At 38.1% G+C, this 142,710-nt stretch overlaps 2 protein-coding genes across 4 annotated transcripts; one reads left to right on the top strand and one right to left on the bottom strand.

Moving 5' to 3' along the window:
* Positions 1-14,374: 14,374 nt before the first annotated feature.
* On the bottom strand, positions 14,375-82,636 carry KLHL5 (kelch like family member 5). 3 transcript variants are annotated; one of them, XM_069493989.1, is made up of 11 exons: positions 82,588-82,636; positions 51,967-52,149; positions 49,321-49,457; positions 48,571-48,767; positions 44,159-44,371; positions 33,371-33,557; positions 27,141-27,365; positions 25,819-25,981; positions 21,297-21,509; positions 19,096-19,267; positions 14,375-15,018 (listed from the first exon to the last, which is right to left on the bottom strand). In XM_069493989.1, exons 2-11 carry the CDS (start codon positions 52,107-52,109, stop codon positions 14,962-14,964), a joined length of 1,707 nt encoding a protein of 568 aa, XP_069350090.1. In that variant the 5' UTR covers positions 52,110-52,149; positions 82,588-82,636; the 3' UTR covers positions 14,375-14,961. The 3 variants fall into 3 exon arrangements, with proteins under 3 accessions (XP_069350090.1, XP_069350087.1, XP_069350089.1); XM_069493986.1 differs by lacking the exon at positions 82,588-82,636 and adding an exon at positions 64,528-64,925; XM_069493988.1 differs by lacking the exons at positions 51,967-52,149; positions 82,588-82,636 and adding an exon at positions 64,528-64,925.
* Positions 82,637-96,857: 14,221 nt separating this feature from the next.
* TMEM156 (transmembrane protein 156) lies at positions 96,858-129,856 on the top strand. The gene is made up of 6 exons (XM_069495017.1): positions 96,858-96,945; positions 107,604-107,873; positions 111,771-112,028; positions 115,316-115,435; positions 117,361-117,444; positions 129,767-129,856. The coding sequence occupies exons 1-6, from the start codon at positions 96,858-96,860 to the stop codon at positions 129,832-129,834; spliced, it is 888 nt and encodes a 295-aa protein (XP_069351118.1). The 3' UTR covers positions 129,835-129,856.
* Positions 129,857-142,710: the final 12,854 nt, after the last annotated feature.

The raw sequence follows: 142,710 nt of genomic DNA on the forward strand, positions 1-142,710 counted from the left end.
CCAGAATCCTTTGTATTTCCTACAAAGACACACATCTACAAAACCATAATACAACCATAAAAATTAGGAAGTTAACACTGATACATTACTATCACCTAATTCACAGAGCTATTCAAGTTTTGACAGTTGGCTCTGTAATGTCCTTTATAATGAAAAGATTCAATCCAGGATCATGTACTACATTTGGTGGTTGTGTTTATTTTGTTTTCAATATAGTACAGTTACTCTGTCTTTCCTCAACTCTCATGCCTCAATGCTTTTGAAAATTCCAACCTAGTTATTTTATTGAATGACCCTGCATTTTAGTTTGTGTGGCATTTTCTCATGATTAGATTCAGGTTATGCGTGTTTAGCAGCAATATCCCAGAAGTGATGCCGTGTTCTCACTGCATCCTATCATGTGGCATGAGATGTTTTTAAAAGTAGATTTTGTTTTTCAGAGAAATTTGAGGTTCACAGCAAGATTGAGCAGAAGATGTGGAGTTCCCGTACACCTCCTGCACAGCCTTCCTCAGTATCAACATCCCCCACCAGAGTGGTACATTGCTACAACTGATGAACCTACATTAACACATCATCACCTAAAGCCCCCAGTTTACACTGGGGTTCACTCTTGGTATTATACGTTCTATGGGTTTGGACAAATGTGTAATGACACATATCCAACATTATAGTATCATGTAGAATAGTTTCACTGCCCCCCAAAATCCCCTGTGTTTTGCCTAGTCGTTCCTGCATCTCCCCTAACCTCTGGCACCCACCTGTCTTCTTATTATCTCCCTAGCTTAGGCATAAGATTTTGATTTGTCCCATTGTTGATGATGTTCACTTTGAGCACTTGATTAAGGTGGTATCTGCTAGGCTTCTCAACCGAAAGTTACTCTTTGACCTTTGGAATAAATAAATATTTTGGGGGGAGATACTTTAAGACTATATAAACATCTTGTTCCTCATCAAACTTTTACTTTATGTATTTATTTATATCTGTATGTGGTCCTACTTTATTCAAATGGTTATAGTTTATTGTGCTCATTTATTTTTATGCCTAAATTGTCTCCAATTTGGCCAGTGAAAGCCCATCCAAGGTGGCTCCCATGTTCTTTTGACGTTTCTTCATCATTTTAGCACAACCTTGTTTTTGGCACAGTAAAGTGTTCCAGGTTTGTTTGGTATTTTCCATGCCCCTGCTCTGGAATCAGCCATTTCTCTCATATCTTTCATTCTTTTTGGTAGAAAATGGTATTTACAAGCCAAGAACTGGACATAAGGTGTGATCTTTGCTATTCCCAGGCTCTCTGTGTCTCTGTGGACAGAGCTATCTGTCTATCTATCTGTCTATCTATCTATCTTGAAAACTGTAATTTTGAAAACCATGAATTTACACCAATATGTCCAACTCCAATTCAGTACCACAGGGTTCATTCTATTTATTTCCTTTTCTGTATTTGTAACTCCCTTCTCCAACAGTGAAAACCTGGTATTTCATTATCCCTTCTATTGTTACTAATTTGATCAATTCCCTTGTATGGAAATAATCAATCTTCAATTTCTGCTACCACGTCTCCCTCTGCCCAGATGCCCAACTCTTCCTGCTTGGGCTCCGACTCCCCTTTCCAGGCTGTTCTTCCTCATGGATCTTCTTCCACTGCCTGGGCTCTGAAACCCCACACCGTGCACACTGGCGCTCTCCTCTCCCTGCTTGGGCTCCGACTCACTCCCCACTGCAGGCCATCCTCCTCACAGACACCGTCCTCATCCTGCCAGGCTCTGACCTCCCATGGCTAGGCCGTCCTCCAGCGTGGACATCTCCCTCTTCCTGCTCAGGCTCCGACAGCCCATGCCCAGCTACCCTCCTGTGTGGATACCCTCCTTCCCCTGATGGGGGTCTGAGACCCTATGCCAGGCCACCCCTCTGTAGACACCCCCTTCACTCTGCTTGGACTCCAGAACCCCATGCTGGCTCATCATGGCTGCTCCCAACACCACTGCCATTGCCATCCTTGCTATCTGCTCCCTAATGGCTCTATGACTGAATTATTAGGGAAGGAAAATGACTTTTAAAAAATGAATTTTAAAATATTTAAATACTATTTTTATTTTAGTAGATTCTTTCTCCATGTCTTTTAGCTACTTTAGCTCTCAAAACATAGTGAAGATCACACACATACACACACAGGCGTATTAAAATGAATTGAATCACTTTACCTTTTCTTCTATATTTTCAGACCATATTTTAATTCAGCTGTTCCTGGTACTACTGATAATCATATATGCCAGTTTTCAATTTATTGCTTCTCATCTCCAAATCCAGTCTTCATTACCTGCTGTGTGAAAATGGATATGAGCCCTTTTCTCCCTTGCCAGCTGGCACAGTGGAAGTTTGTCAGTAGAGGGTGCTGGAGACATTGCAGGAGGAAGGGGACAGGCAGTCTGCTATAGGTCCTGAGTGTCCCTGCCCACTACTGTTCACCTGGGTTGTGTTTGCAGTGAGAAATCTTGAGGATAACAAGCAGGGCTGCCTACCACTTACTATAAAAGCAGTGGATTTCCCAAGCTCAGTGTATTCCCACTGGGGATCCTCTGTGTTGTTCCTATGGGAGTTGGGGGGCAAAAGGAATTGATATTCATACTGCTTTCTGTGTCTTGAGTCATAAAATCCTTTGTCTTTGACTCATGGACGTCTTCTGCCAGCATTGATGAAACAATTACAGGTGAATTTATTAGCTCAAGTGGGGCAAAATCAAGTCTTAGACCCTGATAACCAGCCAATCCTTTAAGAGTCCTATCTCCTGGGATAATACATAATTCTTTCTTTTAAACCTCCCCTGTTCAGATTAATGTGTGGTTTCTGTCTCTAGCATCTTCCTTACATGGCTAGTCTTATTCCTTAGAATTTTGAAGCATTTGCCTCTCTTAAATTATATTAAACTTCTAATAATGGATTTATGACTTCCTACAAATGGCTCATCCTCTCATTTCCATTCATTACTGCTCTACTCAGCATCCCTGCTCTTCGCTGTATGGACAAGAATAATCCTTTTCTGCACCCAGATCATTAAATGTGCCATCCTTTCTGAAATGCCCTTCTTTTGTCCTTTCACCACAGAAAGGTACTTACTAAGGGTCTATGTGTGCGTGTGTATACATTCATACACATCATGGGCAGAATTACATAGCCTGTTCCTACCTGCTAAAAGTAAAAGCTTAAAATGAGGCACAGATGTGTGAGAACACATATCACAGTATCTGACCTTGGCATCAAGTATTTATCATCCTATGCAATCAAGACAGCTCAAACTCATCTCCAATGAGCAATCTTGCAAAGCTTATTTTAAAGGCTCTGTGGTCATATAGATCTGGTTGGTTTTGAAATTTGGCTTTGCCATTTACTACCTAGTTTCCATACCATCAAGTAGGGCTAATTATATCTACTTCATAGGACTACTGTAAAATTTAAATGAGTTAACATATACATGAGGTGTTTAGCACGATGTTTGCCACATAATCAAGTTGCCTCAACCTCTTACATTGCAGTAATCAAATGACCAAGTCTAAGGCAATTTAATAAAATCTGAACTTTTAACTCAATTTCATTTAGATACTTCAACAGCTAAGAGCGTCTCTAATTGTCTTCAGGCCCAGAGAAGACTTTCTCAGACATTCAGTGGGGAGGTCTGACATATTGAGTTCAGGGCCTCATTCCTCAGTATTTCACCCCACTCCGTTTTCTTTCAATTGTTTTCTTATAATTAGAAGCTTTACCTTGGTCTACCATTTTCTTTGCCATGTATTCTTTTCCTCATTTTCGTCATCTCAGAGGCCTTATTTCTTAGGTGAGGGAAGATTGATCCTCTGTGCACAGGTTGGAAAACTGTTTTCTAAATGTCAAGAAAAAGATATGATTTCTGTCACAACTATTCAACTTTGTTGTTGTAGCACAAGAGCAGGCACAGACAATATGTAAACAAATGGGTATGTCTGTGTTCTAATAAAACTTTATTTACAAAAACAAATAGCAGACAGATTTAGCCTGTGAGCTGTAGTTTTTGACCTCAGATCTATAGTTTCTCTGCCTTTAGTCTTTTGACCTAAACTGCTGAGGCATAATTTTGTATTGTGCATTTCTTTGTCCTTCAATAAGGGGCTCATTTTTTAAACATGTACTCGTTTGTGGAACTTTGCCTTAGTACAGACAAAAATCTTAATTTTAAGTATATTCCTTATTCAAATAGTACTTATCACATTTTACTTATGGACCTTTATTGAATAGTTCTACTTGGCTCCCTGAGATTCCATAGTCACAGGTTATTATATGAATGTAGATAATTAGGTACAAAAAAGCCTTTAGCACAAATCTTAAAGCAGAATGTAATCAAAAAATGACAATGTGCTAAATAGCATTAATTACACAGTATCAGTAAACAACCCAGAATCATGAATTAGCATGATTTTTAATGCTTTAATATAATCTAAAACATCTAGTGGATAAGTCAAAGAAAAATTAACCGGAATAATTTTTATTGCCAAAAAGAGAATAATTTTTAAATGATAACTATTAAAATGTTTAATATTAAGACATTATTTTATTTTATTTTGCTTTTTATTTCATAGTCAGAGAAAGGCAAACAAGTTTCGTAGCATGCACAGGGGAGCATCACAGAGTGCCTGCCCCGGGTACAAACGAGGCACAGATGCCTCATGTGCTATAAATTAGGGGAAGGGAGATAGAGAAATGTCGATGAATTTAGGGGGACAGTAAATGATTTTTAGGGGAATTTAGTGGGTTTGAAGAACATACAATGGCCTGGGACAAAGCCTGTTGGACCCGCAGAGCAGACAATGGTTTGTAACAAGAGTCTGTCCAGGATTGTTTGATAGACTTCAGTCTTTCTTCCTGCAGTGTGAATTTAGTTAATGAAAACTCAGGAAAGGAACCCGAGGTAATTGTTTTCTTCTTTGGCAGGTTTGGTAAGTCATTATTTTATTATGGCGGAAGGACTTGTCACCATTATGCAATCATGTATGTATTATGATTTTGATTCCTATAAGTAAACTAACATTTGATATTTTTTAGGTTTTACAATACTTTCTGAAATGCTCAACCATTATTTAACATGATTATAGTAATGGCAATCAAAACAGTAAGCAATATATAGAGGACTAGATAGAATTAGAGAAAAAAGCCTTTCACCATATTTTGAATAATTATAGAATTGTTTAGTGTAATGAAATCAATAAGTTTTTAGTATTGTTGAAGGTAATATGAATGAGAAATGTTTTATTGAAATCATATAGTGAGGGCATTGCCCTCATGATATTTTCTGTGTTTAATTTCCTGGGTACTTATTCTGTTTAAATACATTTCAGAAAGATAGTCTTCCTTGACTGGTAGAAACCGCCAATGAAAATATTTAGGCCTGGGGTTTTCTTTGTGAGAATATGTTCTTTAAATGATCCTAGGACTATTCAGCCATGGCCCAGGCTTTGACTTTTCTGTCCCCTACTCTGGGAGGTCCACAAAACTGAGGGGAAAGTTTGCGAGTTTGTCAAATGCCCTCAGGGCAAAGAGCTTCAGTGCCCTGCTTATATTTCCACGTCTCTCCTTTTACTTAGATTTTTGTCCTCATAATCCTGCATATTTGGTCTGTTCTTTAATGCTTTAAAGAAAATACATTTTGTGTTTTAGTCAGATGTTTTGGTTGTTTTGATTCATATTAATAATCTAGTGGACCATATTACCCAGAAACTGATGTCTGCTCTGAATTGTCCATGTTTTTAAAAGATACTTATAGAGTATCATAAATATCTTCAAGTAATTTTGATAAAAATATTCCATTTCTTGTACAAAAATGCTATTATATTTCAGCCTCACTGATTTAGTATAATTTTGGAAAAGCTCAACTAAATAAGTGGCAATCTCTGCATGGAATGTCATTTTAAAATTTAAATTGTATATCTTGCACATGCTTAATAAAACTAGTAGAGTATCTAGTAGTGGTCCTCAGGGAACTTGAGCAGATGAGAATGGTTTGTAATCTCATAATTGTGTGAATAAATGGCTCTCATAAAAGTGCTTGAGGGTGCTTGAAAAGTCTGCTCTTCGAGTAACACAGAGGGCCTTGATTTGAAGAAGTTGGTGAGTCAGTGACACAGTCTGAGGAGCATATGCCACCATTGTGTGGGATGGGGCCAGGTCATGGCTCTTAATGTGGCTGCACATTAGAATCACCTGCGTTCTGGCTGGGCATCCCAAGATGTCATATCTGGAGTGGATCCAGGCATCTATGTATTTAAAAATTCTTCACGTGATCCTAAGTGACATCATGCTTGAGAATCACTGGACCAGTTCAAGCAATGGGGTGATAGCTCCAGCAGCATTCTAGGTTCAGGCTGGGATTGATAGTCAAAGATGTCATGGCTGGTGGGTTAGGCTCACAGGAGACAGTCATATGATATTAAGCCCACATGATTGAACACTGGAGCTGGAAGGGACCTGAGAAATCATCTGGTACAATCTTTGCAATGACTCTTTCTTTCTTTTTTTTCTTTTTCAGAGACAGGGTCTCTCTATGTTGCCCGGGCTAGCCTTGAACTCCTGGCCTTAAGCAATCCTCCTGCCTCAGTTTCCCAAGTAGCTGGGATTACATACACATGCCACCATGCCTGGCTTGCAATGACTATTTCTTATTCTGAAGGATTCATGTAACAGAGAAAATATTGTAACATTTCTCTACCACCCAAATATTGAGCAAAACATCAATAACATCTGAAAACCTATTGTAATATAACTGGGAGAAGAGAAAATAGACCACCTCATTAATATATTTTAGCTGCAAGCGGTCCACATGGCTATTTACACGAGGTCAGAGGGAGAGCAGCAGGCTGCGTGGACGGGGACCTGCCTGCAGACGGCGTCTCCGGCAGTCGTTGCAACCATCCGCAGTGTGGCCATGATCCTGGAGTCATTTACAGACGGAAGGCATGACTGGCATTCTTAATTTGAAACAATACATTATGAAATGTATTTAACAATGAATTAGTCGACAGTTCCCTCCACGGTTCCATATATAGCCCGTCCGCCCGCGGCGCCCTCGGCTTCCGGACCGGCTCGGCCTCCTGGCTGGCAAGTGCTCGGTCGGCCGCTCCCCTAAACCTAACGGCGTCCTTCTGTTCCGCGTTTCAGCGTCCGAGATGCTGTAAATCCACACTCCACTGCCGCCGAGGTGCTTTACCTCAACACCAAAATCGATTTCATATTTATATTCAACAAATAATTAGTGAGAGCTTAATATGTGACGCTATAGTAGATAAAATGCTAAGTGCCGCAGGGGATAAAAATTAAACCCCAGTATGCGCACTTAAAAGAACCAACCTTCTCTCCCCTCCTTTGTTTTATCATCTATTACTGTATAATATAAGATTTTAGTCTCCCTACTTGTTTTGCTCGATGCCTTATTGACCAAAAAGTCTCTGAGACAAAGGAATTCTCTTGGATTAACTCACTTCTCCAGCGCTTCTCTGCAGCTTTGCTACTGAGTTTCTGATACAGCATCAGAAATAAGTAGGTCAGCTTTTGCCAGATTTATTACCTAGCATTTTCTGTCTCTGAAGTTCTCACATAGCACAGCTATTCTTGTCGCCACACAGAGAGGGCTCTTTGAATGACAGCTTCTCCCAAAGCTCATGGCTCCAGCTACCACTAAGCAAGAACCTCTTTCCTGACACAAAATTTACTTCATCTATGTCTTTTTGAACTGCTCAGTTTATCATGTCCTATAGGTTTATAAAGATACATAACTTTGAAGAAAACTACATTAAAAATTTAGTTGAGTTGTTAATTTCAAGGAGAGTATTTTACTATCTTAAAGTGACAACAGACCTTTGCTGAGTACAATTTATTCAGCAAAAACCAGATATTAAACAATCTGACAAGTGTTCACACATAGAGTAGTCACGGTAACGTTAATACTTTGAGCATCCCATCACTTGCAGTCCTAAATTGAGTCATTATATGCCTGCCCAACCTATAATATGTTTTAGGCACAAACCTATTATAGTAATACAAGTAATATTCATTCAATAATATAAAACTATTTAAAAATATCTCAGTTAAATATACTTATCCACAAAGAAATATGATCAAATGGAAGCAATTTCAGCCCAGGCAAAGATCCAGGGCACTGAATGTTTCCCAAGCTTCCCTGGTTTTGCTCTCTAGCCTGCACCTCCTTAGCCCAAAGGAAATAATTACTCAGGGCTAGGGAAAAATAAGCGTGGCAGTAAAGTCTAGTCATATTGCCAATACCCATATCAATAGAGACTGCATTTCTTCAAGAGGTTCACAAAATGTCAGACTTCTTCAGGCCCAGGAGAAGATACATAATATACATGATACTTTCTTAGGCCTTAGGAGTGAGGACGGAGGCTTTGAGGGAGGAGTTGGTGCATTCTTATAAATCTGTAGAAGTTATCTAAGACTCAGAAGGATGGAAATACCAAAAGCAGGCTTCAATTTTTCATGACATTTGATTTTTTTTAACTCCGGTTAAAAAATAATAAAAATATTACATGGGAATTTATAACCTAATCACAGTAGAATTAAATATCACTATATTGAGTATGTTTCTGGGGAAGAGTTAAGATATTATCAACAATTCCAAATATTATGCAGAGTTTATGATATCTATTTCAACTTTTAGAAAATATTTATGGAACGCCTGTCATTTGCCAGACACTGGGGAAGAGCTCCCAAACTCCCCCCACCTTGTTTGTCATTGTTTATCACTCTCTTCTTAGACCAAAATTAAGATTTAAACAGCCTTTCTGTCAGACTTTTTTCTTTATTCATTTATTTGCAAATTACACTAAAAAAAATCCTCTTTGGGATACATATAAATCTAGGGTTTTAATCCTAGTGATGTGTATTAATTAATATATTAAATAGAATGGTAGTTATGAGATTTAAATAATAATTTGTAAGGTATCTAATAAAGCTTTTTTGGTTTTTTTTGTTGTTTTTGTTTTGGGAGACAGGGCCTTGCTTTGTTGCCCAGACATGAGGGGAGTGCAGTGGCATGATCACAGCTCACAGCAACCTCACACTCCGGGGCTCTAGTTATCCTCTCGCCTCAGCCTCCCAAGGAGCTGGGACTAGAGGTGAGCGCCACCATGCCCAGCTAAGATTTTCTATTTTTTGTAGAAAAAAAGGGTCTTGCTATGTTGTTCAGGCTGGTCTTGAACTCTTGAACTCTCAAGTGATCCTCTCACCTCAGCCTCCCAGAGTGCTAGAATTACAGGCACGAGCCACTGTGCCTGGAAGTATTTAATGAAGCTTTTTAAAAATTATGGTAAAATATACATAAAATTTACCATTAGTGACATTTAGTGTACTCACCATGTTGTGCGACCATCACCAGTAACTAGTTCCAGAACATTTCCATCACCCCAATGAGAAAACTCATTAAGCAGTCACTCCCCACTCCCCCTTTCTCTCAGGCCCTGACAACCACTTGTCTACTTTCTATCTCTGTGGATTTGCCTATTTTGGACAGTTGATATAAATGGAATCGTGTAATACGCTACTTTCTGTGTCTGGCTTCTTTCACTTAGCATGATGTGTTCATGGCTTGTCCAGGTTTTAGCATGTATCAGTACTTCATTTCTCTTTATGGCAGAATAAATTCCATTGTACAGTATGTATATACCATAATTTGTCCATCAGCTGATGGACATTTGGGTTACTTCTACTCTTTGGCTATTATGACTATTACTGTGATGAATATTTGTGTGGAAGTTTTTGTTTGAACACCTGTTTTCAGTTATGTTCAGTATATACCCAGGAGTAGAATTGCTGAGTCAATGGTATTCTACATTTAACTTATTGAGAGACTGCCAAATTGTTTTCCCCAGTGGCTGCACCATTTAACATTGTCAGCAGCAATGAATGAAGGTTTCAGTATTTCCACATCCTCTCCAACACATATTTTCTCTTTTTAAAATTATAGTGGTTCTAGTGGGTGTGAAGTGGTATCTCATTGTGGTGTTGATTTGCATAACGACTAATGCTGTTGAGCATATTTTCATGGCTCGTTGGCCATTTGTATATCTTCAATGGAGAAATGTCCATTTAAGTGCTTTACCCATTTTTAAATTGGGCTGTTTGTCTTTTTGTTGTCGAGCATAGGAGTTCCTTATATATTCTTGATATAAGTCTCTTACCAGATTTATGATTTGCAAATATTTTCTCCCATTTTGTGAGTTGTCTTTTCACTTTATTCAGTGTCCTTTCATGTACAGCTTTTAATTTTTACAAAGTCCAATTTATTTTTTTGCTCTTGTTGTTGCTTGTGCTTTTGGTGTTATATCTAAGAAACCATTGCCAAATCCAAGGTCATGAAGATTTATGCCTATGTTTTCTTTTCAGAGTTTTATGATTTTAGTTCTTATATTTAGGTCTTTAATCTATTTTAATCTTTAATCTTTACATAGGGTTTGATGCAAGGGTTCAACTGTATTCTTTTGCATGTGAATATCCAGTTATTTTAGCACTATTTGTTGAAAGACCATTCTTTCTCCTTTGAATGGTCTTGGCACACTTCTCGAAAATCAACTGACTAATGTATTGACATAATTTATTTCTGGACTCCCTATTATATTGGTTTATATGGTTATTTCTATAGCAGCGCCACAATGTTTTGATTAATGTAACTTTGCAGTACAATTTGAAATTGGAAAATGTGAGTCCTTCAACTTTTTTATTCTCATTCAAGATTGTTTTGGCTCTTTTGGGTAACTTGCAATTCCATATGCATTTGAGAATCAACTTTTCCATTTCTGCAGAAAGGCTATTGGGATTTTGATAGTGATTGCATTCAATCTGTAGACTAAGTTTGACCTGTGAACACAGGATGTCTTCCATTTATTTAGGTCTTTTTAAATTTCTTTCAGCAATGTTTTATATTTTTCAGGGTACAAGTCTTGCATATCCTTGGTTAAATTTATTCTTAAGGAATTTTATTCTCTTTCATGTTATTGTAATGAAATTGTTTTCTTAATTTCCTTCTCAGATTTTTCTTTGCTAGTGTATAGTAATAGAACTGACTTGTGTGTCTGGATCTTGCATCTGGAACATTGCTTTATTTTTTTTTATTAGCTGTTTTTTGTGGATTCTTTAGGATTTTTAGTATATAAGATCATGTTGTCTGTAAATAGTTTTACGTCTATTTTGGATTCCTTTTCTTTCTTTTTCTTGCCTAATTGCTCTGGCTAAGACTTCTAGTATAATGTTGAACTGCAATAGGGAAAGCAGGCATTTCCTGATCTCGTGGGAAAAGCTTTCAATGTTTCACCAATGTTATTAGCTATGAGTTTTCATGAATACCTTTTATCAGGTTAAGGAAGTTCCTTTCTCTTCCTAGTTTGCTAAGTGTTTTTACCATGAAAGAGTATTGGATTTTGTCAAATACTTTTTCTTATCAATTGAGATGATCATGCTGTTTTTTCCCCTTTATACTATTAATTTGGTGTATTACACTGATTGATGTTTGTATGTGGAACCATCCTGCATTTCTGTGATAAATCTCTCTAGGTCATGATGTATAATACTTTTAACATGCTGTTGGGGCTGGGTGCCATGGCTCAAGCCTATAATATCAGCACTTTGGGAAGCCGAGGCTGGGGGATCACTAGCCCAGAAGTTCAAGGCTGCAGTGAGTTGTGACTGCACCTGAGAACGGTCACTGCACTCCAGCATGGGCGACAGTGAGACCCTGCCTCTAAAAATCATAAAAAAAAAGAGAAAAGAAAGAAAGAAAGAAAGGAAATATGCTGTTGGATTTGGCCTTCTAGTATTTTTTTTTTTTTTTGCATCTATATTCATAAAGGATATTGATCTGTAGTTTTGTGATGTCTTTGCCTGGCTTTGGGATTAAGGTGATGCTGGTCTTATAGAATGAGTGACAAAGTGTTCCTTCCTCTTCCATTTTTTGGAAGAGTTTGACTTTGAGAAGGATTGGTGTTAATTCTTTATATGTTTGGTAGAGTTTACCAGTGAACCCATCTAGTCCTGAGCTTTCTTTGTTGGAACACTTGTGATTACTGATTCAATCTGTTTACTTGTTATAGGTCTGCTGATTCATTCATTCATTCTTTCTTTTTTTTTTTTTTTGTAGAAAGACAGGGGTCTCACTCTTACTCAGGCTGGTCTCAAACTCCTGACCTCAAGCAATGCACCTGCTAGGATTACAGGTGTGAACCACCATGCTCCACCCAGAGTTTTTATTTTTTCTTGTGTCAGTTCTGGTAATTTGTGTATTTCTAGGAGTTTGTCCATTTCATCTAGGTTATCTGATTTGTTCATAATAATGCTTGTTTTTGATGAATAAATTTATTTACAGTTACCCAAAATATCATGCAATTAATCTAATATTCATAAAACTTGAAATATATGTAATGTTTTATTGTATCTACTTTTCTAAAGCAAAATATATATAAAATTCCTTGAGAAATTTAAACAAAATTTCCCCTAAATACTAAGGAACCAAAATATTCTGATTGGATATGACTGGCATAAATTGTATTACTATAGAGTATAAACCCTCTTAATTTTTCTTTTTATTAAAATAAGTAATTCTTCACATAAGATGAAATCTCTCTTTTTCTACCTACAGGCAGGAATGGCAAGAGTGAAGACTCCTGAGTCAGACTGCCTGGATTTGAATCCCTCGTCTGTATAACTTATTATATATAATCTTGGGAATTAACCTCTATGGTCCCCAGTTTTCTTAACTATAAAAAACAGAATAGATCCTATCTCATAAGGTTGTCATGAGGATTCAGTACATTGATGTATCTAAAAATCTTTGTTCCTACTTCATAAGAAATGAATAATTATTGGAAAATATTTTTCATAAGGTAGTCATTAATTGGGATTAAAATAAAGAGCATCTAGACATCTCAATGGACAGGCTGACCGTAAAAGCCAAGGCGGCAATGTTGGATGGTGGATTCAAGAAAGAACCATATTTTTGTCTAGATTTATAAGACCCTGGACTAAGAGAGGAATGAAAGTCTTAACAAATGCCCTGTCGCATGAAAAGAAATGGGTCTTTGTAGTAGTATCCAGGAAAGAAGGTCTTATTGTCTACAGAGCTGCATTAGAGAGGCCCTTTTTCAGAGCAGGAAATCTCACAAAAGCAAGCAAGGTCCTTGGAGAGAAGAACCAGTTCTTTTACTTTAACCTAAGTCTGGTTTCCACTGTAGGCCACAGGGAAACAAAGAATGGATAGAGTTCTAAATAATGATCACAAGGCCCAAGCCTCCACAAGGAGGTGACAATGTATTATTTCTGCTTTTGAAATTTTTGTTTTTGAAATTGTGTTATCTCTTACACATTTCCTCTTCTTCCTTTCATTCCCCTAAATACATAAATATACTCCACAGCTAATCTCTCCTTGTCAGGAAAAGAATTGAATTCATATCCATAATATGATGAAAATATAAAATAATAATATATGACAAATCACCCTCACCATTATTGTCTTAGTGATACCAGTAAAATGATTACAGAATTTGTTTTAGGAATAGAAGTACTCACTTTCTTGGGTTTCAAGATAGAAACATTTCATGTTCATTCAAAATCAGTTCATTTGAAAAAAAAATAAAAGATTTGTTTTAATTTTTAAAGACAGCAACTAAATAAAGGCTGCCCTGATATAAAATATAATAACACATTAACCACAACATTGTATTTTAAAAGATGAGAATTTAGTTTATACTCATTTTATATTAAGATATAAGTTAATGACTTTTACCTTGTAGGATTTATCACAAAATGTTACTGCCCAGTGCATTTTTGCAAACAATAACAATTCACTGAGAGTATTAACATTCACATATGTAATTAGAGTTTACAAATGTACAAAACTTTGGGTAACAAACACTTTAAACTTATTTTTCAAACATTCAATAAGCCCATTCCCCCAAAACTGATTACAAAGAAGCACAATGGGTTACTAACTGTGGCAGAACCTAAGAAACCAGGCAGGGGAGGCAAATATAAACTTGAGACTGTAAGAAAATCCGAACAATTTTGTCAATATCAAAAGACAAAATCAAAACATCTTTTATAGTATAAAACAAATCCATATAATTAAATACTAATTAGGTGAAAGAACATTATAGGGTATATAACATTTATTTTCTCTACGCAAATTTGCATATCTTAAATTTAATGCACGATACCATGTTTCAATTTCAATTTTAGAATATCATAACATAGTTTTTGGTGAATCTAGATATAATGGAATGAATACTTAAGTAGACCCTAAAGAGCATATCAAGTTTTTATTTGGTTATTGTTGTTTTAACTCTTTAATGTTTTTCTTTATTCATTGGACTAAGTCAATTTTAGAAACAAAATCCACAACCAAAACACATATAATGCAGTTGTTTCTGAAAAAACTATATAGTATAGTCTTTAGTATGTCATTAAAATAGTGGTTGTGGTTAAACAAACAAGCAAACAAATAAAAATTATTGCGATTCGTGTATGATAAATGTATAAAGCAACATTTTACAAGTTTTATCTGGTGTGTTTTCACTGTAATAAAATAAATCTGGATAATGTGGGTAAAAGGTGCTTGGCTTGTATAAATGAAACCGCCAGTTGGCACTGGGCTGTGCTTCAGAGCAGTGCGTTTGCCCCCATATTTTGTATCAGGAACATATGATATGCTCACAATCCGCCAGCTGTAGTGTTCATTTACTAAGAAATGAAAGTATTTAATTCTGGTCCATCCACTTCTTTCTCCCTTGTTTTGACATCTTCACTTTGAGATCAGGCACTTTGTGCCCAGGAATGGGGCACCGTGCATGTACCAAAGTGTCTCCATTGATGGTAGAATAATTGCACTAAATTAATAAAGGAAGAGGACATCTTCATTTAGAAAACAGAGCACTGAATTATAACTTTACAGTCACAACACAAGCCCCAGCTCTTCCTAGGCACAGTGGAGCAACCTAAAAAAAAGCAAAAAGAGATGTGTGTTGGATCTGTAGGCAAAAACGTTGATAATCCTATACCAGTTGGTGTGTAATGTTGAAACAGTCTGTACTTACTGGCGAAGGGCGGCTGCCCTGACCACCTGCTGCCCCAGCCCTGCTGCTGGCCTGGTCCTTTATCCAAGACACCCCTTCCAGTCAAAGTTTCATAAACTAAATTGTTGGGGTATATCATGATCATGTAGCATTCACTCCTCTTTGAAGGTAAATTTTTTAATAGCTCAAGAATGAGTCTACATGAAACCCACTGTATTTTGGCCAAAATGATGCACAATATGGATATAAAGAAATGCTGAACATTTAAAGTAACTTTGTGGCCAGTGTGGAGAAAATACTGTTACCGAGAGAGGTCCTCTAACAGCCATGCTATCTCAGAGGTAGCACACAAGACACACTGAGTGCCTGGCGATCTGCCACTTCTAGAGGAACCAGTAACTCCACATTCATTGACTGCCTCCTACATGCATGACTGAAAATTCCAGGCCCATTCTACGGCTTTCCAGCAGAGTAAATATTTGTCTGCTACCCATACAGCTGCTACCCGTCCAGCTCCCGAGGAGCAGAAACGAACCTGGAGAAGGAGCTGGTGACAGTGAGATGGGAGTGTGTGTGTGCTGGGGAGGGGGACGGAGAGGAGGTTGCTAGGGGAAGGAATATAATCTTAATTTATGGATAAGGAACAATTCTTTAAAAAAAAAGACAGTAAGGGAAATATTTAAGTACTGTAAACACTGGTGTGGACAAGGATAGTTTTTGAAGAACTACTCTGAATATAATAAGAATCTATGTGTTTGACCCAAGAGAGTTAAAATGTTAGCACGGGGAGCGGGGGTGACTGACGCAAGTACCAAGAAAGTTTGCTTTGTACTTACATATGTTAAGGTGTGTACTAAAGTACTTTTTGTCAAATCCACAATGACTTCCTCATCAGTTTGACATCTCAGACAAATGAGTAGATTTTAAGAACAGACCAGGCTTCAATTTTAAGGGAATTCTCAGTTATTTTCCACTTGATTCAGTTATTTTGATCATTGTTTACCTCTTTGACCAACCAAATAACTTATGTTAAAACCACATCTATTTACAGTATGGCAGAAGTAACCTCTAAATCATTTAAATCAAAATGTCAGTTTGCAATATGCAGCTTTTCTCAAATCACCCGAGACAGTTTCTACATCGTGAATAGTTGACATTGTCATGACAACTAGCTAGAAAGTGTAGCTTAGAGAATTTATTAAATACAATCCAGTCACCTGCTGCTTTGGGTCAAGACTGGTGGTGAGGTGGGAGGTGGCTTTGTAATCTCATTTCAGTCCCTATACAAATGTCCTCTTGTCCATTTGTCAGAACATGGAAAGGAAAACATTTTTCAAATGATATGGTTATAAGTTCACCATTTTTAGATGCTTTGATATACTAATATAGATGGCATACAAACAAAATAGCTATGTGGTCACAGATGATTAATTCTGATACAGAGTGATTTAGCCTAAAGTATTAATTATCTGTAATAACAAGTCTCAAATATGGGCCGACAGAGTTTCTTATACCTGCTTCTAAGGGCTTAAAATAAAATATATCTCAGAAAAAGATTCTTCTCTCTTTTTGGGCTCCTTGGTTGTCATTCACAACTACTTTTGCCATAGTGGGAAACTGACAGTAGGTAATCATGTAATTTCTAATGAAATCCTGTAGCTGTAACACAAGCCCTTCCTGCCGTCACCAAATGATCTCGCTTCCTTGGGAAACAGCATCAAAGTTATACAACCCAAGTCCCTTTTCCCTATCCTTCTCTTCCCTTAAAAACTCCCTGTATCTTTCTATATTCATATTCTCGTCTCTTCCTCGAGCCTTTAAGGATAAGAGCTTTCCTGCAGTCTTGTTATCTCTAGTGTAAAACAAATCCTTGGCTCAAATTCTATCTCCACCATTTATTTGCTATGTGGCCTTGGATTAGCTATTGAAACTCTCAGTGTCTCAGACTCGTCAGCCTGTACAATGGGGAAACATTAATAATAGTACTTGCCTTATACAATTGTTAGGAACATTACGTAAATTACTTGATGCTCAGGACAGAGCCTGGTGTAAAAGCTGTGCTCAGTAAATGTTAATTTTCTATCATCATCATTTTAAAATTGCATGCCCCTCTTGCTTTTGCATATTTTTTTCTCTTTACTTTTTAAACTGTGTGCTGGTTTCTGTTTTTATCAGATTCTCAGAGGGCCCCAAAACTTCATGAATAACAAGTCATCCTCATTCTTCCTTATACTGTTGAAACTCCTGTTCCTCCCTTTAAATGCTCTATTCCAGTATCTTCTAAGACCCTCTCTGATCATCCCTTTGCTGTTTTCTTCAGAGGCCCCCTCCCAACCCAGCCGGGAAGTGCGCATACATAGAGAAAGGCTCAGGGAGTCCATCTATATTTAACTTCAAGCCTTGTAACTGAAGCAATCTAAATGTCTTCCTCCTACCCAGCTTTCACTTCCCCTGCCCCCAACCCAGCCTGCCCTGCCCCCACTGCTGTCACTTTCTTGGCTGCAAGTCTCTGCTGGCTTCTCATGGCCAAACTCCTCTCAGATCTGCACTCTGACCCCAGCCTTCCTCTCCAATAAGAACTACTCTTCCCAAGCATGGATCCTTAAAACCAGCCGAACCTCCTCAATATGTCCGCAGATTTCTGCTTCAGTGATATTTCTTTCATGTTTTCTCAAACAATTTCCCCTTTCTTCCCAGCCGTTTTGAATTAGATCAATTCACTAGGGCTTAGTCTGGGTCCTTCCTTCTCACTTTGCCCTTCTCGCAACCACTTTCTCGTTTCGGTCTGGTTTCCTGTACCACTCGCTGCTTATCCCATGCGACGCTGAACACCAAATGCCTCGCCTTGTGGGTTCTCCCCTCGCACACGTAGATCTTACTTACCTAAGAAGTTAAGTACCAAGACAGCAGAACTTCTCATAAGTTTTGTTTTTTTGACAATACTTACCATTGCTCCTGTTATAAGGAAGCCTTGGTTCAGCTAGACATTTATTGGGTGTCTTTTGTGTACCAGATACTGAATTAGGTGTACAAGCACACAACTACTGATTTGGTTCTTGGTGATGATGGAAGCAAAGATCTCAAAAGGTCATTTTTAGAAGTGTTGGGCCCTCCCAGAAATAGATATGGTTGGAATTCTTTCTGTTAACAAGCTTGCCAGATCAAATGTCTTACTTTTAATGTAATTTAGGGTTGCCATTTTATTAGGTTATGACTAGAAATTCAATCTGTTCTCAAATATCAGTGGCTTGAGTACTTAAAAATTATGGCTCATATATGGAAAGTTGTTCAAATTTTTCTGACTACTGTCTTTGCTTCTTGTTTTCCGCAACCTTCCCTGCCTTTGTTAAAGCCCTTTGTGGTCCTATCAGCTCTAACCATGCTAGAACATTTCACCAAGCAAATGGTGGCAGAGCAATTAATAATTTCTCTGAGTATCAACTTACACTTCTTTTTTTTCTTTTTTTTGAGACAGAGTCTCACTCTGTTGCCCAGGCTAGCGTGAGTGCCGTGGCGTCAGCCTAGCTCACAGCAACCTCAAACTCCTGGGCTCAAGGGATCCTCCTGTCTCAGCCTCCCAAGTAGCTGGGACTACAGGCATGCACCACCATGCCCGGCTAATTTTTTCTATATATATATTTAGCTGTCTATATAATTTCTTTCTATTTTTAGTAGAGATGGGGTCTCGCTCTTGCTCAGGCTGGTCTCGAACTCCTGAGCTCAAACGATCCGCCCACCTCGGCCTCCCAGAGTGCTAGGATTACAGGCGTGAGCCACCGCGCCCGGCCATCAACTTACACTTCAAAGGTTATTTGGATCTTTATTATGTTATAAAATTAAACATTGCCTCTTGTTTTCTCACATTTAATCAAGAGGTGCCTTTATCATATTTATGCTCATCTTTCAATACTGGACAAAAATTGACAGGATCTGTTTTACCAAAAGAATCATCTTAATAAAAAGAGAGTGAGTGTAGTAATGAAAAAGGAAATGCCATACCTGGGTCCACTCATTGGTCTGGGGATCGTAAGCCTCCACTGTGTTCAGGTAGGTCTGTCCATCATAGCCCCCGACCGCATACAATTTGTCGCCAAGTAAACAGACCCCCACTGCATCTCGGCTGATGCTCATAGATGCTACTGCAGTCCACATGTCTGTTTTGGGATCGTATCTGCAAGAAAATTTGAGAACTGGAGCTGACATTATTCTCAAAATATTTTATATAAAGACAGTTTTGTGCTTCGAGTCCATATTCTGTCTTATGATCTGCCATGTAAATAAAATACATTTGAACATATTTTAGAGAAGAATATTAATATTTTCCCCAAAACTTATAACTTACAGTATTATAGATTCATTTAGCAGATGTACAACACTTAAAAGGAGCTAATGTGAACACTGAAAACTGCTTGCAGGCTTTAGATTACCTGCGGAAAATTTGAGGAAATCAATGTGTTAAGCTCTATGTAAGATGACTTACAACCTCAATCATTGTAGCTATCCATTTTTGGACATTCTTGTTCCTTTCATGGGGCGTGTTAACTAGAAATACCCAAAGTTGTCTATCTAAGAGCAGATACATCATGCTAAGACGACCTATATTGCTTCTAATACCTCTTGTATCAATGAGCAACTTTTCACTGGGTGTAGAACTACAGTAAGCCCATCATTTACGGGGCAGAGTGTATAAAGACTTCCATAGTCCTTTCCTGGACTCTAACATATAACAAGCCTGGGCTGAATTGTCTCCCTCACAATACAGGTGAAATACAGGTATAACTTTCCTGCTTTCTCAAAAAACAACCACCAAGTCTGCTTATTATTTTACAGAAAGTGCTTGCTAGGATCTAGATGTGGTTTGTCCCCACCAAAACTCATGCTGAAATTTAATTGCCAATGTAACAGCGCTGGAAGGTAGGGCCTTTAAGAGGTGATTAGGTTGATAATATGGATTAATATCTTTCTCAAGAGACTGGGCCAGTTCTTGCAGGAGTAGATTAGTTTCTGCCCGAGCAGGCTGTTATAAAGTGAAGTTGCCACTCATGTGTTACCTTTTTGCATGCCCACCTTCCCTTCCCTTTCTCCACCATGTTATGACACAGCAAGAGGCCCTCACCAGAAGCTGCCAGATGGGGCCACCCAAACTTGAACTTCCCTTTCTTCGTAAATTACCCAGTCTTAGATATTCTGTTATAGCAATAGGAAAAGACTAAGACAGCACTCATTAGCAACAAACCTTAATTTTACTTTTTATCCTTTTTGTAGTCATTTACAACTTATTAAATATATCACACTAATCTTAAAAAAATCTGATCATGCCCAACACATGCACACGCCCGTGCACACACACACACTCATTAACTCCCTATTCCTCTTTATAAACCCAAATCCTTCCTAATTCCTCGAGACTCATGACCTGCCCCACCCCACCCGCTCTGCCTCCTTTCCTGCCACTCTCTCCAGCCCTCTTTGTTCTCCAGCCGTAATGGCTGCCTTTCAGTTTCCCGAAGAGCCACATTCCTTTGCACTTTGGAATGTTCAGACAAGCTACCATTGATTGTGCCTCTTAAATCCACTCAATTCTCTCCATTCCTTGCACTGATTGAACACAATAGGTGGGAACCTGACCTACCATCCAAATCTTCCACCGCTAATAAGGCTAATAAGGCTCTCTACCTGGCCTCATACTTCAGTTTCATGAGGCCAGTTTGGATGACTTGTTTCAACTTTTAAGGCTTATCATTAGCCTTTTGTTTTATTATTTTATATTATTTCATTTTATATCAAAAGGTATCAGAAATGTCCCTATCCTTTTCACTTATTTAGCCTATGGCCCCTAAGTCATTTTGTCTGAAATCCATCAAGCTCCTTTTCTTATTAGGTGCAATGTCCAGTATACAGCAGGTGCACAATAAATGTTTGCCATACAACTTAATTAATAAATTATGCAGTCAATTATAAGGTCCAGTTTAAGTAAGCGGGCAGTGACATGATGAGAGAAGAATCTGAGTGGGCTGCTGGGAGACAGAGGAGAGCCGGCCAGAGCCGACAGCCAGCGTTTACAGAGCTCCTGGAGAGCTGCCTTGCATGCAGTGAATGCCTTGCATGCATAGCTCAGTGAAGAGCTATTAATTAGTCTGGAAGCAACAGAGATTTATATTCGGGTGTTTTTGTTGTAGTTTTCCTTCACAGAAAGTTACCTCTCCACACAGTCTGAGAGTCGGGAAGTCAAGTTGGATGCGGGGGCATCGTGTCCTCCAATAGCGTACAGCAAGCCGTTCCAGGTGGTCACTCCGACACCACCTCTCCTTTTTGACATCTGTGCACACAGTGTCCATTTATTAGTATGAGGATCAAAACATTCTACTGATTTGAGACAAGAACTCCCATCACGACCACCAACTGCATAGAGCCTATAAAAAGAACAAACGAAATGATAAATAAGAAATTGTGCTGTTACTACACTTAGGACAAAGAGGCTGTTCTTATGGTATTTCATTGCATTTAAGGTGTCATCAATTATAAGACACACTGTCAATTATATGTGCCATTAAGAAAGAAGATATTCTCCCAATTAAATGACACATGTATATATCATATATCACTCTGTGTATAAATGAAAAACATAAACTGCACATGAAGGCAATGACAACTAATTCACAGCTGCTATATGTTTGATAAGGTACCACTGACTGCAAGATGCACTGCAATTCTAGAGATGTTAAAATGTGTCTTAGGGCTGGGTACAGTGGCTCATGCCTGTAATCCCAGCACTTTGGGAGCCTGAGGTAGGAGGATTGCTTGAGGTCAGAAGTTCGAGACCAGCCGGGACAACATAGTGAGACCCTGTCTCTACAAAAATAAAAAAATTAGACAGGCATAGTACTGCATGCCTCTAGTCCCAGTTACCTGGGAGGCCAAGGCTGGAGGCTCATTTGAGTCTCGGACTTTGAGATCACAGTGAGCTATGATTGTGCCATGTCACTCTACTGTGGGTGACAGAGCAACACTGTCTCAAAAAAAAAAAAGTCTTAGAATATATAAAATATGGTGTATAAATATACCATGACTTGTTTTTTTTAAATGGCTAAGATAGGACTTAGTTACAAAGGAAAGAAACTAACCTTCTCTGAGTGCTTACCATAGGCTAGGCACTTTACATGCACTAATTTAATCATCATAATGACGCTACGAGAAACCATTTGTATCCCTGTTTAACAGGTGAAGAAACAGGGGTTCACTGAGATTAAGAAACTTGCAGAGGGTCACCCAGTAATAAGCAGAATCAGAACACATAGTTGTATTAATGAGCAGTTGTATAGTCAATAGTCATCTGGAATGTGCTTGTAACAGTAAAATAGAAGAATAAAAGTTAAGCTTAAACCAATGGCATAAAAATTAATATTTATTATGTATGAACAGTGGTCCTTCATTAATTTAAGTTACTGTAGAAAAGGATTTAAGGTACCTAAATTAAATATGATATGTGAATGACCTAAAAGTTGCCTAGATAAATTTAAATTCATTATCAATCAATATGCTGCACTATTTTAAAATAGTCTTTTACTCTGAACCTAAAATATATTTAAAATATTTGGATATAATACTTTTTATTAAGCACAAAATCTTCTGTGCTTACTATTCATTTGGGAAGCTCTTTATAGATATTTTTTCTATTAATTTTTGAAACAGTAGATTTACTTCATTACCTGTCCAAAGATCACACATTTTGAATTTACCGATGCCTAATATTTAAATATTAAATTTAAATATTTTTTGATTGTTTCTCAAGAAAAAATATTTGAACTATACCAAATTTCTGCCCATTAAAACTCTAAGTATTTATATTTGGATAAATTTACATATTTCAAAGACAGGTTTCATACTTAAAGTATGCTACTATGTCACTCAAACTGGTTCTTAAACAATAAGATGACCATGTCTTAAACAGCAACATACGGTTATAGCAATATCTTGTTCTAGACCTAAACTGTATTAAGTTTTTTGAAACTTTTACTTGTTACCGAAATTTATTTGAAACCTTTATCTGTTAAAATTTTTTATCTCTTAAAAACTACTTATTTGTATTACTGTTCTTAATATTAAACTATTCTCATCTTTAATTAATACTTGGTAGAATAGTTATCTGAATAAGAATCACAGAATATTAGAAGGCTTCAATAATTAAGGGATATCAGTAATTACAAATAATTCACATATGGCATATGTGTGCGCACACACACGATAGGCTTCAAGGCATCCTACCCTCTTAACAGTGAATTCACGGGTCTTCATGATGAAAAACGGTATAGTATGGTGATTCAGAGCATGAACTCTAGAATCAGATTCTCTGGGTCTGAATCTTGGTTCTATCACTTACTAACTGTGATTAGAGACAAGTTATTTAGCCTCCGTCTGAATTTTATCACCTCATAAGCCCTACCTCGTACATAGGATTATTGATAACTAAATTTAAAGTACCACAGTGCCTATCGTGTGGTAAGCATGGTATAACCATTTAGGGAGAAAAGTTAATTTTGTCTCTATTTGTGTTCTTTTAGAAAATAGCAGTTTTAGGAGATCTTAAGTGTACAAACAACATTTATACTGAGCTAATACTAAGGATTAAAATGTACTGGTAACACTTCCTGAAGAATCATTATCTCAAGTAATGATTTTCAAATTGTGTTCTAAGAAGAGGATTCTATTTGAGAGGGTCTCAAAAATGGTTCATTTGAAATTCAAGTTTTTGAAAGTATTTTTAATTTTTTAAAATATCACCTGGCTCAATTAAATGCCATGCAAGACTCAGAACTCGTCTCTCTTCCCCATAGCAGTATCTATTACAATAAAAAGAGAAATATTATGTCAATGTGTGATAGTATTATATATATTTATTAATAAAAATAAGATTTAGATCTTGCCCAACTTTAAAATTATGATCAAGAATGCAAGTAGTTGGTAGATATTGTTGAGATTCAAATTAGAAAAAGATTTCTTACTACTTTTAAAACTACTTGGGCAATTTAACAGAAGAGTTTCCTCAGATTCCAATTAAATTGCTCTAGTAGTTAAAACAACTGTTACCATTTCAGCCTTTTATCTGTGAATCAGGATTTTTTTCATATTGGACAATCAAAACAAAACATAGAAATAAGCTAGGTGTTCTTGAAAACAGACTTATTCTACAATTGATTTTTATAACAAGTAAATATTATAAACAAGCTTATAATAAATTTAAAATAAGTTTAGAATAAACTTGAACTTCTATTTGCCTTAAATATTGATTTGGTTTTTGGTAAGATTTCACTTGAAAGAGATTCTACTGTTAAAAATATTTGCCAGCCAGTAGCTTAAAGGTAGCCTGAACAATTGAACTCAGAAAACATAGAATAGTTTTTCCCTAAAGAAACAACCATATTTTGCTTCAGCGAATACTGTAAAGTTAAAATAACAAAAAAACCTGTAGTTAATCTAGGCCTTTTATTTTATAGATTAAAAAAGTGAGGCACAGAGAAATGACTTGTTCTAAATCACAAAGCAATGGTGCAGACAAGATGCATCATTAATTTTTTCCAATCAATTGCATAATTGTTTTCAACTAACAACATAGTTTCTATTTATTGCAGATACTGTAGATATACTATATTTTCAAATTAAATGTCTTAATATTTAGTAGATTAGAGAGCCTTACCTTCTGGTATGATTATTGGGCTATCCAGAATTATACTGAAAGTACTTTAGGTAAGTTAAAGACTGAAACATTTATTTCTCATTACAGGGCAAGAAAAGGTAAGAAAGTCAGATATTTCTGTGCCTACAAGTCCATATAGTAGGTCAGGAAATCAGGTTTTAGCGAAGTTATTCTTTTGTCTTCTATTAGAAATAAAGGCTAAGAAATACACCACTGAACAAACCAAAGAATCAAAACCGAGAAGATACTGTTTTGTTTTCTTTCTTTTTTCTCATTTACTAGATTCTTGGATGGCTGATTCTTTTATCAAAGAGTTAGGAAAGATAAATAGTGGTGAATTTTGAAGTTATTTCTTTAGCTAAAAAAAATGAGGGGAGGAGTATGCGATCAGATACATCTAAAATATGATTTCCCTTTATCTATATTGTCACTTGTAATAGTGCTAAAACAACAAAAAGTAGAACATAACTAATAGGTCCTGAGGAAATAAGAACTTAAGTCATAAAATACAAAAAATTTCACTAATATTTTATCATTTTTCTTTTAATAATAACACAATTCTACAAATAATTTTTTTTTTTTTTTTTTGAGACAGAGTCTGTCACTCCAGGTAGAGTGCAGTGGCCTCATCGTAGCTCACTGCAGCCTCAAACTTCTGGGCTCAAGCGATCCTCCTGCCTCAGCCTCCCGAGTAGTTGGAACTACAGGCATGCGCCACCACGCCTGGCTAACTTTTTTCTACATATTTTTAGTTGTCCAGCTAATTTCCTTCTATTTTTAGTAGAGACAGGGTCTCGCTCTTGCTCAGGCTGGTCTCAAACTCCTGAGCTCAAACAATCCACCCGCCTCAGCCTCCCAAGTGCTAGGATTATAGGCGTGAGCCATCGTGCCTGGCCTAGAGGCATAATTTTTTAAGTTTCTTCAAATCACTCAAAGTATTTCTCAATGTGTATCTTTAAGTTGGAAATGATATAGCTTGATAAATTTGGTATACTGCATTTTAAATGAAACTTTAAAGATTTCCTTACTTTCCACTCAGTACTGCCACACCTACTGTGCTCCTGGGGGTGGACATAGTGGCAACAAAATTCCACTGGCGAGCCTGAGGGTCCCATCTTTCTACTGTGTTCAGATAGCTCCAGCCATCGTGTCCCCCCACGGCATACATGGGACCTTCCAGTACGGCCACACCTAAGAGGAGACAGGAAAGAAGGGATGACTTAAGATTTGCTGCTAAGTCTTATCACATTTTAACTGAAATATGAGTAGAATAGCCTTAAACATACAAATTAAACCAAGCAAAAGTTTATGATATAGATATTTGGCTTCCTCACTGCTTTTCTTAGTGGGTGGGTGGGGTGGAAACAGCACTGCAGTTCTGGCCTTAAAAGTTTCAGAGGCAGTATTTTAAGGTACAACAGTGGGAAGTTATTTTAAAACTACACCAGATGCATACATTGCCACTATTTAAAGCATTTTTCAATAATTTGGATTTATGATATATTTGAAAAAGCATTTTTATTCCTTCCCCCCTATTAATTCAAATTCTTGAGATTTTACTATAGTTAGATTTGATATTTGTTGACTAAATTAACAAATGAAGCTGGTCTGGCTCCCTGGTGACGAAGCAGACCAATAACGTGTGATCTGTTGGTGCGACTCACCACCAGGGGGTTAAGCCAGCTTCACCCGTTAATTAATTCAGCAAATACCCACTGAGTCTGTAAGTGCCAGGCACTCCACAGAACAGAACGGGTACGGGCTGTGACCTCATGGACCTTGCATTTTAGTCAGGAAACAGACACAAATACATTTCAGGTGTTGGCAGTGCTAACAAACAAGCGGAGCAGAGTGAGGCATGACAGGCCGCGCGTGCGTGCGTGAGGAGCGGAGCGAGGCGGGCCAGGCCGCGCGTGCGTGCGTGAGGAGCGGAGCGAGGCGGACCAGGCCGCGCGTGCGTGCGTGCGTGAGGAGCGGAGCGAGGCGGACCAGGCCGCGCGTGCGTGCGTGCGTGAGGAGCGGAGCGAGGCGGACCAGGCCGCGCGTGCGTGCGTGCGTGCGTGAGGAGCGGAGTGAAGCGGGCCAGGCCGCGCGTGCGTGCGTGAGGAGCGGAGCGAGGCGGGCCAGGCCGCGCGTGCGTGCGTGAGGAGCGGAGCGAGGCGGGCCAGGCCGCGCGTGCGTGCGTGAGGAGCGGAGTGAAGCGTCACAGGCCGTGTGTGAGGAACGCTCAGCGACGAGCGGCGCCGACGCAGCGGCAGCCACGCCGGCCGCCGCCTCCCGGCGCAGAATGGCAAGTGCTGTGGTTGTGTGACGTGCAGCACTTTGCGTGAGTCTGCAGAGCTGCGCTTACCAAGGCCATGCCTGTGTGTGGACATCGGCGGCATCACACTCCAGGTTTTCGTTTTGGGGTTGTAGCACTCCACGGTATTCAAAGTCTTCAGCCCGTCTCTGCCCCCCACCACGTACAGCTTGTCATCTAACACCGCGACACCGAACTGCAGCCTCCTCCCGTTCATATTCGCCACAGGGGTCCACATATTTGTGCGGAGGTCATACTTTTCAATGCTTGTTGCTCCTTAATAGTAACAGATAGAAGTTATGCAAATAAAAATTCCACCATGATTGACTATTTTATGAAATTATATTAAATACATATACAAGTCTAATATTATTAGCATTCACAACAATACTTTTATTATATGCCATAAAGCCCCTACCTACATCTGTGACCTCATCTCCCGCTACGCTCCAGGGCGTACAGCAGGCCCCGGTATGAAAAGGTCAAGTGGTCAAGGATTATTTGTCAAAGGCAGCTGAGAAGCAGCATCCAGAAGTGGGAAGAAAAACAGGGTAGTTTAGTGTCATGGAAGCAAAGGAAGAAAGTGTATTGCAGGTGGGCCTGCCAGCAGCGTCAGGTGCCACTGAGAGGGTCAAGTTAGATGAAGACTAAAAGCCATTACTGGATTTAGCTACACGGAGGTCACTGATGACTTTAGGGAGAAGTTCCTTGTTTGCGTGGTTGAGGCATGACTGGGAAGTGAGGACATGGAGACAGTGGATTGGGAACAGAGAGGATTCTTCTGAGAAGTCAGTATGACTGCAAATGTGAGGAGATAGATAGAAATTACTAAGTAGATTGAGGCCAGTTTTGTTTTGCTTTTAAAATTGGAAAACCTTGAGTTTGTATGAATTCTAATGGCAAGGATCTAGTTGAGAGGAAAGAAGTGAAAATACAGGAGATGAGAGGGATCCTAATTCATAGTTTCCGGGTCCCGGGGAGGCAGGGAAGCACGGGGTGCAGAGCACAGGCATGGGAGGGGAAGGCAGGCGGACACGTCCTGTGGCCATAAGGAAGGACAAGGGCTAAGTACAGATTACGTGCCCTGGCAACTAGGAATGCAGGAAGTTTGGGGACTTGCTTCCTGATGGCGTATCTTTTCTTTTTAAGAATTCCAGAACTTTTGTACTCTTTGTGAGGTGAGACCTATGAGGTTTCATAACAAAACAAAACACCTCGCCTCTAAAAACCCAGCCCTCAATTGTGAAGAGTTCGAGTTGAGTCCACATTTCTCTCCTAAGCTTCAGTGCTCACCTTACAGGGTCACGGTCACGACAAACATTTATTCTAAAGTATTTGTTACAATTAGGTCATCAGAGCACTGACACTACTGATAATCTCCTAAAATTTAGAAATAGTTTTGTTATATGTATAGATATTTTCTCACATGTTGTAGTTTTTATTTTTTATTTACCCCACAAAATTCTAAGTTATTTGGGATAGATACCAAATCTTTTTCCACCTCTGTATTCTTCACAGCACCAAATAGAGCACCTTGCACACAGCAGCTGTTAAAAAATTTTTGAATTTGAATAATCTTTATTTATAATTTTTAGCTATAGTGAGATTTTGCTCATATGCTTAGACTATTTAACGTAATAGTATAGTTGATTGATCACTCTAAATATGATCTTAAAATCTTCTTCTTCCTATCATATAAGTCAAATCAAATAAAAACTTCCCTCCATCAAATAATGTCTCCTCACTAATGAATTCAAAGAATACTTTTCTTTTTAAGTTATTTATTTTAGAGCTAGTTTACTAAACAGTATCATAGCCTTATGAGTTGGTAACTAAAAGTTCTCTTGCTAATTTCCAACATAATTCTTAAAACATAAAATATTAAAACATAGTCTCAAATATATATTTTTTAAAAATCCAAATATCCAAAAATAACAAAATCCTAGTAATTGTAAAATTCTATGTAAAACTTGGGACTTTCCTAATTTGTATTGAAGAATTAACCTTTAAAAAAGTAAGCACAAAGATAGTCTAACATTTTTCTTAGTACCTATTTAGAACCATCATTAGTTTATTTGTTGGGCCCTATACTAAACATATGTATGAAGAGACCACGAGCCTATCGATCAGACTACCATCTATCTAACTAACACAAATTGCTCTTCTTTATAAAATATTGAGAACAAGATCAATTAAGGCTGGGGAAAGTAGCTTGAACAGGATAGGTCTGAGTATTCGGTTATTAAGAAAAGACTCAGAAATAAAGTTGGTCAAGCGGCAAGGGCCAGATTACAGAAAGTCTTGAAAGCCAGAATGAAGAATTTACATCTTGTGGAGTAAGAAATGAAGATTGCTAGAGGTTTTGAGCAGAGTAATGGCATATTAACTGAAGAGTTAATGGAGCAGAGAGTATTGTGTCCAAAGTTAAAATGCCTGTTTGAATCTTGATCCCATCACTAATTAGTTGTGTAATCCTGGGAAAATTACTTTACTTCTCTAAGTTTTGGTATCATCATTTATAAAAGAGAGCAAGAATAACATTCAGCTCTTAGAGCTGTTACGAAAATGAAATGAAATAATATAGGTCGAGTGCTTGCAGAATGCCTGGCACATATTAACAACATAAGGAATGCTATTTCCCCTAAATTAACATGATTAAAATATGTAGGCAGATAGGAGGCTAACTGGAATTAGAAGGTGGGCAGTAGAAATTTGGAAGAATTAAATAAGACCCATTTAAAGGAAGACTCGGTGATTGTCAGAATTTAAGGTTTGAAAGAGAGAAAGGATGAGAAGAGAGAAAGACAGATAGTATTGTTTAATTTGGGTGCTTAGTGTTTAGTCCCCTTCCCCTGCTTGGGTAATTTTCCACTGTATGAGCCTTGATGGGAGGCAGGAGCCCATCTCCCAGAAAAGTGAAAAGATAGGTATTATTTTCCTTGCCCCTGGAAGTTTAGGGCCCAGAACTGACCTAAAGCTAATCAACTGGATGCTTGTAGGACTTAAAAGCTGAAGCAGGTATTGTGAAGAAGCAGGGAAGTGGCTGTATAATAGTTCCTGTCCTTTTCCCATAGCTTTCCAATAAATTCCTTATCCGTTTATTTATTTATTTAGAGACAGAGTCTCGCTCAGTCACCCCTGGGTAGAGTGCTGTGGCATCAGCATAGCTCATAGCAACCTCAATCTCCTAGACTCAAGCAATCCTCCTGCTTCAGCCTCCCAAGTAGCTGGGACTACTGGAACTACATAGTGACAGGTGTTTGTCACCATGCCCGGCTAATTTTTTGTTTCTATTTTTAGTTGCCTGGCTAATTTTTTCTATTTTTAGTAGAGATGAGAGGTCTTGCTCTTGCTAAGGCTGGTCTTGAACTCCTGACCTCAGGTGATCTTCCTGCCTCGGCCTTCCAGAGTGCTACGATAACAGGCATGAGCCACTGTGCCTGACCAAATTCCATATCACTTTAAATGAGCCAGAGCTGATGTCCACTGAACTATGATTCTAAGTTCTCAAGTCTGGGAGACATGGTCAGAGAAGATTTGGACACACCAGGTTTGAGGTGAAAGCCAAACATCAAATAGATATTTTATGCAAGTTGGAAATATGAGAATGATTCATATCTTGTGGGAGTATAATGTAGATCAATATAGTGGTAACAGGTAAAGCCTTGAAAAAGAGAGGTAAAGATGGAGGGGATGAAGAGCGTTTGTAATGACTACAAAGCCTGGCACCAGTTCCAGGCAAATGCTAGATACTTAATAATAAGCATTTGGAGATTATGTGGACCACGGTTTGAAATATTTACACTATAACCCTAATCAGGTATCTTATTTTATATATTTCTGTGCAATTCAGCCATCAAGCCTATATCTAAGAATTTAAGCATCTACAAACACATAGCACTATATTGTATGTTCTGTGGGATAAAACATATTAATATATAGAGATCTTATAGTCTTTGCTTACATGAACCTGAAAGTTAAATAACAATACAACACTTTCCATTAGAGCACATAATTTTATATTCCTTAAAGATGTCACATAGGAGAGAAACCTTTATTTATTTTTTTTGAGATGGAGTCTTACTCTGTTGCCCAGGCTAGAGTGCCGTGGCATCAGCCTAGCTCACAGCAACCTCCAACTCCTGGGCTCAAGCGATCCTTTTGCCTCAGCCTCTTGAGTAGCTGGGATTACAGGCATGCACCACCATGCCCAGCTAATTTTTTCTATATATATATTTAGTCGTCCATATAATTTCTTTCTATTTTTGGTAAAGACGGGGTCTTGCTCTTGCTCAGGCTGGTCTCGAACTCCTGAGCTCAAGCAATCCACCCCGCCACGGCCTCCCAGAGTGCTTAGGATTACAGGCGTAAGCCACCGCACCCAGCCGGAGAGAAACCTTTAAATGTGATTAATACATCAAGGGCTTTAGTCATATAGTTAATTCAAGAGATGGCAAAGATGACCTTCCTTCTTTTAACAACTACTTATGGATTTTGTCTATCTATAAAGCACTATACTAGGCTCTGGGAATGTATTAGTGGACAAAACAAACTCCTTGCTTTTCTGGAGCTTATTTTGGGGGAAGAGGTAGATAGACCATAAACAAACATATCAGGTGTTATGAAGAAACATAATGCAGAGTAAGGAGATAAAACATGGCAGGAAAAAGGCTAGAAAGTGGTGGGCAAGAGGCTGCTACTAAATGGTCACGGAAGGCCTCTTTGGTAAGTTGACACTTGCGAGGAGACCTGGTGAATAAATTCTGCCGGGCACTTCAGTATGGGGGCAGAGCGTTGCAGTGAGAGGAACAGCTAATGCACTATCCCTGATGTGGATAAAATGTTTGGCATGCTGGAAGAATGAGAAGGCCAGTGGGGCTGGGATAGGAGGATCAGGGAGGGAAGAATGAGAATGAATTGAAATCAGAGAGGCAGAAGTCAGAGAAGTACTGTCAGGGAATTGCAGATTATTAGTACTACGAATTCAGAGAAAGGAGAGACCAATGTGTACTGAGAGAGAATACAAGCAAAGCTTCTAGCATAATACCTGGCACCCAGTGAGCACTATGTATAGTTTCGTTGCTATTATTTTTAATGTTAGCAAGAACTGTTGTAAGAATGGATTTCTTAGATACCTTTGATCCACATTTACCAAATGTTTATGTTTTACTACATTTTCTTTTTATGTATGTATGTACACATATATATATGTACGTATGCATGTATTTTTTTCCTGAACTGCTTAGGAGTAAGCTGCAGAAATGATGCCCTTACACCCCTAAATAACTTTAGTGTATCCTCCTCAAAATAAGAAATTCTTTTATAAAACCAAAATACAATCTTCAAAACCCAGAAATTAACATTTATACAATGCTATTATCTTATCTATAGACCTTATTTGGATTTTATCATTTGTCTCAATTACGTCCTTTAGAGCAAAAGACAATCCAAGATGATGCATTATACTAGCTGTCATGTCTCCTTAGTCTCCTGTAATCTGGAACAATTCCTGAATCTTTTTAGTATTTCACGATATTGACGTTTTTGAATACTACAGACAAGTTACTTAGAATGGCTTTCAACTTAAATTTGCTTCTTTTTTTCCTCGTGACTAAACTGAGGTTGGCACTTGGCAAGAACATGCCAGGTGCGCTGCGGCTCAGCCTCCTTTCTGGCAACATCACCTTTGATCCTTCGGCAAAGGCACTGGGTGCCAGTTTTCTCCGCTGTGAAGATGCTATTTTACTCTTTGTAACTAATACACAGGTGGCTGGGAGACTAAATATCCTGTTCTCAGACTATCGCCCACTAGTCTCAGCATCCATTGATGATTATTGACTGAATCAGTTATTATTATGATGGCTGCCAAATGGTAATTTTTCTAATGTCATTTTTCTTTCCACATTTATTAGTTGGCACTCCACTGTAAGAAAGAGCTTTCTCTTCTCCCTTCTTTATTTGTATCAGTGTGGACTCATGGATACTTATTCATTTAATAGGTTATTATCTTTTACTATCATGATTTATATCAACGCTCAAATTATTCCAGATTCGGACAGTGGTTGCCTCTACACACTGCTTCCTCTGTCTTTTGACCTGTTTCCATCATTCTTTGAGTAATTCCTTATTTTCTGGCACTAGAGGAGGTCCTAGGCTTATCTTATACTTTTTCTGCCCCTGTCCTACAACCAGCCATTTCTCCAAATAACTTTCTGGCCATATATATTACTTATTAAAATTCCTTTTTTTTCTGTCCCCCAAAATAAAAGATTATTCAATACCTTTTGTTGAATCCATTCCTCCAACTGCAAATAATGTGCCAACAGTTGACTTCCTTGGTTTTGTCCGAGGACTTTGTAACATGGGTCGTCTCTCTGGTAATAAATGATACTTCATTGCTTCCATAATGAGTTTCTGACACTCTATATCATCCCGAAAAAGTGCATTATTTTCCATGTCTGCCAGGAACTAGAAAAGAATAGCGAGTATACTATCAATAGCTAAGAAAATGATAAAGTTAAAAGAATAAATGATATAGTTCTTAAATGGAAATTATTTCATATTTTAAAAAATTCAAGTCTGGGCACATATTTTAAACTAAAATATGCAACACTTACAAGATTTACATTTTAAATTTTATTGGAAACCAAAACTGAGGAGCATACATGGTATACTCTAAAATCTTAATTATTAATACTATAGTGCTTATCTCTGGGCAGTAGGAATACTGGTGCTTTGAAAATAATCTTTTTACTACTTTTCTATAATTTCCAGATTTTCTAAAATAAATCATCTTTTTAAATTAGAAATAATTTTAATTGAAGAATAAATATAAGTGGGAGTTGATTAATTAGACTACATTTATCTGACTTCTCTAAACAACGTTCAAATAGCAAAAGCAAAAACAAAACTTACCAATATCTCAAGGGGCAAAGAACTCCAAATGGTTATTATCTAAAAAAATTAAAATCCCTTATGCTTCACTGAATCCTATTTAATTACACATAAATGCACACATGTGGTTACACATGCCTCTTTGTGCTCAGCACTGCACCACCCTCCCCCCTCCACCATCCCTCCCTGCCTTGTAAACAGCCTTGGATGCACCTTTCATATCTTCCTCCACACTTATATAATCCTCTACTGATCTAATTCTCATATATATGAATATACACACACATATGTAATAGGTAAACAGTTTTTTCCTTTATGGTTTTATTATATGCTTTGCTGCATCTTACCATTTTTACTCAACAGTATCTCATGAAAATTCCTCCAAGTCTTCCTGAAAAGATGTATTAATAGTTCTGATTTATTCCTTTTAATCACTGAATAGTACTCCACAGCATATAGATATACTAACTTTTTTCAGCCATTTCCTTATTTTAGATGTTCATTTTGTTTCCAGTATGTGTATACATTCATACATCTACACATGTATACACAGATACATACATACATGTATACACACTTTTTTTTATTTTGCTATGGAAAACAAGTCTTGTACAGAAGTCCTTATGTACCAATTTTACCTTTATGGAATAGATTTTTAGGAATTGAATTGACTCCAGGCAGGTCAAAAGAAGTGTGTGTGTGGGGGGTGTCACACCCCTGCTCCCCCACACACGATAAATGTCGGATTGCTTTCCAAAGAGACCGTAGCAATTCACATTTCCATCAGCCATGTCTGAGAGTGTAACATTCATGCCAGGAATAAGTGTTTTAGCTCTTTTTATTTTTGCCAATGAGATCACATTTTCCCTTTAATTTGAATTTTCCTGATGAGTAAACATAAGCATCTTTTTTATATTTTGGCCAATTGTAATTTTTCTTCTCCCTTTGTCTGCCTCCTTTTTTCTATTGTTTACCTTTTGATTGGAAATTAGTAAGAGTTCTTTATAATATATGACACTAATCCTTTATTTTTCTAGATTTATCACTTGTCTGTTGAGATTGTTTCATAATACTTTTGCTATACAGGCAGTTTTCACTTTTAGGTTATCAAATATGTATCTTTCTTTTCATAGCTTCTGAATTTCCCATCCTGGTTAGAAAGTCTTTTTGCTCCAGTTTCTGGATTTAGTCTCTTAGGTTAGCTGGCAAGATTTTATTGCTTGCTTTCTTTCATTTAGGCCACTGATCCATGTGAAATTATTTTTAATTAATTTTTAAACAGAGTATGAGTGAATGGGCATTTTTATTTTCTTTCAGGTGAATAGCCAGTTCTGTACCAGCACCATTTATTAAATAATCACCTCCATTTCCAGCTGAATTCAACCTTGGTCATATGTTACAGTCTCATAAATAGATCTCAAGATATATGAGATCTGTTTTTTGATTCGTTATTCTATTCTATCTCTTTGTCTATTCCTATTCTAACACTATACTTTATTACAGTGTCTTTATAGCATTTTTCTGTCTGATATTGTAAGTCTCCCCTTGCTGTTAATTTTCATGTGTGTGCATATATAAATATATTTTTATATTTCAGAGTATTATGGGGGTACAGATGTGTTGGTTACATGGATTGCTTTTGTATTGTTTGAATAAAAGTTACAAGTGTGCCCATCACCCAGATAGTGTACATTGTACCCGTAAGGTATGATTTCCTCCATTCCCTCCTCTCCCCATCCCCCACCTGCATGATTTCCACTGACTTTTACTTCCATCTGTGCACATGAGTGCTGACTGGTTAGTTCTAATTTAATAGTGAGTACATGGGGTGTTTGTTTTTCCATTCTTGTGATACTTCACTTAGGAGGATGGTCTCCAGTTCCATCCAGATTGTTGCAAAACGTATTAATTCATTTTTTATGGCTGAGTAGTACTCCATGGTATACATATACCACATTTTATCACTCATGAATTGATGGGCACTTGGGTTGATTCCACATCTTTTTGACTGTGAACCGTGCTGCAATAAACATTCTAGTGCAAGCGTCTTTTTGAAAAAATGACTTTTCTTCCTTTGGGTAAATACCCAGTAGTGGGATTGCTGGGTCAAATGGTAGGTCTACTTTTAGCTCTTTGAGGAATCTCCATACTATTTTCCATAGAAGTTGCACTAGTTTGTAGTCCAACCAACAGTGTGTAAGATTTCCTTTCTCTCCACATCTACGCCAACGTCTATTATTTTTGGACTTTTCTTTTGTTTGTTTGTTTGTTTTTCAGCTCATTATGGGGGTACAAAAGATCAGGCTATAAACATTGTCCATGCCTCCCCATCCCCCCGAGTCTGAGCTTCAATTGTGTCCATTCCCTAGACAGTGCACATCGCACTCATCATGTAGGTGTGCACCCATCCCCTCCCCCCACCCCATCCCCCCCAGTCAGAACTTCAAGCGTGTCCATTCCCCAGGCAGTGTGCATCGCACTCATCAAGTAGGTATACACCCATCCCTTCCACCCAGCCCCGATCTCTGTCCGATACCCAATTGGTGTTATTCCCAAATGTGCACTCAGGGAAACCAGTTTGCTGGTGAGTACATGTGGTGCTTATTTTTCCATTCTTGGGATACTTCACTTAATAGAATGGGTTCCAGCTCTCTCCAGGAGAACCAAAGAGATGTTATATCGCCATTATTTCTAATAGCTGAGCAATATTCCATGGTATACATATACCACATTTTGCTAATCCGTTCATGAATTGATGGGCATTTGGGTTGTTTCCACATCTTTGCGATTGTGAATTGTGCTGCTATAAACATTCGGGTTCAGGTGTCTTTTTTATAGAATGACTTTTGTTCTTCTGGGTAGATGCTCAATAATGGGATTGCTGGATCGAATGGTAGGTCTACTTGAATCTGTTTAAGGTATCTCCACATTGCTTTCCACAGGGGCTGCACTAGTTTACAGTCCCACCAGCAGTGTATGAGTGTACCTATCTCTCCACACCCATGCCAACATGTATAGTTTTGGGACTTTTTGATAAAGGCCATTCTCACTGGAGTTAAGTGATATCTCATTGTGGTTTTGATTTGCATTTCCCTGATGATTAGAGATGTTGAACACTTTTTCATATGTTTGTTAGCCATTTTTATATCTTCTTTTGAAAAATTTCTATTCATGTCCTTTGCCCACTTTTTGATAGGGTTGTTCGATTTTTTCTTACTGATTTTCCTGAGTTCTAAATAGATTCTTGTTATCAGTCCTTTATCTGATGTGTAGTATGCAAAAATTTTTTCCCATTCTGTAGGTGTCTGTTTACTCTCGTGACTGTTTCTTTGGCTGTGCAGAAGCTTTTTAATTTGATCAGGTCCCATTTATTTATTTTTGTTGTTGCTGTGATTGCCTTAGGGGTCTTCTTCATAAATTCTTTGCCTAGGCCAATGTCTGTAAGAGTCTTTTTGATAAAAGCCATTCTCACTGGGGTTAGGTGATATTTCATTGTGGTTTTGATTTGCATTTCTTTGGTGATTTTTATTTTTTATTTTTATAGACAGGTCTTGCTTTGTTGCCTAGGCTGGAGTGCAGTGGTGCTTTCACAGCTCACTGTAACTCCTGGGCTCCAGTGATCCTCCTGCTTCAGCCTCCTGAATAGCTGGGACTACAGGCAGAGGCCACCATGCCCATGTAATTTCTTGATTTTTTGTAGAGATGAGATACCGCCATGTTGTGCAGGCTGGTCTGAACTCCTGGCTCAACTCCTGCCTTAGCCTCCCAAAGTGCTGAGATTACAGGCATGAGCCACTGTGCCTGGCCTCTTGGCTATTTTTGAGCTTTTATTTTCCATATAAACTTACAATAAATTTATTCAATTCCCTTTCACTATCCTGATCCTCTTGGAATTCTAATAGGAACTGCATTAAGTTTATTTACTAATTTTGGGAGAATTCACATTTTTTATGACAGTAAGTCTTTCTGTTAAAGAGCCTTTCCATTTGTTGCACAGTGTTCTTCATATAGGTCTTATGCTTTCCTTTTATTAAATAAATTCCTACATATTTTATTATTTTTCATTGCTATTAAGAATGGATTTTTTTTAAATTTTCATTTTGTTTATGTTTTGCTGGAGGAAAGAAACTCTGATTGTATTTTATTCCCTTATTAAGCTCCAGTTGTTATGCATATAATCATAATTATCACCAAATATGGATAGTTTTGCATCTTTTTTTAATGTGTATACCAAATATTTTATTTTGTTATTCCAATTGCTAAAACCTTCAAAGCAATGTTAAATAATTAAGGTGATACACAGTATCCCCGTTTCTGGTTTGAATCGATACGGTTTTATTGTTTCACTATTTAGGATAATAGTTGCTGTAGCATTTAGTAATCCATCTCTATTATATTTAGATTGTCTCTATCTCTGTGTATTTTACTTGGGAGTTTTGATTTTTTGTTTTGTTTTTCGAGACAGAGCCTCACTCTGTCACTCATGCTGGAGTGCACTGGTGCTATCCTAGCTCACTGTACCCTGAATTCCTGCACTCAAGTGATCCTCCTGCCTCAGCCTCCTGAATAGCTGGGACTAAAGGTGCACACCACCATGCCTGGCTAATTTTTAAAAAAATTTTTTTGTAGAGACGGGATCTTGCTATGTTGCCCAGGCTGATGTCAAACTCCTGGGCTCAAGTGATCCTCCTGCCTTGGCCTCCCAAAGTGTTGGGATTGCAGGCATGAGCCACCTTGCCTGGCCCTACTTTGGAGTTTTAAATTAAGAATGCTTGTTAAATTTTTTCCAAATACCTTTCATAGATTGATTGATATGATCATATGGCTTTTTCTCCTTTTAAGTGATTGATGTAATAATTACTTTCATAATCATTCCTGTATTCCCGGAAAAAGACCTTCCTGGTCACAATGTATTATCCTTTTGATACACTGCTTGATTGTATTAGACAATGTATTTCTTTACAGTTTTATTGAGGTATATTTTAAATATCATAATTCATTTACTTTAATATATAATTCAATGATTTTTAATAAATTTAGCAAGTTGTAGAACCAGTACCATCAAACAGTTTTGAAACATTTTCACCACCTCAGTTAGATGCCACATGCCTGTTTACTGTTCATCCTCTTTCTTACCTTTTGTCCCAAGCACTGATATGTATTTGCCTTTTCTAGACGTTTTATATAAATAGAATCATACAACATGTGGTCTCTTGTGACTTGTTTTTTTCACTTAGCATATTTTTCAGGGTTTTCCATGTTGTAGCATGTATCAGTACTTCATTTCTTTTTATTATTGAATAATAATTCATTGTATGGATAGACCTCATTTTATCTATGTATTCACCAGTGGATGGATGCTTAGGTTGTTTCAGTTTCAGGCTTTTATGAATAAAGCTTCCGAGCATGTTTGTGTACAAGTCTCTGTGTAGACATATGTTCATCTCTCTTGGGTAGATATCTAGGAATAGAATTCCTGGGTCATACGGTAAATTTATGTTTACCTTTTTATGAAACTGCCAAATTGTTTTCTCAAGTGGATGCACCACTATATAATCCCACCAGCACTATATGCAGGTTCCTGTTTCTGTATATCCTCACGAGCAATTGTTACTGTCTGTTTCTTTATTTCAGCCATTCAGGTAGATGGATATTGTAGTTTTATTTTGCATTTCCCTAATGACTAATGATGTTGAGAATATGTTCATGTTTTGATAATGGAAGAGTCTTTAACAAAAGTCACTCTTAAAAATTTATGGGATTTAGAAACCAAGCACAGCATACCAAAGGCAAAAAAGTCAAACTAAGACATAAGTCCTGGCCAGGCATGGTGGCTTATTCTTGTAATCCCAGCACTTTGGGAGGCTGAGGTGCAAGCATCATTTGAGGCCAGGAGTTCAAGACCAGCCTAAGCAAAAAAAATAGAAAAATTAGGCAGGTGTGGTGGTGAGCACCTGTCGTCCCAGCTACTCGGGAGGCTGAGGCAGGAGGATGGCTTGAGCCCAGGAGATTGAGGTTGCTGTGAGCAGTGACTGTGCCACTTATATAATTCCTTTAGCCCTTTCTAAATAAAAATAAAATGAAAAAAATAATAGGTAAAGTCTTGGGAGACTTAGTAGTAATGGCAATTTGAAGTAAAATATATTTCCTAGCATGCTGACAGTCTCTATAATTTAAGAATAAATGAGACTTATTATATTTAAGTAAAGAGATAAAAATAATAGAAGAAAATATAAAGCCATTAATCCAGAGATCAGATTAATCAAATGCAAGGTAACAGATTATCATTCAGAAAATTATTCACAAGGCAATGAGAGAGAACTACAAAATATACTCTGCATTTCTGGTGAATACTAAATGCCTTCTCTGCCATAGGAGAATGGCAAATTATTAAAATGCAAGCCTTTAGAATACAGGAGAAACATCTGTATTTTGTGAATTTTTATCTTCACTCCCATACTTGTTCACCATATGACCGTTTCTCTAAATTGTCCCCTCAGACACAAACAAGATGTGAATTATTTATGAACTCTACAGACTTTCAAAAAAATGTTTTGGTATCAAAAATTTGTAAACTAAAAGAATGCTAAAGGTAAATACTGACTTATTTATATTTCTGGCTTTTAGTAGAAAACAATAGAGCACTGAGAACTGAGAGCAGAATAGTAAAGACCAAGATACTTGTAAATTTAGGCTAACACTGGGAATGCTGAATAATTTAGATGTCCAGATCTTTTGAATAATATGTATATGTCCTAGTATTTCTGTTCACATTGTTTAAAATTTGATCAAGTTGAAAGTTTGGAATGCCTTCAAGAGTAAAATGACATGACCATGAACACTTGTCTTCTGGATTATTCAGAGTTAAACAAAAGCCCACACTGAAGTGAACGTTTGGTAGAGGATTACAATTACATGCATTATTTCCTAGGCCATTTTAAGGATCTACTGTTGGAGACACTATCATAATAAAATTATTATATGTAAGTTGAACCCCTTCTAGCTGGGCTAAATAGAATGTTTCATATTAACAGGGTAGGCCAAAACCTCATTTAGTCAGTATCACTGAGAAAGGAACTATTTGACAAAGTAAATTCATTAGGTAACTAGACCTAACCTCTATTTGAAAAATATTGGTCATTTATTGTCTAATGATAGGCATTATACAATTTAATAATTGTTACATTTTCCTACCTTTAAAAATAAAACATGCAGAATACAATCCAACATTTTCTTGATGATTTTAGTGTCTACTTCAAAGCTTTATTACTTGATAACTCTAATTCTGCAATCTTGCCCTTCACTTTTACCAAAGGGGGGGAAAAAAAAAACCACACTGCCAGTATCTCTAAATGTCACAATACTGCAACATAGTTTTAATATCACCATAGGAAAAAAAGTGTGGCTAAGAAAAGTGAAGTAGTTAAATTATACAGGGCAATGTGGCTTCCCTCACCACTACTCATCCGTGGAACAGTCGTTTTCAAACTTGAGGATGCATCAAAGCCACTGGAGGACTTACTAAAACACAATTTGGTAGACCCCACCCCTGGAGTTTAACATTCAGTTGGTGTGAGGCGAGGCCCAGTAATCTGCATTTTAAACAAGTTCCGAGGTAGTGCTGGTTCCATACTTGAGAACCACTGGGCTAATCCACTGGATTTTCCCTACTTATTTGTCTTTTCTGTTGCATCTGAGCAAGTTAAAACTTCCTCCTTTTTGAAGTTGGAATCAATTTTTAGTAGCACTCCAGTTATTTAGCCAGGTTTGGGGACAACCACTAAATATTAGTGTTTCCAGGCATTCCATCCCTAGCACTCCTGAGTTCTCCTTGGCCAGTGTCATTCTCTTGCCTTTGGTTTCAACAACCTAAATAAGTAGTTTTCAAAGTTTCTTCTTAGACTCTAAGAGGATTAAAGGTGCCAAGAAGCTTTGGGAACATGATTGTCCCACTTCCTCACCCTCTATTCCTTGTCTCAATTGATAGCACCTCCAGTAACCTAGTTGCACAAATCTGAATTATGCTGGACCCCCCTTTTTTGGTACCCCTCACCATTCAGTCAGTCATTAAGTTGCATCAATTTGACCTCCCAAATAGCTCTTAAGCCTAGTAATTTCTGTCAACTTCCACTGCCAGAGAGTGCCTAATTCACTTGTCTGAATTCCAAGTCTTTCTAATGGGTTTCTAGTTTTGACCCCTCCAACCTATTCTACACAATGCAGTCATAGTAATCCTTCCAAAATAAATTTATAATTATGTCATTCCCTCTTAAAAATCCTTTGGTGCTTCCCCATTGCTTTTAGGATAAAATCTAAGCTCCTTGGCCTGACTAGGGGTTCTTCATGCTCTGGTCCTGTGCCCTTTCCAGCCTCACCTTACCTTTGCCTCCTTTTATTTCTGCACTCTAGCCATGCAAACTACCTTCAAATTCCAGAACAATATGTTCACTCATGACTCCATAACCAGTACAATCTCCTCTGTCTCCTGTGTATTGGATGGCTACTTCACAACGCAGAGCAAGTGACACTTTAGGAAGTTCTGCCTGCTTCCCTGCCACCAGTTTGGGTGGGCTACTTCTATTATTTTCATAATGCTGTGTTCATCTATCTGTCACAGACTTCATTATAACCACTGATTTATTTTTCAATCTATTTCTTCCTCTATCTGATACCTCCCCCCAACAATCTTACACATAGTACATTCTAGAGGCAGAATGGTTTAGTGGAAAAGGCACAGAACTGTACTTGAGTTCAAGTCCCACCTCTGCCTCTCATTAGCTCTACGATGTTAGCCAAGGAGCAAAGCCAAATAAAACTACAATGCAGAAGGAGAGGAATTTATGCAATTACTTTGTGACTTTGAACATACGGTTTTACTTTTCTGGTCTGTCACTTCATTTGTACAACAGGTGTTGGACTAAAAGATCTCCAAAGTGCCTTTCGACTCTAAGAACTTATGGCTATAAATATCAGCAGCATCCTGGATAACAAAAATTTTACAGGTCTGTGGAGCATCATGCAGATAAAATATTTGAAACTACAGAATTGCAGTAAATTTTCAGGTTACTTAATTGCATGGATTCTTTTCAAAGTCTAACAGGATTTTTCAGATTTCATTTTATTTCCTCTAGAAAGAATAAAAAAATTTGCTAAGTAGCAGTAAAAATATAACTCCCTTCTTTAAATCTGATTTCAAGAGAAACATTTTATTATGTTATTCTTCCTGAATTGTCATCAATTCATGTGGTTTCACTCCTGTGTATTCATACAATACTCTACCTCTGAAAGGAGAATTCTTATAAAGCATCACCACTGATTATTCTCTGTAAGGCAGAGAGCAAGCAGTAACTTTTGCTCACAACCTTGGAAAATAATACATTATGTTCAAGATAAATACAAGTAAGATAATACTTATGGCTCCTTAAATAAGAAAAGAAAAGAAAAGAAAGTCTGACCTTGAACAGTAACAGCTGATTCCTTCTCTCTTTCTCCATTTAAGGCCTTGAAATAGGCAGCAAAGTATGCAGGGAAAATTTTTGTATATTTCAGTGAAAATTATAAAAAGGGGAAACTATGTATATAAATACATTATGACTGATTGCCTTGAATGTACCAACTAGATATCTTTTAATTCTTAATGATAATAATGATATTATTTATAGCACATTTTATTTTACAGAACATGTTTCTGAGCCTCATAATAATTCTGTGAGATAGGGAGGATATTATGAAGAAACTGAGGTGTGTGAATATGCCAAGTAACAGAGTTTTAAAATGTCAGAACTGGAATATTATCATATCTTACTAATCTATATGTCATCAGAATCCAGTATTTAGTGGATACTTAATAAACATGTGGCAAACGAATTAATCTAAATTTTCTGGTTCCTAGATTCCAGTGTTTTCCTTTTATTAGCAGCTTTACTAATTTTCCTCCAATTGGTAGGATAGGTTTATAGCTGAGTCAAATAAAATTATTAACCCCAAACCAAGAATGTTAGTTAATTGATACAATGTAGGTAGCTAGACTTTCTGGATTGAAAATGTAAGCAGAACTTTGTTACCTTACTATCTTTTCACCTACACATTTCATGGGAATGTATACAGGCAAAGGAATATTCAAAGGAATATATATAGGCAAAGAAAAAATCTATAAACAAATAACTATTAATTACCTGTGGTGCAAGAAGAGGTAGCCTAATATAAGCCAGAAGTTTACTGAGATCTTTCCGTCTCTGTTCCAAATCATGACGGACCCAAGTAAGAAGTGCATTCAAAATAGTCTCCTCATTAGGAATGTTCATGTCATCACTGGCCAAGAGCTTTGCAATTTCGCTGGCTGGTAATAATACAAATTCCTGGTTTCTGATTACTTCCATAAAATGCTCCTAGAGGGAAGAAATAGCAGATAAACTATCGTTTCTTCTGCCCATCACAGTTTATTTAAAAGAAACTAAAATTTTTTTTGTATTAGATGCCAAAACATAATTTATATTTAAGACCTTAAAATGTATTTCCACCTACTAGGAAAGAAACACAGCAGAAAAAAACATTTAAACTGCAATTATGTTGATAAACATATATAAGTAGAATTAAGGTGTTGTATCACTGATTACATTTTTAAAAAGGGCCTGAGACATTTAGGTACCATTTTGCCTAAGTAAGAAAATAGTTTTGGCAAGTCTTTTAAAGGACGATAGAAAAAAATGAATTAGACACTAAGATGTCTGATATTCTACCATCAGAAGTTAGTTTGGATTTGTGGTTCCTTAAAAATTTGGCCAACAGTGGAGCCAAATGCCTGGATGAGCTTAAAGTTATTTCTCTTACTCAGAAATGTGCTCCAGGCTGGCTAGATTTCCCAAGACCACTCTAGACCACAGAAGTCTTCCCAGACCCTGCTCAGAAAAAGTACTGGTCCTCAGGGCTATCTTAGAACCAAACTGGTCTTTGAGACTGTTTTAATGTTATTTATACGACCATCCAGAATTTTAGGTCTGTTTTGAAATTTTTAAATCTCTTCTAATCTGATTTCTTTACAAAGTTCTTTGGTCTCATAGGAAGACGAACCAAAGCAAAAGTGCTGACTTAGAACGTACTGGGACCAGAACCGAAGATGACTCAGTCCTGGACTCATGCTAGAATCAAGCTCTTTATAATTTGAAATGGGAGCTAGAAATGGCCCTGGGTGTGAGGTGACCTTTATAGGGTATTATGCGAAATAATCTGGAGAGAAGGAAAATATACTCTCCAATTTGAATGGTCACAAATCTTAATGCATGGATAGTTGGCACAGTTATAACACAAATGCAAATGGTAGACATATTGTCCCTTAATGTTTTTCTTCTACTTCCTAATGTACTGTCACTGTCTCAGCATGCAGAGTTGTAGTAAAGTGGCTAAGGCTATTTAAATTAGGGCTAGAGTAAGGACTATCCATAACTATCCTCCATATTAAAATGAGAATTACATTTTCTGCATAGCCTGTGGTAACCTGAGTGAGATACTGATCTAAAATATATCTTGGGTTGACATTCCTTTCAGCAGAAATTCTTAAGAGGAAAACCATTCATGAATAATTAACTAAATTCAATTGCTTCAATTTATCATGATTTGTTAAAAGAGGCCCAAATGAGTCTATTTTAAATGACTGATTACCATTTTCAGAAATATATTTTAATAAAACCTCAGTGCTGGAATAGCTTTAAGCAAACTGTTCTACTCAACTGTATACTGACATTATAAAATGATTTGGTAACACATAGCAAGAACCATAAAAATGTTGGAACTCTCAACCCAGTTATCCTCCTTGTAGTTTAAACCTTAATAAATTTGTAAGCAGAACACAAAACTGAATATCCAATAATGCTTCTCTGTATTATTATTAATAATGGTAAAAAGTGGGAAAATAGCCTAAATGTTCAGCTATAGGGAATGTGTATTAAAAAGGCATTAAAAACTTCAAGGACAAAGACCACATAGCTACATGGAAAGATATTTATTATACAATGTTAGGTGAGACCCTGAAGAAATCAAAATAATATACATTTCTAATTGCTTAAGGGTTTAGTATATAGTATAATCAACATATTTATATAATACTGGTGCGACTATTGCCATACTTTTAAATGGTATTAATTGCATTTCATTAGTAAGAAAAGGACTGTTATATAAATATTCATTTGACAAGTTATTTGTTGATATATTTGAGAACAATGCTCATTACACTCTAGTATAATTTATATTAAGTGAAAATTGAGTGTTCAACAATTTATGAAATACTACCAAACTCAAGATTCAACACAAAGTGTTTTTCAAAAATATTAATTTGGTTTTGAAGCAGCTAATTTAGCAGAATTCAATGCTTTTATAAGTTTTCTAGATTGAGAAACAAAATTTTCAAGTTTGAAATTAAGTGTTTATATTTGTTTCATAAATCCATAATGGTATTAAATAGTTATAATGATAATAATCAGTGTTTTTAGAGGCAAATGACTTGCTCCAGGTCATGTTTAGTGGCGGTTAGAATGAGAAGAAAGGTTTCCGGATTCCAGGATCCTGAGGAAGAACTCATCCTCCCCTCCTTGTGTCCGTGCAGGGTGGGGGAAACCCCAGCACATGCGCCACTCACTGAGGGACTCGCTGGTGCGGCACTACGCTCACTTCATGTTTCACCACCATTTCGTGATACAAACAAGTATCATGCTGCCAAACATTTGCTGGCATTGTGCCCTTTCCCCCTTTGGAATAGTTTTAAGCAAATGAAGTTACTGAAGGATTTATTTAAATTGAAGATTGAATTTTGCTATACATTCTCATTCAGTTCCCATAGCAACAATTCAAATCAGACAATCTGCCTCTAAATTACTTATTGTTATTAGAATTCAATTTCATGTCTCTGTTAAAACTGAATAACATAAAATAATGGCCTTGAGAAAAGAAATTTACCCCAACTAATTGGCTAGGAAAATAGGTTTAAAAACATCTAGCTAATTTAAATGTATGTGTAAACCATAAAGCAGCAATTGTGCCTCTACTGTAAACAGGAGTGACCTAAATGCATACAAACATTTTCAAGTGAATAAAACATCTTCCTGGGAAAAAGATACTACTTAAATTATGAACTTAATTATGAAGGAAAAAAAATCTTTATTCTATTAATATTTATTTATATTCATCTTGTTCCAAAAATATTTGAAACTGCAGGTGTGAGGTTAAAATGAGAAATTTACAAAGAATGATAAAGACTGAGAAGGGAGAACCTTTCAATGGACTTAATTTTCAAAATGTTGACCTAGCACCATTCTAGGTCTGTATATTTTTGTTCTGTTGCACAATGTCTTATTTTTTCAGTTGAGGCCTTAGGACGATCATAAACAAGAAACATTTCCTGAGAAGTGATTACACCACAGGGAAAAAACCAGTCATAAAGGGTGTGGTTTCATATGAGTGCTTTTGTTCCCTCACATAAATCCCAGCTGTGATGAATGAAGTAACTCTGTATAATGATGATGACAATGCGATGGTATTTATTGACTAGGTATATGACGTGCCAATCACTGTTCTGAGTGTTAAACTTCCATTAATTCACTTAATCCTCATATCAAGCTTATGAAGTAGAATTAATCTTCCCAATAGTTTGTAAATACCTATGCTTACGATTTGTCTAAATCTCTATTTCTCTAATGAAAGATTCCTAAAGCACCATCAATCTCTTCATAACCCAACCAACTCAATGGAAGGATGGAGGAAAGGGTAGATCAAATAACATTTCCTAAAAGTGGATAAAATCAGTAATATGGATATCTGTACATGTACGTGAATGCTCACATTCTTTCTTCTCTTAGAGACTGTATTGCCTTAGTTTAAGCATTTAAAACAACAGTCTTCAATCATTGTCCGTAATGTGGCAACGGGCTCATTCCTTAAAAATCCACATACTCTCCCTTCCCCATACCCCTCAACTATTAAAACCATGAAGGCTGGCCCAAACAATAAGCCCTCAATATGCCCTTATTTTCTTGCTATCCTAGACCAATCCGTATTCCACTGTCCTTCAGGCTACTGGAACAGAACCTCCTCTATGATCTATCTTGAGTATATAATTTGGTACAATTAATAACATCATTCAACATGGCTACAAATACTTCTTACATATGATCAGATTTATCCTTAATAAAAAGTCTCCCATTCAACCTCTACCAATATGCTACAACCACTATCACCAATCTCTATCAGTGAATATGTGAACAATTCTGAAATTTATCCATGTGCTATAAGGTAAAATGTCTGGAGAAGTCCTGCTTTAAAAAGCAGCAGATCTGAAAACCTGAAATGGAACAGTTCTGGGCCACTGTTCTGCTTCCTAATGACTGTAATAACTTAGGGCTTGACTCACATATCCAGGAGAAGTATTACTTGGAGTTTTCCCCTCATAACTCAATGAAAATGTGACACACTAGACAGTGAACTTGAACCTCAAGACATGCGGCAGAGCCATGGGAGAACAGCAACATGGAGATAAGTCTGCAGCAATGAGGAATGAGGCAGAGAGGATGTGCTTTCCTGCTTTTCAAATCATACATACCATAGTGTAATTGTGAGCCACTTTATGCAAATCTGTACAACCTTGGGCGTCAGCAAAAGAGCGGATTCCCAGACAGTTGGATGGGTGAAGCTGTTTCATTAAAAACTTACAGCATGCTTCCACAACCTGCGAAAGCTGAAGAAGGCAAGCTGTAGATAACAGGCACTCAATATTATCTTCTTTTAATTCAAGGCGGCCTTCATGACAAAAAGAAATTCCATTAGCTATGGAACTACATTAATCCTATTTTATAAAATAACTGATGTTAACAGTAGTATTTCTAAATAAGAGCTCATTACATGTATTACAGACCTAGATGGTTTAAGACATTCAAACAAGAAAAAACAAGTATTAAATGTGGAAAAAATTTATTATCTCTTTGTGATCTCTACTAAAATAAAAAACTGTAAAATAATGGCGTAATTTCAGAATTTTAAAATGATGCGTTAATTAGTAATTTACATGTAGTATATACTTGTATAATTTTCAAATTTTAAATGTAAAACTTTGACATTACATAATTCATCTAATTATTACATTAATATTTTAAAATACCATTCAAGAGCTTAATTATGATAATCATTTTTAAGGTTTTAATATGGAGATTTTAACCTATACAGGTATCACCAGAAGTGGTGACAGCAACAGCAGAATTAACTGTTAACTATGGCATGATTTATTAGAAGAAGAAATCTGAAATCTAATAATATAAATCTAAGAAGTTTTAATTTGCATTTTCAGGCTTATTACCTGTATATGCATACTGAATCAAGGACCATAATGAATTCGGTTCTACACCTTCCATTTTTATTTCTTCTTGTCTTGCTTCTCTGACATCATTAGTAAACATGGCGGCAAAATAATCTGACACAGAGGAGAGCACCAATCTGAGAACACATTGGGAAAAAGAATCAGTGACCACATTAAAGTTCATGTTATTAATAAATGCTACTGTTTCTTCTTCTTTTTTTTTTTTAAATTCCTTACCCATGGAAAGTGCATGGTACTGGAAATGCATCTTAAGTTTGACAAATTGCTTTATGGTCTACTTCTTTCCTTTGAATAATAAATTACCATTCCTGAAAATTTTCTGCTGAGGTAAATGGTTTACCTGCTTGCTATTCAAATATCGCTTTATAACATCCAGAAGACAAGCTACAAGCCCATAGCATTAAATCAACTATATACAAAAAGGAAAAAATATAAAGGTTATTTTCTGTTTATCATTTTTGAAAATAACCTAAGGTATTTTTTTAAAAATTTAATCATAGCAGTAAATACATGAGAGACATTTGAAAATTATTTCAGCAAGTTATTTTTAACTTTATGATAATTTTTATTATTATATTATTTTTGTATTTTATTATATATTTGTTATAACACCCTAAAACTACAGTATTTTGCTATAATATGTATTATCTATGTCTCTTCAGATTTTTGATAGTCACATAAAAATAAATTTAAGTTAGAAATATATATATATTTGAAACACACTTTTTCACTTGATAATGCCTTGAAGATATTTCCATGTCAGCATACTTTTATAGATTTACTTTATTCGTTTTTTAAAGAAATAAAAATTATAATACAGATAACAATGAAGCTCCCTTTGTGTCCTTCTCTAATTCCATTCTCCTCCCCTCCCAGGAATAGCATTGCTCAGTCATAGATTTGCCAAATTGCTCTCCAAAGTCCTGGACCAATTTAGACCCTCACAATAGTGTCAGATGTTAAAATTTTGGGCCATCTGCAGTGTTAAATAGTATCTCATTGTTTTAATTTTTATTCATCTGATTGCTAGTGAAGTTTTTCAAATGTTTACTGGCCATTCAGATTCCTTCTTCGGAGAATTGTCTATTTATTCACTCATTCATGTATTCATTCACTGAACAAATACTGATGTGTGCCCAACAAGTGCTGGCACTGTTCCAGACACTTGAGGAATATCAGGGTACAAAACAGACAAAAGGCCCCTTCTCTTATGGAGTTTTACATTTAGAGGGTAGGAAGAAAAGAGTGAACAGCAGAAGTAAATTCTGTAGTAAATAAAAGGCGGTAAGTGCTATGGGGGAAAAGTAGGGTAAAGGCAAACGGGGAAAGGGTGGTGAGTTTAAGCAGGTTGTCTCTTTGGAAGGTGACATTTGGGCAAAGATTTGAAGGAGATGCAGGGTTTAGTCATGCAGCTATCTGGGAATAGCTTTGGGGCAGGAGTAGCTGGTGCAGAAGCCCAAATGCAAGGGCAGCATGCCTGGCACATATAAGGAACTACAAGAGAAAGTGGGTGGCTTCTGCAGAGTGAGCAAGGAGAGCTGTTCTGTTCTCTAGGACAGAATGCCAGCCTGATCGTACCAGCCGCTGCACATACTTTGGTTTTCTCACACAGTGACACAGGGTGTCACTGGAGGGTTTGATCAGAGGAGCGACTGAATCTGAGTTCCTTTTTAAAGGATCACTCAGGTCTCTGTGTTAAAAACAGAATGTAGGCGAAGAGTAGATGCAGGGAGACCAGTCAGGAGGCTTTTGCATTAGTGATCTAAGAGAGACGGTGATGGCAGGTAAGGTAATGAGTTCAGTTTTGGAAATACAGAGTTTGAGATGCCTCTATGAAATTCAGGTTGAAATAGCTTTTCTAACAAACCCATGCTCGTAACATGGACTTTGGGTCACAGTATATAGCAGTATCTCAATAAATGTATGCTAACTGAGTCATTGAAAACAGTAAGACCAAGCCCATTCTTCTTAATGATTTTACTCACACTTTGGAGGGTTTAAAAAAAAAAAAAAAAAACCTTTGGGATGAGTGTTAATTAGTTTTGAAGGGCATAAAAAAACCTTTGAGAATCACAGTGGTGATTAACAATGAACAACTGAATATAGAATTATCAGAAGAAAATGAATTATTCTTTATTAAGAAGCTCTTTTCTTTTTCTTACTTTAAGAAATAATACATCATTTGTGACAAAGGCTTTTTTCCCCCAACACTGCTTTTTATACTTCCTGGAGATCAGCAAACAGAAGTTGGGATAGATGTGGCTATTTCAAAATTCTTAAGACTTTTTGCTACTCCATTTCACCAGCCTTTTTTGCTTCAACATACCCTAGTATTTACTAGGTAGAACATGGTATGAAAGCTGCTTGTAGTAGCTAAAATCTATACCAAACAATACTGACTTACCTGGGGCTCAGGTGTTTTGTTTTTGTGCTTCTACAGAGGGAAAATTGCCCTTTTAGGTTCATTTAATGTGAAATAATTTCAGATGCACTGTTTTTTGGTGGAAATCCCATGAAATATACCCCTTCCCCCAAACATAATAAATTACAGTAAGTTATCTCAACATACATAGCTAAATTATCAAAGAACTATTTTGCACACATAGACATGTTGAAAACAGCTACCTGTGAGCTGGAATTCTGCGATCACCAGCAACTAAAATTACATCACACAACTGTTTATGTCTCAAATAGTTTTCCATTTTTTTAAATGTTTGCTCAGCATGATTAAGGGCTTGGAAAAATTCATCTGATGAACATGGCTCCATAGTATGGCAGGATGACAATGTCTGGCTACTATTGGAAGTCCTGAAAAGAAAGAAAACATACATTTTGAATTATCCCTATCGCTTTAAAAAGATCTTTCCTATTCAGTCCTATTAAAGCCTTCAAATGTAATAGAAGAAATCAATGCTACCAAATCAATATTTACGTATAACATTCATCATTTTTGTCTCTTAAAACCAATGATGTTTCAAGTCATATATGTGTCTTGTGAACACTGCAAGTGAATATAACTTCTGTTAGTTAATAGCCACACATATTCTTTGTAGTACCTATTTTTGAGGTCGTTTCCCTGTTAAACCCAACATCTCTGCTGAAAAAGAGCCCAGCTATGTTCATATTGATAACCATATCTCCTAACATTATATTTAAGGGCATAAGAGATCATTCTATGAATAAAAAGGGAAGGGTTTGGTGTAATTCTTGATGGGATGGGGTATATGCCGTTTCATTCTATTCTCATCTTTGAAGGCAGGAAGGCAATTAAACTATTTTAGAGATATACATCCAAGCCATCATTTACTTAAAACATGGGCTATGTTCCACAGTTCATTTGTAAAATAGATTGTCATAAAAAGTGTTATAAATTTTTTTTTTAATTCTCTGGCCAGTTCTCAAAAGTCTAGGTAACCTATAACTTTTATTACAGGTTAAATCAACTTAATAGCCTAAGCCAGGTATCTAAAAAATTATTGGAAATTTCCAACTTATAATATGAAGTGTATGAGTTCTGTTTTCATCTGATTTACTGACGGAAATTGTAAAAAAGTAAAAAGGTTAGTACTAAGAATGAACTCCGGAGTCCATACCCCTCCCCACCCCCAACCCCAAATCGCCTCTCCAGGATCACTTAGATCAAGTAATCAACATCCATTGGTTATGCAATTAACTACAAAACCACTGACTGTGCCACAATTTAGTTCTCATTTGTCATCACATCTTCTTTTAAGGATATTGTGATTCTGACAAATGTTTGTTGAATCAAGCCTCACTATATTTTAAGAGAATCTTCTTAATGTAACTATCTAATAACCTTATCAAAAAAGAAAAAGTCATTGGATCTCTTAAAGTAAAGGGATCTGATACCAAGGAGATTAAATGCCTTGCTGAGAGTCATAGAGGCTGCTCATGGCAGAGATAGGGCTATCGTAGATACTGCTGTGTGTTTACCAAAACCCCTTCTTCTTATCCCCTGAGACTATAGCTAGACTACACTTCCAGCTACTCTTGCAATTAGGAATATGACATCACACAGCTCACCCTAGTTAAAGTGGCTAAGAACAGGGATGGCTTTCCCACACTCTCTTTCCCCATCTACAGGTTGAATGGAGAAGACTGAGGACTCAGATGAAGAAAGAAGTAAAATACATAAAAGATCACTCAAGCAAGAACACTCACATGGAACTGAAATTCGTCTGTTTTATTCCGACTTCAATCATCCCAGTCCCATGCATTCTCAGTGTCATACAAATAGGGGCACTAACTAAATGCTCTTGGAAGATACTTGTCAATAACGACAACAGAAGTGAATGTATGTGCTGTACACTATGAATATTGTTGGTGTAAGGACATGGAGAATTCAGTATAATATACTCAATTTCACATTTAAGGTCATTATTATAAAAATGTATTGAGTAATGTGTAATTTTATATGTTATTGATATAAATAAATGAGAATTCCGAACTATTTTAAAATCTAGGGGAAAGCATAACATAAGCCAAAAACTAATGGTGAAAAAAACATTTTTCAATAAAATGAAGATTTACACTGTCAAAATACTGACAAATGATTATAAGAGCATTAGTAATCTAGGGATGAGAGAAAATTACAACGTCTAACTTTTATAAGCCATAAAGTCTTCCAAAGAACAAGGTAAGGTAAATAAATCAAATACTTTTTTCTTAGGGTTCCTATATTTTACATCACATTTTTAATACTTCATATTAAATTATCATTAATGAATAGTGAGTTAACTGAATGTTTTTGAGTGATGAATTGCCATCATCTAAACATAAATGCTAATCCATGTTAAATTTGTTTTACATTGTTACTACAGGTTACTTTTGATGCTGGTATAAGCCCAATAGGTAGGCCACCTCTTTTCTTGTCAAGAACTTTTAAGGTACTTTGGTTCAGACCATAAAACAAACCAGGACAACCTAGGAAGCATTTCGGCACCTCTGGTCAGCCCTCATTCCCTGAGACTGATTCACTAGATCTGAGGTGAGGCTTGAACATTGTATTTTTAAAATAATTTTTTTTTTTTGAGACAGAGTCTTGCTCTGTTGCCCGGGCTAGAGTGCCGTGGTGTCAGCCTTGCTCACAGCAACCTCAAACTCCTGGGCTCAAGTGATCCTCCTGCCTCAGCCTCCCGAGTAGCTGGGACTACAGGCATGCGCCACCATGCCCGGCTAATTTTTTCTGTATATATTTTTAGTTGTCCATATAATTTCCTTCTATTTTTAGTAAAGACAGGGTCTCACTCTTGCTCAGGCTGGTCTTGAACTCCTGAGCTCAAATGATCTGCCCGCCTCGGCCTCCCAGAGTGCTAGGATTACAGGCATGAGCCAGCATGCCTGGCCAAAATAATTTTTATTTTTACCACTCTACAATAGATACATGTAACAGAATTCAACTTGTACACCCTAAATCCATTAAAAATCTTTAAAAAGGAAAAAGTTATTTTTAATTGAAAATAATTGTATATATTTAGAGGGTACAATGTGATGTTTTGATACCTGTACACACTGTGGACTACCAAATCAGGCTAATTAGCATGTCTATCACCTCAAATATTTCTCATTTCTCATTTAAAACTCTCTTTTAGCTATTTTGATATATACATTATTAACCATAGACACCGTGCAATAGTACACAAAAACTTACTCCTCCTGTGTAACTGTACCTACCCACCCACATTGTCTTTGGTGAGCACCATTCTACTTTCTACTTCAAAAAGTGTGACTTTTTTTCAGATTTCAAATACAGTATAAGTGAGATCATACCATTGAGCACTATTTTTTAAAAGCCCTATAGGTGATCCTAACATATATCACAGGCTGAAGACCACTGGTGTATACTTCAGTCAAGAGAGAGATATACTACAAAAATGAGCATGTGATGGACTTACAGTTCAAAATATTGATTTACACAATAGATACTTCACTTCAAATATATGTAAACTGAATTTCTTTGAATAAAATATTTTAAATGAACTATTAGAACTCAATGAAATTTGTTATTTTCAAAATGAGCATAAAAGTAAAACATCAAAATTGTTTAAACAGCTAGGCATAGTGGCTCATGCCTGTAATCCCAGCACTTTGGGAAGCTGAGGCAGAAGGATCACGAGGCCAGGAGTTCGAGACCAGCCTGGGCAACATAGCAAGCTCTCTCTACCAAAAAAAGAAAAAAAAGTGTTTATACGGTCATGCCTAGGTATCCTCAAGGGATGGGTTCCAGGATCCCTGTGGATACCAAAATCCATGGATGCTTGCATATAACCTATACACGTCTTCCCATGTACTTTAAATCATCTTTAGATTGCTTATAAGACCTAATACAATGTAAATGCTATGTAAATAGCTGTTATACTGTACTGATTTTTATTTGTATTGTTATTTATCTTTGAAATATTTTCGATCTGCAGTTGGTTGAATCTGCAGATGTGGAAGGCCTACTGTATGCATATACATTGACAAAAATGCTTCTAAAATAACATTTGAAACTTCTTTATTTGCTTTCAGATCCTCAACTGCCATCACATGTTAAACAAACATGTTATTTTAATGTGACAATTAATTCACTGAGATTTCTGGGTAATCACTTCTACTGCTCCTTATGAAGGATTAAAAGGAGTGCACAAGCTTCTGATTTGTATCCTACTGAAAAGCATGGCCCTCATTCACAAAAGCAGCATGAAAGAGGAAGGCACAGCAATACTCAATAGACCTGAAGAGCTGCAAAGCTTTCTACCAATTCTTGTTTTTCTTTTTGTTTTAAACACTAGGCACACTGTACATACACAAGAATTTACTTTAAAGCAAAAGAATTTACTGCACATCCATACAACTATCAGACCTTAGGCATCAAAGCAGTCATATACAGAGTTTTTATGTCTAGAAGGTATCTATCCAGTAATTTAACTCAACTTCTTTATTTTGCAGATGAGAAAAATTTGAGGCCCCAAATGACCAAAGTGACCAACAAAGACACATAGGCAGCTGGTTGAAAAGCCAGGATCAGAAGGTATTCAGACTTGGTAAAATCATCCACAAATGGGAACTCTTGTTCATCTTTACACTAAGGCATCAGTGAGCACCAAGGACTAAGGGTATGAAGGGAGAGTGATGGTAGAATGTGAATGAGGACAATTCAACAGGAAAAAAACATTAGAATTAAGGATCTCAGACCAAAGCCCACTGCCGTGTGACTACTACTTAGCTAGGTATAAGAGAGCAAGGTTTTCATGGGACAGAGATCCCTGGCTAATTAAACTGCTTTTAATACTCTGCCTCTGTGTAATTGACAATATTATTACTTCCTTAACTCTTTCTTTTCCTGTTACTTACTTTAGTTTAGAGGACTGAATTGGAGAGGCATTGGTGAGTGAAGTTTCCAGAGCTGTGCTGTCCAATACAGTAGCCACTAACCCCATGAGACTATTTTAATTTAATTAAATGAAATTTAAAATTCATTTCTTTAGTTGGACTAGTCATATTTCAAATGTTCTGTATTTCAAATGTTCTATATTATTTCGACTAGTGCTGGAGTCCTGCACTGGAGTAGCACAGAGTCCTACAGACCTGGACCTGGGTTCAGCTCCCACTCTGTCACTCACTGTGTATCACTCTGGACAAGTTATTTAACTTCTCTAAGCCTTACCTTCTTCAACAGCAAAACAGGAATAAGTAATGCATAGTATTTCCATTTAGGGGATCCCTCATGGGAGGATTATTAAATGAAATAATGTGTGCATAGCTCTAGCACAGAGAAAGTGCACGATCAAGGTAAGCTACGGTTAGTAGAACCTTGCCTTTCAGTGGCCACTGGCCAATGGGAAGGCCTGCAATCTCAGCCTTTTGTCTTTATACAATGTCATTTGGTTGATTTTTTAAAAAATGACCCCCAGCATTATTAATTTTTGCAACTAAATTTCATAGTTTCCATTTAAAACATCCTTTAGTAAACCCAGTAGACAGCCTAACCAACACAAGCATCTGGGAATAGGCCATTTCTATTTGGCCTATACATCAGAGAGAAAATATATTTCTCTCTGATGTCTACTTCATCTTTTACTTAATAGCAGAGGAAATACATCTAACACCTCTGCTTAGTTTTATTTATGTATTACTGAGATAGCAAATCCTATCTCAAAGAATTACATGAGATCATTCAAATCTTTTATAATACTCTTTCATTATAATGAACTATACATTGCTGAATATTCCCAGGCTACAGGGAAACATTTAATTTGTAGCTTATGTCTCTCTTTGCAGCAGGTAATGAATTTGAAAGTCAGAAAAATACCTAAACATAGAAAAAAGAGGCAAGTATCATACAGAATCAAGTCACCAATCATTTACAGGGTAACTACTAATACGCAGCATTGCACCAGTTAGAAACTACGGGGATGCTAAGAAACAAGATTCCTTAGTGAAGGGGCTTGGAATTTGGAGAGTCAAGTTCATAACTAGAAGAAATGAAAGTGCAATACCGTTTAACCCTTGTAATTCCCCCGATTTCACACGCTTGCTCATATGTGTGTGTGTTCACACAATGTGCACCAGGACCAATGTACCTTTTTATTAACTACTTAACATTTCTTTACTTTTATCACCAGAATTTGCAGTAGGGTTTCTTAATGGAGTAATTTCAAAACAAGTTTTTAAAATTACTTCACAAGAATTATACTCTATATGATTTTGAGTAGGAAAAAAGCTGCTTTGGAACTCTAAATGGTCTGTTTGGCTCACTCTTTAGGCGAGTGATTTACTCCTAGCCACCTGTGTCATAGTTTGTGGCATTCAGAAGTCATGCCTTTGCAAAAGTGCAATTACTATCTCATGAATCTTTTGGCATCTTTTACATATATTCAAACCACAAATTGCTTAGTATAGGCTAGCAGTCTCTAAATGCTTTGATGCATACCCTTTTCAGTATGATTTTAAGCATGTGCCCAAATATACAGATATTTATTACTTTATGAAAGATAAACAGATACCATTGTACAATTATTATTTATATAAAATACAAAAATAGAGATTTAAAAGATAGAATATAAACAGAAGTTCTAATATATATGTTTTTAACCGTTACTCCAAACAATCACCTTGTGCACCCCCAATTGGAGTGCAATTGCTATTGCAACATAGAGAAGGGAGAGATTAGTAAGGCCAGTGTTTGGAAAGGCAACAAGTAGCAGGTGAGATCTGAAATATATCTTGGAGTTTAGCTGGGTGAGGAAGGAGTTAGAGTTGTCCCCTTTAAGGAGGTGGTCCTCTCTGAGGAGAGGGCAAGGCAATTGTATGAAGGGAAATGGTAAGAGTTAAGGAAAAAGGATATCTTCACCCCTCCCCTTTGCAAGACAAATATATTTCGATTTGGGAATGTATAGTTTTTTTCTCCCTGGCATAGGGGCTAGAGTATCCGTGATGAAGAAAGTTAAATGCTGTGTGTAAGAACTGAATTACTTAAATAATAACCAGTGTGAAGGGGAAGGGCCAGTGGGCACTCCTATACAATGCTGTTGAGAATTAAAACAGAAATCTTCCTGAAATGTCTTTGAGAATACAAATCAAAAACCCTGAAAATGTGTACATCCTTGGGATTTTGTCCAGAGGAAATAATCATCTGTGTGTATAGAGGTCCAGCTACAGGGATGATTTATCACAGACTGCTTGTAGTATGAAAGTACTGGACACTATCTAAATTTTTTAAAAACAGAATATTGGTTAAATAAAGAAATATTCATACGTGGAAGAATGTGCAGTCCTTTGAAAAGATATAGGAGAATATTTGATGACATGGAAAGCTGACCTTGTTTTTGCCTAACTAGGATTCCCTCTTATGGTAACAGAACCCATCTCTACCTTTTGGGAAGCCACACATTCTCCACCTCAGCCCACATGGGTTGGGGAGAGTTAAGCAGCAACTGAGGCCTGGTCGATAAGAGCATCCTATCTCCGGGCAATTACCATTCCTTCGGGTGCACACACATCCTACCAAGGCCAATTAGAGTCAATTTCACTTTGTTTGTTGGCACTTTGGAAAAGAGTCACTCTCTTTCCATTGAGCCAGCTAAGCTGATAAAATGGAAACTAGGAGCTGCTAATGGCTTTCTGTTACCCACTGAGAGTCTACCTGAGATAAGGCCCTCACAAAGGAAAACAGAATTTAGAAAGGGAGAAAAACAGATGATTGGTATTACTGGAATATCTAGATCCAGCCATGTCTAAAGCTAGGCTCTAACCTTGGACTCTTTTTATTTACTTATGTGAACCAAAAATTTCTAGTTTTTGCTTAAGTCAGTTTGATTTAGGGCTTCTGTCTTTTGCAAACAAGAGAGTCCTAATTTTAAAATTTATATTAGCATAAAAAAGCAGGCTACAAAAAGTATGCACAATAAGATTGAGATTTTTATTTTAAAAACACGTATTACTACTATACATGTATAGGAAGTACATGTACCAGAAGAGCACTTCCCCAAATTAACAGTCGTCGTTTTAGCATGGCTAGGTAATTAGTGACTTTTATTTTTCCATTTTTGTTTATCTCTATTTTCTGGTGGCTCTATGATAAAAAATATATTATGTACTATGGAAAAAACTCATTTAAAAAATGAGATCCAAAAAATGCTGAAGAGTTCTATTCAGCTGTCTTTACTTCTTGCAAACCTGTTGATCGTCACCCCAAAGCCACTCTTTACTTCTCCCACAATAAATCAGTTTTAGCTGGAGACATGTCTACCCAGGTAGAGACGACATTTCTGAGCCTCTCTTGTAACTCATTGTGCCCACGTGACTAAGTTTTCAACAATGGAACATGGCAGAACTGATTTTTGCAACTTTGAAGCTGCTTAGAATGAATAATTAGCTGTATTTTAATCCAGCTGAACTTGGTCATTAAATAAAAATCAGAGAGAACTTCCTACTGAAATGTAGGCAGTACAGTACAGTGTTTCCTTAAGAGCATGAAATCTACATCTTAATTGTTCGGGTTCAAAACACAGTTATTTCCAAGTGATCAAGGTCAATAGCAACAGTGATGAGTCAGGTTAATAGCATGTACCTTTGAGACAATGTGATGAAAATGTCACTTTATCTTTGTGGTATTCCTCCTCAAAACCCATAACCTCGGTCTAATTATGAGAAAAACATCAGACAAATTACAATTAAGACATTCTACAAAACAGCTGACCAGTACTCCCAAAACTGCCAAGGTCATCAAAAACAAGGAAAGTTTGAGAAACCTGTCACAGCCAAGAGGAGCCTAAGGAGACATGATGATTTAATGTAATGTGATATCTTGGATAGGATCCGGAACAGAAATAGGACACTAGGTAACAAACTAAGGAAATCTGAATAAAGTATGGGCTTTAATTAACAATAATGTATCAACATTGGTTCATTAATAGTAACCAATGGACCACATTAATGTAAGATATAAATAATAGGGGAAACTGGCTGTGGGGTATATAACAACTCACTCTACCATCTTTGCAATTTTCCTGTAAATCTAAAACTGTTCTTAAAAAAAATTATAGTTTCTCTTTAGAAGTGTAGCTATTTTACTTACCAACTTGAGCAAGTTAGTCTTTCTGTACCTCATTTTTCCCATCCGTAAAATTAGAATTAGGTTAGGTTGTAATAGTAGCAACCTAACTCAAAAATCTGTCATGAAGACTAAGTGAGTTAATACAGTAAAGTGCTCAGGACAAGGCCTCACAGGAAGCACCCAGTGAGTGACAGCTATGATCATTTCTCAGTGCAGATGCTCCTTGCTTTGTGATGGAGTTATAGCTGCATAAGCCTGACCTCAGCTGAAAATGCACTTTCAACTTAGGATGTTTTCAACTTACCAGGGGGTTTATCAGGACACAACCCAACTGCAAGTCAAGGAGTACTGAATATACACATCACTTTCACATCATTGTAAAGTTGAAAAATTATAAGTGAAACCATCCTAAGTTGGGAATCCTGGAACAGATTCAGTCTGTATTTGTAACGTGCAGTAAAATTTTATGCAAAATGACTAAAAAATAGTCCAATATAGGAAGTATTAAACTCTACCTTTATAAACAAAATTTGAAATAATGGAATTTCCTCATTTAAAAATATGTCAAAAATTACATAATTTCAAGGTAGGTAAAACAAGGGAAGTATAAATTGCATTTATACTATGGTCACAGCGGTGACCACCATATAAACCTTGCCAGCCCTGGCAAGAATTCATCCTGAGTTAAGGTCTTAGGAACCTATTGCTCACATAAAAGGTGACAACTCTGTTACTTTAGGTCTAAAATTCCTCATGGTATAAGAAAACAAAGTTTGTATTTTAATACCAAAGTAATGACTTACACGGCTGTTATGGAGAAAAGGTGGCTAGGCCACAGACCCACGATCAAAGTTAAAAAGTGGGAAACTCTTAAATCACTTAGGTGGGTGGCAGCAGAAATTCCCAGAAGTCTCCAGCTCAGGCAGACATCTCTCCATGCTGGTATACAATTGATAAAACATGTTACCAACATATGCTGCATCTTAATTTCTGCTTTAAACTGTCCAGATCCACTGTGGCTGACGTGATTCTGAGTATGTAAAACCCTCAGCTGTTTTTTTCTAATAACTCAAATTTTCAGTTTAAGTTCTGAGATCTATGTAAATATTATGACTATTTAAATAAGAAATTAGTATATCATGTGTATTTTCCCATTATGTCTCTCATATTTTAAAATATCAATCTATAGTATGTTCAAAATGTTTACTATATATTTCATTATTTGCAAATGTTATCTAAGAAAAAGAATTGTTCCCAAGTTATATACAAAATTCTGATGAATGTCAGTGTAACTTCTCTTGACATTAATGGTGATAGGCTCTGACTTGTTTACAGAAGAAGAGCAGCCACTTAGAGAAGTCTGACCGCTCACTTAATCGAAAAGCTGAGAGCAAATAAATGTATGCTTATGATAAAGGTCAAAGACTCAGCCGGAGACTGAAAGAAGATGTAAGAATTAGATATATTTAATCTAGAAAAAAATGGAGAAGTAAACATATACACACAAAGGGCGTTTCTAAAATCTATAATGTTTGTTTCTTTCCTTTTTTGCAATAAAATGTTAAGATTAAACTTTCAAGCCACCAGGAATATTAATTGGCTTTGATATATTTCCCCTCATATTTAACAATCAGATATTTTCTTACAGTACATTTTATTTTTGAAATAATATTTTAGCAATAGTTTGGTTACTGAAGATGTAAACTGTCAACTCGCATCTTATTTTGATGAGTCGTCTTCTTTAGCATTTTTAAAACCATATTTATTTTAGATTTTTAAAAATATCATTTTATTTTCTATCTCCTATAAATAAAAAATGTCAATTTTATATTCTTGAAGAATGTGTACAGCAATCTCTCAGTCAAAAAAAGATATCTTTTTCTTTTATAATGAATATCCCACCAAGATAACATTTTCAGTATGCATATTAAAGAATGGATTAATTTTATTTCAGGAGTGAATACTTACACAAACTACCTTTGTTGTAAGGAGGTAAATTATAGTGACCAATGTGTATGTGATCTTTCTAAGATTATACCTGTATCAGAATTTTATGCTCACATTATAATCTCTCCAGGTAGTAGATACAAGTTAAGAGTTTTGTATGTTAGTTTACTTATGTTGATAAATAAATGTTTTATTTGTTCTAATTTTGTTAAAATATTCTTGATATATTGTATTGATTTTCAAATTTTTGGTTTTCCTCAAAAATGTTAAACCACGAACCTTTTACTATATAAATTATTCTCTTTATGGCAACAAGTCTCCAAAGAAAATACAAAACAATGAAACCACATTAGCTCAATCATTCTCCATATTAAAATTACTAGTAGCTCCTATTCCCTTAAGATAGTGCCAAGTCATGAACTAATTTAAAAATTTTTTAATTAAATACACTATTTACCTATTTAAAGATATTCCCCTCTGTCCATTACACAAATGATTACAGATGACTGGTCTATATTTTTTATCATTCCAGTACCAGAGTTCAGAATTCCATGTTCTGAAGGTTAGAAGGTGGTAAGTGTCCTCAAGTAAGAGATACTTGAATATATGAATTCATTTTGTTTCAATCCATACGATGCCTACATCATTAATAACCACCTTACAAATTACAAGTGTGAAACCTGCACAGAAATTTTAAAAGAAAAAGAATACAGTAATCAAACTAGGCAAATGATAAGCTATTTGTGCCTTTAAATATTTAGAAATATTTGCAAGTGAAGATGAATCAGAAAGATGACTTTCATGTTCTAACTTGTTACATAATATGCTATTGTAGTTTAAGCTGATTAATAAAAAAATCCATTTCAAAGACCAAGCCAGGTTCCAAGGATAAAGACTGATAAAGTCATTATGAAATTACCATTTTTTAAATTTTTCTTCTTCTAACTCATTTCTCCTTCTTCTTGCCCCCTTTTCACCAGCTGACCACATCTAGCTCCTCTACATTCCCTTAAACTCTCCTGAAACAATGTCTTTCATTTCCCCAAATAGCACAAATTTCAGTGAAAGTGAAGGTAATAGGAATTAGTAGCTGTCATCTTAGAAAGAGACATGTTACTTAGTATTCTCTGTATTAGTCTGGAGAGCTGCAACATAGATAAGACAAAGAGAAATAACCATAAAAAAAATATTATTGACAACTACAATGGTGTCAAAAAATTGGCAACTACAATGTGAATCTCTTTGTAAAATCTTTCATTTTCATAAAATTGAAAAATGACTCAATAATCTGTTGTAAACTAAAATGTCACATAAAATTTTATACTATAGAAACGCCTCCCACAGTTTTGCTATGAATACAGAGGTAAATGAATGAAGGAAACTGCAAGGCAATGATGCATAACATTGCCACTATATATTATTTTCAAAGCAGAGTCAGATCTGTATATGGAACACAAGGTATTTCAAAATGAATGCTATTGTCCTTGTAATTTTATAGAATATTAGAACAGTTTTTAAAATCCTAGCAAAAGTATCACATGTTCATACCAAGATATTACATATCTGTATATATGTTGATATACATAGATTTAAAATCACAGATTTTAAATAATGCTAGATTATAACATTATAGAGAACACACCCCACGCCCCTTTTCTAACAGTAAGAAAATAATCCACCTGCATGAACTGGAATCAGATTCATTTTCTTCTTCACTAGTGCCATCGTCCACTTCTGGTCTATCCAGCCAGTGTGCACTGCCACAGTCTTCTGCTGTAAACTCAAATGCAGGGACTTCAGAGGTGGATGCCATTGGCCAAGAAGGTGAACTCTGAAAATCCAGTTGGCTGGACCTTCGGTAACCAATTGAAGCCAAAGGCAATTGTAGGCTACATGGATCTAAAAACTTTCTCCCACCGTTTGCTCCAGTCTGTCCTCGATTCCAAAATTCTCCCTGCTGGCTGTCAACTGTAGAATTAGGAGATGATGCTTGATGGCCAAACCACCTCCATCTGATTTTCAAAATCTGTTTCACATCAAACTCTTTACGAGAACCAGACATCCTCAGAGAAACCAAGTGATCGTCTAGGCAACGGGCAAAAAGCACTGCACACAGATTTGTGCATCCAACCAAGACAAGAGAAGTATATGCCCTGCTGTGCACAACAAAAAGATTTAAAGGAAAATAAATCACATTCATATATATCTCTACATTTACTTTTATGCCAATATATCAGATTTTAAAGAACAAAGGATAATGACTAAAGATGAAAGAAACACGGTGGAACATTCCGTTCAATCAGAGCAAACTCTCCTCCACCTATCCTGAAGCAGCTAGACCACTTTCCCGGCTTTCCTTTCCCACACTGACCATTAGGTCTCACAAACACTGACAGCATTCATTAAAGTCCTTTCAAATGCAGAACACCACCCCCTTTCCTTAAACCACAAATGACAGAGACAGAAAGCACTATCCCATAGTGGTATCTCAGTCTCTACTGCTTAGTACAATTAACTCTTTTATTGCTGAAACCAGAAACGTATTCCAGAGCGTTTTCCTTTGTACTTAAAATCCACTTTAAAACTAAAATGTTTCTATTTTTAAACTAAGTTCCTAAATGAGGTTTCACAAAATAAGTTTTTTAAAAAGCATTTTTTAATTAGATGAGTCACAGCGATATTTAAGCTGTGCTGTTTGGATAGGGAATGAGGAGGAAGCAGGGGTGCAAAGGTGGGGCTCCAGATTGTCGCCTTTTACCTCCACCTTCACCCTTCAGAAAAGGAATGTATCTAAGTAATATAGTAAGCTCCCAGGTAAGAATTCATCTGAAGAAAGGATAATGAGAAGAATAAAAAGTTTGAAACTACAAAGGATCAAAATACGACAGTACTTACTCTTTTTCAAATAACCTGAAGCCAATATTGCTCTATAATTAGAAGTGGACTGCTTCCCTTTAGTATAATATCCAAATTTCTATGACACTACTCACAAAAAGGAAAGTGTGGCTCAAGGAAGCTACCAAGGACTGAGATTGGACTACTGGGTGTACAAGTACCCTAATTGTACTCTTTGTTGTTAGCAAAACAAAACAATGGTCTAACATGGTTGCAGTAAGGCACATTGATAAAGCAATTAAAAATCAATCAAATTTTAAAATACTTAGTAGTTATTGTGAGCAATGTACTCTACTAGGCATTGTGGGGGACACAGGAATATATGTATCTTGGTTCCTAATCCCCAAAATAATTAAATCTACTTATTGAAAAAAAGAAAAAATATTTAATAAGTTAAAATAAGAAACATTATAATACTGTACTATTAAAATTTTGTGATTTACAAATGAAGAATTTGAGTTTTCAGGATGCTCAATATCTACTGATCAAATAATTTCACACAAAAGGCAATGTTTATATTGACTGACCAAAAAAACAATGCAAACAACAAAAAGAGCTGCTTTGGTAGCTTACAAAAATATTATGAGGCATATATCTTAAGCTCACACAGCTCTTTAGGAGAATAAAAATTATTCAGAGAAGCAAGAACAAGAAACACAAAAAGCGATATACACTTTTGTGCTCAATTATATGGGAAAAACCATAAAAACTATAAGAAAGAGAAAAGAGATATCAGGATGGGGTGGAGTGGTATGGGCCAGTTTCATTAGGGAGGTGGCTTCTAAGAATAGTATAAGAAGTTGTTTAGGCAGAATGATGATAGATTTATAGAAAGTAAGAAAGATATTAATAAAAGCATTCAGTGAGCATATTGACATGGAAGGAGGGGGAACTATCAGTTTGATCAGCCAGCCAGCCTTACCTAATTAATTTTAAGAAGTAGAGATAAAGTTAGATGACTATGATGAGATGAAATGCCTTGAGCACACAGCAATGGCATTATTAAGTGGACTGTTGAACAGGACAATGTTTCAGAAAATTACTCTGGCAGCAGTAGGCAGGATGCATTAGAGTGAAATGACACTTTCCCTCGCTTCTCACCTCCTGCCGACGAACACCGTTTGCTATACCTATCCAACATTAGACACACCACTTCATCAGTCAGGATGGTCTACATTATGTTGCGCCCTCTTTCATAGCACTGTTTGTGCCCCAATTTCTCTGGTTTTAAAATCCTCCTCATCCTTCAAGGTTTAGTTTAGGTACCACCATCCTTATAAATACTTCTTTAACTACCCTAGTCCCGTGTCTCTCAACGAGGGTAGCACCAACCCCACTGCCCCCAAAGGTTTCTGGGATTTTGGAGGGGGGAGGTGTAGATTTTAGCTGTGAGAATGACCAGAGAGTACTAGAGGCACTGAGTGGGCAGGGCCAGCAACGGCAAACGTCTTGCAATGCACGGTACAGACACAGAGTGGAAAACGGTCACTGCAGTACCTCATGAGGATCTTGCCATTGCTGTTTTTATTCACATCAGTATTTACCAAATATTTATATGTACCACAGAGATAGATGAGTCACAAACAGATCTTGCTTTTATTAATAAAAGTTTTAAACTTATATGACAGATGAAAAAGTAACTATTACAAAAGAATAAATTTTAATAAATATAATTTTATATGAATAAAATTTTAAGTTGGATTCAATCGATCAATGTGAGAACACTCACCAGAGATTCTACGTACAGCATGTGCTATCCAATAGCTAGAAGTGATTTTAATTGCTTTGTTGTATGGTTGACTGAAGCCTGAACTCAACAGTGGCCTTCATTAAAGCCCCCTGAGATGTCAGACATTTCTCAACATAATTCTCTATAAGAAGAAATCTAAAGACTAAAGGAGATGTGCATGTTGAAGTGTTAAACCACCCCTCTACTCCCAAGGGGCCCAAAGACCCTGTCTGCTGAGATATTGAGACATTTATTGACTATATATCTGTTTAATGTAGCAGCTGTTCTGAGTAGGCTAGCGATGCAGGTGGGAGATGAGCTATTGAAACAGACTCCCTGATTTTAAAGATCCAGGGGTTGGCAAAGGCCAAGTAGCAGCATTTAACCACCACTGTCAAATCACAGGTTTAGTTACATGCATACATACATATGCACATATATGCACGAAAACAAAACACCCTTTGTATCAGTGGACTCATATCCTACGCTTTTTCACTGATAGCTTTATTTTTTCTTTCTTTCTTTTTTTTTTTTTTTTGAGACAGAGTCTCACTCTGTTGCCCAGGCTAGAGTGCTGTGGCGTCAGCCTAGCTCACAGCAACCTTAAACTCTTGGGCTCAAGCAATCCTCCTGCCTCAGCCTCCCGAGTAGCTGGGATTACAGGCATGCGCCACCATGCCTGGCTACATTTTTCTATATTTTTAGTTGTCCAGTTAATTTCTTTCTTATTTTTTAGTGGAGACAAGGTCTCGCTCTTGCTCAGGCTGGTCTCCAACTCCCGAGCTCAAACGATCCACCTGCCTCGGCCTCCCAGAGTGCTAGGATTACAGGCGTGAGCCACCGTGCCAGGAGATACCTTTACTTTTTCAATCCTCTTCCCCTTGTTCTCCCCAGGTATTCAATGTTGACAGCAGCCTGTCACACCTCTCTCTATGTTTATGAAATTATACACAAACGTATATACACATATATGAGGAGTTTTTGTTAGTGTTCCAAGAGAGATCATATTGTATTCATTGTTTTGGCATCTTGCTTTTCTTCGTCTAATTTTATATATACATGGAAATATAAACCAATAATCTTTTCAACAGTTACATGATATTTCAATATTGTAAAAGAATTTATTAAACTGTCTCCTTGGGCATTTGGGTTGGTATCAGGTTTGTTTTTTTGCAATTAAAATAACATTGTGATAAACATCCTTGTGAGGTTTGTATGTCTATGGAATTTATTCCCAGAAGTGGAATTTCTGAGTTGATGGTCTGTATAATATAAATTTGAATAGTTTACTTTCACATTTTCAAAGGTAAAGTGAGTGTATCCTTCTCATTTATTTTCATAGGCCCAAGTTAACAATGAATATTACAATTCTTTTAACTTCAGAGGACTATTGAGCATATTTTCATAGGTTTATTGGCCATTTTGTCTTCTAGTTTTCTGAGCTACCTACTTGTATTATTTGACTATTTTTCTCTTGGGCTATTTGTCTTTTCCTTATTACCAAGTAGAAGCTCTTTGTATATTATAGATATTAACTCTTTGTCATGTTTTGGAATTTTTAAAAATCTATTTTCCACATGGATAGCAACTAAAGCCTGTGCTTTTAAGAAACTTAAAAAAAAAAAAAAGTCTGACATACACCAGGAAAGTATGCACATCACAAGTGGAGAGCTCAGTGAATTATCACAGTGTGAAGCCAACCATGTAATCTTCAACCCAAGTCCAGAAACAGAACAATTACCAGCACTGAAGAAGTCTTCCTCATGCCTGGTGTGGTGTCTCATGCCTATAATCCCAGTAGTTTGGGAAGCCAAGGTGGGAGGATTGCTTGAGGCCAAGGAGTTTGAGATCAGCCTGGGCAACATAGTGAGACCCCATTTCTATAAAAAAAAATTTTTTTTAATTAGCCAGGCATAGTGGCATGTGCCTGTGGTCTTAACTATTCAGGAGGCTGAGGCAGGAGGATCACCTGAGGCTAGGTGTTCAAGGTTGCAGTGAGCTATGATCTCGCCACTGAACTCCAGCCTGGGTGACAGAACAAGACCCTGTCTCAAAACAAACAAACAAACAAACCCCTCAAAAATAAAAACTAAACAACAACAATAAAAAGAAGTCTTCCTCATGCCTCTTCCCAAAGGTAGCCACTATTCTTAGCATAAATTAATTTTATCTGCTTTTGAACTTCATATAAATGTATTCTTTTGTTCAGCATTGTTTTGAAGTTAATCTGTTATAGCAACTGATGGTTGGTTTTTATGGCTATATAGTATTCCATTGCATAAATATGTGACTATCCAAATCCATTCTAGTGCTGACAGACATATGGGTTGTTTCTACTTTTAGATTTTTGCAAATACTTCTATAAACATATTTGCACATGTTGTTTGGTGCATATGTATATGCATTACAGTTGTTTGTATGCAGCCAGAAGTAAAACTGCTAGATCATAAGCTATACATGTGTTCATCTGTGATTCCTGTTGCCAACTTATACTCCTATAAGCAGCATATGAGAATTCCTAGTACTACACATCCAGCTAACACTGGTATTACCCTCTTAATTTTAGTCATTTTAATGAATGTATAGTGGTATCCCATTTGGTTTTCCTTTACATTTTCTTAATTATTAATGTGGTCGAGTAACCTTTCATGTTTATTGTCATTTGGGTATCCTCTGTGAAAGGATTGTTTAGGTCTCTTGCTGTTTTTTTCTATTAAGTTGTCTATCTTCTTGGTTTGTAGGAGTTCTCATATTTCTGATATTTTCTTTATGAAAAATATGTAGTAAACTTAAGCATTAATGCTTTCCCGGCACAAAATTCAGCATTTAAATAGCACTTTTTCTTCTGCTCCATCAACTTTTGTCAAACAATATAAAATTGTTTCCCCCCAAAACTTATCCAGTTCTGATGAGAATTACTTTCTGGGGCAATTATTTATGAAAGACCAATACTTATTAAAAATCATTACACTGTTAAATTATCAAAATGGTCTTCACTGACTACTCTATGTAAATTAGATCTCTCATCATTCTCTATCTCCTGGACCTCTTAATTTTTTCACAGAACTTACCACCGCCTGGCATGTTAGATGTTTAATTTGCTTATTGTCTTTATCCTCACTACAAAGTAAGCTCCAGTAGAGCTTTGTTTTGGTTCAGCCCTGTAATCCTAGCACTCAGAATAGTACCTGGGAGATGGTAGGTGTTCCACAAACATTTCTCTAATGAATAAATGAGTCCAACAATTATAAGAGCAGTAATAAAAAGTATATACTTATACCGTACATTTTTTAAATTATAAAATAAATTAAGAACCTAATATTTTTTTAAAAAACAAAAACATTTACCTCTGGTAACAACGTTTTCAATATCTTTTCAACTTAAGAGAAAAATCACAATATAGTATTTTAAAGAAGTTCTTTTTTCTATTTCATTCTTAAGGCATAAAATTCTCTTACTTTGAAATTCAATGGCTAAATAGCAGATGTCTTTTCCAACTGACATGCTTTCTTCAAACGGATTATAAACTTATGTTCTGTACCTTTCTTTCATTTTTATAACCTTGTTTTAGTTCGAGTTAAATTTGAGATACAAAGGCTCACACATTATTTAAAATAGTTAATATAAGTGTCAACTATGAATACATTTTTCAAAATGTAATTAAGGGACCAACATGCAATTTGTGCTTCAAATCTGCTCAAATGTTAGTCTGTGAATTTAAAAGATGACACTAGTCAGTATTACAGTAGAAACACTGAAATGTCGTTAAGACAGACTGCAGATGAGCTCACTTCAACACTATGGATTCTAAACCTACAGCTTCACTCAACAATTTAAATCACAGCTCTTTGGTAACTAACTAGCTTATATTGATAATCATACCAACCTTTCTTCACATAAAATTCTTTTAAGTAACACTGTTTAGGACTAATCTATTTTAATCTATTCTTATGGTTTTAAGTAATATATATTGCATAAAAACCATCAAGAACTTATTTTACTATACCGCCCCAGCAGCATTCACCTCCCTAGGTTTTTCCTGAACTATAAAAAGAATGAGTTGTATCATGTGATCTTAGAGAGCCCTCCAAAGTTTAGTAATTCTGGAATACTTTTAAAACTTTGTCAAATTAGATCTTCTATCAGAATTTGGCTCATTTTAAAAACTTGAATACTAGTAGAATTCCACTAACATTTATATTCCACTAACACTGAAAAACATTTGATGGCAGAAAATATCAGTTAATTATTTACCTGGATTAGAAAAGACCTGAGATTTACTTTTACTAAGCTTGATTTGAATTCCAGAAATACACCAGATAGTCTATATCTCTTCTCCGACCTCATAAAAAGGAAACATAAATGTTCTTTAAAATCCTGTATTTATGTAAATTCAACAAATATTTGTTCTGTATGCAGAACAGAACACAAAGAGAAAAGAGTCTACAAAATCCCTCAGAACAGGGCCCACTGTATCCCTAACAACCTGTATGGCACATAGCATTCAAATATTTACTGAATTTAAATAAAACATAAACGAATAAATGGCATAGACTTTGACTTGAAAGATTTAAAAACCAGCAGAATATCCAGCTGATTGTGTCCCGAAAAAGAAAAAGAAAAAGAAAAAGAAAAAAAAAAAAACCCAGCAGAATAGGATCTTGAATGAAACTCTTACTGAATGATCAAGAAGTATTTCCTTTATTTGGGTGAAGACGAGGTTCTCGAGGTGAGGGTTTAGAGGTATACCTTAAAAAAACTGGGCAGTGGTGAGAAATGGATTCTTGAGGGAAGATACTATCAACAGGGAAACCAGTTAGAAAATTCTACAATGTGCGAGGTACATTTGAAACTTGGATGGAAGCACCAAGAACTGAAAGGGGACAGATGTTAAAAATAAGGTCTGCCCTTATAGGATGTCTGTGGCAAATGGACAGGAAGAAGTCAAAGATGGCAGTATTTTTAAACTTGGGTGACTGTAAGAAGAATGGTAACATTAACATAAATAGGGAAGTGAGGATATCGTTTCAAGAGGATTGATTGTAGCTTTAGATAAGTTTGGTTTTAATTATATATCTAGCAACCAAATAGCTAGGACTAGATGTATAGAGCCATATCTAGCTTATACTCAAAAATTAATCTACTGAAGAAATCAGAAATTCAAAGTGCATAGATAAACCCTGGGCTGGTTATCTTTGCATTCTTTTCACTAGTTACCCCAAACACATGCCACTAAAATTTCTTTTGTAATTAAAAAAACTTACAGTTTGAAAAATCCAAAATTAAGATTTCTAGCACAATGTTGTATCTTTCACTGTTAAAAAGAGTTGAGAAATATTTCTGACTTAATCACTAAGTGAAAATTAAAAATAGGTATCAAATTTAAATTCAGCTGCAACAAGCTAAGAGATCTGGCTTTGTAAGCCTTGTGGTAGATTGAAAACTCAGCAGTCAAGAACACTGGATATACACTGAAAACCGAAGTATGCTTTCATGGTAACAGCCATCTGATACAGGGATTTTATTTCTTTTTATATCCTAAATAAAATTACTGCGATATGTGTGTATAAGATCAAGGTGAAAAAAGTGGAGTACATTTTAAACTTTAAACTAAATTATATCCCCTTACCGTAGCACTTATAATACAGACACTGACATTTAATTTAAAAATTACAATATAGCATGATAAAGATACAGAACGCATGCATAGGATAGGCTAAGCTGGCAAGGCAGCTAAGATGGCTGCAGAGCTCAGAGATATATTTCCAGTCAACCTAGAACTGGAGTACAGTGAAAGCCCCCTTCTCAGATGAAGAAGTTGGCCCATTAAATGAAAAAGTCAGTAATGGCAAAAATAATATTTACTTTTCCTTAAAGATGTTATTTTAACTTGAACATGTAAAATGCACATTAATTTACAAATCTTTTCATATAGGGTTAATGCCACATATTTGGTATGGGTCTCCTACTGAGTGTGGGTCCCCTTTCTATGATGATCCACCGTCTACGCTTTCCACTGAAGGTTTCCATAAATGGAAAGAGAACTTAGAAGAACTTCTGAAAGGATATGAATACAGAATCCTTTAGATGAGTGGTTTGCCCACCATAGGGAAAAACTTGTGCCAGATTGTAAATTAATGCATTACTTTCTTCAAGGAGAAAAATCTTACCATGAAAAACAATGTCCGTGGAACCAGTGTGCTTAGTGATGTAGCTAATTTACATTCTGGTGTGAGCTCAATAGTCTGAAGACCAGGTAGCTGATCGATGGACTTTGACAGGCATTGCTTTTAGACTTTGATGACTTTTTCCCTAGTCCTTTACAATCATCCAGGCTTCATCCTATTCGATAGCAAGTTTTTTAATAACTCATTTACACTGAGACATCCCAAAGCATTCAACTTAATTTTCATAGAAAGAATTCTCTTTTCTTTACACTTTCATTAATTTACATGTTTACTAATGTTTTATAATTACTATAACAAATATCATTGTTAAAAACAGGTTTGTGAATAAATACAACCAATTTTTGGTGAGCACCCAACTCAACAGGTAAGCAGAGAAACGTGCAGGTCTGCTCTGGAGAGGCCTACTTAGCCATGAGCGGCCAGTGGGCCCTCGGTACCAGTAAGTACATTTTACAGAGAGGAGAGGGATCAGTTTAAAGCCACAAGTCACTTCAGAGGTAGTTGGTCAAGAGTGCTTCTGCTGTTATTTTCCCACATTATCACTTATTAATGCTAGCCTAAGTGACACAGCAGGAAGAGTAGTAGAAGTAGCTAAGCCACTCACTCACCAGCTAGCTGTGTAATTTGGGCAAACCACTTCATCTCTCTGATCTTCAGTTTTCTCTTCAGTAAAACAGGATTAAGTAAGTAGCATGTGTAAATAATGACTAAGGGTCAGGATGTGTAACAGCAGCTACTATTTCCTAAGTGCCTAAGATAGCTGTATTTAGCATACAATAATATGTGAAATACTTTACATTGAATGGAGCATTTAGTTATCAGAAAAACTCTGGCAAACAGGGGCCATTCCTCCCCCACCCCCTTACGGATGAGGACATTGGAATGAAGTGAGAGTAACTGACTTGCCTTAATACATATATCTGGTTGAGTAGTAGGGCTCAATTTGAATCCAGGATGGACTCTAAAGACCAGATACTTTCGAGCACACCACATTGCTCCTTGCTTTCAAAATATTCTCATTTGCTACTCACAACTACCTGAACAGTCAGGTAGAGTAGTTATTGCCCCCATTGTACAAACAAGAAAGCAGACTTAGAGTACAGTGACTTGTACAAGGTTATATGTCTAGTAGAGAGTCGTAGAGCAGACTTGAATTCTTTGTTGATAATATCTGACCAAACTAAAAGCAAATGAGGCACTGAGAAACAAACAAACAAACAAAAAATACACCAAAAAACAGACTACTTGAGGGACATATCATTTCCTACATAACAAAATATTAAGTTCATCATAATTGCAATTCAATGCCAAAATAGCATTTATTCACCAAGTACAAGTGCTTCACAGATTTCTTCCTACTTGGCTCCCTCCCAATTTCCGTCACAATTTCTTATAGAGCAAAGTGCTGAACTACAATAACATCAAAAGTACTGTTTCATCCCTCAACTACCTATCAGCATTAATATCTGGTAGTAAAGCAAGGAATTTTTGTAAAAATCAGCTAAATTTATATTATATAGCCTTTTTCTCAAGTTTACCTATAAAAGTTACCACAGCTGATACTATGATGACTATAATATAACAAAATATTTACTTTTGAAAATATTCTGGCTTGATAACTGATAATAAACAAAGCTTCCCTTGCCACCTACTCCTTAGATTTTGTGAATGTAAGTATATATTTGCTGTGGCACAAGGATGAAAACTGTAATACTATAAAGATGATGGGAAACCATTGCTAAATTCTTGCCCGATCTATTATGGTTGGCTTGTGCCGGGACACCCTGCTATCTTATGTGCCATAAAAAATAACAATCTGGATAAATACAATTTTGTCTTTTACTGACCTGAACCAAATCCAGAAGTGTTTCTGTCTTGCATGTAGCTTTGTGGTGATGGAATTGCAAAAATTATCTATCAGTACTCTCTAAACACAAATATAATCAATCAAACTTGCCTGGGCTCTCTTAGCACATAATGAGCCAACCACAGATCAATTTGATTCTTCTGCAGGACTAATCAGATTCTATAAATTATATATTTATGTTAGAACAGCATAAATTGGGTAGGGAAGGAGTAGTAAAGGACAATGTTAGTAATTGAGAGGAGAAAATGTGAAACGCTGATTCTCAGCTGCTCATAATTAGAAATGGTTAATCGCTACAAATGTTCATTAAATCAGTTAACCATCAAAGAAACACCCTGGCTTGTCCTATATCCAGATCTAAAAAAACAACAACAACAACAAAAAACACACACACACACATCACCAATAAACTGTTGTATATAATTTAACTCCAGCAGAAAGCAAAATAAGGCATGCTAGTGGTCAAATGGAGATCAGTGGAAATCAGTGGAGGCTAGAATTTCTCAGTGTTAATAGGACATTAGACTAAATCCAATGTTCTTAGGAGGCACTTCAGGGTAGTCCTCCCAACTTCCAGTGGGAAGAAGGAGATGACAAATTTAGGACAAACTGGTTCAGGCCCCTCCATAGAACCATGCTGAACCTGGCCAGCAATTCTAAACTCCTGTAGAGCAGAGACTTGAGTATCCCTTTTCTCTGCTTATCAGAGAAATGTCTACCCAAAGAAAGGCAAATACTAAGTAGAAATGAACTAACCAGCTTCAAATCTAAACCCCCTCTTAGCCATTTTCCACGCTACAGCCAAAGTAACCTTCGAAAGTACAATTCTTGACTACATCACTCTGTTTAAAACTTTCTGGTTTTGATCACCTACAAGATAAATAAAAACCAAGATCTTTAGTGTGGAATTTAGAGTTTTTAATGATCCAGTAGTTCTTGCCTACCTTTCCACCTCATCTTCCTTAAACCTATTTCATACTTTATCCATTATAAAGAGTTAAAACACACTACATCAAAATAAGCAAAATAATTATTATTGAATACTTCCCAAATGAAAGTATAATTCATTCACTGTGGATAATATGAGTTAAGCTTCAGTTAGCTCTCTTGGCTCTCTTCCCCTGGCAATCTGTAGAATTAGGTGTGTCAACTATGTTACTAGGCAAGATTGCTTATAGTAAAAATGATCCCCGATTAGTAAATTTGCATCAGGACTCAGGAACTATAAATACCTCATAGGGAAGCTATAGCTTTGACTTTTCTGTGATGGCTCTTTTAATTGGCATATCCTTTGCAGGGACTTTGGAAGCTAAGCCTGTGGAGTTGTATGAGAGATATTGGATCCTATGGGACATGGATTTTGTTTTTTTGAGACAGGGTCTTGCCCTGTTGGCCAGGCTGGAGCGCGGTTGTATGATCACAGCTCACTGCAGCCTGGAACCTGTGGGCCCAAGCGATCCTCCTACCTCAGCCTCCTGAGTAGCTGGCCTCTGGGACTACAGGTGTGTGCAACCACACCTGATTCATTTTTAAATTTTTTTGTAAGACAGGGTCTCACTATGTTGCCCAGGCTGGTCTCAAACTGCTGGCCTCAAGCAATCCTCCCACCTTGGCCTCCCAAATTTCTGGGATTACAGGTGTGAGCCACCACACCTGGCTGGGACATGGATTTTTAAAGCAAAGGTAGCTCTTGCACTCACCTAGTGTGAGCTTATTCTGAGATGTCGCCCAGATGGCTATGTGAGCTGCTTGCACGGACTGCTGTGAAGATCACTCCCACAGAGGAGGAACCTGATTCCTGTGATGTGATTCCTGTCTGACAGGCTTCTGAGTGAACACATCTATGGTAGTTTTCTGAATGTGAATGTTTAGTTGAACCTAAGAAGACCCTTCATTTCCATAGCTACGAGTCTTAAAATGACATTCCAAATCTTCTACAATGTGAACTCAAACCCCTTTCCCTTTTTGTCTGCTCCTTTAGTCTAACACGTATCCCTGACAAATCCCACCTAATCTCAGACACAGCTTTTACTTACCTTCCTCTGTTGTTATTTTCTTTTGCCGGGGATCCCTCTTCCAAGTAACATATACCACCTCCCCGTAGTTCATCTTTCAGCTACTGATGAGGTGAAGCTAAGAATATTTTTCAACCAGGAAGAAAGGAGATACTGCATAGTTAAAGAATGCAAGGGAACTTTGTTAGTGAAGCTAAGTACCTGCAGCTAACAGAAAAAGAATGGAAATTTACTGAGAATAAAATTAGACTGAGTTGAAGAGATATGGTAATAGCATATTAAGGTGTAAACTGTCCAGATAAACAGTGTCTAGGAGAGCAGTCTGGATGGGAGAAAAGAGCAGAGCTAGGTAGTATATTAAGTGCTTCCTTCTTCCTGCATTATAAGCCATAAGGAGAAGCCAGGGAGCCCTGCATCAGGATCAAAGCAGGTTACTTGTTCAGAATTAGACAATCCAGCACTCTGTACCCTGGGAGAGGAAGAAGGGATGGATGAAGGGATAACAATGGAGAAGGGAGGGAATATTGATTATGGCTACAAGTCAGCTCCAGTTCCACCTTCTTATCCTGATTATTAATCAGCCTGTGCCACTAGAATTTGCAAGCTGATGTTAATTGTTCAGAACTTCAATGGCATCTCAGGTTTCTTTGACTGCAAGCTGATAGAACTGCCTCCTTCTCTACTATAAAGTTGCCAGTCACCCTAACTTGATATACCTTAGGGCCAACTGCATTATTTCCAAACTCTGATAGTGGTTAATTTAAGAGATTACCAAGATGTAGCACTTTAAAAAGTTTAGATCTTCTAAAATTGCTAAAGGCCTGTAGTTAGTTTCAAGTTTGTAACATGTAACAGCAAATAGAGAAGAATTAGTCAACAGCGAAGAAGAATAAAGTACATGTGCAGAGAGACACTAGCAAGAACTTTATATAGACCTGGAGAGAGAGAAAGTAGCCCTAATTCCTAACTTTTTGATGCCAGTTGCCTCTGAGGCTCATCAGCACTTCTTGCCCTTGGACTCCGTGACATAAAGCTATATTCATTTTCTAACGAAATGCTCTTTTTGCTTAAGCTAGTTTAAGTAATTTTGTTTGTCACGAAGTAATTCTTTTTTTTTTTTTTTTTAAACAAAGTCTCACTCTGTTACCCAGGCTAGAGTGCCGTGGCGTCAGCCTAGCTCACGGCAATCTCAAACTCCTGGGCTCAAGCGATCCTCCTGCCTCAGTCTCCCAAGTAGCTGGGACTACAGGCATGCGCCACCATGCCAGGCTAATTTTTTCTATATATACTTTTAGTTGTCCATATAATTTCTTTCTATTTTTAGTAGAGACGGGGTTTCGCTCTTGCTCAGGCTGGTCTTGAACTCCTGAGCTCAAACGATCCATCCACCTCAGCCTCCCAGAGTGCTAGGATTACAGGCGTGAGCCACCGCGCCCAGCCACGAAGTAATTCTTAAATCCAAAAAAGGTGGGAGGGACAAAGTGCAACAGTTTATATATATATATTTTTAAATCATATTGAAAAATTCTGTTAATGCTGCCTTAAAGAGAAAGGGAGAACAAACTCAATAATAGCTATTTTCCATTGGGACTGTAAACTCCCCATTCATCTTTTTATCCTCACATGGTGCCTAACACAGTGTCTTATACACAAAAAATGTTTACTGAATGGACATACAATTCAAAAAGAACAAAATTCACTTGGTCAAATAGTAAATCTAATTATGGAGTTTTCCAAAGCATTTCATTTTAACTTAATAAAAGATGTTCTTTATAATTCTCATTAGCATAGTTCTATTTAAACATACACAAAGAAATGCTGTTTTCTATTTTCTAAATAGAACACTGTACTGAAAAACATAATTTGTGTTTGATTTATTCAGATTTTGTGTTAATTCGTGGGACTGCGTGGTAGTCAGTAAGACTGTTCACAGACCATTCCAGTTCTCCGTCTGGGCACGTGGTAGAACTGCATATTTCCCCACCTCCTTGAAGTTGGGTGTAGTCATGTGACTTGTTTGCTCAATGAAACGGCAGTGGAAGTTACACGTGTCACTTCTAGGTAGAAGCCTTTACAAGCCAATGTTCAATTCATCACAGCCTTTCCCCTGTGCTAACAATTCTGGAACCATGTGTTGAGATGGAGCCTCTGAGAGCCTGGGGCTCCGAATGACTACATGTAACAGAGTCTCTGGCTGACCCTCACTGGACACGAAGTGCAACAGAAATAAACCTTTATTGTTTTAAACCCATAGGATTTGAGGGCCTTTTGTTACCACGGCATAACTATCCTACCTGATATACTCAGCAAACCCCTTTCTCATAAACGCAGTGAGACAATGAATAGCTCTGGCCCTCATTTTCAGAATGGTAATATTTTGTATAGCAGTACATCATTTAGAGAATACTTTTGTATAGAACTGTCCCTCATTATCCAAACACAAGAACTGAATGGATTCAGATAAATTTTTAGACCAACCCTTATTCTCTCAGCGTCCAGTACTTGCCATCTGAAACTCAGGAACCAAATACACCTGGATAGGTGCTATCTCTTGCCTTCCGAACTCTTGCCATCTGCACTCAGGAATGGAACGCATTTAGACAGTGAAGGATTCTCGATACATTATTTCATTTGCACCCTTCAAACTGTTTTTCAACTTCCCAGTACCTAGTAGAGTCTCAACATTTATTCCATGAATGAATTGTGTGCTGTCATCATTCTAATTTTACAAATGAGGAAACATTCAGCAGAGGTTCATAAACTTCCTGGAAACAACCCTACACATTAGTGGCACAATCCCAGATTTTCTGGCTCCAAATCTTTGCTCTTTCTACTATGTACTGTGCTTTCTTAGGTTTCTTATAGCTGTAGAATTTAGGATTTGATAGTAAATAGCACAAATAGTGTTTTAATAAAAAAGAACATGTCAATCGCATATTTACATCCAAGACATTTTTCAAGGATTTCTTCTTGTCGAAACCTAGTCTAATTCACAAAGTACCCTGAAGCCCGAACAGGAAGATGCTCTAGGGGTCCTCTGGTCCAACAGGCAACTTGCAAAAGAACAATGAAGCAGCATCAAAGAATTTAGGGGGAAAGTAGCCTTCTCCTTTGACACATATACATAAAAATCCTGATTTCTAGATTACCTTCACTTTGGTCCTTACCAAATTGGTTAACCTTAAACTCTTTGCTATCTAGTTCTCATTAAACCTCAGTTGTAAGAAATACGAATTGCCTGAAGCATAGACAATTCATCCATTATAGGTTTAGTAGTTCTCAAGTTGTGTTCCATGGTCAAATAAATTTGGAGAAGATCACAAAATATATCCCTCTTTAAAAGAGCAACTGGAATATTAGCATAGTAAACCTCCAAGAAATTCTGTAGTAAAATCTTAAGTTTCTCTAATCCAGCTATCTCAAACTTATTTGAACTCAGAGTTTATTTCAAGAAATAAACTATTAACTTCTCATTCCTTAGAACAGTTTAGGAAATAGTTTTAGGTCATTCTAAATGTTATGAATGGATCAAGTGAAGCCTTCAGAGAACTTGTCCGTAGAGTTTTGTTATTGCCTTAATAGTGAAAAACACTGTTGTGCAAAATTCACTATTTTCTGTAGAGATATTTTAAAGATGTTGTCAACTGCATCATACATCTCCCTTTTTATTAGGGCCCATGAGAAAATATTCCTCTCAGACCTCATTATTAGCAAAATGTCTTGCTTAAGCAGAACTGTTTTTTTTTTTTTTAATCTTGGAATTAGAAACACACTGAAACTTACTTGGTTCCTTTCTCTATTTCCAGCCTCCCAGGAATCCCAAAGCCCAAACTGTGACTCATCTCTAGTACAGGATCTTGTAAGTATGCACTTGGTATTTTCTTTTCCCTTGACTTTGTATTCTTTTTTTCCTGCTCTACCTTAATTTTCTCAGTTTGTTTTACCCTATGGTACTACATGGACACTAACTTGCTTCAAATCATTTTTGGAACTACATATTGCACGTATTAAGTCCTCTCTTACAATTTCACGTTGATTCCTCCGTCCCTGCCCTATTACCCCAAAAATGTCCGTGCATTCACCTCTGCGTAAAAGTATGCACGCAAGTCTTAACAAAGCAATACAACATACACACTCAGAACGCAGTCAAACCTGTCAATGCTTAAACCCAGAAAAAAAAGTCATTGTCGTCTCTTTTCAGAGATCTAATAACCAGAAAGGCTTACTAAACCGTTTCCTAAGAGGAAGGAGAATTAACATTTATTGCGCATCAGTAACTGCTAGGCGCTTAATAACAGCTGCTCCATTTTTTAAGGAAAGCAGGAGGGGCATCTGCATACACTTAATCTCTGAAGGGACGCACGAGGAACTGGTAACACTGCGAGGGTGAAGGGGCGGGCGGGGAGACTGTATATCCCTTTTGCACCTTCTGACTTTTGTGACTGCGTCAACAATTCAAGACTACTTTTAAAAAATCAATGAAACAGTAATGCTTTACTCTTTGACACAGCAAACTTTTTCCGCCAGTTTCTGATCCCAGAGTATGCACAGAAATAAATGACTAAATCCAAAAGTTCCAACCGGGCACACCAGATCTTATTAAAATAAAGTGCTTTCCTTGTTCTCCACACTCCGGGGCTGAGGCCATTATTTAAAGGAAAAAGTTAGGTTAGGAAAGCCTGCAGGTAACGATGAGGAAAAGATCCGAAATGGTTTCCAGTTTGTTTTATTAGTAGGCACAGTCCGGGAAAGCAGCAATGACTGTAAACTGCAGTCCGCGCCTCACGCGCAGGCCGCCAACGCCGCGTCCAGAACTTTGAGCAACTCGAGGGCCGCCCGGGCCGCGGCGCCCGGGCTCAGGCTGCGCGGCAGGCGGCCGCGACGGGTTCGAGCCCCGGGCGCGGCTCGGGGAGGCCCCGCTCGGCCCAGCCCCGCCGCCAGGGGGTCTCGCAGCCGCCTCCCGGGACGCCGAGTCCCGGCCGCCGCGCGGGTCGCGGGGGGCGGGGAGCGGCCTCGGCTGGCGCGGTGGAGGAAGTCGCACTTACCGCGTCGGGCTCCGCAGGCGCGCGGGTCACGGCGGGCGGGGCGGCCCGGCGAGGGGAGGAGGGGCGGAGGCGGGCGGGGGCCGGCGAGCCGCGAGAGGGATGCTCGGCCCGGCGCGCGCCCCCAACTCCTACCCGGCAGCCTCACCCGGGCGCCGGCCGGCCGGCTAGCAGCGAGCCGCTCCCGCTCCGTCAGGAGGCGCCAGGCCGGGGGTCAACCCGTCGGGCAGCCGGGAGGGGGCGGGCGGCCGGGCCAGTGGTGGGGGTCGGGACTGCCTGGCTCGTCAGTCCCGGCGCGGCGCGCGGCCGCCCGCCCCGCCCCCTCCCGCCAGGCCCCGCCCCCTCGCCGGCCGCGTGTCCCGGCTCGCGGTTTCTGTCCCCCAGCGCGGCGCGCGCCGACGACCCGGGCCGGGCGCCGGGCGGGGGGAGGGGCGCGGGCTGCGGCTGGGGGAGCTGGTGGGGGAAGGGGACGTCAGGGTGGGCGGGGCTCTGGCGAGGAGGGGGCGGGGCGCGGCGGACCTGATCAAGATTCCGGTTGTTCCCCGCCCCTTGAAACCGGGCTGAGGGAGTTGCTGGGGGTGGAAGTTAGGAAGAGGTCCCTCTGCAGGGCTGGAAGGCGGCCAGAGGGTAGGCTCTGCGTGGGTAGGCTCTGCGTGTCTCGGAGCTCTGAGGAAACTCACCAAGTGTCGCCTTTCTTCTGCAGCCCCTGCAGCCTCTCCCCTCGCCATGATCTGATAAGTATTGTGCTCCAGGTAGTGGGTTTGTGCCATCGCAATTATAATCCTCAACAGTGTGACCCGTAATCATTGTTTTCCAAAGGTGGGATAATAAGAATCTCAAAAAGTAGATTCTTTATTCATTCCTCTAGCAAACGTACATTGAACCGTATGCTAAGTTGAGAGAATAACAGCTAATCGATTCAGCGCCTGTAGGCCAAACACTAATTTAAAGCGCTTTACGTATGTGAACTCACCATCAGGTTTGAGCGACACAGCTGTGGTCTCTTCCCCGGGGAGCTCATGGTGGATAAGAGAGGGAAGAGGTTTCCTTACTTTGTCTCAGAGTGATGTGTAAACGAAATGCCCATCTGCTTTTGGTTCTCAAAGTAAACATTTGCAAATTCAAATAATACTTTATTTAATCATTTGCTACTGTGAGCTAGCTGTATGCACTCCACGATGGTTGAATGTGGCCATTCCCCCCAAATGATATTTGCTCAGGAAATCTACAGTATGTCTCCCTAAGAAAAACCCCATGCAAGCAACGCAAGTGGTCCAGAAGACTGATAATCGAATAACCAAATTGTGGTAGCAACCTGGGGTGGCTGAGAGATCTATTTAGGGATGTATTGTGCACTCCCACTTGGGGAAGTGGTTAGAAAAAGCAACATAATTTAAAACAATGAAGCATCGACATGGACTGCTAGTACAAAGGGAAGCGGATGGGATGATTTAATATTGTTACAGTCAGGAAGGGGATACATCACAAACTTTCAAGGAGGACTCCACCTACAAAGCCCGGGATACATTTTTTATCTGAGCCATGTGGAAGAGACACCTTTTCACCCTTTATGCGATGACACCTACATGCCTAGGTAAAAATTACTTCAGTAGCATTGTCTTTAACTACAAAAAACATTTGTGTAAACAAACTCATAGCCTGAATTTTTGGAATTTGGTGTTGAGTTTCAGTCCTCATTTGATTTTTCAATGTTAACATTTGTGCACACTAAGAGCAAATGACATTCTTCATCGTTTTTTTATTCTTGTTCATAGTTACTTGTTAAGTTGTAGACTTTTAATTCAATATTTTTCTTTTAGGCTTATAGTGAGAAAGACTAGAAAAGTATTGCAATCAAATCAGATTAGAATTGTAGTAAAACATGAATCCTGATTTAAGAAATGGGAATTCCCATACACCCTCTTCTTTTTTCATGCTCAATGTATTGTTTGTCCTATCTTGAAACCTATTCTCTTTGATTTACTAATCTGTATTTTCTGTTTATTTGCTTCATTACCCAATAAAAGCAATTAAATGAAACATCCCTTGTAATCTGGCTTCCTGGGGCTAGCCTCCCCTCCCATTCTAGTAACCTTTTAAAATAGTAGTACAATAGAGAATTGTACTCCCAACACCGGCCACCTCCCTCTTTGCCAACAGGGCAAGCACTTTCTGTGCAGCCTTTGCATGTCCCTCTTCTGGTAGGCTCTTGGCTGCTCAAACAACTGGCTCCTCTTCCATCATGTCACCTTTCCCGACTATCCTATCTATGTAAACCTGCAAACCCACCACACCCCATCTCCTCACTTCTCACCTGACATATATCTTTTGTCTTTCTACTCCCACTGGAATGTAAGCTCCATGAGAGCAAAACTTTGTTTTGTTCACTGTTACATCTCTGGTATCTAATACTGTGTTTGTCACATAGTACACACTCAAAAAATATTTTTTGAATGAATGAATGCCTCCACGTAGGAGAGATAGCTTGTATTACTTTATGTAATGTCCAATGGGTTTTCATGCAACTTGTCTTTTAACTGAGTCATAAGACTTAGATATATTAATAAAGTCTAAAACACAGCCCACTTTTACCCTATTTAAAGTTAGAATTTGAAAAGACTTTTTCTCTCTCATTCTGGCAATACTAAGGAGAAAGATTTGAAGAAACATTCACAGCTATGAATTTATGCTGAGATGTTACAACTTGGCCCATAAATGGATCCATAGAATCAGAGAGTAGTGATGGATCAATAAATGCCGTGACAGTCTTAATATTTTTTCCTGAGAGGAAACAGCAATGATTGGAAGTGGAATAATTGAACCTAAAATTTCATTACTCTACTGATAATTTGATAGATAGTATCAGCACAATATCTTTTGTGAATGCTTAAATAATTTTAATTGATAATAATCATGAGGGTAAGGTTAACAATTAATGTTTTAATCTGGTTCAAGTGTAGTACTAATAGTCAGTAAACAGAACTTAACTCTAATGTGTAGATGCCCTTAATAAAGGGTTTGACTTTTCATTTTCTGTTCTGCTTACTAAGTGTGTGGGTGGGGAGGATTAAAGGCTTGAACTATGATTATATACAGTATACATGTTCAAAATCTGGATCCCAGGAATGTGATCTCTTTTAGGGGATTTAGGATTTCTTTTAGCAGTATTTCTGCTATCCAAGTTTTGACATGAACAGCCTCATTAAAATACAGAGCTATTTGAGGCATGACTAGATCATACCCCTGGAAGGAGAAGCTCCAGGCTGGGAGAGAAAGGTGGCCAAGTAAACCCAACTAAAAATCTGTCCCCTTGAAGTTTATCTCAGATTCTCACTCCAGTTTCTCTTAGTTCCCCCCGGTAATTTGTTCCCCCGGTCAACTTGGCCCAAATACAATTTAAAAAAAAGAAGAAGAAGAAAGAGAAAATCTCCTTGGCTGTCTTTACCACAGCTAAGCCAATCTAGAATTTTCAAAATGAACTTTACTAAAATGTAAAGGAGAATAAAAATGAAATTATTATGGAAAATATAAGCAACACCAATAACTTCATTCATTTGTTCAGCTACTCTTCTGCAGTTTCCATTCTTCCAGGAACAAAATTCCATCCCCAAGGGCAGGTATAAATTTGCAGGCAGTGTGCTTGATTTCCTTCCCTCCAGGCTCTCTTTCTTTCTCTACATGGTAAGGTTGTTTTTCCGTCTTCCCCATGGGAGCCACAGGCTTGACAGAATCACAGCCAAGGCTAAAAGTCCCACTTGCATTCCCGCGGCGTTCTTACTTCTGGTCCAGTCAAATTGCAGGACTGTGGTGACTGTGGTGACTGATACAATGGGTTGAGACTCCCTCTTTACCAGTGCTGGGAAGGTCATTACCAACCCACTGGGAGGCCACTTCTTTGCAGTCCCCAGAGCGATCCTGTGAGAACTGCCCGACACAGTGCTGGGGGTATGGGGTAGGAATGTGCATTCTCTCATGCACATATTTCCATTCACCCATTCACAGTAGGTCTCCTATAATCAGGCCACACTTTCTGACTGGAAGAAATGGTTTTTGTAAAATGACTTTTACTACTTCCTGCCAGTCTCTCTCACCTTTCTGAAATACAAACCTAATTCTGTTCATCCCCCAGGACCATGCTTAACTCACTTAAGTGACTCTCTATTGTCTTCAAGGTAAAGTTCAAACACCTTAGCATGGTTATAAGGTCCTTCATAATCTAACCCCTGTCTAATTCTCTATCCCTGTGCCCATTCTGAGCTATTTGCAGCATCCAGAACATATCATGTGTCCCAAAATTGTGCCTTTAAATGTTTCCTCCATCCGGAATACTCTCCTTTCCAATATCCGCTGGCCCTCAAGACTCAGCTCCAAGGTCACCTCCTCTGACAATATTTATCCTGAACTTCCCAGGCTGAGCGAGTTCCTCTGCTGTGCTCCCATAGATCCCTGGGTGCTCCTTAATTCTAGCAGCTACTCAGTGGGCTTACTTGTCTGTTTCTCCGACTAGCTTGAGAGGTCTTTGATGGCAGGAACTCAGAAATATTTTCTGAATGAATGAATGAAAAAACACCCCTTCCCTACAAAGGCTTAAGAAACAACAACTTATGAGTATGGCCATTTTGTCCCTCAGCATGATAACATATACAGAGAGGACCGTCCCTCTAATTTATATTATCATACTACCAGTTTCATGAAACTTTAGAAGGTCTTTAATTTAGTATTCAGAAATTTACAAGTGCATGGGAATGAACAGGAAGTACTTGTATTTATTTCCATGCATTAAAAAAAAATTCTTCCAGCATCTTAATATACTTGTTTTACATTTTAAAACTAATAGTTGCAAGACTACTAATTGATGTTCTCATGGGTTAAAATATTGTTCCACAATGTATCTCTGTATTTGATGTATTGCTTCCTGATTCACTAACAGACAGGAACCACTCCATCTGGCTTCTATTTTCATGTTCTCGGAGAACAAGTTCATAACCATTATACAAGTTTAAGCATTTAGGTTTGTTATTGTTCTGATGGTTTGCTTATAGAATATTCATACAACAATATTTACCAAATACTATAATATAGAGAGACCTACAGCATGGAAGACATTGTGCTACTTCTTCTGGGGGAGAGAATGAACAAAGATGAATCAGATTGATACATAAACTTAAAAGCTCTTATCAGTCATTATGCTTCCTCTTCTGCCTCCATTTTATTCATCTTTTTAAAAGCACCCATCCTCTGTTCACACTTGCATTCTATATTCAGTGACTATGCGTAGCACAGACTTCTTGGAGAAAGATTCTGGCTGAGGAACAAGCAGCTGACCTGAGATACAAAAACAGTGAAAAGTGATTAGAAGGTGGCATGTATTGAAAACATTTGAAGACATTCAGAGTCATGGTCTAAGCCATATAAAGAGGGGAAAAAGCAAGCATTTCATTTTTTTCACTCTATCCTGAAGAAAACCAAGAAATAGTATTACTTGGATTCAGACAGGCTCTCTCGTTGCTGTCAGTTCTTTTTATCTGAGACTGGAACTGTTGGACCCGATACTTTCAGACTCTGTGCAATTGATTTTATTCTATCTCCTAAAGAGTCAAATGTTGTTATATTTAGTATCAGGAAGAATGTTTTGATTATGCTTTTCTTTCTCTTTATGCATTAATTAACAAGATAATGAATTGCATTGTTAAGTTGCCAGACACTTTGTTCCCAGAGTCTGAAATACTGCAGTGGTCTTAGGAATCCATTCCAGGGTGGTTTTCCCTTCGTGCCTCCCCGCTCTGCGTGTACATGCTGGGCAGACAGGACTGACTCATAGTCCTTTTAAGGAAAGTGGCTCCAGCAGGTTATTTCCTGCATAGGCTGCTGTCTCGGTGCAGTAGGTTTTGTTAGTAAAACCAAATGGCCCTTCCAGCCTCAGGTGATTGGGGTGGGGACAGTGTTGGCTAAGTAGCCACATAGGGGCTGGGCACCAGCCACCTCTTGAATGTGAAGGCCTGGGGTGAACTCTGCCCAGTTCCGAAAATTCTAAATCCAGTGGTGGCAGGTCGAACCACATTTTCCCCGCTGGAGAAGAAATGCATTAAGTGAACGAAGAGTGGGCAGCTCAGTGAACCACGGCCTGTGGTCTGAGCAATGCTGTGCTCCTTTTCTGCTTCTCTGAGGGGCTGGCTGTCCGCCCCAGGTTGGCCTGGCTGACTTGATTTGGCTGCTGAAGGGGTGACCTCTTGTGTGCCCTCATGCCCTGGGGTGCTTTGCAGCAACCTCACCACGGCCCCAGAAGGTACGCAGAGAAGTATGAGGGCTGTCTGGACAGTATCCAGCCATTGTGAATATAATGAGAATGGTATTACGTGGCTGGATACTGTCCCGACAGCCCTCGGAAGCAGAGGCATCGCTGTGGTCCCCTGCCGGCCTGCTCCGAGGCTCTCTGTGGACAGAGTTCTATTAAGCTCCCACCCAGGCAAGAGCGGCCAGCCTCACAGATACCACGGCCCCTTTCTCAATTATCTCTGTTTCTAGAATACCAAGGAGGTTATGTGAGACAGAATTATGTTTATTGAGTTGTAATTTAATATGGCAAAATTCACCCTTTTTATGGTCCACTTCTAGAATTTTGACTAACATACAGTTGTATAATCACCACCAAAATCAAGATAGAGAACATTTCCATCACCCCAAAATTCCCTGTGCCCCTTTGTCATCAATCCCTCCCTCCATCCTCAGCCTCTGGCACCCACCGATCTATGTTCTGCCCCTATAGTTTTGTCTCTTCCCAAGTGTCATATTAATGGCAAGGCCTTTGTTAACATCCTTATTTAAGCCAACACGTGCCCTGTCCAACTCTCTGCTAACACGTCAAACACTCATACTTTGCCTTATTTTTTTCAGGACACTTACCATTGACTGAAAATAAATTATTTTCATTCTTTGCTTGGTTATTGTCTCTCATTGGAATGTACACTCCCGCCAGAAAGCGACGGCCAGGACTGGGCCTGTTTGCTACCAGATCTCCAAGGTTCAGACACTGCCTGACATTTTGTAAGTGCTCGGTAAATATTTGTCAAGTGAACCACAACATGAATGAAGAGCCTGGAACTTCCAGGCCCTCTCTCCGTACTCAGGCAGACCTCATTAAAAAGAGATTATTTTTCCCCACAAAATGTGTTAATCTAAGTATTGCTGTGTTGCCAAAGTAGGTGATTATCTGCCAATAACACAATTAGAAGTAATTAGGCTGATCCAGATTATGGATTGCCCTTTAAATTCATTTTCTGGATGATTAGATCACCTAGAGTAGAACTGGCCTGAAGTGCGTAAAATGGAAATAATGACAGTGACGATGCCATAAGGTTGTTATGAGAATTAAATGACCTAATATAAGTGAAGTGTTTCACGCAGTAGCCTTAACTGGGAGCTACTTTGTTCCCCTGGGGACATTTGGCAATGTCTGGAGACTTTCTGTTGTCAAAACTGGAGTGGGCAGGAGTTCAAGACCAATGTGGACAATATACAGAGACCTAATCTATTAAAAAAAAAAAAGGAAAGAAGTCCTGTCATTAGCAATGACGTAGATGAACCTGAAGGGCATTATGTTAAATTAAATAAGCCAGGACCAGAAAGACAGATAACATATGATCTCACTCATATGTAGAATCTAAAATAGTTAAACTCATGGAAGTAGAGAGTACAGTGATGGTTATCAGGGGCTCTGGAGTGAGGGACAGTTTGGGGAGATGTTGGCCGAAGAATACACATTTTCATTTAGACAGAAAGAAAAAGTTCAAGAGATCTGTACAACATGGTGACTGAAGTTAATACAATGTGTTTTATACTTGAAAATTTCTAAGAGAGTAGATTGTAAGGGCTATCAACACAAATACATTAAATATGTGAGGTAATGCATATGTTAATAGCCTGATTTAATAATTCCATAATGTATACATATTTTAAACATGTGCATGATAAATATATGCAATATTTTCAATAAAAAAATAAAAATGATGTTCTATGAAGAAAAAAAAAACTGGGGTGGGGAGGGCTGCTACGGGCTAAGCATGCTACAGTGCATAGGACAGCCCCCCAGGACAGAGTGGGACCCATCCCAAAATGTCAGCAGTGCTACCAGTGAGAAACCCTGGGTTAGCACAGTGTTGGGCACACTGTAAAAGCTGTATTTGTGTTTGCTATTATTGTTTTATAAGTGACCCCTCTTAGCAAATTTTCTCACCCAGCCTGAGGGTGGAGATATAATTTGGTACTGGGTGGAGAGCACTAAGTCTGCAGTCAGACTCTGTGGGTTTGAAACCTAGCTTTACCCTTCATTAACTACGTGATTTTTGAGCATGCTACTTGACTTCTCTATAGCTCATATTCTTTGTCTATAAAATTAGAATAATAACAGTAACTCCCTCAGAGAGTTGCTAGGGGATTGAATAAAATGATCCATATAAAACATTCCATACTGCAGTAGCACACAGTAAATGTTCAATAAATGTTATCGATCATTGCTGCTATTGCTGTTGACCCCAAAAAGATCTTTCCACAGACTATAGTGAAAGGATTGAGGATAGTTTCAACTAGGAAAAAAGATAGAAAATATATTGGTCATGTAAAGTATATACAAGTGTATATTCATATGATAATAGATAACTACATAGAAGTTAAATTTAAACTATCCTTTTTAAGTTTGCTATTTATCATTTTCTAAAAAGTATATTGCTTTTGCTTTTCTGGTAGAGTATCTCCTTGAAATAAAAGATTCTTTCATTTTAAAAATTTGTGTCTAGCACACAATGTACAATTATTTAGTTAAGACTTTAAATCTTGATTAGAAGTATAAATACATTAAGTATTTAGAAAACCTGGATCTCAGATACGAAATGTAAGACTTGGGAAACTTAAACATTAATGTAGCAGAAACAACTTCTTGTGTTTTAGGTTTATTAATCTCTTATTCCTTCATTAAAATAGGAGGGAGAAGCTCACAGTGGGTAAGTAATTGCAGATTTGTAGCTATTTATAGCAGTTCCTAGATTCTCCTTTTATAATCTAACATTTGCAAAGGTGCTTTGGAAATTGTAAAAAAACTATGAAAATGTGCTATTAGCATTATCATCAACTCTAACAAGTTATTAGAGAGTGAAATGTTTCCACTGTAAGGGAGAAGGCCAAGCTTTTTATGTTTGTTAGTATGTGTTCCAGGCAGCCAAAATCAGGCTGCAAGTAAATTTTGTATTTAAAAATAAACAACTACTTGATAAACTATAAATTATTTGATATAACATTATAAATACAATGAGGAACTATGTTTCTCAGCATAAAACTTTTAGGTTCATAAGCCACCATATTTTGTAATGTGTTACAAAATAATTGGGTGGGAAAAAAACTCTACCAGATACAAAATGAAGAAGCAAATGACAACCTGGGGAAAATGTTTGCAATGCAGATGCAGAGGGCACATAGTCTCAATAGAGAAAAGAGGCCTTTAACTAAACAGGAAAGATACGAATGCGCCAGTAAAAGACATGAACAGGCAATTTGCAGAAGAAGAAATTAAAATTGCCAGCAAATATAAAAAATGTTTAGAATTACTATCAAAGAAATGCAAACTAAAACAACACTTTTTTTTCTTTTCAATTGGCTAGTGTTGAAGTTTGGTGATAGATATATGGGCTCTCACACACGGTTAATAGAATGTGTATAGACACGACTTCTCTGCAAGTCCATTGCAATATGAATGAAGAACTTCAAAAACCTTTTTGCTCTTTGTCTCAGGGTTCTACTGTATAATCTGACTCACGCAAAGATTTATATATGTGAGTGTTCACATTGTGGTGACATCTATAAAATTTTAAAAATGACATAATTAGAATATGGTTCAAGGAATTATGATCCATCTGTGGACCATTAAAAATTGAATGCAATCTTGAAAAATAACTTCTGCATTTTCAAGTTTGGGTGACTGAGGGGTATGGTACAGGTAACAGAGGTTACTGGAGGGAGGACAGCACAGGTGTAAGGGGATCCATCAAAATAAGAGTGCCAGGCTCCGGGCGGGTGGCCCACACCTGTAATCCCAGCACTTTGGGAGGCTGAGCCAGAAGGATCACTTGAGACCAGGAATTTAAGACCAGCCTGGGCAACACAGTGAGACCCCATCTCTCTAAAAAAAAATAAATAAATAACATTAGCCAGGTGTGGTGGTGTGTGCCTGTGATCCCAGCTACCCAGGAGGCTGAGGCAGGAGAATCCCTTGAGCCCAGGAGTTTCAGGTTGCAGTGAGCTATGATGATGCCACTGCACTCTAGCCTGGGCAACAGAGTGAGACTCTGTATCATAAAAAAAAGACTGCCAGGCAGCAGGGGAACCTTTGGCCCTTGGCTTGCCACAACTCCTCAAGGTAAATATGTACATTAAATTCTAACAATAACCCAGAGTAATACACTTAAAAGGTTTAGCATTTTCTACAACTCTAATCTTCATAATACGTAAATCAAAGCCATAAATAACATTGTTAAAGAAAATTTCTTACACAACAAGAAACTGTCTACACCAGGTTTATGTTTCTGACTTCTCTGTTGCTTCAGTTTTATCCTCAAAATAAAATAAAAAGTTAAGTAAAACAAGGGTTAGCACAACCTATGTTTGTTCATTTCTGAGGTACTATCATTTTAGGATGGATTACCTAGAAGAAACTGCAGTTTAATTCTTAAATTTTAGTGATTGCTGGTGTTTCAAATGCAAATATTTAATGATATATTTTATGTGTTTAGCAATTTCAGTTGTAAAACATTTTAGTGGATGAATGATGATAATCAGGAAAAAAAACAAGATATTTTGAGCCTTTTGTTAGTGGATAAGAACCGAAATTCTGTAAAATAATTTAAAGAAGTTTATTCTGAGCCAGATGTGTGTGACTGGCCCGGAGCACATGGCCTGGAGAGGTCCTGAGAAAATTTGCCGGCGGTGGCCGAGGTGGCCAGGTTCCAGTCTGGTTTCGTACCTTTCTAGAGACAGCAGCTGCATGCAAGACCCTAAGTCAATACATGGAGGGCGTACTTTGGTTTGGCGAGAGAAAGTGGGACATCTCAAGGAGGGAGGGCATTACCGGTTATAGGTGGGTTTAAAGATTCTTTGATTGGTAATTGGTTAAAGAAATGAAACTTTGTCTAAAGGCTTGGAATGTTTTAACTTAAGATAAGGATGTCTGTTAATGAGAGACAAGCCACTGGACGCTTACCAAAACTCAGGTGACCTGTTGAGTAAATTGGTGGCCTGCAGATGTGGTTTAAGCTTTGTCTTGTGTAGCCTTAGGCCTGGTAGTGGGTTACAAAAGACGTCTCCAAGAAGGGGGGCGGGGGCGCGATGAGGCACGTCTGACCTCCCTTCTCATGGCCTGCAACTGAGCTTTAGGGTATTTCTGAGGCCCCTTGGCCAAGAGAGGCTCCATTCAGTCAGTTAGGAGGCTTAAGATATTATTTTAGTTCACACTTTAATTTTAACCTTTGCCATTGAATCTTGGAAGATTTGACCCAGCAGATATTTGAAATTTGCCATTAGCTATTGTCCTGTTAACACTTTAAGCAGTTAGTAACTGTAGGCATAAGGATCCAAAGTATTCATAAAACTTGGAGTAGTGTTAGGGTGGGAGCTGAGGGTGCAGGCTGAGGAGGAATTCTTGACACAAAGATTAAAATGGTGTTAAAGAAAGAAAGTTTATTTACTTCCCAAAGGAAGTAAATAAAGGAAGGGCCAAGCACAAGACAAAGAAAGGAGAAGTGTTAGCCCCCGAGGCTAAGGGGCTTGGGATTTTCATCTGGGCTTAAGAAGGGTAAAGAAAAATTTATTGCTGTAGACTGATTAGCAGGAGACAGCTGTGAGATGTTAGGGTGTTCATTTATTTTTCCCTTTTTTTCCCCCCTTCAGGCCATCTTATCAGTTTCCTCTGGATTGTGGTCTGGCCAGTCTGGTCCTGGATGTCAAGGAGGAGGATTTACACTCCCTTTCTGTCTGCTAAGATCTTTTCAAATGCTGTAAAAACCATCTCCACAAGTAGTTAATCGTAAAGACAGTGAGTTAAGATCCAGGCTGTTACTCAGATATGGGGCAGTGATCTTTCTTTCCCTTTTTCTGTTACATAATTTATTTTTCTCTATTAGAAAGTTTATTAGCAAGGCCATCCTATCAGTTAGCACTCTATAGAATAATTGTGGATAATAAAAGATTCCTGAAATATTTGAGGGCATGTCATAATTTTCTCATGATTTGCTAAATCAGAGATGACACATTGATGTCCAGCAAGTGCGGTGCCGGCTGACTGTGAGATACTGATTCCTATATCTGCAGAGCAGCCAGGCTGTGGCCTGGGATTGAGGGTCTCTGGGCTGCTCTCCTGACATCTACCATCTGGACATCACCAGAGAAACCAGTTGCAGAGCACATGGGCCAGCCCATCAAAGACAAAGGGCTCGTGAAGCTGCTAGATAAATTTGTCTTCCAGGTGTCCAAGAATAGGTGTCAAAGTGGCAGGAAGTGTGTGTGAGGGTGTAGATTTGGAAGAAATAGTACCACCAAAAAGAAACCCCTTACAAATCAATAAAATTTGATATGGACAAAATAACTAATAAACAAACCAAAGTGTTGTTGGAAAATTTACACAGAAAAGAATAAGTACTAACAAAACTAACTTTAAAAGTAATCAAAATTAATTAAAAACTAATTAGTGAAAATTAACTAGGAACTAAAAATTAAAAACTAATCAAAATTAAAATGGAAAAAAATAGAAGTGGTTTAACTACATTTTAAAGAAAATTTATCAGGACTTAAATTGATTTAATGGTGTTAAGTCAGTACTTTCTTGATAAATTTCATTTCATCGGCAAAATTATAGTTGGAAAGTTTATTTTAAAAAGTAAGAGTCAGAATGTCTGGAGATTCAAAGCAAGGTCTAAATGGGATACAGATCATTAAGTGACCACTTGGTGAAAACTCTAAAATGGGGAAGAATTAAGGGACAGGGCCTCCCACCCCTCTCCACAGAGACCACCACCTGGCCTATGCTTCTCATTCGGTATACGGTGCAAGCCATGACTCTCAATTCTTCCCCTCCTTAGAGGGATCCTTGGTGCCGTTCTTAAATTAAGTCAGATTTGAAGTCCTTCTTCCATGTTGATTGTTCTTAGACTCAGGTCCTAAGGTTTCCTAACCCATGATTCCCATCTGTCCATCAAATTGCTGTGCCCAATCAGAAGAGAACACAGTTCATTCATACTCACAGTCTGTTCACAGCAGGCTTTTATCCCCTGCCTCCTACTCCCTACCCATCCCACTCTTCCATAGAGCCCAGGTTTGGGTGAGAAGAAGAAATAGGATAGTTAAAAGATGGGAGGTGGGGTGCAGGAGGGAGTGAGCAGGGAGATAGTGATTGCAGATATTTGTTGCCATTTTTTTTTAAGATCAGGAAACAAGAACAGTGGAAACACTGGATAGCTGGATTTTCAAAGTAAAAATATTTGTTTGCACATATGCTTTATTCACCATAAATTTTCCCTACCCTTCATTTATATTCTAGGACAAAATATTTTATTTCACTGGGATTATCATAATGAAAGATCTTTTTTTGAAATAGGAACTGACAATGTGGATTTTGTAACAATCATAGTGTTTATAGGCTTAATGTTAATGAGTTTTATTCTATTGCTGTATACAATATAGTAAAGTACAAACAAAATTTTGCATATGCCTTTAGTTTATCCTCACATTTTGTACTGTTTACTGTCTTCTAGATATACTGTTTTCTGAACACTAGAATTCAGCACAGCACTTGGCACTAAAAAGGGATCAAAAGTCACTTAATAAGTAAATAAATGAGTGATATCCATACAACCTAGACATGACTGACATTGAGCATTTTATTTTTGGTAAGTATATTGTGAGTTTATATTTACTCACACACATCGGCAAACAGAGAGAAAGAGCTTCAGATTTCTATGAGGACAAGACCCCCTTGCTTCTTGAGATCATTTATTTTTCTTGTTTAGAAGATAGTTTGAAAGTGCTTATTAGAAGGTAGTTTTTTTTTTTAATGAAAGGTGGCTCAAAAGTGAAGTCTCAGTTTATAGCCTCTTTTTTTAAAAGTCTTACCCGAAAGGAAGTGAGTCTGAGGTGGACTGCACTAACTGGAAGCACTGCAGAGATGAAACTCACGGCAGGAAGCCACATACCATCGATGTACCGGGTGGCAACACGTTTGTGTCATGTGAATAGACATGACAAAAACAGCCCTCCTTAAATTATCTGTGGCAATAGTGATCACATTCATTTTAGTTTTGCCGGAATATTTCAAGACATCGGAAGGTGAGTGTATGATTGTAACCTAGCTTTCCTTTCCTAATTTTTAAAAATGGTTACACCTGATGGTCACAGGCAAGATTTTTGGGTACATGCTACATGGGCTAAAGTTCCACGTCTGAAAAACTGATAAAACAAGATTGCAATTTTAGTTACCAGTTAAATAGCACAGTAACCTTATTCATAGTACTTAATTAATGTAGCATACATAAAAATGAAGAGGAATATTTAAAGTCTGTAGTCTTAGATTTCAAACATTGAGTTTACAAAATCTTATCACGTGATTTTGCTCTTTGAAAGTTTCCTTCAGAACAGTTTTAAGTATGATTTTATATTCTGGAATTATTTAATGAAGAAAGTGGCATTTATTATGTTAAAAACTCTTGAATTCCTTTATCACAACTATTTCGCACAAATAGTTTACTGTGAGTTTTTGAAAAGTTAGAGTATTTACATATTTTGAAATAAGGTGAGTGCGAATCTAAGCAGATGCGCCTGTGTATTTGTGACTAGAGAAAAATGGAACAAAAGTAAACTCTGTGAACATTTCCAAAAATTGTGATACGATTGCTGAGACCTAGATTAGGAAAAAATATATATAAATTTAAACTATTTTTATATGTTAATAAAAGTTTTGCAAATGTATTAATGTTATTGTTTGGATGGAAGTTGTGCTCCCTAATAGCTAATAAGGACAAGAACTAAAAAGAAAATGGTGTATTCTAGCCTCGAATTGTTATTATATGAGCTTGATTAAAATCAGAGAAAAACTTATATTTAATGACTTACTTTGATGAATATTTATTGTTGCATATGTGATGCTAAGTAGCCAGATAAAAATATTTTTTCTAATTATATTGATGACATATTCCAATGATTATTTAATGTTGCATATACATGATACTAAGTAGCCAGATAAAAATATTTTTGCTAAATAAACACTCTGACTGCAACTTGGTTTTCTGGCATTATGTTGCTTAGATTAAGTAATTATAGCACATATTTTTAATGCTTGATTTCACTGGGTGAAAATGTGTTACAACAGAAATAGTTAGAATAAAGATAATCTGTTTTTAAGATACTGTGGGCTGAGGGTAAGCTCATTTAATAGTTATCCAAGGTAGGTCCTCTATATATATATATATAGAGAGAGAGAGAGAGAGAGAGAACCTATAGATAGATAGACAGATATAGGACCTACCTACCTATATATCTCACCTCCAAAAATATCAGGTTGGATCTAATGAAAACTAGGTAATCATCCCCCAAAAGATTTAATAAGCTATTAGCTAACTATTGGCTAGTATTTTACAAGAACTGGTGCCTACAGGAGCATGTAACGGTTTTCCTTTTTGGGGCAGATGTATTGTTCTTTTAGTTCTTATTTCTCCAAGTGTGAAGCATGGCCTTCTGGGGCATGACGAGCAGAAAGAAGACATGAAACGTAGAGAAATTCATAGGGAGGGACAGGTGAGTGCTTTAGCGGTACTTTGTATTGGTGGGTAGAAGACAGAGCTCTTATAAAATCCACCTTAGCCAAATTTCCTTGGCTTAATAGTAATGTGTCAGTTCTTCTTCATTTTGACAACAGTTAACCATCATTTATAGTGATGTTTGTTCTCTTTTTAGTAGTTTCATGACTGATGGCGTCAGCTCCCAGTACTGTTTACTGCCTTCCCCCAAATTTAAAATAACTGTTTCTCTTTTCCTGCTCCAAGAACAGCATAGTTGTTTCTTTGAACTCTTCTTGGGGTGATGGGTTTTCTTTCTTTTCTTTTTTTTTTCTTTAAGAAAGTAGGTCTCACTATGTTACCCAGGCTGGCCTCAAACTCTTGGGTACGAGCAGTCGTCCCATCTCAGCCTCGCAAGTAGCTGGGACTACTGGCCCTTACCATTGTACCATGCTGGATTTATTTGGGAATTTTATTTCAAAGAAGCCCTGCTTGAGGCTAACAAACAGAAATATTTGGAAACCATTGTCTTCTCTTATGTCATTTAGTGGTAGAAATTTTGCACAGAGCCACCATAAACAAAAAATTGATTTAGGAAAAATGCTTTACACATTCAATCACATAATAATAATGCTTTATATTTTTATAATCGCTTATGGATCACCAGGAACATGTTTCTATAGCCTCATTTCATATAGTCCTATATTGGTTAAACTGAGGAGACTCGAACATAATTGTTTTGCTTTTTTTTTTATTAGTTTTTAATCACAGTACTAGTTGGCCTATGAAATGAGTTGAATTATCAACCAATATAAAGTATCTAGTAAAATTATTTGATGATAAGCTAAGAATGTTCTAGAAGTGTTAAAATTAACTTTGTGAAATTCCCGTTTAGGCTTACCCTATCAGTTACTTGTGGCTTTTTCTCCCCATTTTTTCTTATGTTCTATTCACTTTAATTTGTAAGATAAATATTATAAAATGACTTTTACTTATAAATTATTCACTGATATTCTGTCTTTAACATGTCAAATGAATTTGAAAGGCATCTTAATGAGGAATAATGTATTCACAAAGTTTAATAGATTTGATTTCAAAATAATAAACCCTCTGAAGTCCTACGTTAAAAATAGAGCACTGTATCTGATCATTTTTCATTAAGAATGTATCTGAGTCTCTGAATAATCCTTGGTAGGAATATTCAATTATCACAATTACACAGAGTAAGCTATTAATATTTAGTCTAACTTTACCAAACAAGGGGAACTTCTTTAATGTGGTTTGAGAGTTTTAATGAGTTTGCATTAGGTATGCACTACTCACAAAATAACCTATTCTACAGCAGTGTTTTTAACCTTTCAGTGTATTTGAAACGCAGATACAGTAGTGACTATGATGGTTCAGTACACTTATGTTGCATGTAGATAATGGAGATACAAAAGGAACGATGGATTTATTTTGACTCACAGCTTCTCGCAATTACGGGAGCTGGGTTGCTCCAAAGTAAAAGATTTTACCAACCTGCTTTTGTTGGACTTACAGTTTGAGAGAGACTTGGTTAACCCTTATGTAAATCCCAGTGATCTTTTATTTATTAATTCTTTCACTTATCAATGTCTATCTGTACTAGGAATCCGAGGCCACAAAAATGAAAGGCAAGTCTTCCTTTCAAGGAGTTTTCAGTCAGCGGGAGGACTGACTGGCAAATAATTAAATACAAGACCTGATCACTAAAATAGGGATGTAAACAAGGTGCAGTGGGAACATAAATGTTGCTTCCAGGTGTGTGTTGGGAAGAATGTTCCTTCTATTTTCATTTGCAAAGAGAAATAATAACTGTCAGAATTTAAATGTTCACCTAATATTCCTCCTTACCCACTTGCAGAAGCACTTTCCAAGAGAAGAAATAATTATTATTATTGATTTTAAAATAAAATGTTCTCATATCTGTATCTCAAAAGTTCCAGAAGCTAGAAATTATAGTGAGTTATACAAGTGTACTCCCAGGGCTTTGCGGTGATGCAGGACAGGAATAGCACAAATGAAAACACCTCAAACCTAATGTTATCTAGCTGTTTTGACTTCCTCACTTTCTTTTAAGAGACAAACTGACATAAACTATGTTTACCTGCTTTCATTTCCCCTTCTATTTCACACTTTCTGATGGAAATGGTAGTATAATGAACAGGGAAATGAAAGGAAACACAGGGTAAAGGAACTTTAAACACTTTGCACCTATAGGATGGATAAATTCTGATTGGCATGAGCAAGAGTTCACATTATTTATGTCTATATAAAGACCAGCATATCAAGGGGAACTGCAATTCATTTCCTGAAAGTGTTATTCCAGCTCTCAAAAAGGAGTACTTTATTTTTTTCTTACTGACTGGTTCATAAAAATTTAATCAGTAATCCCCAGTAATATTTGGGATGTAGCATTATGACTACTTAAACAATTTTTAAAAATTTTTACAAATGCTCATATTTACATGTAGCAGGTACCATGTATTATGCCAAGTATTTTTAAATATCATAACTCATTTTAATTGATTAAATATTTCAACTTATGGTGAATTCTCAAGAGTGTTCTAAAAACCTTCAGAAAGAAGGAATAAAACTAGATGGATAAATATATTTTGTTATAAGACTTCACTTCTTACTGAATTTTCTGAATCATTATAGTGTTAAAATGGCTACTAATGGAGATGATACTGTTATGTATATATTTTAGACAGTATGTGCTGGCAAAAAAAAAAAAAAAAAGAAAGAAAGAAAGAAAGGTGCTGAATATAATCCTTTTCATTGCTTTGGGAGACCTGGCCTTCCTCTGTCATCTGTCAGGTTGCAGTAGCAACAGCCCTTGCTTGGGCTACTTAACAACTGCTTGTCTCATTGTTTTGGTGGCTAAATGTTCTCTTAGGATATCTTTTTTGCCATTTTTTTTTTTTAAAGAGAGAGAGATGGGATCTCCCTTTATTACCCAGGCTGGATTTTAACTCCTGGGCTCAAGTGATCCTCCCACTTCAGCCTCCCACAAAGCATTTTTTTTGCTTTTATAGAAAAAAATCATTTTCTCTAAGACATTCATATGGTGATCTATGTTCCCCTTACACTGTTCTCTTTTCTCTTATCACCTATATAATTTACTTATTTATTATGCCATTTTTGGTCTGACTTGTCCAAATGGAAGATAAGCTCCATGAAACTGAGGGTTTTGTCTGTTCACTGATGTATTTCAAGCGGGGAGGACTGTACTTGTCCTATTACGGGGCGCTCAATGAGTGTTGATTGAGCAAGTTTTCTGAGTCATGGTGTTAAGGAAGTAAAAAGAAAACCTTTCAAAGGAAGCACGTCTTATCTGATCTTCACAACCGTCTTGTGATTTAGGCAGGCCAACTGTTGGCCTCGTCTTTTTTTTCTTATAAAGGTAAAAGTTCATCAGAAACCTAGAATTTTTAGGTTGTGCAGCCTGTGCAATTTATTTTAGAGAATATTTTACTTAAAAGATACATGTCTCTTTACCCTGAGTCATTTTCCTGCCATTTTCTTTATCTATGGGGAATTTTGTAATGTGCTTTTACTTCCCTTATTTTGACAAGTAAAATGAGCAGTCTCTTTCTCATGTTTCAAACCTGCCTTTCAAATACTGCTACGATAAGTTAAAAGTTACCCACACTTTGCTCCCTGCCGCCAGCAAACATTTTAAATGGTCTTCCCTAAATGTCCTGTGAATAAATCCATGCCCTCTCTAGACTCCCTTGCTCCTGATCTGGGCAACACCACAGATACATCACCCATACACAACCTGGTATGTTTTTCCCCCTTTCCCCACTCAGCATTACCAGAGAGTGTTCAACTATTCCCCCCAAATTGAGGTATAATTCTATTTTTGCTATTTAAGCTGATACTCTTTTTGACTTTATGCCAGTTGTTAAAGAGGCAGACCTGTGACCAAAAGAAAACAACGAATGTTAATGAACATCTCTATAAATTAGGCCGCTAAACCATAAGGTCTGTCCTATTCAGGCAGCTAATATTTTTAAATTGCTGAAATATGCTATAGAATAGCCAATAATGATGAAAGATCTTTAGAAACAATTGTCTATGTTTTTAAAAGGCATAATTTACATATAATAGAATGGAAAGATCTTAAGATTCAGTCTCACGAATCTGACATCTGTGTGCATCTGTGCAACTGTGCCACGTACGAGGTACAGATTTATACACCCCCAGACAGATTCCTTCCGCCCTCTCCTGTCAACTCTTTTCCCATAACCGCAAGACAACATTCTGACCTGCGTCACCATAGATTAATTTTGTCCCTTCTTATATTTTGTATAAATGGACTCATCACACAATATCTATTTTTGGTCTGGGGCAAGAATCACCACGACACTCATGAAAAAAAGAACAAGGTGAGAGCATTTTTCCTATCAGATATAAAAATGTTTATAAAGCAAAATTAGTTCAATCAGTATAGTATCTTTGCAAAGACAGAAAAATGGACTGATGGAACAAAATCGAGAACCCAGAAACACACTCATATATACATGGAAACTTTATATTTGATAGAGGTGTCTTTACAGATAAGTGAGGAAAAAACATACTATTCAATAAGTGCTAGTATCATTGATTATCAGTAAGGAAAAAATAATTTGGTTCCCTACCTCACACTGTATACAATTATAGGTAAATTAAGAGCTTAAATATGAAAGGCAAAATTCTAAAATTTCTGGAATATAGGTGAAGATCTTTTTAACCTTAGGGGTTAAAGGAAGAGAGAGGAGAAGGATCTTTTAAATAAGACACAAGCTCAAATTATAAAGAAAAGGACTGATACATTGACTACATTAAAATAAAAAGCTTCCTTTAACTAAAAGATCACAAAGAAAATGAATAGACAAGGTACAAACTCTGAGAAGATATCCAAAATGTAAAGAACTCCTTCAAATTTTAAACTTGAAAACTTAAATAACTTCTGGACATTAATAAGAAAAAGACAACCTAACAAAAAATGGAGAAACAGAAAAAAAAGAGAGAAAATTAGGAAAATGTACACTTAAACCATAATGAGATTCTATGTAACACTCACCAAATTGGCAACACTTGAAAACTATTGTCCAGAATGTGCATCAAAGAGAACCTTTGTACATTGCAGGTGCTAGTATAACTTGAGACAACTACTTTGTGTAATGATTTGGTATTTTCTAGTAAAATTGAAGATGCACTTACTAAATAGCCAGCATTTTCACTATGCTAGCAACATGTTCATGCATATTCATAGTAGCATTATTTTAAAATAAACTTCATTGAGATATAATTTACATATAATAAAATGCACCCACTTTAGGTGCATTTAGTGTGATGGATTTTGACAAATGTATACACCAATGTAATTACCACCACGATTAAGATATAAGTTCCCTCTTGCTCCATTACATAAGAGCCCTTCTCATATTGTCAATGCAGTTTTCTATTTTCTTGAATTTCACATAAATGGAATCATACAATATGTAGTTACTGGCGTCTGGCTTCTTTCCCTTGGCGTAATGCCATCGTGATTCATCCATGTGGTTGCTTGTTGTTTCTCCCTTTTTATTGCTGAGTGATATCCTATTATATGGAGACGTCAGAAGTTGTTTATATATTTACTAGTTGTCGGGCATTTGAATTGTTTCCAGTTCTTGGCTATTATAAATTAAAAAGCTGCCATAAAAATTCATGTAAAGGTCTTTGTGTGGACATATGTTCTTATTTCTCTTGTGTAAATTTCTCGGAGTGGAATTTTTGGGTCATATGGTAAGTATATGTTTAACTTGTAAGAAAATCTGTTTTCCAAAATGGTTTTACTATTTTACATCCATACCAGCAATGTGTGTGAGTTACAGTTCATAGCAACGTTATTCATAATAGCAAAAATGGAAACAACACAAATGTTCACTGTTAGAAGGATGACTAAACAAATTGTGGTGTATTCATTCATAAGAATACCACAAATAATTAACAACTACAGATCTACGCATCAACATAACTACAACATATTAAGCAAAAAAGAAAAAAGCAAATCATAGAAGAATGCATACAATATATTCTGTATGCATGTATATATTTCTAAAATATGCTATGGTGTAGGGGTGGGAAGGGATGAGATGCAGCAAAGATATTGCTAATATCCTGTTTCTAAATCTTGGTATAGGTACATGGGTGTTTGTTATTTTTATTATTCTTTAACTGGCACAGTACATTTTATATAGATATGTATGATATATTTTTATAATGTAAATTAAAAAATAAAGATAGTTAATATTTCTCTAGTTTTACTATTTGCTTTTCTTTAAAAAGAGAAAATAATTGACTTTGGCATTTCTCCTATATTGTCATGTATTTTCCTAATTTTATTTAGCATTCTATATACTTCCCCCAAAAGGCAGCAGTCTTAGCACTGGAGTAACTCTGGAATGCATTTCCATCTCTGAGAGCGAGAATTTAGGTGTCAGACTTCCAGCAATATTAATGACAGTAGTTAAATTCATAAATCCTTATTTATGGAGATGAGAATATAGCTCACCTGATAGCAAAAATGATTGAGTAGAATTTCTTTCTTTCTTTTTTTTTTTTTTTTTTTTTTTTTTTTTTTTTGTTGAGACAGAGTCTCACTTTGTTGCCCAGGCTAGAGTGAGTGCCGTGGCGTCAGCTTAGCTCACAGCAACCTCAGACTCCTCGGCTTAAGCGATCCTACTGCCTCAGCCTCCCGAGTAGCTGGGACTACAGGCATGCGCCACTATGCCCGGCTAATTTTTTCTATATAGATTTTTAGTTGTCCATATAATGTCTTTCCATTTTTAGTAGAGACGGGGTCTCGCTCAGGCTGGTCTCGAACTCCTGACCTTGAGCAATCCACCCGCCTCGGCCTCCCAGAGTGCTAGGATTACAGGCGTGAGCCACCGCGCCCGGCCTATTTCTTAAAATTATACCAAGTGTCCTCTATTTATTTCTTTTCCAATTGAATTATTTAAAAGTGAGGTTTAAAAACCGTCATAAAATGGCCTCATAGCCAAATATAAAGGATGTATCATCAATTCTAGAAAGCCCTATTGGTCACTTATTAGATAAGAAGACTGCAATATTGACAGTAAAAATTTTCTATTTCCCTTCTAGGTCATATCATAGCAATATAAATTCAAGAAGTTGAAGATTTCATAAGATAAAAAATACCAGTAAGGAAAATGGAAAGATGGCAAGAAATAAGTTTTTCATGTATTTTAGTGATATTAAAAAAGCAATAGATTACAGAGTTCCAACAGATGGTGCATTTTCATATCCTTCTGGGACATTACTACTGAATATAATTATTTTTTATTATATTTACAATTTGATTACAACTTTGATTATAGATATATTAAGACAATAATATTGTATATTCAAGTAAATTTATTATAGCTGGAAATTAAATGGGATTATTACAGAAGGAATTTCAAATATAAAAGGCTATTAAATGAGCCTTTGATTACATAGTAAAAAAGTCACCATTAATGAAACACTTAAGAGTTACTATTAAAATACAAATTCTGCAAATTAAAAATATGCTTTAATGCCAATCACTAGCTTGATTTTCTTTTCTTTCAAATTTGAACCAAGATGTATGACTAGGAGTAATCATTCTAAAAAATGAAGTCATTCTTTCATTGTGCTCCACATTGTTTAGAAATCTTAAAAATATGTTTTGCCCCATATGGTTACATGAGAGATAGTAAAGAAGCCACATAAAGGTGGAATTGACCATGTGGGTTATTTTCTCACACTAACAAATAACTGTCAGACTGTGATCTTCTGAAAGAGAGGTTACCTATTCCTTAGTTGATCATTATTGCTAAATAGGAATTCTCAATTTTTACATCGTGAGGTTTGATTATTTGTGTCAATTAAATCATAGATAATCCTATCCTAAATGAAGGATGAATTTTTAATTTTTACTTTGAAATGTGAGTTTGCTTTTTAAATGATACACATTTTGTACAAATTTCGAAAGTGTTTTCATATTGACTATACCACTCAGTGTTACTATAACCCCCTGAGGTTAGCAGGATCCAGAGTTATTGTCTTTATTTTGCTGGTGGGAAACTAGACTCATGGAGATTAAGTAAGTTGTTTAAACATCTTGGCTAATGACAGATGTAAGAGTCTTCGTGTTTTGTTTCTGAACTCAGTAGTCTTTCTTTTATACCATCATTTCCATAGCTGATCTCTGCCTTCAGACAAAGGTAAAACTTACGATGTCACCTTGTAACATTTCATCTTTGGAGGTTCTGGTAGGCTGAATAATGGCCGCCCAAAGATAACACGTGCTAAGCCTTGGAACCTGTAAATGTTACCCTATAAGGAAAAAGGGTCTTTATTGATGTGATTAAATTAAGGATCCTGCGATGGGAGATTATCCTGGTTATGAAGAGGGGATCATCCTGGTGGGCCCTGAATCCAGTCACAAATGTCCTTTATGAGACGATGTCTTTATGAGAAAGAGGTGGAGGGAGATTTGGCACAGACGGGAGAGGAGAGAGCAAAGGAGAAGGCAGTGTGACCATGAGACAGAGAGATTAGGGCGATATGGCCACAAACCACAGAACACCAGTAGCCACCAAGAGCTGGAAGAGGGGTGAGGAACAGATTGCTCCGTAGCGCCTTCAGAGGGAACACAATCTTGTGGACACCTTGATTTCTGACGGTTGAAACTGATGTTGAACTTCTGGCCTCCAGAACTGTGAGAGAGTGAATTTCTCTTGTTTTTAACTAGCAAGGTTGTGGTGATTGGTGACAGCAGTGCTAGGAAACTAACACAGAGACACTGTCCGAGGTTGTCATTCCCTGTTCAGCTCCATGCAATTGACTTGAGTCTCTATTTTGGAACAGACGGATTCAGAAGAGCCTAAGGTTTATCCATTAAAAATTCCCCAAATAGAGAATGGTTAAAATACTAGTGTTTCCAAGCACTTCTCTACAAGGAAATTTGTTCTCTGAAAATTATTAGGGAATGTTGACAAGTTTAAAAAAGAAATACTTACATGTAATATGGTTAATTCATGTTAAAAAAAAGTCTTGACGCTGATAAGCTGAAATATACTGAATCCCAAGAAAAACTGGGAGTGTATCATGTATTTATTTGAATGCCCAAAACTCAAAATTTTACAGTAAAAAAAGTTTTCTTTTCCTTTACAGAAAGAATGTTGGAGCTATCATGTCTGGAAGTGTGTTTACAACCTAATTTCAACTATTCTGTCTCCTACCTAAATTTTTCCTTTGTAACTTTTCTGCAACCAGTAAGGGAAACTCAGATTATCATGGGAATCTTTCTAAATCACTCCAGTTGTCAGAACTTCACCAGGATTTGCCAAGACATCACAAGTGAATTTAAAATGTGCTCCTCATGTTTGGTTTGTGAATCCAAAGGAAACATGGATTTTATTTCTCAGGAACAAACATCAAAAGGTACGCACAAAGTAAAAGTGAGAATAAAATGTATCAAGTATAAATTAACTTATTCTGTTACAAACATATTAATAATATATTCCATTTTTAAATTCATGGTGTTGGAATACTTGGTGGTATGGCTGTTGATAAGTGACTTGCTGGGCTTTGGGGTATTACTCGTTTTTGGTTTACTTTGATTTATTGAAAACAAAATATCTATTCTTAAAATATGTGAAAATGCCACTATAATTCACATATGTTTGATGGTTGAAGGATTATTTAGCATGCTCTCTTTAAAGGTAGTAAATTTAAAAAAGCAAATTCTAAGTAAACCTGTAGTTTCTCATAGTAAAATCAAACTTTGATTCTTTAAGGAATCGTTGAACCCTTGATGCATTTGTACTTACTCCTGCCTAGCATTTATCCACTGTATATGAATTGGTTTTTTTACTTGCTTGACTCTCCCATGAGCCTCTTGAGGGCAGGGGCTTTGTCTTTGTTCATTACTATATCGCTATCTTTTAGCATAATGCCTGATGCAATACATAGTAGACACTCAATAAATTTTTATTGAATGAATGAATGAACAAAAAAAGAATAACTACGTATTAGCTACCGTGCCTAACTGAACTTTGTATTTATTATGAAATCAATATATATTATTTAAGTTGAATCAAATTGGATCATTAAGAAATTAAATAATTTATTTACAGCCATAAAATATGCTGGTGGTCCCAAGTCCAAGCATCAAATGTATTGCTTATACCTATTCAGTGAGATTGTCTCTTGTATCACTAGATATTGGCACTTTTTTCCCATTATGTGAGAGTAGGAACAAGATTTCTTGGCACTGACTTTGGATGAGGTTCTTACTCAAGTAGTGCTGTAACTATTCCAGGATTCTGGGTTGAATTCACCAGAAAGCAAATCGTGGAAATGCCTCTATGACGAGAGAGAAGTAGGAAGTGTTTTAAGGGTTGCTAGCTCACAAATGTTATGTCTCTGCCTCCTTGAAAAGTGAAAACATTGCATTAACAGGTTGTGCCAGTTGCAATGGCTGTCCAAAACTCAATGACTTAAAACAACAGCAATCATTTCATTATTTACTTTCTTTTTTTGTGGGTCAGGAATTCAGAATAAGCATAACTGGGCATTTATGGCTTGGGGTGTTTCATACTGTTGGAGTTAGACAGTGACTGGAGCTAAAACAGAGGGAAGCTGGAATAGCTAGAGACAGGTGGGTGTCTCTCTCTTCATGTGGTCTCAGTTTTTCCATGTGCTCTTCTATTATTGTTGCTCTTTATTATTGTATTTTTTTAGAGATGGAGGTCTCACACTGGCTGGAGTGCAGTGGCACAATCATAGCTCACTGCAACCTCCAATGTCTGGGCTCAAGTAATTCTCCTGCCTCAACCTACAGAGTAGCTGGGCCTACAGGTGCATGCCACCATGCCTGGCTAATTTTAAAAAGTTTTTTGTAGAGACAGGATCTTGCTATGTTGCCCAGGCTGGTCTCAAACTCCTGGCCTGAAGCGATCCTTCTGCCTTGGCCTCCCAGAGTGCTGGTATTACAAGCGTGACCCACTGCACCTGGCCTTGTTATTCTTATTATTGTGGTAAGAACACTTAGCATGAGATGTACCCTCTTAACATATTTTTAAGTGCATGGTCTGGTATTGTTAACTACAGGCGCAGTGTTGTATGGCAGATCCCTAGGACTTACTCTTTTTGCATAACTAAAATTTTATACTCAGCCGGGCGCGGTGGCTCACGCCTGTAATCCTAGCACTCTGGGAGGCCGAGGCGGGTGGATCGCTCGAGGTCAGGAGTTCGAGACCAGCCTGAGCAAGAGCGAGACCCCGTCTCTACTAAAATAGAAAGAAATTATCTGGCCAACTAAAAAATATATATAGAAAAAATTAGCTGGGCATGGTGGCGCATGCCTGTAGTCCCAGCTACTCGGGAGGCTGAGGCAGGAGGATCTCTTGAGCCCAAGAGTTTGAGGTTGCTGTGAGCTAGGCTGACACCACGGCACTCACTCTAGCCCGGGCAACAGAGCGAGACTCTGTCTCAAAAAAAAAAAAAATTTATACTCATTCAATAGCAACTCCCCATTTTCCCCTCCTCCCAGCCCCTGGCAACCATCATTCTACTCTCTGTTTCTAATACTCTGACTACTTTACATACCTCAGATGTGTGGAATTATGAAGTATTTGTCCTTCTGTAACTGGCTTATTTTACTTAGCAAAATGTCCTCCGGTTTCATTCGTGTTGTTGTATATGGCAAAATTTCTTTCTTTTTAATAGCTGAATAAAATTTCAGTGTGTGTGTGTGTGTGTGTGTGTGTTATCACATTTTCTTCATCCATCCATCTGTCGATGGACGTTTGGGCTGTGTCTGTCTCGTGGCCGTTGTGATAATGCTGCAGTGGGCATGGGAGTGCAGATGTCTCCTCAAGGCACTGATTTCAAGTCTTTTGATACCAAGAAGTGGGATTGCTGGATTATAGGGTAGTTCTGTTTTAAAATTTTTGAGGAACTTCCATACTGTTTTCCATGGGGATTGGACCATTTTACATTCCCACCAACAGTGTGCAACAGCATCGGTTTCTCCACATCCTCACCAACACGGACCTTTTTTTTAATCATGGCCACCCTGGCAGGTGTGAGGTGTATTTGACTGTGGTTTTGATGTTCATTTCCTTGATGATTAGTAATGCTCAGCACCTCTTCAGATACCCTTTGGCCATTTGTATGTCTTGGTTGGAAAAATGTCTATTCAAGTCTTTTGCCCATTTGTTAATCAAGTTATTTTTTTTCTATTGAACTGTAGGAATTCCTTATATATTCTGGATATTAACCTTTATCAGGTATATAGTTGGCCTTTTCACTCAGTTGATTGTTTCCTGCATGGCAGCTTTCTACTTGGGCTACTTCACAGCATGGTGGCCGTAAGTTGTTGGACTTCTCCACAGTGGTTAAGGCTCCAGTGTTAGTGTTTGAAGAACAAGCTGAAGATCGCTTCTCCTTTTCAGCTTAGTCATGCAGTGTCACTTTCTCTGCATTTGATAGGTTATAAGTGAGTCACAAACCCTCCCAGATTCAACAGCAGAGGAAAGGAATTAGACTCCACCTATTAATGAGAGGATGGAAAAGTTTAGAATAATGTGTGTGTGTTATGGATTGAATTGTGTTCCTCCAAGATTCCTATGTTGAAGCCCTAACCCCCAGTACCTCAGAATGTGACATTATTTGGAAATAGGGTCATTGTAGACATAATGAGTTAAGATGAGTTCGAGTGGGCCCAAATCCAGTATGACCGTTGTCCTTAAAAAAAGGGGAAATTTGGATGCAGACATGCACACAGGGAGAGTGCCATGTGAAGGTGAAGGCAGAGGTCAAGGTGATGCTTCTCTATGCCAATGAATGCCAGAGATTGCCAGCAAACCGCCATCATCTAGGAGAGAGGCGTGGAGTGGATCCCCCCCGCCAGGCCTCAGAACGAATCGGCCCGGCTGACGCCTTGGTCTCACGCTTCTCGCTTCCCGAACTGTGAGACAAACTTCTGTTCATTAAACCACCCAGTTCATGGTGTCTTGTCACAGCAGCCCTGGAAAACTAGCACAACGTGCGATGGGAAATATTGTGACCACTTTGGAAGCATGCAGTGTGCCCTGCTAGTCGCCAGGGGAACACCTGCGTTTTCTTTGAGATGCTCCAATACTATTTTGGCCCTGCCGCCACCTGGTTTGCATGATCTTAAAAAACGTAATCACTTTAATAATTATTTTTAGTGCAGGTGACTTCTTGTTTCCATTTTCTTGTATAGAAAGGAGGAGATTTAGTTTTGAATTGCATATGTTTTCTTATTAGGTATTAGTATTGTGCAAATAACATTTTCTTATTTCTTTCTAGTTCTTATCATGAGAAGATCAACGGAAGTGAAAGCAAATGAATTTCATTCTCCGTGTCAACATTTTAACTTCACTGTAGCTCCTCTAGTTGACCGCTTGGAGGAATATGACTCTGTCTGTAATCTAAACTCCCACACTAGAAAGTCAGCGATCATGGAAGAGCCAACCAAGGGAAAACCTACAAACGATACTTGTAGAATTACGGAATACCTGAATAACTGTATACATGTTTCTTTGCACCTAGAAATGGATGCAAAAAGTAAGTTTTTAAGGAAATTAGAGGGAAAAGAAATAATCAGATATAGACATAAAATTAGGTCTGCATTTTCTGAAACTCAGCTGATGAATTTTATTGTTGAAATAATATGACTTGAAAGAATGTTAGTCTTTTTATCTGTTTCTTTTTCTTTCAAAATGTGACTTTTATGGGGCCCAGCTGTGACCTGAGGCAGAGGAGGCCTTTATGGGTCAGGATGTGGGGGCTACTAGAAAGACGCTCCGCCTGGCCTTAACTTCCGGACATGCCTATTAGCCGCGAGTGAAGTAATAATGTCACCACACATGGCACTAACGAGTGAGATTTCTTTTGAAATGTAAATATCCACGTACATTGTAATGCACTATTACATTTTTGTTTTGGGTTGATTTAACATGTCCTCTATTAGAGCTCAGAACCAGGTCTAGATGAAATGGGATTATTGACGTAATGCTGGGAAGATAGGGTGAGGTATGGATTAGGCACATGGAGTCACTAGATGACTCTGCAGGAAAAGTAGGAGCTGAACGGGAAATCTTCCATGTGTCTTGATTCTGTTGAAGGCTGGTTAACTTCCTACTTTACCCTGTTTTGAATTATCACAATTTATCCTTTATAGTAAGCAGTGTAACCCCACTTCACCCATAAAAATCTGCTCTTGGAAAGCATCTTATGATATATTCATTTAATGAGTGCCTGCTGTACGCCAGGCAGCCTGCTAGTCATTGGAGACGCAGTTAGATGAACATCAAAGAATCTCGAAGAGGGAGACGCCTCACACACAGGCAGGGCCATCCCAGGGCCACCGTGCTACGGCGGAGTAATGCGCCAGCCTTTTTGGTCTTCCAGACATAGGGAAGTCTTTCAGATTGCTTTAGAATGCTTAATCTAAAACTTTAATTATTTTAAAGGTAATTCTTTTAAAAATACTACATTTATTTTAAAGGGAACAGAACTATGTAATGTATATGTACTTTTAAAGTAAACTATGACTTCAAAGACACTTCTCCTGTGAGTTAGTTTGCCCCAGGGCCCGATAGCCTCTGCAATTGAAGGTTATTTCAAGGTGCGTTTCTGTTGGGGGGAGGATATGGAAGAGGATCTGAGAAGACGTGAACAAAGAGGTCTGTTCTCTCTGGTTCAGAAGTGAGGCTGGAAGGTGGATTGGAGAAAGTAACTGTAGTGAAATCTGAAAGATAAAGAGGTTTGGATTATAGACATGAGAAACATTTTTTCAATGTTTTAACGTTTTCAATTAAATGTATTCATTTAATTGCTTTTTATATTTTTCTAAAACCTAAAGAGAAAATAAACACTTCTGTAGTTATGATTTTAAGAGTTTTCTTGTGTTAATGACAAAAATTCATAAATTCTAGATTCCGAATGAAATGACAGTTAACAGCTTTTGGGCATCGACGACTCAGAAAGATAGCAGTGATACACAAATACGTACTCTTGTGTTCTGGAAAAAGTATATCCATTTTGCTATGTGTAGGCTAAAGATTTATGCATAGTTTACTCTGCAGTGTAAAGACTAATTTGATCTCCTTTAAAAAAGCCCTCTCCATTACGAGGTGAAACTAAATTTAGTCCAGTCTGGTAAATTCACTCTGAAACAATAATTTAAACTGTCCCTTTAGATTTTTTTCCAGAAGGCTGCAGAAGTGAGTGGGCAGCCTGGGACGTTGGGAGATGATGCTTCTGAGTTCCTGCTGGTGCCATGGTGGCTGCACTGGCTGGTCAGTCCTAATCATGCACGTTCTGCCATTGCAATATGAATTTGGTGACTGCATGGTTCTTTCTTCATGGTTTTATCAGTGTTCAGTGACACCTTTGTCATTGGGTCCACTTTGGCCCTTGTTAGCACTACCAATGGTCTCTGCCATTTAATTGCATGCTTTTTTTTTTTTTTTTTTCCGAGATAGGATGTTGCTTTGTTGCCCAGGCTGGAGTGCAGTGGCACAATCATAGCTCACTGCAGCTTTGAACTCCTGCGTTCAAGTGATCCTCCTGCTTCAGCTTCCTGAGCAGTTGGGACGACAGGCATGTACCACCATGCCCAGCTAATTTTTTAATTTTTATTTTTGTAGAGATGGGGTCATGCTTATTCCTTCCAGGCTGGTCTTGAACTCCTGGCCTCAAGAGAGTCTCCCGCCTCGGCCTCCCAAAGTTCTGGGATTATAGGCGTGAGCCTCTGAGTCCAACTAGCTGCCTGCTTTTATATTGCTGAGTAAAGAATGTAAGCTTGGCAGCAGAATAGCATGGAACGATTTTAAGGAGACTGAGTGCTGCCATCCCAGTCAACCTCTGCCCTTTCTCCATTCAGCCTCTTCTCTAAATAAATGTTGAATGCCTATTTAGTGCACATCTGGGCTCCTGTGAAGGAAATACCCAGATCACAAGTGCCACAAAAGCAGTCATCCAAGGGTATAAACCAGTTACATATTCCGCTAAGTTGAATAAGTACTAGCTGTGTTTTGTATGCAGGGAAGAGGGTCCATAGGGTGGCTTAGGAAGTCAGTAGACAGTTGTGTGTTGGACATGATGAAGTCATCCTTGTTTAAATAACTGTTCCCTGGGTTTGCTGGCCAGTGTGTTTTCACGGAACCGAGGGACACTGTGCTCAGCTACTGATGGATGGTGACCATCCTTCCCATGTTGCCTCAGTATCATCCAAATGAACAAGTTTATACCTGTATTCTTATTAAAGTTAGGCCAGGGCAATTATGTTTAATTAATGCGTGCACTATGTGATCATTGTCACACAAGCCAGTGCACTGCCCATGACCCTGTGGAAAGGGGCTCTGGTTATTCCTCTGCCCTGGTCACTTGCATGTGTCATCCAGTCCTTTGTCTTTGCCTGCCCTTCTCTTTCCTCCCCATCCTCTTTGTACTCACTGCATCTTTTTTGATTGGAGGACATATTTTTGGGCCGCTTGGTCTAGGGCCAAATTGTTAGTGACAAATGGCTCTGATTCTGGGACTCTGTTGTGCTGTGGTCTTGCCTTAGCGACAGCAATGATAGTGAAACTAGTATCAGTACAACGTGCAAGTGGAATTAATCCAATCATTTTGGAACTAAACAGGTCCCTGGAAGCTGCCTGGTCAAGTTTCCTCATTTAATACATCAAAAAAGAATTCGGGAGAGCAAGTGACCCTGCATTGGGATAGTTACATGGTCGGCTTTCAGCTCAGGGCAGAATATGTAGTAGAACTCAGCTACACCACCACTTTGCCTCTTACCGGTTACATAATTTGATTGTATTTTTATAGTATTTTTTTCTTTCCAGATGTCATTTGTTCCATGAAGATCACTTGGTATGTTTTAGTTTTATTAGTTTTTATATTTTTGATCATCCTCGTTTTCCACAAAATACTCGAAGGCCACAGGAGAGTGCAGAAGTGGCAGAGTAAGTATTGAGAAATAAATCCATCGTTCAGGATAAACCATTTAGTGTTAAGGATCTCTGAATCTTCTCTATGGATTTAATTTCTTTTTTGGTTCAATTTAGCATTTATTGTGCACCTACTGTGTGTAAGTGGCGATCTAGGTAATTCAGGAATAAAAGTATAAGCCACAGCTCTGGCATTCAAGGAGCTTCATGTGTCTGTCTTCTGCTCAGACAAGTGAGTGGGAGGGAGGAAAGCCTGGTGAGCAGGGAGAAGCTGGGCTGCAGGGTGAGCAGGGGCTTAGCAGAAGTGCGGGCAGAGAGAGGTGGAAGAACAGGAAGTGGTGAGAAAGAATTTCCGAGTTGGAGATCTTGAATGCCGTGGTTGTCGGTGAGGAGTGTGAGCCGGAGTCAGTCCTTGGCAAGGGTGAGGCTGTCAGTAGATTTGCAGCAGGGCAGAACTAAAAGGAATAATTGGAAATTGGGACAGTAGGAGTAATGTCAAAAATATCTAACAACTAGTGTGACACAGGTACCCACCTATGAGGGTGGACCCTGATTGTAAACTACAGGCGTGGCACTACTGGTGTAGACCCCTGCACATAACGGCTCTGCTGGTGTACCCGTGCACATCCTGGCTGAACACCAGGCCTGATGGACAGTCCATAGTATGAATAGTTGGTCTCTTACAGACAGTATAAAATGTATCACTATGAGAGTAGGCTTTAAAGACTCGTGGACTTACGTTAGCGTCCTGTTACTACCACTAACTAGCTATGTGATATGGAGCAAATTACCATATCTGCCCGTCCCTTTTCTCCTCTGTAAAACAAGGATAATCACTACTACCACACAGGATCGAGGTAAGGATTGAAATAGAGAGATTACTCAAGAACGTGAACACAGTGTCCAGTGCATAATCAGTTTTCCATAAAGGACAGCAGTGTGGTGGCGGCTGTGTTGTCTCCCAAGTGTGCCCTGGGCTTCGCCGGCAGGGCTGGTGGCCGTTCCAGCAGGTGCGGCGGGCGAGCGCTGCCTCCAGGCCTAGTAAAGCTGCCACTGATCCTTTCCACTACGTATTTGCTGCAGGCAATTTTGAAGGCAGTTTCATGTTGTCTTGTCATTGATATTTTAGTAATAAAGCCCTTAATGCAGTGATTAATAACATCATCAATACTGTATATTGTATAACCATTTTCACTAATTATTAAAGCACATAGAGTATATGCTGTTATTTTCATTTTATAGAGGAGAACCCCCATCCCCGAGACTCAGAGAGGTTAAGTGTTTTATCTAAAGTGATACAACTAGTAAAATGTCAGAACTAAGACCCAGAGTCTTTATAGTTTTGAAAATTAAATTATTTTAAATAAATGTGTGTTATTCGTAAATACTGCATTGTTGTGAGTTTCTTGACCAATTTTCCCATGTGAATCCGTGCTAGGAAAGAGACGTGAGCTAGAAAAGATGTCTAGAAAGAGACCAGTAGTGGGGAGTCCCATTAAACTCTTATGAACATTTCCCCAAATGACAGACTTAACATCTTTTAAAAGCTTGCCTTGCAATCCAAGCATATAAAGTAATGAAAAATTTCACATCACTTAGGACATTATATATTGTTGAATATTAAATACACATTAAATATTCCGTACCTCATATCTATGCATACAATAATGTAAATAATGTACTTCTCTGTACATAGAGCTAATGCTTTCCATTAGAGAAGATGGCATAATGGCATTATGGTTGTGGAGAAGCCACTGGTGTTAGAAAGAAACTGACTTTGTTAATGGAAAATAATAAGGAAAAGCTCTTAGTGTCTGTTACTCCACATCCTGTTGTGAATGGCCCATTCTTCTTGGTAATACTTTGAACTAACATGGGGAATATATATTAAAAATGTGCTTGTTTATCATCTAAATATTTAATTTCTTTTCTGGGAATAGGTCATAAATACAAAGCTACGTCTGTTCTCTTAAGAGGAAGTGATTCTGAGGAGCTGAGAGCGCTGACGGTGCGGGTTATCTCAGGTGAGCTCCGCGGCTGCACACGGAACAGCGCTCGGGAGATTCCAGAGGCAGCTGAAGGTCTGAGATCTGAACTCATTTAGATGAGCCTTGCATCTGGAGGAAAGGAGCGGTGGGCACGTGAAATCCAGTTTAATATGTCTTATCATCAGGGGACGGTCATGATCCACACGACCTCCTCCAATAGTGGAAAGTTTGCTTAATTGGCAAGCAGAAATTCATGTGAGTAGGCAGAGGAGAGAAAGCAGTAAGGAATAAGCCTCAGATTTATTTTTAAATGAGACAAGTTACCATTATTCCTCGGAATTGCAAGAAGTAATTGCAGAGTCGGTATGGCTTTCGCTGAAGCCTTCACTTAGCAGAGGGTATCATTGTGTAAAGAGAACTTCTAATAGCCCCAATTAAAAAGCCCCCTGTCCTCTCCTGAGAAGGAGAAATGGAATAAGGGAATCCTAATTAGAGCAGCTAAGGGGGCTGTTGGCACAGATGCTGTGATTCAATCTCTTTCTTCTAACTGTGAAGCCTCCTTTTGAATCCAAGCTGTCAAATCACATTTAAAAAAAAGAGAGGGAGAATGTGAAATGGACAAAGCCTGTTCTTCATCAAAGAGAAACAATATCCCGGACTCTGGAAACCCCAGAGTTACGCGTGACATTACTACAGCTCCTGTGCACACCAGTGCCGAGGCCCCTTCGTACTCTGTGCGATGTCAGAAAAGAAAGGAGGCCTCAAGTCTAGTGTGTAAACAGCTTTCAAAAACGAAAGGACACTGGGCAAAGCCCCTGTTCCCCACCCCCCGGCCCCGCACAGCCACAGCGGCAGCCGCAGAGAGACCGCACAGACTCTCGCAGGGGACTGTGCGCTTAGGCCCTCGCTAGCTATTTAAATTGCAGGTAATCAGGCTCCTTGCTTGAGAAGAAATTAGATTGGGTGTACCTAAAGAGCTCAGTTTTTAAAAATTTATACCTTCTACTCAGTGTTATTGGTAAAATGGTTATGCTCCGGCTGATAACAAGAGTTGGTTAAATAATCATTTGACGCCGGTTAAATGGGGAGTAAGTAGCTGGAAATTTTGTGTGGTCGATGAAAATTTGTTTGATTAATAAAAGCTACGGGCCGGGCGCGGTGGCTCACGCCTGTAATCCTAGACTCTGGGAGGCCGAGGCGGGTGGATCGCTCGAGGTCAGGAGTTCGAGACCAGCCTGAGCAAGAGTGAGACCCCCGTCTCTACTAAAAATAGAAAGAAATTATATGGACAACTAAAATACATATATGCAAAAAATTAGCCGGGCATGGTGGCGCATGCCTGTAGTCCCAGCTACTCGGGAGGCTGAGGCAGTAGGATCGCTTGAGCCCAGGAGTTTGAGGTTGCTGTGAGCTAGACTGACGCCACGGCACTCACTCTAGCCCGGGCAACAGAGTGAGACTCTGTCTCAAAAAAATAAATAAATAAATAAATAAATAAAAGCTACGAAGTTGTTTTAAATGGCAAAATCAATTTTTAAAAGGAGAAAGTGGGGTTTTCTTCTTATTCAGTACAAATGCCCAAACTCCAGGAATATTTCTTTTCTTTTCTTTCTTTTTTTTTTTTTTTTTGAGACAGAGTCTCGCTCTGTTGCCCGGGCTAGAGTGCCATGGCGTCAGCCTAGCTCACAGCAACCTCAAACTCTTCAGCTTAAGCGATCCTCCTGCCTCAGCCTCCCGAGTAGCTGGGACTACAGGCATGCGCCACCATGCCCGGCTAATTTTTTCTATATATATTTTTAGTTGTCCAGATAATTTCTTTCTATTTTTAGTAGAGATGGGGTCTCGCTCTTGCTCAGGCTGGTCTCAAACTCCTGATCTTGAGCGATCCACCCGCCTCGGCCTCCCAGAGTGCTAGGATTACAGGCGTGAGCCACCGCACCCGGCCATCCAGGAATATTTCAACACAGTTCTGTTGGGCTTTATTGTTGCCTTCGGAATCCTGGTCATTTCTGTTTTCAAGTCATAATTTTGAGCACTGCAGTCTTGTCTGAGAAAAAGTCAATAGTTCCCCTGTCAGCCCATCTAATCGAGAGAATCACAAATTTTAGGCGCTGGCTAACCACAAGACTAACCTCACAGGTTGCCTTTATGAGCCTGTGATTTTCATTCACAGAAGAAACCTGTCTCAGCCACCCTTTCCCTTTGACAGCTCTCCCTAAGAGTCCTCGGGCTTTATCACCAGTTATATCATATCCGTGTTTGGTGCAGGCCAAGGGGTGATGGCTCTTTTTTAAAACCAAGAATGCTTTGAGGCTTAGCGTGCTAAAGGGGGGAGAGGCAGATTGCAGATTCTTTCTTATTTATTTTCCTTTAACCTAAACGCAGTCTTTCCCCTCCCTGTCATAAGTTGCTCTTTCTGAGAGAGCAATGGAAGGAAACCACGTCTCCCTTGTGCCGGTTTCCAGGCCTCTCTTTGCAGTGGCGGACGGCGGGCAGGCTTCTCTGGAGAGGCAGGAACACGGGTAGAGAAAGATGTCGTTCAAAGCGCAGCGACTGCGTGTCGCCTTCCACAGAGCAGCTTGCTCCCTCCAGCCAGACACTCTGGAGTGCCTCTCCAGTTGTTCACGTGTTGCAGAGTTAAGTGTCCTTACACACATACACACAGAGACATAGACAGGCTCACCCTCTCCAAAAGAAGTTCATTCACCCTCCAGGGGAGAATAAGGAGAGATTACCAGGACGCGGGCTCCGCATTCTGCCTGGCCCATACTAGGGGCACAGCGAACACTGGTAGAATAAATGTGTCTCATTGCTATAGGAAGAGATGTCATACAGAATCAAATCCCAGCCTTTTCTATGTCTCTAACATTTTCCTTCTTGCTTCGAGAGGTGTGAGAGCTTGTGTTGCCTGTCGGGGCATTAATCCACTTTACCTCTTACTCGCTCAGCTATTATCTTCCCGCAGGTGCTGACTCTGTCTTAGTCATCTTTGTATCCTTGTCCCAAGCACGGTGCCTGGCACATAGTTCACACCAGTAGAAGCTTATTAAATATCACAAGTCCTGAAAGGAAATGCGTGTAGAGTAAAAGGAGCAGATGAGGTTTGGGAAATGAAGAGACAAAGTCACTGCAGGGAACGACATTCCACCCCACTGAAGACTGTGTAGCACACTGTGTGAAATTGCGAAGGATGTCTAAGAATAATGTCATCTTAAAGAAAAGATTTGAGAACTATGTACAAGCGACTTTAAAATGTACCCCTAGAAAGAGTGCTTAATGGGTCGACCATGTTGGGAAACCAAGGCCAGGGGCAGGAGGAGTGGACTAGAACCTCTGAATCACTGGACACAAACGACAGAAACCAACTTGATTGACTACAGAGGGGAAATTTATTGGAAAACCGGTAGGTAGCCCATAAAAACAACAGGCAGGTTAGGGAATCTGAACTTGGAAAATAAACAGGCATTGAAGGGGGCCAGGAAGCCAAAAATACAGTCCAAGTGGTAAAACAGGAACGGTTTGGTGCGAATGGCCCTGCCGGCGTCACCACCGTGGGATGTTCCCTCCGAGCTGCCGGGGCTGCTCTTTGCCTGCGCTTTGCGTCTCTCCCTGGGACTGCGGGGCCCGAGGAGGAGCATCGGGCTGGCTGAGCGTGGGCCACAGCGTGGTGCTCTGGGTGCCGGGAAGCAGGGAGAGGGAACGTCTGACCCTCTGGCTTTCTGCACACTTGAGATCGCCCCTGACATGTCCTCATGGTGGACAGTCAATAAATAAATATCTATAACATCAGGTTTCTGGAATCAAAGCTCCCATTCACTCCTGCTGCAGGGGTCCGTGAAAGGGTCATTTCTTATCTCCCCTCTATTCTCCATCAGAAAGAGTGAAATCTTTAAAACTTGAAATTCTTCACTTTTAAATATTCAACTATAGTGTATCAAACCCTGACTATGGGCCAACCACTATGCTAAGCACTGGCGCTACAGTGACGCACACCCTGGGCGTGGTCCCTGCCCTGACAGGGCTTCCAGTGTAGTCAAGGAGATTCTACCCCTGCTTGCCTTAGGACAGGGAAACCGAGGTCTCACCAAGCACCTTCCATAGGCAATGTGCTTTCACACACATTTCATGTAATTTCATAAGAACTTCACTTTTTTCCTGATGAGAAAACTGAAGCTCAGAGAGTTTAAGCAACTGGTTCACAGCTTGGTTTCTACCAGAGTCAGGGTTCAAACTCAGCTGTGTGCAATGGATGCACTTCCTAGCACACCACTTAAGGGCAATAGTGAACTGGGATCTTCTGGTTCGAGCCACAGATCAAAACTCCTCTTGCTCCTTTACACCTAGCACTGGAAACTGCGATGAAGCATGTTCTCTATGTAAGGTTGTAGGAGCTGTGTGACAATGTGAGTCATCTGCAAAGAAACGTTTCAGCATTGGCTAAAATATATTTTGCAGTTAATGTGCGTGGGTTCTCAGGGAACATGAAACAAAAGAATATGGAATTTTATTGTGAAAGAAAATTACTAAATGTCAAAAAGAAGTGGATGACCCAATAATTTATATTACCCCAAAATAAAACTAATGGCGATGTAAAATTATAATTTGCAACATGTTTATATGGCCAGCATAACAGACACTAAGCAGGTTTCAATTTCCTGCAGAAGAGGAGATAAATTACAGGTGCCAGATGTCCTGCAATGAAGCAAGATAACATGAAAATTTAATTTTTACTTGCTGAACTATCATATTTATGATTCTTAAAATACAGATTTGAGTTCATAAAATAAGAAAGGTTACCAGCCATCTGCTTGGTTACAGAATGGTTCAAAATGAAGAGGATGGTTCTCTTTGCAGGAAAAATTCACCAGTATGAAGACTCTATAGGCAGAATAGGATGATTTATTCTATTCATTCACTGAATGCCTCTATGTGACAGCCATTTATGCCGGTCTCGAAGAATTGATGATAAAAACATGCACGTACGCATCTCGTCTGTCCTTAAACAGAGTGTCCCTGCCTGGACCATCCTGCCTCCCCCATGACTCCCTAGAAACCTCCCTCCTCCCACCCTGACTTTGTCTGGTTAACTCCAACCCTTCCCTTCTGAGCTTAGCTTAACTAACACTTCCTCAGAGAAAGTCATCTCGGACCTCCTGGACAGGCAACGCACCTTATTACACACCCTCGCAACACCGCAAATCTCTCTTTGTAGCAATCATCCCTGTCGCTGGTTTACATTTTTGTGTTATTTGATTGATGCCTCTCCCACGAGCCAGTTAGCTGCTTGAGGTCAAGGACACTGTCTGATGACACTCATCACTGTGTCCCCAGCTCACAGTGTAGTGCGTATATATGGCACCTAGTAGGTACCCAGTAAATATTTGCCAGGCAAATACAATTCTACATTTACTACGTTGAAAGAACAGCTGCTGCTGTCTTACAAAGACCTTTCAAATACTTTTCCTCCCTAAATTATAACTTTTGATAATGCCTATCCAAAATAATAAAAAAAAAATGGTTAAACACTTCATCAATTTTATTCCTTGGAGTAGTTTTAAGGATATCTGCAGTATGAATTAACCAGGAACTAAGTCAATGGCTCAGAATACTGGCGGATGCCAGTTCAAGGAGGTTTTTTATTATTTTTTTCTTTGTCTCTTCAGTTGTTAATTCTAGATAATTTTGCAGTCATTTATTTTCCACCCTCATTTGATTTTCACAATGATCAGATTTGGAGCAGATGAGTAGTTTTAGGAGCATTGTTAATAACAGATGGAGCTTTGGACATAGTAGGGAGTTGGCACCTTGAACAATAAAATCTATTTTAAGCTGCCATAATTGGTTCTGTTGGCCCTCAAAGGCTGCTAGGTATCTTGGGCTTGCACGAAAGCGCCAACGTTTTTGTGTGATGAAAAGGTCAGAATGATACATAGCAGTTCTAAATTCCTGTGGCAATATGAAAAAATAATTAAGAGTGGAAGGTTTTTTGAAGCCAGATTAGAGAACTGAATAAGAATCACCAAATGGTCTGGAAAGTTCTACAGCTGTCTTGACCAACGTAATCTGTGAAGGTAACCTAAATTCCTCCAATTTTGGAGAAGCTCTTGTGAGGAAATCAAGTACTTTGTGGGCAACAGTTTAGACATTCATTACTGCAGTTTCCACGAAGAGTCATGACGGCTGAATCTGCCCAAGTCCGAAGGAGAGGACAGGAGAACTGGGGGCCTTATTTCCACAGCCCTCCCAGCTGCGCACATACATGGGTCTCACTAAATTCCAAGCAGACCCCTTGAGAGGGCTTAAAAAGATACTGGTAAAAATATCCTGTTTCGTACTTGGTAATGCTTGCTATTTTTCAAAGTATATAAAAATTCACCTTTCTCACCTCATTTTATCCTTACCTTTATTTTCCTCCTTTTTGCCTCAAGGCTGCCACACTAGTTTTGCCAGAAGCACAGGGAAATGATCTCAGTAGTGCAGGTGTCGCTGCCCACTGCCAAAACTTAGGACAGAGAGCATGGGGCACGGCCAGGGCCCTGCCAGCATCGGCCGCCTGGCCTCTGCCTCCCGCAGGCCACACAGGTGCCTCATGGCCATGAATTTGCCTGGTCCAGTGCTTTCCTCTATGTCTGTGGGCCTAGCCCCTACAATGGCAGCCCGTTACGAAGGATCCGTTGTATGTCAGCTCACACCAACAGGTTTATAAAATCTGAAGGCCAATGTATTAATTCACAAAGAATGATCCAATTGAGAGAAATACGGGCCCAAATGCTTTTGCCACAAACACGTGTATTCTCTCTCTTAGACAGACAGAACCATGTGGGAAGGCAAACCACAGACAAGAGGTGTCTCGTGGGGTTTAAGATGCATTCCTTTGCCAGATAGCGTGAGACCTTCTTCCCCACTTTAGGGGTAGACTGGCTCATTTAACATAGCACTTTTAAGATTTAACACGTTTGGGATTGGGAATAATTTTTTTTGAAGATGACTTTGTGAGTTTGTGCTGTGATCATGGATTGATTTTATACATTAACTCTCAGAGGGCCTTGTATTTTCCTCACTCTCAAATTCCTGGGCGGCACTCCAGAGATGCCTCCTTGTACTGCCTGGACCCGTGCCTGGTTATTGAGAAAATTGAGGCATCAAAAGAGGAGTTGAATGACATTCTTTCAATCATTCAGTACATATTTATTGAGCACCTATTATGGGGTCATGCTTTAAGGTGGGTTCTGAAGAATGAAACAGTGCATAAAACACAATCTTTCTACTCGAGGAGGCAGACAGATGAGTAATCATAATACAACAAAGTTGGGTAAGTCCCCTGTTGGAGAAGTGGAGGGCACAGAGAGACACATGTTGTATGATCACCTAAACCTATTTACTCCTTATTTTGTTTTGTTTTTAGCTATTTTCTGCTTTCCAATTTAATAACCAAGTGAAATGTAGCTGAACAAGCAGTTTCAAAAATAAGAACATAAAAAATTGAAGGGGCAAATTCCCGTAGTGGCCGAGGGAGGCTGGCTAGGGTGAGCACGTTTTAGATGTGCCCTCCTGGTGGAGGATGGACCTTGTCTTTCACATGAAAATCATCAGAACCAAAGTGGTGAAAACACCCTGAAAGTTTCCATTGTTCGGTGGGAATCAAAAGTGACTTTGGAAAGATGAATTGAGGTTAGATACCACATATCATGGTATAAAGAACCTTTGAAAAGCAATAGAAATCTTTAAAAAAAAAAAGAAGAAGAAGAAGAAAGCAGCATCAGAGGGCAACCTGGACATCGCCATGGATAATGTGATAGGGGATTTATTTGAGAACATAAGGCATGGAGTTTTATTTTTAACCAAAGTTTCTATTCCTGGAAATCCATTTTGTTCACTAAATTCTGCCAGGTCAAAATTCAGACTGAAATTCTTTCTAATTTTTTAGGCTCTTCTGAGGTTTCTAGAAAAAAAAGGTCATAGATATGTTTGGTTCAGAGATTTGACACATTTGTGAAAAGACTCTTGTGAAGTTTTAAAGGATTTCTGACTGTTCCTTCTGCCTTAACCAGTGTTAGTGAATTAATATTATTTGAAAGAAACTCTATTTCCCAGTGTAGAAATAGATTCTAGCTGTTTAGCTATTCTGAAGAAGGTATTAAAATGACATATATCCTACATTTTTGCCTTTTAATCAATTTTTTAGAAGTTTTGCTATTACCATGTAAGTTACATGACTTTGGATACCAGGAGAAACTGGAAATAACTCAGCACTAGAGAATTACTTCAGACTAGCCATCATTTTGACAGGTAATCACTTGCCATAGTAAATTGCAGTTATATTGTGCTATAAAACCTGAGCAAACCAAATGAATAAGCAAATGATGAGTGGTTTCGCTTTCCAACCAAAAGAACCCTGTTAATTTCCTTTGATAATTAGTTAGTTTCATGAGTGGGCTCTTCTGGTATTTTAACCTTTAAAAAGGACAATCTCCAAATCTCAAATTCTGAGTTATAAGATGCATGTCAAAGATTGTCTGAACAATTATTTGCATGGCAAGTTCATTCTGAAGCTTTAATGTGCATCAGAATCAGTGGGATGTCTATAACAATTCAGACTCCCAAGCCTGTATACCCATGTAAAAATCTCAAACAAAATATTAGCAAAAGCATTCAGTAGCACGGTTTTGAAATAGTATGTACACACACACACACACACACACACATATATGCACCCCTACCATGATCAAATGGGGCTCATTCCAGGAATACAAGGACAGTTTAGCATTAGGAAATCTATTAATGTCACTCATCATATTTATAGATCTAAGGGGAAAATGGTTTGATTATCTCTATAGATGCTAAAAATGGATTCGACAAAATACAATGTTGATTCTTCATTAAAACTTCTAATAAAAATAAGATAAATATATACTTCCTTAACATGATAAAATATAGTTGTTTCAAACAAACAAAAAGCTCAGAAATATGCTTAGTAGAGAAACACTAAAAGCATGCCTAGCTAAAGCCAGACATTTCCAAGGATGTCCACTATTGCCACTTTATCTATCATTGTATTGGAAGTCCAAGTCAACACAATCAGCTGAGAGACAGAAATACAAAGTTTCAAAATTTAAAAGAATAGGTAAAATGATCGCTTATTTTGCAGATGCTATAATTATATATGTGGAAAATCTAAGATAATTCCCTAAAAAACATCTTTAAAAGATTCAGCAAGGGACAGGGTACACATTAATATTAAAAAATCAATAGGATTCATATATTTAAACAACAACTAGCTAGAAGGTACACTGCATTTAAAACAACTACAAAAAGATAAAGTAACTAGGAATCAATTTAATAAGAAATGCATGAGATCTTTCCGAAGAAATTTCCGAAGAATGTTCCTGCAGGACTGAAACGACCTGTGCAGAAGGAAAGGTGTGCTGTGTTCTCGAGTAAGAAGATGAACATATAAAAATGTCAATTCTCCCTCAATAAATATTAATAAATGTAATATTTTTGAAATAAACAAGTACATATAAATATTGCTATAAAAATAAACTGTCAATAATAGGAAAAAATTGAAATAGAAGAATAAAGAGGAGAAGTAGTCATTCCAGCATGGTTTTGGTACATGACTAGATAAACACATCAAATGAAAAATGAGAAAGTGCAGGACTTCAGTAAGTGATGAAAATGGCACATCAAATCAGTAGGAAAATGAAGAATTACTTAATGAATGATGCTGGGGTAACTGAATAATCATTTAGGACAACAAGTTAACTTAATCCAGGTCTTGCACTAACATTAGAGTAAATTTCAAATGGCTCAATGATTTAAAAAATTTATTATTGTTTTTTGTGCTTTATTTTTTAATTTACTCTTTATTCTTAATTATTATAGGTACATAATAGTTGTATCTCCTTACAGGTTACATGTGATGTTTTGATACAGGCACACAATGTGAATTAATCACATCAGGGTAATTGGGGTATCCGTCATCTCAGGCATTTATTGTTTGATTTTAATGGAAACACGAAACCAGAAAGGTAAGGGAAGAAACAACAGTAGAATTCATTTATAGCTGCCAAGTCGACCTTTCTAATCATGATACAAAACTCAGGGAAGAGTCTGATAAATCTGACTATGTGGAAAAAATGTACACAGCAAAACCCATCACAAGCTAAGTGATAAAAAAACAAGTGACCAATGGGGAGAATTATTTGCTGCTCATCAAAAATAAGCAGATAAATCCCTATCATATAAGGAGCTTCTGTTATAATAATTGATGAAGAAAAGGCCACAGGAGACAAATGGGTAAAGGGTGAGAATGGACTACTTACAGAAAAGGAAATACAAATGGCTTTTAAATATATGAAAGATCGCTCAGTCTCACTCAGAATAAATTCTTTCAAAAACAATTTTTTTTGGTGCCTACTATGTGCCAATAATATCGGCCTTCTGGGTACAGAAGATACAGCAGTGAACCAACCAAAGATCTTTGTCCTTGTGGAGCTTACATTCTGGTGCAAATGCAAATTAAAGCTATACTGAAATGCCATTTAATTAATTTATTGAAATGCCATTTTTTAGTCAACAAGATTGGCAATATCCAGAAATTTGACTCACATTCTCTGGCAGAGCACAATGGCTACTCGCATACGTTATGCATCAGAGGGAAAATTTGTACAACTTCTATGACAAGTCGTTTGGCAATAACTATCAAAGTTACAAACAGACAAGCCCTTTGAGCCAGCAAATCTATTTCTAGGAATTTATCTTACAGATATACAAGAGAGAAATGAGGTGTGTACACTGTTTATTGCTAGAGTGTTTGCAATATTAAAAGATTAGACACAATCTAAAGAGGAGGCTGTTTAAATATTCGACGACACGTCTGCGCAATGAAATACCAGCGAGTTGTAAAAAGGAACGAGAAGGTGCTTATGTGGAAAGATCTCTAAGATATATTACTAAGTATTCATATGTATATGGTATGCTACCAATTATGTAAAAAAGGACCAAAATAGCACATACGTATATAAGCATAAATTATATATACAGTATATAGATTAATGTATATGCATATACAGTGTATATACATAACATATATATATAGACATATACACCGATATATAAAAAACTAATAACCTTGCTTGCCTTTAATAGAGGAAAATTAAATCCCCCAAATAAAGTTTTTGTTATTAAAAGAAATTTTCTAATTAGAATAAAAATTTCTGAGAGAAGGTTCCATGGCATTTCTATTTGAGTAACCTGTACCAGTGTTTGATCATCTTCATGGACAAGAAGCATTATATTCTTGAATACACTTAAGTACACCCCCCCTTTTTTTTTTTTGGAGACAGAGTCTCGCTTTGTTGCCCAGGCTGGAGCGCTGTGGTGTTATCATAGCTCACAGCAACCTCAAACTCCTGGGCTCAAGTGATCCTCCTGCCTCAGCCTCCCGAGTAGCTGGAACTACAGGCATGTGCCACCATGCCCGGCTAATTTTTCTATTTTTTGTAGACAAGGGGTCCCACTCTTGCTCAGGCTGGTCTTCAACCCCTGGCTTCAAGCAATCCCCCTGCCTCACCCTCCCAGAGTGCTAGGATTACAGCCGTGAGTCACCGCACCTGGCCTTAATTCCTCCTTTCTGATTTCTCTTCTTAAGAAGCAGCTACCCCAATTTCTCTTTAAATTGTAGGTCATTTCATTTCCACCCATGTTCAGGACTTTGTATCAAAAGCAGAGATGTCTATGAAACAAAAACCACATATAATATAAAAACGAGAAAACCAAGACCCCAGATTTCAGGTGAATGAAAGAGTTGCTATAATGTAGAAAATAAAGTTTCATCTTCTACCTTGAAGTCAGCTGAAGATAATATTAGAAGAATTTTATAAAGTCACATAATCATAGAGCAGGAAGACAGATTATAATTCATCTAATATGTAACTTTGCTTCTTGGTAAAATTGTCCCTGAAATCAAGGATATCATTAATATTCCCCTTAGGGACATATTTCACCAGAATGTGACAGAACAAAATGTTTGCAGTCAGTTTCCAAACTCAGATTCTTTGCTCGCTACTTGACATTGTACTTGAAATTTTTTCTCTATGCTGCTCCCCTTAATTTTGCTTTAGGTTTTATGTCCAGGAAATGGGGTGAGAAGTTGAGGGAAAGAATGAAGGGAAAGAAACAGTTGAGAGAAATGGGCTAAAAGTGTCAGAGCTGTAGGCAGGACATTGAGCAGTAGACACCGCCCCACTCCTTCCTAGACGTAGGCCATGCTTCTCTCACCACGTTAGAATACATCATGCCTTTTTGCATTGCTATTATCTAAATGCAGACCAAAACAATTCTCCATCTTAAACAGGGGAGACCACACAGAGGCTGCCTTTGGCTCAGGTCAAGGAAAAGCTTCCCCCAGTACCAGAACTATAAGTCGCTTCCACGGTGCGTCAGCGAGATCCATACACACGGTGAGTGATGATTCGGCCTATTGACTTTCCTCGTTATAGACGGAAGTATGTTCAAGCAGGCACGGTTTACCTCACACTACATCTCTATCTGTGGTAGGAGGTAGAAAGTGATGAATTTGCAAAGTCAGTTCGTATGAATGAGATGACATGAAATAAAATCACTGTTTTCCTGCAAGATCTAGGAAGGATCAGTAAGTGAATCTCTTAGTTTGTTAAGTAACTAATCTCTCAGTCTGTTCCACTGCCCCTGAGAGGTCAGCGTAGCCCTTCCTGGAGTTGAGTCATCGTTCAGTCAGAGCATGAGAAAAGAGAGAATGGGATGTATAAAGCAGAAACACCTCCCCCCCATTATTGAAATAAAAAACTCTAAATCTAACATTGATTTCAACATATTTGGGTCTAAAACTGTGGTCAGAAGTGTCTTTGACAGTTTTTCATTCATTCAACAAATATTTATTAAGTAGGTATTATGTTAAAGGTACTATGAGTAGCCACTGTAGGGAGCATAAAAATTGTAACAAGGAAAAGAAGGGAAACTAGCATTTATTAGTGCCCTCTCATCGTGCTTGGCAGTGACTGGCTATATCATTTATACTACTCGGGTATAATACTCGGGTGGAGGCCGGGCGCGGTGGCTCACGCCTGTAATCCTAGCACTCTGGGAGGCCGAGGTGGGTGGATGGTTTGAGCTCAGGGGTTCGAGACCAGCCTGAGCAAGACTGATACCCCATCTCTACTAAAAAAAGTATAAGAAAGAAATTAGCTGGACAACCAAAAATATATAGAGAAAAAATCAGCTGGGCGTGGTGGCGCATGTCTGTAGTCCCAGCTACTCAGGAGGCTGAGGCAGGAGGATCGCTTGAGCTCAGGAGTTTGAGGTTGCTGTGAGCTAGGCTGACGCCACGGCACTCTAGCCTGGGAAGCAGAGTGAGACTCTATCTCCAAAAAAAAAAAAAAAAATAGTTGGGTGATTATCAGTCAAAGTCCTATCAGGAAACTGATGTTATATTCAAATTGAATAATTTGAGGATAATTTAATGAAGGGCATATTAAGCCAGGATGTGGGAAAACCGAAAGGGAGAGTGTAGCACTCTAGGACTAGCCATAGTGGGGTTCTGCCACTGTCCTTAAGACTAGAGGGGCAAGGAACCCAGGGGCCAGAGACAGAGACAGGGACAGGCAGACACACAGAAGGACTATGTAGGGAGAGCTGTCTGACAGGAGCTGAGGTCTGTGGCCAAGGGGCACTACAGCCTGTGTTCGCCCTGAAGAGAGAGGATGAGCACCCCCACTTCTCTGTCCCCCCTCGCTGGCCCTCGTCCACGTGCTGCTGCTCCCCCTGGCCGACCCGGCCCGAGGGCACGGAGCCTAGCGGAGGCCGTTCATGCAGGTCGGCCTCCCGGGCACCAGGCAGGTGAGGTTCGTGGAGAGCCCATCTGAAGGGGCAACCGAGGGACCCCTCATAGGTCAACAGGCCAAGGGTACATTTGTACTCAGGACTAAAGAGAGGTAGGTTTAGTGTGTGGGTCTTAGTGCAACCAGGCTCTACTGCTGGCTCGGAGATTCCTCGGTAGACTGTAATGTAGTCATGCGGTTGTGTCAGTGGAATGTCGCTGGATATCATGCTCGATGGCTCTCATTCTGGCCGTCATCTGGGGTTGTTCAGCTTCGTATTTGAAGAGCTCCCCTGTGTTCATTCACCAAATGATTTTTGAGTACCCGCGGTGTGTCGAGAATTCTGCTCATTGGCAGAAAGAACAACGCAGTCAGTGGAGGAATCAGGTCAGGGAACACCTAATTGCAACAGCAAGTGTCAAGTGACATGGTAGAGGGTTCACAGAGGACCAGGACAGTGTGTCAGAGACCCTCACTCTCCGGAAATGATGCCTCGCGTCTAACAGGTGTTCAGTAAGTCTTTGTTGAATGAATGAATACATCCCAACTTCTGTGTCTCTCTTACTAGAATCATGAAATGTTATATCGGAAAGAAACTTGCACTTTCATTTAATAGATGTAGAACATAAGCCGAACATACTGTAGTAGTGGAGGCTAGAGGAAACCCTAGGTTTCCCAGGTGCAAGGCTGAGAAGTTTGTAACTACGGAGCATACTGTCCTACTGTCTTCTTAGGGAGTTTCTCCACCAGATAACATAGGATCAGAAAGTGCCCACATCAGTGACTTGAAGTTTTTGGTGTTCTTAGATAGACAGTTTTAATAAGTGGTTTTAAAATTGTTCTCTACGAATTCTAATTCAGGTAACACTTAACAAAACTTTTGTGTGCATAATATTTGCTTGTTTTTTTTCTTTTTTCCATCTTCAGACTATCCCTGGGCAATTTGGACTGAATCTTTTAGAAGAATATAATACTCATAATTTATTTTGGGAATGAGCAGACTGGTAAATGTTTGGATGCACCGTAAGAAAGCAGTAGAAATTCTGACTGGTTAATGCAAACTGGCACAAGAGCGTTCATTTGACCCATGAGATCAAGGGAATATGAATTTTTTCAAGAAGCCCTTATGAGTCATGGAAAACAAGCGGATGAAATTCGTGGAGGCAGCAAGACAACGCACACTCTCTGTTTTTCATCTACCATTTTACAGCTTAGAATGGACCTAAGATTTTAGTTTTGAGGAACCAAAAACAGGATGAAGGATGAAAAAATCCTTTCTCTCATTGGGCCACATTGCAGATGCTGATTTGATGGGTTTTGCTATACAGATGGATTGTTTCTGTTAGTATTTATCAAATGACTTAGAAGGGCCTGGGTTGTTTGTTTATGCATTCATTTGCATTTATAAATCTTGCCTCCTTTTGGCACCAGGGTGGTTTAAAAAAATTCAAAGATACCAAAATACAATGAATTTAAATGAAATACTTGGGTATTTAAACCTAATAGTAAAAGGTCTCCTCTGATCCTTTTGGCTTTCCTGTTGTTACAGCCATCATTGATGTCAAGGATAATTATAGTCATTAACGATAATACAAAGCACATATAGACAAGAGGGCAGCTCTTAACATTGAAAAATATGAAAGTACTTTCCTAGAGTTAAGGTGGAACTTAATCTCCTGGCATCATTATATGTTAAAATTGCTTATCTGAGTTGATTTACCGAGTTTAGCTGCAGGGTCAGATTTAATATTCAGTTATGGGGTTCAGGACATGCTACCCCATCATATGGCACCTTGGCATATTGAAGGAATTTGAGAGAATGGCAGAAGCAGCAAGGTCACTCTGACCTTCCCCTGCCACCCTTCTCTGAGGGAGGTAATGAAACCTTTTCTGACCTTCCTCTCCCACAGATCGTGTGCTCAGAGGAGAAGCGCTTCCTCGCCTCTGAAGACAGGACACAGAGAAGAGTCTGAACAAACAGGCCTTGCTAAGTTTCCCCCAGTTTATTGCTATCAGGGCAAACTCTTTTTGCACAATCAGAGATCTCCACAACTCTTCATTCTGCATCAAACCCACAATAAGAACACTCAGGTCTAACTGTCTCTTCGGTTCTTCGTTTCCTTACGAAGACTGTTGTGCCACATAGAACTTACTTAACTGACTTAGTGTGTCTTGGCTTGTTAATCTGTTATTGCAGAGGCCTCAGCTATGAACTTAGCGGGGTAGAAGGAGAAGATATTCTTCCCCTCTACATAAGTAACCTAACAGGAATGAATGTTCCAGTGCACAGAGGCTTTCCTGGTACTCCGTTGTTTTTTTGTTTTGTTTTGTTTTTCTTTTTCCTTCTAGATCACAAACTGAGATTCTAATTGTAAAATTTAGGGACTGACAATTTGGCAAGTGGAATTCTACCAGTCTCACTTTTTCTTGTCTGTGTATCCCTAATTAATAGGTGAGTCAAGCTCAGGTCTGGGGTTTTTCAACAGGAGTGCAGTCTATGCGGTATGAATATTATGCAATTTCTGCAAAGCCCAATTATTGTTTCCCTGCACATCACCTATTGTGTTCTGACAAGTGACTTGGAAATCAGTGAGAACTTGGCTTACAAAAGGCATAAATTAAGCTTCAAGTTCTGTAAAATTGCGGTAGCTTTCAGGAAGGTAATTTCACTTATTTATTAAAATAATAGACTTCAGCAGATAGTGGGAAGCACACAAAGATGTGGCTGGCCGACTCCCTGCCCGCGAAGGACGTGCCGTCTGGTGGAGGGGACGGCGTAGGCACACCCCGGGTGAGGGAAGTGTCGCTTGCGGGAAGTGTGCCTCCTGTACACACGGTTACGGGCTCGCAGGGTCACTGCCAGTCGCGGGGAATCAGGGCGGGCTCTTTGAGAAGGTGGCTTTGAGCAGGGTCTTCCAGACGGCTTCGCCCAATCTCTCAGTGATCAAACCTCCCGAGTGTGCGTGTTCTCAGCTCCCACAGCCCTTTTCGTATCTGCCCTTTACAGTTCTTTTGCTGGTTATTAATTAACCTCTGTCTCCGTCTCTAGACTGGAAGCTGCACGAGGGCAGGGACCATGTCTGGTTCTGCTCACCACAGTGTCCCTGGCAGCTAGTAGGTGTTTGGCTCACAGTGGTTTCTTTGTAAATGCTTGCTGGGTGGAGAACTATTTATTGAGCCCCCATTATACATCTGGCATGGGCCACGTGAATTCTCATTTCTTCCTCACAATGACGCCTCAAGACAGGTGTCATTCTCCTTGAGGAAGCTGAGGCCAAGGGAAGCTTGCAAACCTACTGAGTGCTGGGATCCAACCCTGGGTTGGTCGGGCTGCAAAGCCCGTGCTGCTCCTACTACCTGCAAAGGGAGCAGAATGGACGGGGGCTGTTGAGAGAAGGGGCTGCTGCCTAGAGCACCATCAGTGCTCTCTTCTGGGAGTGCAAGGAAGCTGGGTCACCTGTGCCCTAGAAGAAGATGACTGGCTGGAATTGCTACATGGTCTCTGGCCCTGCATGTCTTGCTTAGCCTGGCATTCTGCCCCCTCCCCTCCCAAATGACCCCAATAAAAACCAACCATGGGCCTTGGTGTCTGGCATGATGCATGGCTTCCAATCAACACCACTGAACCTGGATTTTAGTGCACTCTGCTTTTCAACTGGTCCCAGATCTGACCTTGACCCATCCTGTCCCCACTCCCTGTGACTTATAGCTTAGTGCTGTGTCCGTGGCTCTCTCTGCTGGCTTTTCTCCCCAGCTGTGACCCATACTCGCCTCCTTGACCTCTGTGTCCTGCAGAGCAGCCGGGACCTTGCCCTCTATTGAAAGAACCCAGGTCCAGGTTGCCGAGGGGAGAGAGGAAGCATGGCAGCATGCCAGGAGTGGGAGGACACTGGCGCTGGAGTGGCAGAGAGAGGGACGGCTGGAGGACAGGCTGGGAGGGGGGGCTGGCGGTGCTGCTAAACGATGTGATGCAGGGTGGGAGTGAGGTGGGCAGGGAAGGGAGGAGAGAAGGGACTCAGGTGGCAGCCTTCCAGGCTTCTGCATGCAGAAAAGAATATTACCCAAGCTTACAGATACTAGTTTTAGTTTCTGGAAGAATTTTCCTTTTCCAGAGGATTCCCTCCCAAATTTGTACTTTCACTCTACCCTTAAGTTCGAATCTTTCCCCTCCCGTACGTAGTCATCCCCGATGGAGCAGTCATGCAGACAGCCTTCCCTCCCCGGCTGTTTCTCTACTCTACATTTGCTGTTTCCTTCCCATTGTAGAAATCCTTTACCCTCCAAGGGCAAATAGGCCACCTTGTCCATGAAGTTTCCTCTGCTCACTGCGGTTGGAATAATGCCTGTTTTTTTCTGAGTTTCCCTGGGGTTCAGTTTTCTTATCGTGCTATTTCTGACCTCCTGCCTTGTGCCACAGCTAGTTATAGTCATTTCTCTTTCCCTGCCAGACTGTGGGTGGGAACGGAACCACATCTTCTCCAGCTTCCATTCCCCAGTGACAGGTATTGCTTCTCCCCAACCTGCTCCCCGCTTGCAACATTTGTCTTGGTTAGTGGAGTCTGGAAGGTGTTAGCTGTGGATGCAGGATGGGGGTTACCTCTAAGAGGATGCAACGGGAGATCTATACAACAGGGCCTTCTAGCACAATTATACTGTTTTTTGGTTTTTTTTTAAATAAGCGTGGTGGTGGGTAAATGAGAGTTCTTTGGGTCATAATTCTAAATAGCTTGCACATAGTTTAAAATATACTTTTGTACCTACTCAATATTTTATAAAATTAAATTTAAAAATAGACAAATATTGTATTGAATTGCATCCTTCCTTCTTGTCTCCCTCTGTTGGTGGATAGCTTCTGTCTGTCTCTCTCTCTCCCAACTACGTTCCTTTCCCTTCTTGTAAGTCATGGTAGAACAAAGACTTGCACTCAATTTTCTGACATGAAAATTGTCTATTTTACTTCTCTTTTCTTCTTTTTCTGTCTACATATTTCTTAACTATCTCCAACTGTTTGTGTTATTCTGATGGGCAGTAAGCTTAGGATAATGAGTAGAAGGGAGTTCTTACATTTTAAAAATCTAAATAAGATATAGTATCAGATTAACCTATAGGCAGGACAACTAAAAAATACATTTTAAAAATCCTCTGCAAACTGGGAATTAGGTACTTTAGTAAAGACAGAGTAGTTAGTCTAGAAGCTTCTGTGATATGAAGGAAAAGAAGTGTGCATGCACAGGCAGGGGGAAAACAGAGCATTTTGGCAAAAAAAAAAATCATACTTCACAAAATCATCCAGGAAAGTTCTTTCTCCCTGCTGAGAACTGAGGCTGTTACCAGAGGGGAATGTGAGATAACATTGCTGCTGAAGGATAGAGGTTTGTGGGTTATCGCTTAAGATACTTTTCATCTGAAAAAGCATCAAGATGGTTGACTAGAGGTACATAGCACTTGCTTCCTCCACAAAGAAAGGACCAAAACAACAAATAGAAAATCACATGTCAAATATAGAGTCTAATGGAGAACACTGGAATTCGGCAAGGAAATGACAAAGACCCTCCCAGGCATGGAGGGGGAAGTGAAGCAGCTGGCTGGGATTGGCTCCGAACTCCCCATTGTGGGGAAAAGCAGGTGGGAGATCTCCAACCGTCCACATTCCCGCCACACACACCTGCAATCCTAGCCACAGGACAGCCCTTCAGCACTCACAGGTGCTGAGCCTAGTACAGGAAGCTGCCTGGAGTCCACGCAGCTGCACCATTCCAGAGAGAGAATTCATGCTGGAGTCCCCCAAGCCCTGGAGCCCAAGCTGCTGCAGCACAGTGCCACAGTGCCATTTTGGGAGTAGAGCCACTGCCAAAGTACCTCTGGCCCTGGCGACCAAGGAACAGGTGCCTGCCTGTGAGCACCACCCAGGGACCTGAACAACAATCTGCCTGGGGACTGCTGCTGCCACTGCCAACAAACACACCCCCTCTAGTGGGGAGGCAGTGGCATGCCTGTGCCAGCCTCCCAGGGAACCAAGATCGGCCTGCTTAGCCTCCTGTTCCCAGCAAAGCTATGCCACAGCCTCCACAAACAACCACAGCCTGGGCCACTGAGGAACCTGCAAGCACTGCTGACATTGATTACAGCCAAAGAAATGACACAGAGACCACATTACTGCGCCCATCCAGAACCAAAGCCAAAGCACTACTCAGCTGATGCTGTATATAGATCTACAAGAAAAAGGCTTTCCCTATAAAAGCTGGTCCATAAAATTGGATGAAGTGGCTATTACACCATTTGCACAGATATCAACACAAGGACACAAGAAACATGAAAAAGCAAGAAAACATGACACCCCCAAAGGAACACAATAATTCTCCAGTAATATGTCCCAACAAAAAGGAAATCTGGCTGGGTGTGGTGGCTCATGCCTATAATTCTAGCACTTTGAGAGGCCAAAGCAGGAGGATTGCTTGAGGCCAGGAGTTCAAGACCAGCCTGGGCAACATAGCAAGACTCTGCAAAAAATAGAAAAATTAGCCAGGTGAGGTGGTGTGTGCCGGTAGTCTCAGCAGTTCAAGAGGCTGCAACAGGAGGATTGCTTGAACCCAGGAATTTGAGGTTGCAGTGAGGTATGATGATGCCACTGCACTCTAGCCTGGGCAACAGAGCAAGACCTTGTCTCAAAAACAAACAAATAAAAACAACAAAAAAAGAGGCTGGGCACGGTGGCTCATGCCTGTAACCCTAGCACTCTGTGAGGCTGAGGCGGGCGGATCTTTTGAGCTCAGGAGTTTGAGACCAGCCTGAGCAAGAGCGAGACCCCATCTCTACTAAAAATAGAAAGAAATTAGCTGGACAACTAAAAATATATAGAAAAAATTAGCTGGGCATGGTGGTGCAGGCCTGTAGTCCCAGCTACTTGGGAGGCTGAGGCAGAAGGATTGCTTGAACCCAGGAGTTTGAGGTTGCTGTGAGCTAGGCTGACACCATGGCACTCTAGCCAGGGTGACAGAGTGGGACTCTGCCAAAAAAAAAAAAAAAGCACCACAAAAAACCACCACCACCACCAACAACAACAAAAGGAAATCTATCAATTGTCTAGAAAGCAATTCAAAATATGATCTTAAGGAAATTCAGTGAGATACAAGACAGCAAGGTAGACAATTCAAAGAAATCAGGAAAAAAATTCATGATCTGAATGAGAAATTCGACAAAGAAATAGATATCATAAAAAAGCTAAACAGAAATCTTGGAACTGAAGAATTCAATGAATGAAATAAAAAATATAATCAAGAGCTTCAACAATAGACTAGATCAAGCAGATGGAATAATTTTTAAACTTGAAGGCAGATCTTTTGAAATAACCCTGTCAGACAAGAAATAAAATAAAATAAAAAAGAATGAAGAAAGCCTATATGATGTATGGGACACCATTAAACAAACAAAAATTTGCATTTTGGGACTTCCAGGAGAAGAAATGAGAAAAGGTATAGAAAACTTATTTAATGAAATAATAGCTGAAAATTTCTCATGCCTTGGGAGAGACATATACATCAAGATACAGAAAGCTCAAAATCCCTGAATAGGTTTAACCCAAAATTGTCCACCTTGAGGCAAATTATAGTCAAATTGCCAAAAGTCAAAGACAGAGAGAATCCTAAAAACAGCAAAAGAAAAGCATGAAGTCACATATAAGGTAATTCCCATCAGACCAACAGATTTATCATTGGAAACCTTACAGGCAAGGAGAGAATGGGATGATATAGTCAAAGTGCTAAAAGAAAAAAATGTCAAACAAGAATACTATCTCCAGCAAAGCTATCCTTCAAAGACGAAGGGGAAATAAAGTCTTTCTCAGACTCACAAAAACTAAGGAAATTCATCACCACTAGACCAATCCTACAAGAAATGCTTAAGGGAATTCTATATGGAAGCAAAAGGACAGTATCTGCTATCATGAAAACACATGAAAGTATAAAACTCACTGGTGGAGCAGCTACCTAAATGAGAAAGAGAAAGGAATCAATTGTTGTCACTACAGAAAACCACCAAATTGCAAGATAAATAATAATAGAGAAAGAAAAGAATGATGGAAATACAAATCAATGAGAAAACAATTAACAAAATGGCAGCAATAAGTCCTCACCCATCAATAACAAAGTTGAATATAAATAGTTTAAATTTCCCAATTAAAAAATATAGACTGGCTGAATGGTTAAAAAAACAAGACCCAAATATATGGCACCTCTAATAAACTCACTTCACCTATATAAAAACACATATAGACTGAAAGTGAAAGGCTGGAGAAGATATTCTACACAAACAGAAACCAAAAGCATGTAGGAGTAACTACACTTACATCAGACAAAGTAGACTTTGAGTCAAAAAACATAAAGAGAAAAACTAGGTCATTATATAATCATAACGGGATCAATTCAGCAAAAGTATATAACAATTATAAATATATATACATACAACACTGGAGCACCCAGACATATAAAACAAATATTATTAGAACTAAAGAGAGAGATAGACCCCAATATAATAACTGGGGACTTCAACTCCACACTTTCAGCATTGGACAGATCATCTAGACAGAAAATCAACAAAGAAACATCAGACTTAAACTGCAAGATAGACCAAATGGGACATTTCATCCAACAGCTACAGAATGCATATTCTTCTCATCAGTACATGGAATATTATTCATGATAGACCATATGTTAGGCTACAAAACAAATGTCAACAAATTTTTAAAACTTGAAATCACATCAAGTATCCTTTCAGACCACAATAGAATAAAAATCCACAATGGAATAGAGGTTAATAACTTTGGAAACTGTATAATACATAGAAATAAGACAATATGCTCTCAAATGATCATGACGTCTATGAAGAAATTAAGAAGGACATAAATTCTTGAAACAAATGAAAATGGAAACAAAACATGCCAAAACCTACGGAATACAGCAAAAGCAGTGCTAAGAGGGAATTTTACAGCAATAAAGGCCTACATCAAAAAAGTAAAAAGATTTCAAATAAACAACCTAATGATGTACCCTTAAGGAACTAGCATAGCAAGAACAAAAAAACCCCAAAATTAGTAGAAGGAAAGAAATAATAAAGATCAGAGTAGAACTAAATGAAACAGAGACTGCAAAAATAAAAAAGATCAACACCAGCCTGAGCAAGAGCAAGACCCCCGTCTCTACTAAAAATAGAAAGAAACTATATGGACAACTAAAAATATGTATAGAAAAAATTAGCCGGGCATGGTGGTGCATGCCTGTAGTCCCAGCTACTCAGGAGGCTGAGGAAGGAGGATTGCTTGAGCCCAGGAGTTGGAGGTTGCTGTGAGCTAGGCTGATGCCACAGCACTCTAGCCTGGGCAACAGAGTGAGACTCTGTCTCAAAAAAAAAAAAAAAAAAAAAAAAAAAATCAACAAAGGAAAAGTTGGTTTTGTGCAAAGATAAAATTGACAAACCATTAGCTAGATTAACTAAGAAAAAAAGAGAAAAGACCTAAATAAGTAAAATTAGAAACAAAGAAGGAAATATTACAGCTGAAATACACAGAAATACAAAGGTTCATTAGAAATGCTTACAGACAACAATAGGCCAACAAATTAGAAAACCTAGAGAAAATGGATAAATTTTTGGACACATACAACCTATCAAGATTGAACCAGGAAGAAATAGCCTGAACAGACCACTAATGAATAAGATTGGATCAGTAATAAAACTTCTCCCAAGAAAAGGAATGCCCATGACCAACTTTTACTAAACTTTTAAAGAACTGGACCAAACTTTTAAAGAGGAAATAACACCAATTCTTCTCAAACTATTCCAAAAAATTGAAGAGAAAGGAATTCATCCTAACTAATTCTATGAGGCCAGCATTACCCTGATAGTAAAACCAGGCAAGGACACAACAAGAAAAGAAAACTACAGGCCAAAATACCTGATGAACATAGATGCAAAAATCTTCAACAAAATACTTGCAAACCCACTCCAACAGCACATCAAAAAGGTAATACTCCACGATCAAGTGGGAATTATCCCAGGGATGGAAGGATGGTTCAACATACACAAATCAATACATTTCATACATCACATCAACAGAATGAAGGATAAAAACCATATCATCATCTCAATACATGCAGACAAAGCATTTGATAACATTCAACATCCCTTCATGATAAAAATTCTCAATGAATTAGGTATAGAAAAAACATGCCTTAACACAATAAAAATAATATATGACAAACCCACAGCCAATATCATATAGAATCAGGAAAAGCTGAAAGTTTTCTTCTAAGAACTGGAACAAGACAAGGATGCCCACTTTCACTACTCTTACTCAACACAGTACTGGAAGTCCTAGCCAGAGCTATTGGGCAAGAGAAAGAAATAAAGTGTATTCACACTGGAAATGACAAAGTCAAATTGTCTCTGTTTGCAGAAAACATGATCTTATATGTAGAAAAATCTAAAGACTCCACCAAAAAACCTGTTAGAACTGGTAAAAAATTCAGTAAAGTTTCAGGGCACAAAATCAATGTAGAAAAATCAACAGCATTTTTATGCACTAATAATAAACTAACTAAAAAAGAAATCAAAAAAGTAATCCCATTTGCAATAACTACAAAAAAAAATACCTAGGAATAAATTTAACCAAGGAGGTGAACAAAAACTACAAAACACTGATGAAAGAAATTGAAGAGGATACAAATAAATGGAAAGACACTTCATGCTTATGGATTGGGAGAATTAATATTGTTAAAAGGACTATGCTACACAAAGCAATATACAGATTCAATACCATCCCTATCAAAATACCAATGATGTTCTTCACAGAAATAGAAAAAAAATCCTAAAATTCATGTGGAACAAAAAAAGAGCCCAAATAGCAAAAGCAATCCTGAGAAAACAAAACAAAACAAAACAAAACAAAAAAAAACAAAGCTAGAGGCATCACACTACCTGACTTAATAGTAACCAAATCAGCATGGTATTGGTATAAAACCAGACACATAGACCAATGGAACAGAATAGAGAAATCAGAAATAAATGCATATATTTACCACTATTGATTTTTGATAAAGGTGCCAAGAATATACATTGGAGAAAAGACACACTCCTCAATAAATGGTGCTCCTGGCACCATATGTATATCCATGTGCAGAAGAATGAAACTAGATCCCTATCTTTCACTATTTACAAAAATCAACTCAAAATGGGTTATAGACTTAAATATAAAACCCCAAACTATAAAACTACTAGAAGAAAATAGGGAAATGCTTTAGGACACTGGTCTAGGCAAAGATTTTATTGGTAAGACCTCAAAAGCACAGGCAACAAAAACAAAAATAGACAAATGGGACTATGTCAAAATAAAAAGCTTCTGTATAGCGCCAAAAAAAAAAAAAAATCAACAACAAAAAAATCAACACAGTGA

This window comes from Eulemur rufifrons, chromosome 19, assembly GCF_041146395.1.
Source record: "Eulemur rufifrons isolate Redbay chromosome 19, OSU_ERuf_1, whole genome shotgun sequence".
NCBI lineage: Eukaryota > Metazoa > Chordata > Mammalia > Primates > Lemuridae > Eulemur > Eulemur rufifrons.

Excerpts from the sequence above, each read along its gene's own strand:
- KLHL5 (XM_069493986.1), bottom strand. The coding sequence starts at position 64,910 with ATGTCTGGTTCTCGTAAAGAGTTTGATGTGAAACAGATTTTGAAAATC. Across the intron at positions 33,558-44,158 it reads TACCTCTTCTTGCACCACAG|TTCCTGGCAGACATGGAAAA; the intron begins GTAATTAATAGT and ends ATTCTTTTCTAG. Across the intron at positions 25,982-27,140 it reads CACACACAGGCATGGCCTTG|GTGTGGCCGTACTGGAAGGT; the intron begins GTAAGCGCAGCT and ends GTCTCCTCTTAG.
- TMEM156 (XM_069495017.1), top strand. The coding sequence starts at position 96,858 with ATGACAAAAACAGCCCTCCTTAAATTATCTGTGGCAATAGTGATCACA. Across the intron at positions 96,946-107,603 it reads ATATTTCAAGACATCGGAAG|AAAGAATGTTGGAGCTATCA; the intron begins GTGAGTGTATGA and ends TTTCCTTTACAG. Across the intron at positions 115,436-117,360 it reads GAGAGTGCAGAAGTGGCAGA|GTCATAAATACAAAGCTACG; the intron begins GTAAGTATTGAG and ends TTCTGGGAATAG.